Source organism: Natrix helvetica (genome assembly GCF_964273705.1).
Source record: "Natrix helvetica genome assembly, chromosome: 5".
Lineage (NCBI taxonomy): Eukaryota > Metazoa > Chordata > Lepidosauria > Squamata > Natricidae > Natrix > Natrix helvetica.
Genome location: NC_138551.1, coordinates 90,939,568 through 91,056,424, shown reverse-complemented (window position 1 = coordinate 91,056,424; position 116,857 = coordinate 90,939,568). Strand labels below are relative to the sequence as shown.

General features: G+C 39.9%; 4 protein-coding genes across 8 annotated transcripts in view; all 4 read left to right on the top strand.

Annotated features, from left to right (window-relative positions):
* The first annotated feature begins 4,029 nt into the window (after window positions 1-4,029).
* Window positions 4,030-35,354, top strand: CCAR1 (cell division cycle and apoptosis regulator 1). Of its 3 annotated transcripts, none has more exons than XM_081954401.1 (25): window positions 4,030-4,176; window positions 6,718-6,824; window positions 12,611-12,777; window positions 14,511-14,555; window positions 15,715-15,741; window positions 16,813-17,006; window positions 17,524-17,638; window positions 17,791-17,977; window positions 18,946-19,075; window positions 19,278-19,439; window positions 19,827-20,052; window positions 20,726-20,839; window positions 21,526-21,692; window positions 22,382-22,592; window positions 23,383-23,466; window positions 23,995-24,180; window positions 25,415-25,606; window positions 26,555-26,788; window positions 27,522-27,633; window positions 29,799-29,881; window positions 31,280-31,426; window positions 32,213-32,333; window positions 32,879-33,064; window positions 33,800-34,005; window positions 34,105-35,354. In XM_081954401.1, exons 2-25 carry the CDS (start codon window positions 6,752-6,754, stop codon window positions 34,162-34,164), a joined length of 3,429 nt encoding a protein of 1,142 aa, XP_081810527.1. In that variant the 5' UTR covers window positions 4,030-4,176; window positions 6,718-6,751; the 3' UTR covers window positions 34,165-35,354. The 3 variants fall into 3 exon arrangements, with proteins under 3 accessions (XP_081810527.1, XP_081810526.1, XP_081810528.1); XM_081954400.1 differs by having other exon boundaries at window positions 15,709-15,741; XM_081954402.1 differs by lacking the exon at window positions 34,105-35,354 and having other exon boundaries at window positions 15,709-15,741; window positions 33,757-33,886.
* Window positions 35,355-41,506: 6,152 nt separating this feature from the next.
* On the top strand, window positions 41,507-85,243 carry STOX1 (storkhead box 1; the record flags this gene model as incomplete). Of its 3 annotated transcripts, none has more annotated exons than XM_081955226.1 (4): window positions 41,507-41,876; window positions 75,605-75,757; window positions 79,937-82,172; window positions 84,783-85,243. In XM_081955226.1, 4 exons carry the CDS (start codon window positions 41,507-41,509, stop codon window positions 84,940-84,942), a joined length of 2,919 nt encoding a protein of 972 aa, XP_081811352.1. In that variant the 3' UTR covers window positions 84,943-85,243. The 3 variants fall into 3 exon arrangements, with proteins under 3 accessions (XP_081811352.1, XP_081811354.1, XP_081811353.1); XM_081955228.1 differs by lacking the exon at window positions 41,507-41,876 and adding an exon at window positions 49,799-49,902; XM_081955227.1 differs by lacking the exon at window positions 41,507-41,876 and adding an exon at window positions 51,378-51,504.
* Window positions 85,244-93,732: 8,489 nt separating this feature from the next.
* On the top strand, window positions 93,733-113,869 carry DDX21 (DExD-box helicase 21; the record flags this gene model as incomplete). Its single annotated transcript, XM_081954105.1, is given in 17 exon segments — window positions 93,733-93,889; window positions 93,892-93,923; window positions 93,926-94,213; window positions 96,566-96,820; window positions 99,656-99,731; window positions 100,663-100,841; window positions 101,437-101,554; window positions 102,080-102,265; window positions 104,091-104,236; window positions 104,428-104,577; window positions 107,114-107,275; window positions 108,316-108,435; window positions 108,604-108,677; window positions 108,883-109,042; window positions 109,834-109,968; window positions 110,351-110,395; window positions 113,607-113,869. Coding segments are annotated over 17 exon segments (2,475 nt in total), but the record flags the coding sequence as incomplete, so codon positions are not given.
* A 2,931-nt stretch (window positions 113,870-116,800) lies between these two features.
* The window catches only part of KIFBP (kinesin family binding protein), a 12,665-nt gene continuing 12,608 nt past the window's right edge, over window positions 116,801-116,857 (top strand). The window contains exon 1 of the mRNA XM_081953960.1: window positions 116,801-116,857. This exon is cut by the window's right edge and continues 419 nt beyond it. The gene's annotated coding sequence lies outside the window, so the exon portion shown is untranslated.

The window sequence follows — 116,857 nt, the reverse complement described above, 5'->3', positions numbered from 1 at the left end:
GGAAAGAAAGAAAGAGAAATATAGTAGGTAGGTAGGTAGGTAGGTAGGTAGGTAAAGGGATAGACAGAGAAATACAGTAGGTAGGGAGCGAAAGTGTGTAGATAGGTAAGGAGAGGGATAGATAGAAATAGAGATAGAGAAATACAGTAGATAGGTAGGCAGAGAGGAGGGAGGGAGAGCGATAGAAATACAGTAGGGAGGGAGAGGGGGGGAGAGGGAGGGTAGGTAGGTAGAGAGAGATACAGTAGGTAGGTAGGTAGAGAGACAGGTAGGTAGGTAGATGTTTCCAGGTGTATTTATCCATGTGATGGAGAAGGAAATCAGTGACAAACCTTAAGACTTTGTTTCTGCTGGCACAGCACTTGATCAATGTAATTCTCATCAGTTAAAGAGCTGTCCAAAAGAAAAAAAAAGTTTTGCACTCTGCAAACCTCCGAAAACAGCCTGTTTTTCGTGAAAACGGGCCTTGGGGGGGCTTGCAGAGTGAACCTTTGGGGGGGGGGAAAAGCAAAGAATGGCCCGTTTTTCGCGAAAACGGGCCTGGTTTTTTGTCAAAAAAATTGCATGCATAGCCTTATGGAGGCTTATGGAGTGCTGCTGCCCCCCCCAATGGCCCATTTTCCCCCTCATTTCTGCCCTCCCCAGCCCCCAGGAGCTCTCTCGAAAGCCTCCATAAGGCTAAGCATGGCCATTTTGGTGAAGGGGCGGGGCTTCAGGAGGCAAAAAAATGCTGTATTCAGTGTATAAGACGCACCCAGATTTTCAGCCTCTTTTTAGAGGAAAAAAGATGAGTCTTATACTCTGAAAAATACAGGTAGTTTTGTTGGCAACAATAGCAACTCACAACTTTGAAGAAGGAAGTTGCTGCCTTCTTAAAGGAGATGTTTATATATGAACAAATGCAGAGGAACTTTCACATGTACATACACATGTGTGAGCATAAACATACCTATTTTCCTGGTGGGTCCCATCTAGATACAACCTTCCTTAGCTTTTTGGGATCAGCACATGCAACTTAAAATCACAATTGTGCCCAAAATTGCTAAGAAATTAGCAAATTGCTAATTGCTGTTGCTAAGTAAGACAGTTAAGTGAGTTTCCCCCCATTTTAATTACCTTGCTCGTCATAGTTATTAAGTGAATCACTAGTTGTTAAGTTGTTGGGTGAATTTGACTTCCCCATTGACTTAGCTTGTCAGAAGTTTGCAAAAAGTGATCACATGACTCCAGGACACTGCAACCGTTATAAATATGACACTTGTGAGTGTCTGAATTTTTAATCATGTGACTAGGGAGATGCTGCAACAATCATAAGTGTGAAAAGCTCACAAGTTGCTTTTTTCAACGGCCTAACCTTGAACAGTCACTTAAACTGTTATAAGTCGAGAACTACCTATTCTGGGGTTTTGTACTGAGACTATTTTACAGGACAATTAAAGCAGTCTACTATCATTTTTATGCCTCTAAGGATGGAAAATGAGGAGCAAAGTAAGTGTTAAAACCTGTAAAAGATGCAACCCACTGAAAAATGCAACATCCCTACATTTTCAGAAAACCGAAGCGCACCAGTAAACAGCAGATATGAGTGAAAATGTCAGCACTACTTCCTCAACCAACTTTATAACAAAAAGCCATTTGTTGCAACCCTCAGAAACGGATTTTTAATCAGGTGTGAACCTTGGATTAGCCCAATGGAAAAGAACCTCGCTTCAGCTCATTGACATGTCTACCCCAGTGACAGGGTCTCTGAATGTTTTGAGGTTCATGGGTGTTTTGAAATTAACATCACAGTGAACATCACGAAATGGCTGCACAGATAATGAAAAGTCGGCATCCTAAAATTGCTGCTGAAAAGTCAAAAGGTAATAGTTGGACATAAGTAAAAACATTAATGCACACAGACTCGATCCAATGCAATACCATCTAGTTAAAGTTACATTGATGGTACTTCATGTAATGCACAATATGAATAATGCACAACAACATTAATGGGTGGAAAGCAATCCAGGAGAAAAGCAACCTAGAACTAAGAAATTTCCTGACAGAACAATTAACCCGCTTGCCTTCAGAAGTTGGGGTTCTCCCATCACTGGAGGTTTTTAAGAAAAGACTAGATATCCACTTGTCTGGAATGATATAGGTACGTGATGGGAACCTATGGCACGCGTGGCCAAAGTGGCACACAAAGTCATGCTGCTGGGCACGCGTGGCCTTGCCTGTTTGCCTTCTGGGTTTCTAGTGCACATGCGCATGCGACCATCAACTGTCCTTTGTGTGTGCAGCAGTGCCGAAAACTGGTGTGCCAGCTGATTGTCGAGTGCACATGGGCACCAAAATCCATAAGTTCAGCTTTTTTGGAGTGCGGCCCTCCTGATCGCACGTGCAATGTTTCCATGAAACCTTTTCGGCACTCGATGCTGAAAAGGTATCCCATCACTGGTATAGGTTCTCCTGCTTGTGCAGGGAGTTGGAGTAGAAGACCGTCAAGATCCCTTCAAACTCTGTTATTCTGTTAATAATAATAGATTTTAGAGTATTTTGTATGAAGGGCCAGTAAAGATACAATATTAAAATAACACATTTTTATTATTCCAGAATTAATAGGAAAATTTCAAGGCAGGAAACTGGAAATTTTTGCACCTAAAAGATATGCTGCATTAATGAATGTGGCCCTTTTCTTAAAACTAGTACATTCACTATACTGTACACTATATGGTACTGGTATGTTCACTATACTGTATGGCTGCCAAGAAAAGAAGTTCAAGGATCATCTCTATATACTGCATTTTTAAGGTACTGTCCCTGCAGTTTTTCTGAAATATAAGCATGATGAATGTGAATTTATGTATTTTATGCCCTTTCTGGCTTTGATCTTGATCTTGTATTCTGATTGGTTGTCAGACTCCCATGGGGCCACACAGGAGCAACTGTCTAGGTTGTGTTTTGAGTCCACGTTTGGTTGAGCATTGCTTCTTCCCAGGTGCCCTGTGGTGAGATGCGTAAAGGGCTAATACTATCATGGCCTAACCCCATCTCACCCTGGAGCTGAAGGGGGAGTTCTTTGTTATGTAGAATAGACTGGCTCAGGCCTTTTAATGGCCCAGTGACAAAGGTGGGGGCTATTAAGAGTGAATGCTTAAAAACATGTTTCTCTATGTTATAGTATTCTACCTTTCAAAATTTCCTAGGATATTTTATTCTTCTAAGAGGGCGGTGGGTACTAACTTCCTACACTACTATTCCATGTATCTACTTTATTCAGCACTTAAGGTATTTCAAGTAACAGCAGCAGAGAGTATACTGCCCATAAATCATCAATTGTACCTATTTTTTATTTCAGATTTTGTAGTTTTCTTTTGTTTTTTCCTCCCAAAATGGTCTAACATGGTTGTGGGGAGATCAATTGAAAGAGAGAAAGACATAATGGAAAGGCAAGGGGGGGGGGGGTTAATATCAAGCGCTCCTAAGACCACATCCAAATTTCTGATTCACTTGGATTAGTGTTTTTCACCCCCAACAGCTTGTGGACGTGTGGACTTCCAATTTCCAGCTGGCTGGAGAATTCTGGGATTTGAACACCTCCTAGAGCTGCCGTGCTTGAAAAACATTGACTTGGTCCTAACTATTGATGAAGGGCACTGGTAGATCATCTCATGTGACCGTTGCCCTTTTCTTCTTGAAAGACCTTTCCAATAGAATCCATTGTCCAAGAGACAATGACTGGCACACATTTCTGAAAACAACTGCTTTACACGAGCTAAAACAAAACTAAGTTCTTGGAAGATGAGCAGTTGCGCAAAAGCAACACCTTTTCCTCTGCCCGGAAGCAAAGCAACACCTTTATCACCTGCCTCGGTGACAAGATGGTGGCAAAACAGACGCCACGCAACCTCATTGACGGCTTTTCCCTTCGCGTTCGGCTTCCTTCGGCGCATGCGCCACGCGATCCAATTCTTTGTTTTGGAGACCGTCATCCCAGCCTCCCGGAGCACGTGCACGAGGGCCGAAAGCGGGCCTGACTTTGGCAACGTCACTCTTGTGCGCAACGGTGGAGCTGACCCGACTCCCCTCGAAACCTCGCGCGTTCTTTCTGCGCCTGCGCCGTTTGCTCTTCGCCTTGGGGGTGCTGGAGGAGTTTGAAATGGCTTCTCCGATTCCGTCTTCGGCCCTTTTCAGGTAAAAGGGCCGGGAAGAGAGTGGCGTTATTTGCGCGGGAGCGGTGGTTTCGGGAAGAGGGGGAGCCTTCATATTTCCTCAGAGCGGGTTTGGGCGATGAGGGCGGGAGAAGGTCTCCTGTGGCGGCAAGGCCTCAGTCCCGCGTTGTGGACGGGCCGTGGGGAAGCGACGGGCGGGGGTTCTTTCCCCTCGCTGCTAAGGACGCTTCCCTACGCAAGGAGAAGGCATTCTGCCCGCCTTTACCCTTCGCAGTCCTTTCACGGAACCTTTGATGGCCGTGAAAATATTTACATACCCCTCGCATCCTTGACATAAATGATTTAAACTCCTACCCTCAAAACGACGCTGTAGAACACGGCACACCAGAACAATTAGACAAAAAAACTTTTTTTTCAAACGCCATCACTTTGCTAAACAAATAATTCCCTCACCACTGTCAAACCATTCACTAAGGCCGCATTACTATTACTATTAGTCTTCTCATCGTTCCTATCACCCATCTCCTCGCACTTATGACTGCATGACTGTAACTTTGTTGCTTGTATCCTTACAATGTATATTGATTGTTTCCTAGTATGATTTGATTGCTTATTTGTACCCTAGGACTATCATTAAATATTGTACTTTATGATTCTTGATGAATGTATCTTGTCTTTATGTACACTGAGAGTATATGCACCAAAGACAAATTCCTTGTGTGTCCAATCACACTTGGCCAATAAAGAACTCTGTCCTATACTATTTTATCCAATTCCTATTCTATTCTATTGTGGGCAGGGGCGACTAAACCAACAGGGGAGTTTCTTTTTTGTTACTGTCTCACACAGTCGTTTGCATCCCACAAATTCACTATTGAGCACCTTTTCTTTATGTGGGTTGATTCCACTCATTCAAAGAGAAATTGGGACCGAGTGAACCAGGCTTGCTATTCTGTGTAGACCAAGACACAGCCCTGCTTAGTTTTCCATGAGTCTGAGAACAACTTCCAGTTCTGATTCTGAATTTTTGAACACCTGTTTTTATTCCTCTTCTATTTTGTAGAGCGGTCTGGCAGTGGAATATATTGCATTTTCATGTATAACCTGGGGTGTGATGATGTGCTTTCCTTAAAGTCAACTGCTTTCTTGGTTTATTTTTCTTTTAAACTTTTGTTTAGAAACTTCCTTAAGTCATTTGTCTGTGCTAGCAATATTTTGCTAAGTGCATCTGGATGACATGTTTCTTAATTGCCACACCATGATTATCCATGATGATACTAGCAGGATTAATATGGGATGCTCAATGACTGAGTTAATTTCCTATATTTGCATGACATATCAAACCACCAAGTGATCGCTTGAGCTTCATATACTTGGTTACATGTATTTGGCTGCCTTGTTGTTTAGTGCCTAATATAAGCACAGTTGCTGGATCATAGTGGAGATGCATTTTCTTACTAGAAGAACAACTTAAAAGTGTTTTTGATGAGTCACTGTGTTTGATGGTTGAAGATTGACTATATAAACTCTACCTGTTATGGATCAGATTTTGTGCATTTATAGATAATGAGTAGAGCTAATAGGTGAAATTTTATGAGAACCAAAGTTTATTTGTATTTTTCACTGGAAATATTTACTATCGGCTTACTTTCTCAAGACATCTGGTTTGTCATGGTTTCTCTTATTAGAACAAACAGTTTTCTCAAAGGTGTTTTTTTTCTTCAAAAGGGAACTAGACTGTTTTTCCCTTGAAGAAGGGAAAATTCTCACCCAAGAAACTTCATCAGTTTTTATGCGATGGGGGGAATGGAAAAATAGGTACGGAATAATGTCGTACCTATCCTATTTCCCCACCACCATCTGAACTGATGAAGCTTATAGATGAGAAGTGAAATGTTTTCTTCTTCCTCAAGGGAAAAAACCCAATCTAGTTGCTTTTGACGAAAAAAGCACCTTAGAGACAACTATGTATTGGATGACTTAGAATCTCCACAGACATAAAACAAGCATAGTTTTCATCTGTTAAGGCTTTTCATATACTGGGCAGATTATTTGTAAAACCACCTGTCTCCAATTGTCTCAGCTTGTTCCAAGAGAATCTAGCAGCAGGGCATACTTTAAGTCCTTTCTTCTCCCCTGGCAAAACCCAGGGGACAAACCTTCTCTATTACAGCAGCTGCCCATGGAACAACATCCCTCCCCTCAAGGGTTCAGATGGCTCCTATCCTGCGGACACTCTGTACAGTAAAATCCTGAATACTTGGTGCTTCCCCTATCATTAGCCAACCTGAAAGATGAAACTGTCTAGAATGTAATATTTTTTAATATACTCTACAGTGTCTGACCTTGACTATTCTTTTTTCCTTTTTATTCCATTGTTCTGTTTCTCTTTTGCTTTTCTGCTTCTGTACAATTGGAAGATGTCCAGAGTCACTTTACAACTTGGGCAACCATATAAATCAAATAAATGTAAATGCATATATATGTCACATATAGTTAGTTTTGCCCATGATTCAGGAATTAGCTGCATGTTGAAGTGTTAATGGTCAGCTTTTTTTTTTAGAAACTAAACTGGCAAAAGAATTTTACCTCTCATAATGGCACAATTTGGAGGACAGAAGAATCCCCCATGGGCAACTCAGTTTACAGCTACAGCAGTTTCTCAGCCAGGTCAGTTTGCACTTTCTTAAACAATAACTACTACTTCTGATTCCTTTCTGATTGTCTGAGTAAATGGAAATAAAACAAATGTGAAAAGATTAGCTTTGAAAAACATTTTAAGTGGATTGAAAACAATGCAGATATTAATTTTGAATAGAAAAAAAAAGTTGCACTGATGAATGACTAACATTTGTTGAGAAGCAGTTTTAGTTTTTATATCAATATTTATGTATGATTGCTTTTCTTGATTTTCCCTGATCAGGAAATCTCTGAAACATACATTATATTTTAGTTATATTGTTCCCCATTTTATTTTCACAATCCCCTGTTCTGTTCAATTTATTATGTAACAAAAATATGCTTAAATATCTTTTAAAACATCTCTATTTTCTGCTTCATATCTATTTTAGATAGATAGGGGTATTCAGTTATACAATTGAATTTTGTCAAATATAACAGCACAAACATAACATTCAATATTATACCACTTAAAGTCTGAAGGCTGTGTTTGCAAGTTGAACTTGCTGAATTATGGTTTGTTTTAACAATGATTTACTTAAGTAAGCCATAGTGGCTTAGTTCCAGCCAATAGTCTTTAGAAAGAAGAGAGTAAACAGAAACAAGATTTTTATCTGGTGGTGCTGAATTTGTGAAGCTGTGCAAATCATTTAAGGAGAGCTGTTTGACTTACTGGGTTAGACTATTTTTTCTGCCTGAGTTATATATCTTAACTTGTAATATATCTTCACTTGTAAGTGTATGTTCTGCATGGTGGTGGTTTACAACAGCTGTTGACCAGCTGATCAAATAACTAGCTAGTGACTGACCCACTTTCCTCAGTCAAAGCAGTCTTGAGAATGAGAAAAAACAGTGGTTTACATTCCCAAAGCAGGTAGTCTCATCTGAAGAGAGAGCCATTTAACGTTTTTGTATGGAGTGTCAAATTTATGACTATTTGCTAATTAGATTCAAATTATGGGTTTATCTTCAGTGCAAAAGCTCTTGACCCTCAGATAGCATATATATTTCTTTGAAAATGAGGTGGCGATGTTTAGAAAGCTGGGGAATTCTATAGATAAGACAAGTCAGACTGAGTTGGATTTCCGGAATGATATCACCTTTGTCCTTAGGGAGAGTGAAGAATTCAGCGAAGAACATAATTTTGAAGGCAGCCGATGTTTCTGTAGGACACAGCTCTTTATCATGAACCTATATTCTCTCATGCTTGCAGAGGTTGTGGGTAATTTGATAATTAATTGCATTTGTTTTAGGTGTGTAGATTGCATAGTGAGGCCTGCTTGGTGCAAACCTTTTTGCCATCATGACAAATATGGTGGGGTGGGGTGGGGGCAATGAATTTGGTATTGGGGGTCTTTGTATGCTGCCTAGACTCACTGTGAGCTAGACAGCCATATAAAACTCCTTAATAAATCAAAAAATAAATAAATTGCCAGGATAATTCTCAGGAGAGGGTAACAATTGCACTTCACATTGGCAGCAATGACATTGAAAAATGTGGTTGACAGTCCTAGAAAGTAAATTTTGGGCGCTAAGTAGCAGATTGAAATCCTAAGTTAAGGTGGTTCCTGAAATGTAACCTATTCCACGTGCAAGGGTAGCTAGACAAGTGGAGCTTGCGTTTCTGAAGATACAAATGTAATAATTTATATTTATTTTTCACTGGAGAACTTGGGGAGGCAAGCCAAATTTGTACACAAGAGACTAATCAATTTGAACTGAAATGAAACCAGGTTGTTGGCACACAGCAAGACAAAAGTTGGTAGACCAGCTTCTAAATGGATTTTTAAGTCAACCAACTGATGCTGCATAGTACTTCATTGCAAGGTTGCACAAGATTCAAAATACAGAAATAGGGCCATTGTTTGAAATGGGTTAATGCAGGGATATGTTGGAAATGTGGGGGCTGTTTTACATTCTTGTGGCACAGTAATCACTGGTTGTAAATGCCAGTAAAAATACTTTGTTATATCTATCACCAAACTCTTTGGTTCCTTATTTAAACAGACATTTTATTTAAACAGACATTTCCCCCACAACCTTTATAAAGTCATAGCAACTTTTTTTTCTGCAAATGATATAGAACATTAACTTTCTTAGAGTATTGGAGTAGTTAAATAGAACTGAAATTAAAAAAAAGAGGATGCTCCAGGATATTTCGAAAGATTATACAGTAATTAATCAAGAAGCCCTGGTGGTACTAACCCATTATTATTTAAAAACTTAAATTTGACACTGATAGTCCAGCAAAATATGTAACTTGCCTGTCAGATCAGTGTCAGTGACAAAGGATTTGTCCTGAGTAAACCTAGCAATTATCAGATAACTGCTTCTTTATGAATTGCTGATCAATTAAAAACCGAAAGCAAATATAGGTTCAAATGTGTAGTTGTCTCAGCAGAGGGGATAAGAAATGGATCTTGAAACAACTCTGTTGGCTCTTTAATGTTTTCATAAAGGGTCTTAATTTATATTAAGCATTAGGTGACTGAGTTTGTAGGATTAATTAAATCATTTGGGCTAATGAAGTACAAGGGAATGTGCAGAGCTCTAAAAGCGTTAGGTAGGTGAATAGTTAACCAGATGGTAGATTGTTCAATTTAAGCAAATGTTAATTAAGTTACCTTGAATTTTTTCCCCCCTCACTTCTGATAGGGTCTGAGTTATCTAAAACTAAGCTGGAAAAATATGTAGCTGATATAGATACCTCAAATAAAATGCTGTTTTTGTCTGACACCTGTGAAAAAAAGGTAATTTTTAGGGTTTAATTGGAAAGGGATTTAGAATAATAAATTACCAATGTTGAAATATTTTTATGAATTCCAAATCCGGAGTGCTGTATGCAATTCAGATTGTCATGTTTTAAAATGAATATAATGGAGCTGGAAGAAGTGCAGAAGGCAAACAAAATCATCACCATCAGTGACACAAACGCCTTTCCTAAGAGAAAGAGGCCTGAGCCTTCCACTCAGAAAAATGATGATTGGGGTAGAACATGATCAGAGGTGTAAAATCAGTCATGGCATAAATAAAACGAACAGTCCCTCCCCCCCTCTGGAAAAACTAAAACTGGAGTCATCCAGTGAAAAAGGGAGTTAGATTAAATAAGCTTTATGTAGTGTTTTAAATAATTGGGAATGTATTAACATAACATGTGGTGATTTGCACAAGCATGAATACCATTAAATGTGGGTTTAATAAAAGCAGGGAGACCTAATCTATCGAGAGTTATTCATTTATTTCATTATCTTTATTTTTGTTTGTGTGTGCGCGTGCATGCGTACCATTTCATACACAAAAATGGTTTACATTTCCAAGTTTTATTTAACTAATTCAAAAAATACCAATAAATTTTAGATTACATATTTTTCAACAAGAAATAAAGAGGACAGTGGGGGAGAGGAGTGTAGTGGGTCATGAGGTTAGGAGATTGCGCTGAATATCAGCAGGTTTGTCTTCGAGACCCAGTTGCTGCTGCAGGACTGGTTAGCTCCCATTACATGCTTCTAGCTCCTGTCAACCCAACATTTCAAAGTGAGTGACCATGAGTAGATGGATGGATATCACATTGGTGGGCAACTTAATGGGGACATGAAAGGAGCTTCTTACTGGATATCCCCCTCCCTCCCCCCCGGGCAACTGTGACATCACTGTTCAATCCTTTTAAACTGGAAGGACTTTGGTCTCCTGACACTAACGTAGTAGTGTTAACAAAAATAATATTTCAGGACTTTATTGAATTTCTATAGAAAGAAATCTGAATAAATTGTTATTAGAGGTGCGGTGAAATGAAAGATTCAATTTAACTATGTTTCAACAGTGTCACATTTGGGAAGGAAGTTATTACATGTATTATTTTCAATAACAAATGTTCAATATTTTCAGCTATTTATATTCTTTTGAAGCTTATCTTACAGCTAAAATACTTATTGCTCATTATTGGAAAGATACACTTATGGCTCCAAATAATCAACAGTTTTCTGAATTCATCAACATAAGATTAGTTATGGACAACTGTGATAAATTATGGCTTCCATCCATTGAAATGTTTACTGTACAACTATGTACTATGTACTGTACAACTATGTACTAATATATATATATATTCAAAGACATACATACACATAGTTGTACAGTAAACATTTACAGTAAACATGTACAGTAAACAGCTTCCATCCATTGAAATGTTTACTGTACAACTATGTGTATGTATGTCTTTGAATATATATATATATATATATATATATATATATATATATATATATATATATATATATATATATATATATATATATATATATATATATATATATATATATATATATATATATATATATATATATATATACACACACACATACACACATACATACATACATAGATACATACAAACTTTTTTAGCTTTTGTTTTATTTCTTCTTTTATAATTTTGTATGTTTTTGTTTTGGAGATTTTTGATTTAGTTAACTTTTTTGCATTTTATAAATTATTAGTTTAGAAGACTGTTATTTCTGTAATTCAATCAGCGTGCCTCCAAATACTGCAAGCAGCCTCATTTAGCAACTGCCTTATTTAGTGACCTTTCACCATTGCAACAGTGATGAAAAAGTAACTGTGATCATTTACAAGCTTAGTAGGTTGGTAAAGCAAGGGAAAGCTGAACTCAGGGTGCAAGCACAGTTGTAGTTTTTCTTGGCAACTGTTTCGCTTAACAACCAAATTGTGGTTGCTAAATGAGAACTACTTATAGTTGTAGGAAAATATCAGCAAGAGAAGCGTATGTCATTTCCTGCTTACAAACGCCTGTTGTATAGTTTTGGCCCCTGTTAGAAACAGAATTTGGGGATGATGTAAGCCTTGGTCTGATCCAGCAGGTTTAATTATGTTCTTATGGTTCAGATCATGGTGAATATAAACCATTGTTTACAGACCATAATACTTGTGCGCCAATGACGTTGATTGGCTTTTCTTATGATGTATTTTATTCCTTAAGGCATACAGTTATTTCATCTTAATTGATTAATGTTTCAGCAAAGAGATAAATAGTGTGAAGGAGAAATATATACAATGTATGAATGTCTCTGGAATCATTTCATACGTGAACACAAGTACAGTATTACGGCGTTTTCTTAAAGAATACTTTGGAATATTGTTAATTATTGTGAAGATCTGTCATTTTATGCAGATGAGCAAAAACAGATTAACACATTAACATGAAGTTGTAGATAAATAAAAAAGATGATCAAAGATGGAACTAATTTCAGAAATCCTATTTAATTACTTTGGAGCAATTTTCTCTGCTCTGACGCTCACTTAAAATGTCAAACCCTTTCCTAAACTAAGATGGCAAGGCTATTTGGCCTTCTGTAATAGCATTAACATCAGAAAGCAAATGATGTGTTGAAATACGACCTTTCTTCTAATCTAAATCAAGGTACTGTACTTTACTGGGCACATTGTAAGAAGAATTGAATTCTATGCAATCACCTGAATTTATATAGAGCGCTCATTAATTCTAATGTAAAAAGAGGCCTAATAAATTACATTTGCATTCTATGTTTAAGTAAATACATACTATATTTTGCCAGCATTGTAAATTCAGCACTATTAGACAAGAAAATATTTTTGTTTCAATTTAAAACTAAAGTTGCACCTTTCAAAATGAAATCAGTGTTTCTACAAAATCTTGATGCTATTAAAATCTATAGTGCTGGATTGGACTTGAAATCCCATTAGTTAAAATTAAGATTTCCTAATGCTCAGTTCTCTCCTTTCAGCTGCTTTGGGTGTACAACAGCCTTCATTACTTGGAGCATCTCCTATATATACCCAGCAAACTGCATTGGCGGCAGGACTCAGTACTCAGACTCCAACAAACTATCAGCTCAGTCAGACAGCTGCTTTGCAACAGCAAGCTGCGGCCGCAGCTGCCGCATTACAGCAGGTAAAAGAAACAGCCTTTTACCCAATGTAGCCAGTGATAACGTCAAAGAATAAGCTGCAAAATCGGATAGTTTTTATTTTGGGGAAGTACTGCATTTTAAGTCTGTACATGTACGATAGAGATCTTCTGTACTTTGGGGGGAATATATTACACATTGCTACTGTACTTAATAGGGCTCTGCAAGTTTTATCTAATTTGCTTTGATACCCTATTTTGAGCCAGAAGTAGTTTGAGCCTAAAACTTGATTTCATGTGATTTTGGAAACCAAGAGCCATACACAAGCTTTAAACAAAAACATTCAAGGATATGATTTCCTTCTTCCAAAATAACTGATGTAAATGAAAACAGAATAAGAGGGACTGTTAAATTAACATTCATGCTTTTAGGCAACTGCTATTCATTTTATTAAATTGAATTCCACACATGACACATCCATTCAAGTTGTAGAATCTAGAATGATTTTTGAGAAAAAAAATACTTTCTGTATGTCAGTTCAGTTCTATGTACCTTAGGAAAATATTACCAAACTTTTGTTAACCTAGTGCAGTGGTGGGCAACCTTTTTTTTCAACTGAGCCAAATCTCGCCAAAACCACGATTGAAATTTACTTTGAGAGCCACATTTTTAAAACCGAAAATACATAGGATGGTACACTGTTTTTAGTTTCAATAAGTTTTTATTGAGAATATTCTGCATGCAAGTATCCACATAGGTCGGGAAGATACAAATAACACAACTAATAAAACAAAAACTTTAGAACGATATTATTTATCGATAATGTTAAATTCCGTAAAATTTGCCTTACAATGTAGAGAAAATTACATCCTGACATTGACTGACAAAGTCACAACCACTAATGTGAACATTGGCCTTGCATTTCCTTGGATAGTTTGAGTAAGTCAGGTTTGTATGTTGTTTTTAATTTCATCTCTCTCTCCCACTTTCTTTCTTTTTTTCTTTTTCTTTCTCTCTCTCTCTCTGGCTCTTTGTCTCTCTCTCCCTCCCTCCCCCATCTCTGTCACTCTGTGTGTGTGTGTGTCTGTCTGTCTCTCACTCACTCTGTGTGTGTGTGTGTCTGTCTCTGTCTCTCCCTCTGTCTCTCTCCCCTCCCTTCCTCTCTCTCTGTCACTCTGTGTATGTGTGTGTGTCTGTCTCTCACTCATTCACTTAATCACTCACTCTGTGTGTGTCTCTCTGTCTGTCTATCTTTCTCTCCCTCCCTCCCCCTCTCTGTCTCTCTCTGTCTCTGTGTGTGTGTGTGTCTGTCTGTCAGTCTCTCTCTGATTCCCTCCCTCACTCCCTCTCTCTGTTCCTCTCTCTGTCTGTCTTTCTCACACACACACACACACACACACACACACACACACTGTGGTCACCTTGTTGAGTGTTCCAATCACATTTGAAACACTCAACAACTGGCCTGCATTTATGGTATTTTGCAGCATTCTGCAGTCATAGGACCAAAATTGGTTGTCACTCGCCCGGGCTTTTGCAGAAGCTTCCCTCCGAAGCCCGAGAGGAGGGAGGGGAGCGGGCACCCGGCACACAGAAGAGCCGCATTAAAGGGTGTAAAGAGCCGCATGTGGCTCCCGAGCCGCGGGTTGCCCACCACTGACCTAGTGCAATAGCTTAATTTTATTTTACATGTAATTATTTACATGAGATATGGCAATATATTTGTGTGTATGTGTGTGTGTATATATTAGTTATTCCCAGTTTGTATGTTTTTCAGCAATATTCACAACCTCAGCAAACCATCTATAGTGTACAACAGCAGGTTGGTGTAACTCTTTATGGTTGTTTTGTTGTATCTGAATTTGACTTTTGTTTTAAAGCACTGGGCAAAAGGCCACAAAGTATATTTTAAATAAAGCACTTTTGCATTGGTGCCAAAAAACTACACTGACAAGTTACAGGAGTTCAGTGTGACCCAAAGGAGACTTTTTAAGTTAAATATAGGTAGTCCTCAACTTACAACAGTTCATTTAATGACCATTCAAAGTTACAATGACACTGGAAAAAGAGGCTTATGACCCTTTTTCACACTTACGGCTGTTGCAGCATCCCTATGGTCACATGATCAAATTTCAGATGCTTGGCAACTGACTCACATTTATGACATTGTAGTGTCCTGGGTCATTACATTTTGCGACCTGACAAGCAAAGTCAATGGGCAAACCAGATTCACTTAACAGCCGTCTTACTAATTTAACAACTGTAGTGATTCACTTAACTGTGGCAAGAAAAGTCAAAATGGAGCAAAATTTATTTAACAAATGTTTCACTTTGCAACAAAATTTTTGGGCTCAATTGTCATAAGTTGTGGACTTTAAACCCACAAAAGGCTTGTTAATATATTGCTTGCTGTATCAATAAGCATTATTTGTCATGGATTTAGTCACTTATATATTATATATTATTTAATAATGAATGCACGAACTAGATATATTTAGCTTACATTGAATGTAGAAAAATATTATAGTGAGGATTTGGAAAATATTTCTGTTTGGATAGTTGGAATATCTTTATTTATAAAAAATTTAAAAAATGGTTAGCTTTATTTATGTTAATATTACAGTCTGGGTGCATATACAGTTAGTTTTGTAGGCAAACAAGCATGTTTTAAATAATACAACAAAGGAAACATTTTCCCATCCTTTAATGAAGGATGTTCATTCCTTTGTATCTAGTTTTCTCTTTGATGAGGTAAAACAATTCAGCATGAAATGAGAAATGTTGAAAGTTACATAATAGTTTAGTATTTAAAATATGTTGTACATGTTTTCGTGGAAATTGTAACCTGTTTGCTGTGCAGTGGTAGAAAATAGGCATAAGCAATGCAATATTTTGCAATATTTTATGTATGTAAAATACAGGTGAAATCAGAAAGTGTGCAGTATAAAAACTAATTATCTTGTTTATTTTTTAAGTTGCAGCAGCCTCAGCAAACACTTTTAACTCAGGTTAGTTAGCTTTTTGAATTTTTTCTTGTCATAAAAACTAATATGAATATATGTGTAAGTATGACAGATTTTGCAGTGCAGTTTATATATTTAATATTTTGATCAAACCCTTGGATATATTTTCTAGGGTAATATTTATTTATCAGATTTATAGCCCATATTTATTTTGTATATAATGCTTTCTTCTATTTTTTCCCATTACACTGTTACTTGGAAGAATTAGTACTTTTATGTTGGGTAGTTCATATTTTAAAATAAAGTATCAGATATATTTGATGGTTTTACATTTGTAATCCAATGGAATTAATTTCCAAATATGCATGCTTTGAATTTCAAACAAGAATATCATCATTTGAAAATATTTTAAAGTTATTTAAAAATGAAATTAGTATTTTATTCAGAGAAAATTGCTTTCACTTTGTAAACACCAGAATGCTTAATGGTAAAAATAATTATTTTGATACATATCATGCCCCTTTAAAAAAAATGCAGGTGCATCTTTACAAAGCTGGGTGAAAAGGCATTTAGGTGACTAGAATAAGTGTAAACATTACAATATACTATAAGGCTGAATTGGCAATAACAAAATAAAATAGTAAGTAGGGCAAAATGCTTTTCTATGGAAGATGTTTAGATGACAAAGATTATTAGCTTCCAGTTTATTATTGATACTGATTGTCTTTTGTCCACAGTGAATATCTCATATATGATATTTATTTGCTCACAAAATTAAATGGATGCATCAATGTATGTGTCACACACCCAATCTGCTTACTTACTTAGCTTTTTCTTCAAAATCATCCCTCTACCTCTGGTGTTAATTTGGCGGAAAAGACTGCCTTATGTGCAGGCTGGATTTCTGGTGCAGTGGTTGACCTACCTGAGATTCTTGGCATTTACAGTTAGGAACAAGGGGGGGGAACACCCTTTTTCATCTTGCCCCCTTTGTGCTTCTGACAGATGCCATCCCATCACTTGGTACCACTCGTTACCAGAGTATTGGTTAGTGCCTAACATTTAGGAAGCTCTGAATGTTTATATGGCTTCCCGCTTCATTTTTTTCTTATTCAGCCAGCTGTGGCATTGCCAACAAGCCTTAGCCTCTCTACACCTCAACCAGCAGCACAGATAACTGTTTCGTATCCAGCACCACGGTCAAGTCAGCAGCAGACCCAGCCCCAGAAACAGCGAGTCTTCACTGGGGTGGTTACCAAGCTCCATGACACTTTTGGTTTTGTCGATGAAGATGTGTTCTTCCAACTCAGGTGGGTTAATCTCTGGTTTGCACATAATTGATGGCCACATGAATGATGAATTGTGTTTTAGTAGTGAACTGCGCCCCAGATGCTTCCAAGAAGATGCATACAGAAAGGTTGCAGACAGAAGTGTTTTTTTTTAAATTTATTTGTTTGGTTTTTAAAATCCTCAACTAGTCCCATGTCTGCTTTTCTGAAACCTGTTCCACCCAGCAAATATACCTGGGAGAGTGCTGGCATTAACCTATGACTGTCAATAGGTTTTGTATCTTATGACTCTTGATGAATCTATTTTTTTTTCTTTTATATACACTGAGAGCATATGCACCAAAGGCAAAAGTCCTTGTCTGTCGGATCACACTTGGCCAATAAAGAATTCTATTGTATTCCACTCCATTCCAATACATTCTAGTTCTATATTCTATTCTATTCTATTTTATTCCATTCCATTCATTCTAGTTCTCTAGTCTATGTCTATTCTATGTCTATTCTATTGCTAATATCGTGGCCTTCTTTACTTCTGCAGCGCTGTTAAAGGGAAGACTCCTCAAGTCGGAGACCGTGTTTTGGTAGAAGCCACGTATAATCCTAATATGCCTTTCAAATGGAACGCACAGCGAATTCAAACACTACCAAACCAGGTATGCTAAGCTCTTGCTCATTCATTCATTTTTTCCAAATTCACACAGCCACCCATTTGACAAAACCGACTTTCCAGTCTACTGGATCTACTGTTATTGACACCTCTGAGGTGAAGCTGAGCCACATGACATTCTTTTTTTCCCCTTACTAGAACCAAACTCAGACCCAGCCTTTACTCAAGACTCCTCCACAGGGGCTCCAGCCCATCGCACAGCAGCCTGCGTTCAGTGTCCAGGCACAGCCCCAGCCTCTCTTGCAGGCACAAATATCAGCCGCTTCTATAACACCTTTGCTTCAGGCACAACCCCAGCCATTATTACAGCAGCCACAACAGAAAGGTATTCCCTAGAGCATGACTTGGGACTTTTGGTTAATATGATGAGGTACAGTATGTTTTCATGTGCTGCTCAGGAACATAGATGGGCCAGTCATTATCATCTGCAGTTTATTTTGTCATCAGTGGCTTGGACAGATAAAGTTCTCTACTGCTACCTGACTGGGAAGGGATCAGAAGTTTATTCTAAAGTTCCCAATGTAGTTAGCTAGAAAGGAAAAACAAATTGATCCCCTTCATATGCATTTTTCAATGTAACACTCATGGGTGATGTACAAAATTCCAAACAATCCCCATATGAGAGGGCCCAGATTATTGGGGTCAGTATGCTGACTCTGTAAACTGTTTAGAGAGGGCTGTAAAAGCACTATGAAGCAGTATATAAGTCTAAGTCGGGGGTGTCAAACTCTTATTTCATGAGGGCCCCATCAGTGTTGGGCTTGACCTTGGGGGTGGCCATCTTGACATCACTTCTGTGGGGGTGCCTGTGGATGACCATCTGCTCGGCCGGCGAAAACAGGCTCCCGAGCACTGTTTTCACTGGCAGAGGGTTGCAGGAGGCCATGGCAGCCGGAAACGGAGCTTGGGAGCCCGTTTCCACTGGCAGAAGCACCGTGGGGTGGTCCTTCACTGTTTCTAGGGCAGCTCCACGGGCCAGATCTAAGTACCTTCAGTTTGACACCCCTTGTGTAAGTGCTATGATTATATTAGCTATGCTGGATCCTACTGTTTGCATCTGCAGCAAATTACAAGCCACAAGACAGGTATGTTAGTGTATCCATAATAAACCAGCTTCATCCCTGGTTTGCTAAATCTGGCTTAATGAAGGCTTTGATTTGTGAGAAGGTATTTCGGTACCTTCCCACCTTGAAAATACAGAAAGTAATCCAACAGCTTTATTTTATTAATACACTATTATGAAAAAGTTTTTTTTAACTTGTGGTTTCCTCCCCCCTCCCCCCCCCCCAAAAGCTGGTTTGCTACAGCCTCCTGTTCGAATAGTTTCACAGCCTCAGCCAGCCCGAAGATTAGATCCACCACCTAGATTTTCAGGCCGGAATGACAGAGGAGACCCCATGGCTAACAGAAAAGATGACAGAAGGTGGGTTATAAAATTCCTGTTAATTTTCTTTCATGGATAACTATTTAAAGATGAGATAAAAGCAAAATTTTGATAAAAGGAAATTTATAGGAATATTATTTAAATTTCACTCTTGCTGGAATGATAGACTGTGTTTGGGGCATTCTTAATGCCACAGAGACTTATTTTTTTTAAAAAAAATGTATTTCATGTTTGTTTTAAGTCGTGAGAGAGAGCGTGAGAGGCGCAGGTCGCGAGAAAGATCACCCCAGAGAAAACGTTCCCGAGAGAGATCCCCTCGAAGAGAGAGAGAAAGATCCCCTCGAAGACCCCGGCGTGTTGTGCCTCGCTATACAGTGCAGTTTTCCAAGTTCTCATTAGATTGGTACGTTGCTTAATGCATCTCATTTTTACTTTTAGTTACGGAAAGAGACTGAAGTATGGAATGGCTGGGCTAAGAATCTTCATATTTATTCATTGTAATCTAAAAAAAAGCATCCTTTCCAAACTTGCAGTTCTATTGACAGCTCCTAGAATTCTAGCCAACTGTCCAAACTAATGAAGACGACACAAATAATAATAAAAGGCTGCTATTCTGAGTATGGTCTGTCAAAATGCCTGAAAGACTACAATTTTCTCTAAATCCAAAACGAAAAAGTCAAAAACCAAACTGACTTGTTTATGCTCAGCTCTATTTTTGGTGAGACTGAACTTTTTTATTTGCTTGGATATGTCTTTACATTTGTAAAATAAATGTCCTTATCATTTAAAGCCTTAGTTGTGATATGATGGAATTGAGGCGACGATACCAGAACTTATATATTCCAAGTGACTTCTTTGATGCCCAGTTTACTTGGGTAGATGCCTTTCCTATGCCAAGACCATTTCAGCTGGGAAACTACTGCAATTTCTATGTAATGCAAAGGGAAGTCGACCCCCTGGATAAGAACACCGCTGTTCTGGACCCAGCCGATGCCGATCATCTTTACAGTGCAAAGGTGTGTGTGGCATCCCAGGTGTCACATCTTCTTTACAAATCCAGGGAGATTTTAGTTCTGTCGTACTCTCTGTTCTTTATTTTTAATAGAGGGTTCAGGGACTAGAGCGGGTCTGGATTCGGTCTTTTTACCTGTCTGTCCTTGAAATAAAGAGTAACTGTTATCAGAATGATTCTAAAAAGGATTGTTTGAACATCACATAATTCGTTAGAAAACAGGAATGCCGTAATCAAATCATTTTGTCCCGAGCGCGTAATGTTTGATTTTCAAATTGATAGGAATACGCAGTTGCATTTTTATTTGTTTATGGACTCTTAGTGGGCCTTTGAAACTTATATGTAGAGGATAAATGCTTTTAAGGTTGTAATTTGAATATCTAAAGAGCATTGCATCCAAAATGAAGCATTAAGTAATGTTGAGTTTCTTAAATTGACCCCTTTAAAATATATACAGTATGTAAATTTTTACTTGTTCATATAGGTCACTCAGCATTGTGTCAGATTTTGTCCATTTGTTGATGATGGGTTGGCATTAAAGAAAAAAAAAGCAAATCAGACCCTCTCCCCCTTTCACATCCCAAACGTCTCTTTAATTATCTTTGGAGGGTCAGCTTTTGTACTACATTTTGTACTGTGGCTTATTTCACATGACACTCCTCTTGCTGTTCTAACAGGTGATGCTCATGGCTAGTCCAAGCATGGAAGATCTTTATCACAAATCATGTGCCCTTGCTGAAGATTCACAAGAAGTCCGGGATGGTTTTCAACACCCTGCTAGACTTATAAAGGTTAAAAGAAATCCTAGTAAAAACATTTTTTGTTACAAAGTCTTTAACCAAGTTGGGGGTGTGGCTTTAGTTTCCATCCTTCCTTACTGGCGATCAGGTTGAATATATGATGGATGAGATGTTTTAATTCCACTCGCGGACATAGAATTTCTGTGTTGACTTATCTGGGTGCATTTGAAAATGATTGCATTTTTTATGTCTGAAGTCCAGCTTGCTGGTCAAGTTAGCATCTGCTTATTTTTAACTGTATAAAACCATATTTCCAAGCTTGTATTCTGCACTAGCTTTCACAAAGTTATTTTATTAGACTCTTTCCCATCTGTTTTGTATGAAGCTTCTGTTCAGTGGCAGAACCTACACAGGGAACTTGCAAAATTAATGGGTAATGATGTTTAAACCTATTCCATTTCTGAAATGTATTGTGGAAAACAAAAGCTGAACTCATGTTTTTTGCAAGACTGCTGCTTCTTTATTATAGGTCACAGACGCATCAACTTTAAAATAAAGCCAAATTATATTCACATGGAATTTGTCATATAGGGCTATGCTATAAGACTCACAAATCCAGTCAGACTTGCTTATGCTGAGAAGCCAACCAACCCTCATTTAGGAGTTGAGTGCCGTTGTTTCGCAGTTTAGATATTTTTTTTGTAGCTAAGTATTAATTAAGTTACTTTCTTGTCTAGTTTTTAGTGGGTATGAAGGGGAAAGATGAAGCCATGGCTATTGGTGGACATTGGTCACCTTCATTGGATGGACCTGACCCAGAGAAAGACCCATCTGTGCTGATTAAAACTGCTATCCGGTGTTGCAGGGCCCTAACAGGAATTGATTTAAGTGTTTGCACACAATGGTAAGTACTGTATTCTTGAAATATTCTGGAGAGCTTGAAGCATGCATAAATTGAAATGATTTTATCAAAGCCAGCCTCTTCCTTTCTTTATCAGGATCCAGTAGTTATCCAGGTAAAACTACTCAAGTTGCTGTCCTAGTTAACAATGCAAATGTGATTTGGTGCCAAAAGGTTTGAAAAAAATGAGCTTTTAAAAATTATGTACTTGTGTGAATTTTGCAATGCCTGTATGTTAAAATATTTTTCATTTCACGCATAGCTGGAGGAGATCGCCAAGGAAACTTCATTTCATTATTCTTGTGTTACAAATAGATGTTTGGGGTAGCCATATCTTCTCCTGTTGGATTTTCTACTTCGATGTTAAATCAGCTTTCTATGCTTTGCAAGCAGTTGTACACCAAATTTAAAAGATAATTCTACTAAACCCAAATTCAGTCCAGTGCTGCGCATTTTGATACGGAGTAGCCAACGCGTTGCCTTTGGCAATTAATATACATTCTTGAGCAGGTGTCTTAAAATAAATTCCTCACGTTTTTCCAAAGAGAATATATGGCTTTTGTTTTTTTTTCTTTAGAAAAATATTCAGGTTGTCGCAGCAAAGTTTCTTTACTTGATGTGCTGCAGTGAACTAGGCTCTATAAAATGTGTTCTAGAATTTTTTTTCCAACATGCTTCTTCCCTTGCAACAGGTACCGTTTTGCAGAGATTCGCTACCATCGCCCTGAGGAGACCCACAAGGGGCGTACGGTTCCAGCTCATGTGGAGACAGTGGTTTTATTTTTCCCGGATGTTTGGCATTGCCTTCCCACCCGCTCAGAGTGGGAAACCCTCTCCCGAGGATACAAGCAGCAGCTGGTCGAGAAGCTTCAGGGTGAACGCAAGGAGGCTGATGGAGAACAGGCACTGAACGCTAATCCCTTTTTCTATTTCTGCTTCTCACAGGCGCAGGAACACAGGCACAAAACGCACATCACATGCTACACCACAAACATACCTAGAAGGAACATAACTGGTAACAATGACTGGTAAACCAGCTTTCAGCAGGATAGAATCCTTTTTTTTTTGTTTAATTTCAGCTAGTGTACTAACTTAGAGTGTGCGGATACAACAGGTGGAATTAAAACTGCATTGAATTCACAAATCTGTGTCATCTTAGAATTAGTTGCTGGAATCTGGGACCAGTTGTTGAGTGAGATTCAGTGTTAAGAATTATGTAAAGAAAAAAAAGCCATGAGTTTTCTCTCATATGTTAGGCTTTATATATATATATAAATAGGCAAAATGTTGAAATTACATAGCCTTTTATGGCTGTTGGCATCTTGGTTTCTGTAAAAGGTCTAAACGAAATGAGAATATTTTGGGTGGTTTGAAATTTGGGGAAAATCACAGGCTATGTGGTTAGTGGTGACCAGAAATGTCTGTGTATCCCTGATGTTTGTTGTTTGTTGGTTTTTTTTATCACCCTTTTGTGTTTCACAGAGGAGACTATTGGCTGATGAGAGAGGCACTATGATCATTATTAAAATAGCAGAATGTGGTATGTGGCTTTGTTGAAATGGTCACTTTAGGAGAAGACTATCTGATGAAACAGTTGTGACCTTGCCCAAATCAGCTACAGAATTTTAAAAAGACGGAACTTTGTTTTAATACTTTCCTGAAGAAAAATGTTTTTCTTTGGGTTTTTTTTTAGGATGAAGAGGAAAAAGATGATGGGGAAGCTAAAGAAATATCTACTCCTACTCATTGGTCCAAACTTGATCCTAAAGCAATGAAGGTAAATGCAGTGAAGCCTAGATCCAGTATTAAGACTGCCATGAGATGCCCCTCCCTTTTACCCCTCTTGAACTCAGAAGATCCTTAGAAGTGAAAGAGCTGAAGGGGGACGATTATTCAGTTTTGCTGATACAGTCCCTTCTGACCATGGCAGGGTCATCATTGGATGCATCCCCAAATACATATATAACTTAAAGAAAGGTTTCCCAACTTGCCAACTTTTAAGACATGTGGACTTTAGCTCCTAGAATTCTCAGCCAACAATGGTGGCTGGGGAATTCTGGGAGTTGGAGTTCATGCATCTTGAGTTTGGGAAGACCTGACTTAAAGCATAATTCTTTAAAACATTGAAGGATGTTTTTTATTTACTTTTCTGAAATGTTGGAAAATACACTTTTTTTTAGGGGCTATCTTAAAAATTTTCTGTTTTTGCTAAAGTTTCATGTTTTAGAATGGATGAGGATATGTTCCTCAAGGTGATTGATTGTATAAACAGTACATATCTGATTTATGTATTTAAATTAATTAGGTGAATGACCTACGCAAGGAATTAGAAAGTCGGACTCTTAGCTCAAAGGGTCTGAAATCCCAGCTAATAGCTCGGCTAACAAAACAACTAAAAGTGGAGGAGCAAAAAGAGGAACAGAAAGAATTGGAGAAATCTGAAAAGGAGGACGAGGAAGAAGAAGAAAGGAAGTCTGAAGATGACAAAGAGGTGGGCAGCTAGCAAATCAATGTTTATGTGCTGATACATTATGAGTTAATTCAAAATTAAGTTTTCAATGCTTAAGTATGTGAGAGAAGGACAAGGTTGTCAGAATCAGTCTTTAAAAATCACAAGAACCTAGGCTTAATTGTAGTGTGGATGCTCCTCCCTCATAATTGGTTCCTGTTGATAAAACTACAGGGAAGAAATCCATTTGTTTCCATGTAAATATTTGTATATCTTCAACAAGGATGACAAAACCATAAAAAGGAATTAAGTCAATTATATTTACATTTATAATGTAAATTATAATGTAAATATAAATCCCTGCGTGGTGGTGCAGTGGTTAGAATGCACTACTACTGTCTGACTCTGCCCACTGTCCAGAGTTTAATTCTGACCACTCAAGACTCAGCCTTTCATCCTTCTGAGATTGGTAAAATGAGGACCCAGATTGTAGGGAATAATATGCAGACTCTAAACCACTTAGAGACTGCTTTAAAGCATTATGAAGTGGTATATAAGTCTAAGTGTTAATGCTACATCTGTACTAATCATAATGCTACATCTGTACTAATCATACTTTTTAACATAATATACCACATGTTAAAATGTTAATCCAAATAGTTTATGCTGTCTAGGAATAATCTCGGTAAATTCTAATAAGCAAACATGCAACAATCTAAACAATATGCCAGAAATACAGCAGTGTAAAAATGTCAGAATGATCACCCAAATTTGCCATAAAATTAAAACAAAAGTTAAAAACCTGCAAATCAACTATCAAACCTTTCCTAAAAGCTCACTCATTCCAAACCATCCTGACAGCCTCCGAAAAAGCCATTAAGCAAGGCACCAAATGCATTTCCAGAGGGACAGAATCTCACAGCCTCAGGTTCATCCCAGAGAAGGCCTGACTCTGGGTCCACTTTCCCTCCATTTGCTCTCAAAGACAGGAGCCTAAACCTCTTTTCCAGAGGCATGTCCTCTGGAGGAGCCAGGTATGATGTCTCCTGCCATGTTTCCCCCCAAATAAGACCTTCCAGAATAATAATCCAAATCGGGCTTTTGAACGCATGCACTAAAATAAGCCCTCCCCCCAAAATAAGCCCTCTCTGAAAATATTTAAACACATGCGCAGTCGGTCCCCGCCATTTCCTCTGGTTGGTAGCTGCACAAACAACATAAGAGGAGAGGTGGGAAATGAAACATTTCCATTCAAATTGTTTTCCCAATTCTTTAGGAAGAAGAGAGGAAACGGTTAGAAGAAGTGGAACGTCAGCGTCGAGAGAGAAGATACGTTTTGCCTGATGAACCTGCAATCATCGTGCATCCTAATTGGGCAGCCAAAAGTGGGAAGTTTGACTGCAGTATTATGTCCCTTAGTGTTCTTCTGGATTACAGACTGGAAGATAACAAAGAACATTCTTTTGAGGTAACTCTTTCCTCATTTTGGTATTTCAGGAATTCAGATGTTTGAGTTCCATCTGCTCCCATTACATTAGATCAGGGATCAGCAACCTTAAACACTCAAAGAGCCACAAAGGTTCTAAACGGACGCCCCCCATTCATTTCTGGAGCCGACCAGAAGTCCAGTTCCCCCACCATAGAGTCTCCTAGCATGGCATCCTTTTTTCTCTACCTGTCCTAACTGAAAGCCCTATCAATTGTGGCGCTGACTGGCAGCAGGGAGCCACAACAGAGGGATGAAAGAACCACATGCGGCTCCAGAGCCGCAGGTTGCTGACCCCTGCATTAGATGAATGTTTCTTTTGTAATCTAAAGGTGGACTCTCTTATTTTGAGTTTAAATTTTATTCTACAGCTTTGTTTTTTAATGAGTGCCTGATGCCAGATTTAGAGGGGTTTGGGGAGAAAAGGATTCTACTAGGAAGTTCAGATTTCGTTACAACTGTGGTTCAATATTTATAATTTTGATTGTTCTATTTTTTGTTTTTTACAAGTATGGTAATAGGTGGTACAGGTCAATCAAGCAATCAATCATTAAGCAAGTCATGTGACTACACCTGATTTTACGAAGATTTTTACTGCAATCATTAGGCGCATAACAATTGTGTAGTTGTTAAGTGAATCAAGCTGTCATTGAGCGAACTCATCTTCCCAAATTGACTTTACTTGTCAGAAGTCAGTTGGAAAAGTCACAAATCACAATGACGTGACTACAAAATGTTGCAAAGTTTTAAAGCAAGCCAATTGCCAAGCATCTGAATTGATGACCACGGAGGTGATGTGACTGGTCATAAATCACTTTTTCTGAAGCCATTGTAACTTGTTAAAAGAACAGCCGTTAAGAGTATAATATACCTATATTTTATATAGTTATATAAAAGTAATGACTGGTTCTTTCAATATTCTTCCTTCAGGTTTCATTATTTGCAGAACTTTTCAATGAAATGCTTCAGAGGGATTTTGGTGTACGAATCTACAAAGCATTGTTGTCTCTTCCGGATAAGGAAGATAAAAAAGACAAAAAGAACAAGAAAGATGAGAAAAAAGAGAAAAGGGAAGAAAGAGATGATGAAAATGATGACCCTAAGCCCAAAAGAAGAAAATCTGGAGATGATAAAGATAAAAAAGATGATAGAGATGACAGAAAGGTTGGTGTCATTTTTCTGGGAAACAATTTGCCTCTTTTGTATGTTTACTTTTTTTTTCATATAATTTAAAGGTAAAGGTTCCCCTCGCACATATGTGCTAGTTGTTTCATATACATGTTAACAAAACCAACTTAAGCTGATATTCACAGTAAGTATTTTTAGATTTTGTTTGGTAGGAATTCCCAAGTGAATTCTTTTTCTTCTCAGTGTTAAGTTTAAAAATTGGTATATAAAGGTAGAGGTTCTCCTCGCACATATGTGCTAGTCGTTCCCGACTCTAGGGAGAGGTGCTCATCTCCGTTTCAAAGCTGAAGAACCAGCGCTGTCCAAAGACGTCTCCGTGGTCATGTGGTCAGCATGACTAAATGCTGAAGGCGCATGGAACACTGTTACCTTCCCACCAAAGGTGTTTCCTATTTTTCTACTTGCATTTTTACATACTTTCGAACTGCTAGGTTCGCAGAAGCTGGGACAGATAACAGGAGCTCACTCTGTTACGTGGCACTAGGGATTCCAACCGCCGAACTGGCGACCTTGCTGATCAGCAAGTTCAGCATCTTAGCCACTGAGCCATGGCGTCCCTGGTGGTATATAAGGAAATGCAATTGTTACTTGTTTGCCAAGATCTTGACAGTTTTAGAACCTTATTTGCATGCTATTAACTGGTTCCATGGTGGTTTAAAATAGTTTTGTCCAATCATGTATCGTATTAATGTTTTGTGGTTATTTACAGAGGGAAGATAAAAGGAAGGATGATTCTAAGGATGATGATGAAATAGAAGATGACAATAACCAGGAAGAATATGATCCAATGGAAGCTGAAGATGCAGAAGATGAAGATGATGGTATGTTGAAGATATTTTCTTTAAGATAAAAGGAAGTAGAACTTTCAATTTTGTGATATAGTTGCATGTAGTATGTGGAAAAAAGTTAGCATTCTATTTATATATTTAAGAAAATTTATGTGGCTGCCCAACCCTCACTCTCAGTGCCTCTGGGCAACTTACAAACATAAAAATCTCATATAAAAAGTAATAACCCCCACCTTGCTTAATATTATTGAGCTAAAACAATAAAAAAGAACTACCGGTAGTTTATTTTTGTTTTTGCAAATGGTGTTAGCAGAACTTCTTTTTTTCCTTTTGCAAGGCAAAAGTCCTTATCCAGTTGAGAAATATGTATCTTTGGAAATACTTAACAATGTACAAAGAAGTAAAACAAAAATAAAGAGCGAAAAGGAAGTATATCATTATGTACAGTCATGTGAAAAAGAAAATACACCCTCTTTGAATTTTATAGTTTTATGCATCAGGACATAGTAAAAAATCATCTGGTCCTTAGCAGTTCTTAAAAGTAAATAAATACAACTTTAGAAGAACAGCACCACATAACATATTACACCATGTCATCATTTATTTTACCCCAAAAAAGCCAAAATTGTGAAGCCATGTGTGATAAACTAAGTACATCTTATGATTCAATAGTTTGTAGAACACCTTTAGCAGCAATAACATGAAGTAATTGTTTTGTATCAGTCTCTCACATCATTGTGGAGGAATTTTGGCCCACTCTTCTTTACAACATTGCTTCAGTTCATTGAGGTTTGTGGGAATGAATTTATGCATAGCTCCCCTGAGGCCCCACCATTGCATTTCAGTTGGGTTGAAATCTGGACTTTGACTGGACCATTACAACATCTTAATTCTTTTGTCTATTGAGATTCTCAATCATCCAGGTCATGGTTGTCCCAAAGGTGCTTTTTCAAGAGGCTTTCTGGTTTTTCTTTGAAGACATTTCACTTCTCATCCAAGAAGCTTCTTCAGCTCTTCCACAGCCTGTGTCTATAAAGCAGGAGTGTCAAACGTCAAACTTGATTTCATTGAGGGCCACATCAGGGTTGTGTTTGACCTCGGGGTGGCAGCAGCCTCCCCCCCCCCCCCCCCAGTTCCATGTCATTCATCAAGGCTCCATTTTTGGCCACAATGGCTTCTGGAGCCCTCTGCCAGCACAAGCGGCCTTCCTGAGTTCCGTTTTCGCTGGCACAGGAACTGTAAGCCGGTCCTTCACTGTTTCCAGGGCGGCCTCATGGCTGCAAAACAAGTCCAAATCATCATCCCTTCACCACCATGCTTGACAGTTGGTATGAGATGTTTCAGTCCTTTTCTAATTGCACTTCATAAACTTTTAACGTTTAACATACTGAGGCCCATAGAGCCTGAAATTTTTCTTGGATTTTTTGCAATTTTTGAACCTTGCACCATCTGACCTTGGAGTTAATTTCCTGGGACATCCACTCCTGGGAAGATTGGCAACTGTCTTGAATGTTTTCCACTTGTGAATAATCTTCCTCAGTGTAAAATGATGGATTTTAAATTGTTTGGAAATGGTCTTATAACCCTTCCCAAACTGATGGGCAGCAACAATTACTTCTCTAAGGTCATTGTTGGCTTCTCCATTTTGGGTTTCTTTTTATAATATAAATCATGGCATGGTGTAATATGTCACATATTGTTGTTCATTTGAAGTTGTATATTTACCTACTTTTAAGAACTACTAAAAGACCAGATGATTTTTACTATCTCCTGATACATAAAACCATAGAACTCAAGGCTGTACTTTCTTTTTCACATGACTGTATATCAATTTATATTCTTAAAGAAGGATAGAAACATTATAAACTTCCTTATTCATTATTTCTACCCCAAACAACAGTTATGTAGTCAACTGTAATAACAAAAAGTATTTAATTGATATAGGCAAGAAATTATGACAATCAATTTTGAAATCAAACCTTAATCGTGCTAAGCCCTTTGTTACTGTATTATTTTTTTAAACAAAATAAATCCTCACATATTTAAACATCACCAATCCAAGGGTTTTTCATGTTTTCCTTTTGTATCTTTTAGTTCTGATGCTATTTGTTCAATAAACAAATATTAAGATATAACAGTATATATTTTGATAGCATAAGATGTTTTGAGAATGCAAAAACTAGTATCTGTTTTTATAGATAGGGATGATGAGGAAATAAACAGACGAGATGACAGAAGGGAGGGAAATCGACATTGTAAAGAGAGGGCTTCTAAAGATAAGGTATGTATTTTATTTATGAATTTGATTTTTATACCATCCTTATTATTGTTTACAAATAACTCAAGATGATGACTGTACCTAATATTCTTTGCTTCTCCTATTTTCTTCACAACAACAATCTTGTGAGGTGGGTTGGGCTGAAAGTGACTGGCCCAAGGTCACCCAGACAGTTTTCCATGCCTAAAGCAGGACTAGAACTCACAGCTTCCTAGTTCAAGGCTAGCACCTTACTCCTAGAAAGTATTTGGCTCTATCAGGCTTAATACTGTTTCATTGCCTTCCTGTCACCAAAATCCTGCAGCTGGATATAACCCCATTATTAGTTTGCATTATTTTTTATTATTCTATTTCCAATCCACTTTATCCACAATTTTGATTCCAGTATGGGAAGGCCATATTGATGTAACTTTGGTGACCATTCTGTCCTGTTTGGATTCCTTTCAATTTGCAGATCTCAAGGATATGGAGGAGGTTTCTGGAAAAGGATGCCTTACTCCATTTGGCTGATTAACTCTCAAATCTAGAAGTGTCTGGAAACCATTGATTATCTGGACTCAGTAATGACAGATTTCCACCATGGATAAGAGAGTGCTTGATTGTCTTATGTGATATTTCATGTTGGCACATGGATGGAAAAACCCCATGTTGTTATTTCAATAAGGAATGTGCTTTAATTCTGTTTAATTTAAAATTTGTGTTTAAAGTAAAAGCTCTTTTCCATTCACACTGGAATGGCATGAAAATAGTTCAGTCCCATAATTTGTGTTATAATTTGTTTTCAGAAAGTAGTTAGGTTAATTGCTAACGCTATTTTCTTTTAGCTGGCAGGCAACAATTCTGAACATTTTGCAAAAACATTTTGGACTGTCGCTTTTTTCTGGTTTTTTATTTTTTACTTGGTAAAACAATAAAACAAAATGGAAAGGAATACATATACATATGTAGAATAAACTCTAGAGTGAAGATCAAAATTGAAAGTATGAAGATTATGAAAAGATATTTAAGAAAAGCCATCCCCTCCAAAAAAATTTTTTTAAAAAAGAATTGTAGTAACTCCTCCTCTTCTTTTTTCCCCAGCTGCTAGTTTTCTAGTTAAATAATTTTATAATATATTCCAAACTCATTTCTATTTGGATGGTTTTGATTATTTTCTCAATAATGGTGTTTTTCCCCAAAAACTACACTCTAAATAGCTTGCCTTGCTATGTAATATGTTACATATAAGAGAACAATTCCTGCTTGAATTTGATTAATTGTTTTGCTATAATAAGTGGAGGCTTTTTATTGTTTAGCTCTGTAATAGTAGTTAGTATTATAATATTGTAGTAAGATTTCCTATTATAAACTAATTCAGTAAAGAAATGTATTCACAAAAATGATTATAACCTGTATTTTTAGGAAAGAAACAAGACCCAGATGATAACTATTAATCGAGATCTTCTGATGGCATTTGTTTATTTTGATCAATGCCATTGTGCATATCTTCTTGAAAAAGATTTGGAAGAGATATTGTACACACTTGGACTACACCTCTCAAGAGCTCAGGTGCGTTGCTGTAATCTTTGCTTCCTGACCACCAGCAACTATTATGACTTTTGAAAAACAATAACTTTGCAGCCCATTTACAACCATTTATGACTTACACTCAATATGTCATTATCCTGTGTCTGACCATTGGTTGCCCCCCCCCATCCCCGTCCCCCCCGAACAGATTGATTGGAGAGAAAAGGATTGTAGGAGAGTAGGCTGTTTGCTCTTCTGTGCATTGAAAGCAATGTGATCCCTCCAGCAACAGGAAAGGATCGTGCAAAGGAGAAATTTCCTAGAGAAATGACTTTCTTTTTTCCCTGCCTACCCGCATCACATAGCAGAGAGGAAGAAAAAGAGAGAGTTCTGTAAGGTGTTTGATTAGCGCGCATATGGATCCCAGGCTACAGCATGATCACATTGTTTTCAAGGTGTACAAGACAGTAAGGAGACACTTAAGCATTCATAAAGAATGGGGAGTGGTTAGGAGACAAAAGCCAAAGGCTGTGAAACTGGTCTTATCTCTTTCCTGCCTGAAAGCAGAATGGTGGTCCTGTGGTTTCCCATTTAATGACTGTTTCACTCAGTGGTAGAATTGCCAGTCTCAATTAAGGTCATTAAGTGAACACTACCTGTGGTCTTGTTGAAGACCAATCTTATGAGAAAAAAATTTCATGTAAAAAATAAATCCATTTCAAGTTCAAAATTGTGTGAATTGTTTTTTGTACTTCTATAATATGTTTATTGAGTAAGACATAATTTAGTTATTTAAAATAATAATCTGTCTTTTTGTGTTAACCTTAGGTTAAGAAACTACTTAGTAAAGTAGTACTTCGTGAATCCTGCTTTTATAGAAAACTGACAGATACTTCTAAAGATGAAGAAAATCCAGAAGAAATGGAAAGTCCACTGGAAGAACTGTTTGGTAGCATATTTTTTATTAATTAAGATATTTCAAATCTGGAACACTTTATGCTAATTTTGATTTTTTTCTAATGGTTATCACTGTCTTGATTGCTGTTAAGTTATGCTTCTACTTTCGTGTTTCCGAAGTTCATGAAATTGGAAGGACATTACATGTAAAATGTTTTATTCATTTTTAATGTTTAAAATTGTTGAAAAAGTATAATGTTAAAAAATTAAAAAACCGAAAAATTAGGAAGTAAATATAAATTCCCGGGACTATTGATAGGAATAAAGATTTTCTGTTTATTTTGGGTGGACAACAGGTATTAAGCTTCCAGACATTTGAATATACAAATCAAGAACAGATATGTATCAATAAAAGAACAATAAAATAAAATATCAGTAATATTTTTTTATTTTTAGTAATAAAAATATATTTTTAGTAAGCAGAAAAACAAATACATAAAACCAAATTAATTGGAGGCTAAAATATTTTATTGCACTTATTGAAAATAAAACTTGGTTTTATTAAATTGTAATAATGATAATTCTTAATTCATATAGGAAATAGGCTGCTTCTACCGTCTCCTGCGATAAAACAAGAATCCAAAACATCTGAAGAAAATGTTGGTCTCATTGTCTATAATGGAGCCATGGTGGATGTGGGGAGTCTCTTGCAGAAATTAGAGAAGAGTGAAAAAGCACGAGCTGAAATGGAACAGAAACTTCAGTCACTGGAAGAAAAAACAGGTGAGAGTGAATATTTTTTTAAATTAATTCAAAAAGGCTTAAGTCATTATATCTCCGAAAGAATTGGCACCGGACTGGAAGAAGAATGTATGAATTTTTTTTCAATATTTGAAAGTTGGGTTGGCTTGGAGAAAAGAGAGAACTGCTTCTGTAGATGCAACCCAGGAATAACTGTTACAATAACTGGTGGGGATTTTTTTGTTATAAGCAAAGAAAGCATAATACAATGTATAATATTTTTCAAATGCATACTGCACTTCTGATATGTGTGCCAATTAACAAATGGACTTTCACTTTCTGAGTGAGGTTACTTGCTTCTAATAGTCTTGCCCTCATCATATTAACCAAGAAGGACATAATGATAGTAAAGTCATTAGAGCCAGTTTGGTTTAGACTTTAGAGGTTAAGATATTAGCTTAGAAACCAGGAGACTCTGTCTTCTGATCCTATTTTAGGCACAGAGTGACTTTGGACCAATCCCTCCCTCTCAACCCTAGGAAGGAGGCAAGGGCAAACAACTTCTTGTCAAGTAAAATGCAGAGACTAACCCAGGCAGTTTCAGGAGTCAACACTGACTCAAAGGCACTGCACGTCCTAAAAAAACAAAAATCTTACTGGTTCTGAATTACAGACTTAAGATACAGCCTAGTATTTTACGCCTTTGTCTTCTGTAATCATTTTAATGTTTTTAGAAAGATGCAGTTTGAAAGATTACAAATCATTCCATTTTTCCAGATGAAGATGAAAAGACTATATTGAGTTTGGAGAATTTAAACAAAAGCCTCTCTGCAGAAATTAAAGAGGTTAAAAAAGAGCTCAGCCAGCTGCAAGACAATCTGAAGCTCTCAGAAGATACAAATCTACAATTTGAAGGGCAGCTGACTAAGACCATCAAAGGTTTGGCAACCGTTATGGATGAAATACACATGGTTCTTAAGAAGGTAAAACTTTTTCAAAATTTCCTGGGAATAGGAAAAGCAGAATGTCTTAATTTCGGTTATTGTAGCTTTTCACTGATTCACTGTCTTCTCTTTCTATAGGATAGTGTGAAGAATGAAGGTAAAGATCAAACATCCAAAGAAAATGGAGCAAATGTATGACAAACATACTGCTTGCTGGGGGGAAAAAGAATGTTACATAATGTAATATAAATCATGAAACTGGAGTGTATGAAAGTGATGCATGTTTAATTTAGTAGTATAAATACCTTAGTCCAAGCAAGGTTGTATAAAGTTTTATAAATGTGTGAGCCTGCTTCAAAAGATTGCTTGTAATTCACAGCCCTTGATTTGTTAGACACTCCTTGAGTGGAAATAATTTTGCATTGCAAAATGTTTTAGGGTAAACTTGGTTATAGTTTGAATGCTAATAAAAGTTCATCAACTTCATGGAAAATAGCAAGTATTTAATTACCAAAAGTTTCCTTTTAAGATTTAGTGCAAACATTTTTCATTATTTATAGAGATGCCATTCTTCGGTTTTATTTCAGACTATTTAGGGTTTTTTTAATTAAAAAAAATCGGGTATATAAATCATAGCATGCTGCTTAATTTTGCCAGTAAAGATTTTTAAATACACTCTTGAATTTTTGTCACAGTTTTTCCCTTTGAATTGTGAGTTTTCTTGGAAGTTCTTATTACTGTTTTGATGCACAGTAATTGAGGAAAAGAATAAGGAAATTATAGAACATTGATAAATTGGGATTTATATGAAAACCTATTTGTTTTATTATGCATATTTTGTAATCCTTGAAATGTTCTATCCCTACATTAATATATTAGCAACTTTTAAAAATTTTATGAGAATGTACAATTGACTAAGACACACCAGGCCAGTAGATGTCAGTATAATGCTTTATTTGGAAAAATTGCTACTAGTTTTATATTGGCTTTCATTAAATTGGCTATTTACCTTCCCAGTGTTAATTTTTTAAGACTGTCTTCCAATGAAGGTATTATATGCATTTCACACAGTCATAAAATATCTAAATTCAAGCTGTGACACAGCATTTTTGTTATGTTAACGACATAATGTGGTATGGAAGAGTATACTTGGGGACAAGTATTTTGAGTTTCTCAGTATGAAAGGAGTAACTTAATATGAAACTTGGAATTAGATATAAATTAGGTGCTATAATTAAGTAGCTGCCAGATTGACACCATGTTGTTGTTGGTAGCTTAAAAGGCAGAAGCCTTAATGTCTCAAATGGTTCTGTTGGGCTCCTTGACATCAAATACTGACAATTGATTGTGAAAGCATTTTGAATAAATACTTCCCATTCCCAATCAAATGGATAATGTTTACATTATTACCTATTTAATCCAGAAAGCAAATTTTAAATAGCAACGCAGCGCACTGTAAAGATCGAAAGAGACATTGCAGGTCACATGAAAGAAATGTTCTCCCTTTCCCACAAAAGGAAGGTTTCTCTGAGTGTCATCTTGCAGCAAATTGTTGCAAAGTTTGTGCCAAGCACCTTTTACAGGGTGTCTGTATTGAAAGATGACCTTGGGATGTCAGGTAGTCTGTAATGCTCCCCCAGGCACTTTCATCTGGGAGAAAACTTCCTTTCTCACTGAAGAGTAGGCTAGCAAGTTTCACTAAGGGCTACTTCAGTGCATGTAGAATTTCTACCCGTGCTGACTAAACATGCTGAGGAAAAGAGGGTTTACCTGTTGTGCAAACCTCCTTGGCCAGCCCAAAAAATGATCTCCAGGGAACATCTCCAAGTCTTTTAACCCATTGTGAATCAGACAGGCAGGAGGAAACGGTTATCTCAAAAGGGGAAAGAGCCGTTGATAATGTTACAACATCTCAAAGAAATGGAAAGAGAGAAGCATGGGAGGAAATGTGAGGATAAATGCGGGAACGTGTGATTGCAACAGGTTCAGAGTAATTCAACTGAAAGAAGACAAATATAATGGAGCTGAGGTTCTAAAGAATGCAAATGCAGTAAAGAAATGGGGGAGCTGCAGAGGAAATGGTTGGGCTGAGACCCCAGCAAGAAAAACGTAAAATAGCAGCAGCCTTTGTGCGTTACTGAATAGAACAAGCCACAGAATCGCTCCCTGCAGGGCTGCTACATTTCAAAGAAGTGTTGATTTTTCACATCTGGCTCACAATTTTTCTATATCTGCAAATCCTGAGTGGATTATTCCTCAGCAACAAAAAGATCCTAAATATATTTTCACTTTCTGCCTTCAACTATCAACCATCATTTCACCTTTTGTGTTCGCTTTGTTTAATGAAGTCTATTGAAGTTCTTCAGGCATTCTAGTTAACTGGAATCGGTTCCTTCTAGTCTTTTCCTTCATATAATGATAATGGAATATTTATGGATTATTTAATTTTATAAACAGCTCAAAGCAGTGAACATATCTAATACTTCATCCTCCTATTCCCCTCCCCCCCAACGACAACCTCTGTGAGGGAAGTTGGACTGAGAGGGAGTGATTGGGCCAATGTTCCCAGCTGTTTTTCATAGCTTAAGGCAGAACTAGAAGTCACAGTCTCCAGTTTCTAGCCTGATGCCTTAGCTACTAGACCAAACAGGCTCTTTTGTTGTTGTAGCAGCTTGTTAGTCCGATCATTTTATTTCTATCCGTTTAAACTGCAATTTTTTGGGAGAGGAGTTATGAACTGAATTTAGTCAGGAACCAGCTCCTGGTTTTGCTGATTGAAATTTGCTTTTTCATAGTGCTTACTGGTTATAATCCATTTTGCTGATATTTATCGGGTCATGGCAGAACAGTCCCTTGAATTCGTGGAAGAAAGTAGTTGCTATATTATTTGGGCAGAATTTTGTGACTAAATTAGTGGACTAGTGAAATGCTGTGGACATGGTACACTTGGAATTCAGTAAGACATTTGATAAAGCAGACCACAACCTACTTCTTAGTAAGAAAAATGTGGGATTGGCAGCATCACCATCAGATGGATTTGTAACTGGCTACCAAACTGCATTCAATGTATAGTCATTAATAGAATTACATATATGTGGAAGGAAATAAGCAGTGGGGTATTCCCAAGTTCCGTTTTAGACCCTGTACTCCAACATCTTCAGAAATGATTTAGATGAGAGAACAGAAGGGAAACTCATCAAATTAGCAGACAACACTAAGCTGGCAGGATTAGCCAGCACCCCAAATGGATCTTGACAGATTTGAACACTGGGCCCCATCCAACAAAATGAAATTAAATGTACAGAAAAGTAAGGTTTTACACAGATAAGAAAAAGCAAATGTACTACAGATTAGGTGAAACCTTGCTCAAAGGTAGCAACTGTGAGAGGGATCTTAGAGTCTTAGTGGACTTAAATATGAGCCAGCAGCCAAAAAAAAACCCAATGCAATCCTTGGTTGCATAAACAGGTATAGACTCAAGATCACGTGAAGTATTAGTACTGGTTTATAAAACTTAGTAAGACCACACGAAATTGGTCATCACTATAAAAAAGACTGAGACTCTGGAAATAGAAGAGCAACTAAGATTATTAAAGGCTTGGAGACTAAAACACATGAAATATGGTTACAGGAATGGGTGTGGATAATCCAGTGAAAAGAAGGACCAGGAGTGACATGATAGCAGTCTTCCAATATCTAAGGGGGTCAACTTACTTACAAAGAGGGGGTCGACTTATTTTCCAAAACATCAGAAGGCAAGACAAGAAACAATGGATGGAAACTAACCTAGAAAAGGAGAAGGGGAAACTTCCTAACAGTGAGAATAACTAACCACTGGAACGGCTTGTCTTTAGAAGTTGTGGGTGCTCCATCACTGGAGGCTTTTAAGAAAGCCACTTGTCTGAACTGGTAGGGTCTTCTGCTTGAGCAGAGGGTTAGACTAGAAGATCTTCAAGGTCCCTTCCAGCTGTTAGTTTATCTCCTTTATTTCATAAGACAAGGTCAAATTTTGCTGTTATTTCAGGTGCTAGGTTGGCATGGTAGGTTGGCAGAAATTGCATCAAATGCAAGACCCGCCCCTGTGGTGTCAATATCACAGGCATCTATCAAAAGGATGAAGTTTGCATTGCCAGCCTGCTTATGTCAGCTTGCCTTTTTTTTTTTTGAGACATGTCCACATCCCATAGACCAGTGTTTCTCAACCTTGGCCACATGAAGAAGTGTGGACTTCAACTCCCAGAATTCCACAACCAGCTTTCACAGGTTGAGAAACATTGTAGACCCACTGCTTTCAGAGCAAGCAAGACAGAGAGCCAGAGACCTCTCCCAGATCTTGCAGTTTTGCATCCTGAATAAAATTAATGTTACTGGCAAAACTGCAGCAGTGACATTAATCTTGGTTTTGATGCTCTGTTGCTCTCTGTTTCTACTTTCCTGCATCATAATAAAGTAGGCATCCGAATCCAACTATACTTGCCTGTCTTTGTCAGTTGCTTCCTAGCTGTAAAATATTTTCTTAAGAAGAAGGATGCTACAACTGATAGGAATCCTGCATTTCCTCCCTAATGCCAGGCTGCTTTGCCATGGATCCCGTTGCTTACCTGCATAGAGGTAAGTGTAGATACCATAGTCGTGAAAAAGGGATAACACAAGCTTGGGAAAGAAAAAAAACGAGAGTACCCCTCTTAAGTCTGGCTGGGGGAATTCTGAGAGTTAAAGCAGCTGAGGTTAAGAAACACTGGTAGAAAGTAGCATTTCTGTGATCCTTGTGTTTTCTCTTTCCTGAGCTGGCCTACCTCAAAGGGCTGACACTGTGTGCCCTCCAGAAGTGTTGGGACAATAAAGGCCCCCAGTCAAGGAGGGCTGATTTAAAAAGGCTCCTAATTGCTCAGAGACATAAGCACGGCCCATACATATTCTATTTTTTAAGAAACATTCAATGGTGCTTCAAAGTATGGTTAAAGCGGCTATTGTCTCTACTCAGTCCTGCTATTTGAGATCCTAGGGAGCATGGAAACCCATTTCTTCATAAGCAATGCTCTGGTCATCAGTATTTTCTGCTTTCATCACTTCTTGAAGGCACAGGGAAGTGGTGGGGTCCAATTTTTTTTAATACTGGTTCTGAAGGTGTGGCTTGGTGGGCATTGCAGGGGAAGGATACTGTAAAATCCTCATTGTCTCCCAATCACCTGAGACTCGGGAGGCAGGGGATAGATGGGAGTGGGGCCAGTCTCCGAACTCAAAATTTCCGCTACCGGTTCTCCAGAACTGGTCATAACCTGCTGAATACCACCTCTGAATAGAGGCCGGCACAAAGAAGAGCAGAGAAAGAAGAAAAGTGGCTTCTTCCCTCACACTCGTTACTCCCTGCCCCCCCCCCCTATCAAAGTGGATCTCAAAGTGCTGAGCTCAATAGTGGAATGGGAAAGGCAGCTGCTGGCATGGGGGAAATAGGAGCAGGGGAAAAGGAAAAAGCCTTCCATTTCCCTATTGAGCTCAGCGCCCGGGGGGGGGGGGGGGGGGAATGGAGCAGCCCTGGAAGGAGGCTTTTCCTTTTTCTCTGCACTATTCCTGTTGGTGGGGAAGCAGTAAAGAGTAGGGTAGGGTAGGGTAGTAGAGCAGAGCAGAGCAGAAATTGAAATAGAGTTCCTTCTTTATAAATAAATACTTTATTTAGTGACCTTACTCCCCCACCTTTTCCCCCTCCCCTTTCTATTCAGGGATGTGTCATTCTTTTGATCAATTCTGCAGGTCATCTTGAGTTTTCTATCATAGCTTTTTATTCTGCCAGCAATTTTTCCCGTCTCTTTTAGACAGTCTGATGGTTAACCAACGTGCAGATGCCCCTCTTCTACCTCTGAAAATGCATGGTCACCCGCACATTCACTAGAAGGGTTATTATTCCCCTTTCCTTAGTTGTAACTTAATGCATCATTATTCTGATGTGAGAAACAGACTCAACCAGTCAAAAAATTTACAGTCATGAAGGGAAGCAGCAAGCAGTTAATTGGATGTAAAAGGTGTTCTTGCAAGAACGGGTGGCTAGCAGGTAGGCACACAAAGGAATACATTTCAATTTTTTATTCCTTTCACCCAAGCCACAAATCCCTCCTTGCAGCCCCCTTTGACAAAGACCTCAGGATTGCAATCTTCTCGGAACACCTGACTCTCCTGATTCTCCATGAATTTCCCCATGTTTATTCTGTTTCCCCATCTTTGCACAGTTTCCCATTTTCCAGACTACCTTTTGTCTCTTTTTTAAAAAATTCTTAATCGATATTTCTTGTTTCCTTACCTTGAAGCATAACAAATTGAAGCAAGCAATTGATTAATTTCTCCACTATATTACTAGACTGCGTGGTCAAAAACTGTTAACTAAGTTTTGCTTGGCCAAGCTGACTCCCTTATTGGAATAGCAGTCTCTTCCTGTTTTCCAGTCTTCAACTTTTTACCTTTAATGTCCCAGTGTCCTACTGAGCCTTTATACCCACATCTCTTAACAATGGCTTTCTTTGCAAAAACATCATTATCTCCATCAGTTTCTTACACTGATTCCTGGCATGACACGGAGCTTTCCAAGAGACACTGTGCTCCTTTTGACTTAAAAAGGCTGTTAGATTTCAGGCGAGGCAAAGAAAATGTATATTTAATTATTCATGTAATAACTGCAGCTAGAATTTTATTTGCACAAATTAGAAAATGGGAAAAAAAATCCCTCAGAGGGAGAGGTAATTACAAATATATTAGATTGTGCAGAAATGAACAGATTAACGTTGGCAATTAAAGAGCAGGAAGAATCAGGGTATTATAAGATATGGGGATGTTTTTATCACTGGATAGAAAACGAATATAGACAAAAATAAACAGAAAATTGAATAATTTGGAGAAAATGTAGAATTATAGGGAAGGAGTTGAATGAAAAGGCAATTGAAATGTAAAGATAAAGGTAAGATAAAAATAGATTTAAAATGATGTGACTGTTAAATATGATGACACAAAGACTGTACTCAGATGACACACAGTAAGATTAATGATGGAAGAGTGGTGATGGAAAAATAATAATAAAAATATAAAGAAAAAAAAAAGATTTCAGGCGAGGCAAAACTTTTTTGTTCACTTGGACTCTCCCTCCCCGACCGCAGCCTATTTGTCTTCCGATCGGCGGGGAACGGCGTTGCCCCACCAGCCTCGGAGTCGCTTCAGGTGAGGATCCCACGCAGAAACGAGAAAAGGCCGCCCGAGGGCTGCGTGCGCCCCACAGGGACCAATGGCGCGCCCTGCAGCCGGGAGCGCAGCGCACTGCAGCGCGGGCCAGCCTGCCCTCCCCTCTCCCCCTCCTTCCTCCAGGTGCTTCGGAGGGCAGCCGAACAATTCTGGCTCCGGGGCCGCCGCCGAAGAGCAGCCCGCCCCGCTTTCCCCTCGCTTGTAGCCGGGCCAGCTTTTCCCCGCCCCTTGCCCGGAACAAGTCGGTTCCCTTGGTAGCAGCGGCGGCGGCGCTGACGGGCACCGCGGGCAGAGCGCGCCCCGCAGCAGCCCCAGCATGTCGCCCTCGTCGCTTCCCCGCCGCACCGCCGTGCAGCTGGCGCCCAGCTCGCTCGCTCTAGTCCTGCGTCGCCGGGAAGCAGCCGGGGCTGAGGCTGAGGGGGCTGAGGCTGAGGGGGCTGAGGCGGACGGCTGCTGCGAGGACGAAGCGCGTGGCGCGGCCGTCTTCCAGGCGTTCCGGCGCGCCAACGCTGCCTGCTACTGGAACGCCGGGCTAGCGCGCGCCGTGGGGCGGGTGCGGCTGCAGGGCTGGCTGCGGGGCGGCGTGCTGCTCCTGCAAGGCCCCCCGGCGCCCCTGCAGCTCCTCCGCGACGCCTGGCTCCGCAGGGCGCTGCGGGCCCCCAAGGGCTTCGTCATCCGAGCCGTAGGTGAGTGAGTGCCGAGGTGGCCGCTCCGGCGGCGCCCCTTCAGAGACCTCCCCGCGGGGCTTTGGGGCCCCCGAATTCCGCCGCGCTTCCCCTGCCCTGCCTTCATCCGGACCCCCGCCAGGGGGCTCCCTTCAAGGGAGCTTTCAAAGCCCCAACCGCCCGTCGCCCATCCTGAGGAGGCGCGTTGGGTTTGGAAGCGGCGCAGGCGAGGAGCGGTGCGTTCAGACGGCAATTGGGATTGCTAAAGAGTTACCCGGTGCCAGGCGCTGCCCCTCGGGGGCTCGGGGTTTTTCCGTTGAGTTTTAAAAAGTCAAGGAACGTTTTCAGGCACAGCTGTGTGTGGCTTCTTTTCCTATGCAGGTTAAGATGAGCGGAAAGGGAGAGGAGGCTTTTCGGTTGGAATTAAGGACTTAAGGACCGCTAACTCTTTGGTGCAGGAATTTGTGGTTCACATAATATAGAATGAATAAGAATGCTTTGCATTTCTGAGGGTGAGCAAGGAAGGATGCTCAAAGGTAAGCTATATGGGTAAAGGTAAAGGTTCCCCTCGCACATACATGGTAGTCGTTGGGGAGGATACTCATCTCCCGTTTCAAAGCCGAAGAGCCAGCGCTGTCCATAGACGTCTCCGTGATCGTGGCCGGCATGACCAAAAGCCAAAGGCCAATTTTTCCTACTTGCATTTTTACGTGCTTTCGAACTGCTAGGTTGGCAGAAGCTGGGACAAGTAACAGGAGCTCACTCCAATACGTGGCACTGGGGATTTGAACTGCCAAACCTTTCTGATCGACAAGTTTAGTGTCTTAGTCACTGAGCCACCGTGTCCCTATGTAAGCTATATAATGGACAGCAATTGTATATAAAGGCAGATAGATAGAAATATATATAGTAATTGATAACAGAGGGCGAGACACATTGGTGTGTGGAATAAATCACAATAGTCAGGTTCATTCATTGTACTATGTGGTGCATTGCTTATGGCACCAGGCACAATTGCCTGATTTATCACAAAGATGGGTTCCCGTAACACGAATTCAGAACCAATAGAACATGTTACACTTCACAACCATTGGGGATTATGTTAGTCACTGCCAATGCAAAGTTGATTAGACAGTTAATTCCATATGCATTTAGCAAGAAACAAGAGTCTACATGTCATTGTCATAGTGCATACATAGCATTAAAAACAAAATACTCTAATTTTGTTTTCTGGGATATTACTGGGGAAATGCTATCGGGTCAAGTATTTCTAGAACTAGAGAACTGGTAACTGATACTTTTTCAGAAGGTCAGACCAGGCTCAAGAATTAACTTTGTGTATTCCATGTATGTGTGATCTGGAAAAATAGGTTTGATTAAAGTAATGGTACCCAGCACTCTGAAATACTTTTTTTTTTGCCTTTGTCTGTGCAACATTGGACATCCCTGCCGGTTGTGTACCAGCTAAATTGGCAAGATGCAGGAGCAGAAGGAGTGGACTGGTCTTGACTAATGACCTTTTGCTGGCCTCAGCATTGAAACAAGTGAATAATTAGTTGAATTTCCATAGAGCACACTTGTTTACAATGTCAGCAGCAATATATGAACTATGCAGAATAAGGCTGGACTCATAACATTTTGCAGTCATGAGATCATTGATTAGAATTAGCAGATGGCTTGTAGCCATTATGTAGAAACCATGAAACATTAGTCCAAGATAGTCTTCCCAGCCTTCCCCCAGAATTCCTCAGCTAGCCTGTGCAAAATGCTTGGGAGACTTTTAGCGTGGTGGTTGCGTAGTCAGGAATGTTGATGACACACATACGCTTACCAGGAAAGCTGCTAATTTATGTTTAATAGCATTAAAGCTGGATACAAGTTCATAAGTTGACACCTATTGCAGATAAGATTAGATTCTCCTAATCAGAGAAAAAGTGGGCTCTGGAATAGAAAGTCAGTTCTTATAGGTGCGAGACAACTTTTTATAAAGATATGGGTTTGTACTCTGGATTCACATTTTGCATCTAGAGACTTGGGTAGGATCTCTTGTCAGAAATGTAGGTATTTGTTGGCTTCAACTGGTGTCATCAACAATATCAGCTCCTCATGAAATCAGACCTATTCATAGTAACACATTCCTTAACATTGCTTGAGATGGTTCTTCAAGATACAACCTTCAGAAGTTGTACTTGATCCAGAAGGCATCATTGAGGATGTTGATGGATACTCATATCTAAAAGAAGTAAATTGTTTATATGTTTGTTCTAAATACACTAGGTACTGTCTCGTCATACCAGTTTGCCTCCCGACTACCATATGGTCCATAAAGATAGTCATCAATTTAAGACCATCATAGGGACCAGAAAATTAGTCGCTAGGGAGTACAGTCATTATGTGAGGCATCATGTGTCCATACCAAATTTTACAAACTTTTTTTGCTGTGATCGTTAAGCAAATCAACACAATTAAGCAAGACATCTTATGACTGTGACTTGCAACTTTTCCTGCCAGCTTCCCTATTGATTTTGCTTGTGGAAACTGTGTGGGGAGGTACAAATGACAGAATAATTAATCTGTGGAAAGACTTGCCTTCAGAAGCTGTGGGTGCTTCATCACTGGAGGCTCTTAAGAAGACGCTGGACAGCCACTTGTCTGGAATGGCATAGGGTCTTCTGCTTGATCAGGTAGTTGGACTAGAAGATATACATGATCCCTTCCAACTCTTGTTATTCTGTTAAATTGTGGAACTCCTTGCTTCTGATGATAATCTCAGGTGATATACTGCTTATGTACCGTGTTTCCCCGAAAATACAACCTGTCCTGAAACTAAGGCTTTGCCACATTTTTCTGGTGGGCAAAAATATAAGCCCTCCCCCGCAATTAGCCCCCTGGACAACTCCCCACCTCCAGCCAGGCAGAGTGTCGCTCACCAAACTAGCGGTATCCCGAAGGGCCAAGCCGTGGGAACTGGGGGGGGAAGTGATAGCATTGCTTGGCGCCTTCGGGATACCCTAGGTTGGTGAGCGGCTCTGCCCAGCTGAAGAGGGGGGTTGTGGGGCGGCAGCTCTCTTGCGAACGGGCTCACAAAGAGCCGGGCACAGCCTCAGGGGCGAACAGCTGTGTTGCGCTGTCGCAGCAGTGCAGCACAGAAGCCATGAAGCGACCACGCTCATGAGCAGCCACCCGGCAAACCCCCTTTCCAGCCGGGCACAGTGCCATTCACTGACCTAGGGGTATCGCCAAACCGCATGAGCACCTGGTCACCGCCGCCTGGCTCTCGCAGCTTGGCACCTTCGAAATGCCAGTGAATGGCGCTCTGCACTGCTGGAGAGGGCGGTTGCACGAGCGGCTGTTCCGATCCTGTTCACGCACCTCCCAGCCTCACGATGCCCTGGCTCAGCTCTCCCTGCAGAGCCAGAGCGCCTCCACTGTTGCCGCCATCCCAGCATGGCTTTTTCGGCTGCTCCCAAACTGAGTCTTCCGTTCTGTGCGTACGCTCTATGGTTGTACACTCTGGGAGTACACTCTGCCGGAAGCTGGCCCACAACCATAGAGCGTACGCCCAGAGAGGCCACTGCCAGAAGATTTGGTTTGGAAGCCGCTGAAAAAGCCATGCTGGGATGGCAGTGGTGGAGGTGCTCTGGCTCTGCGGAGAGAGCTGGGCCAGGGCATAATGAGGCTGGGAAGTGCGCAAACGGGAGCGGAACAGCCGCTCGTGCAACCGCCCTCTCCAGTGGTGCAGAGCACCTTTCACTGGCATTTCGAAGGCGCCAAGCTGCGAGCGCCAGGCGGCGTTGAACATGCGCTCATGTGGCTTGGCGATACCCCTAGGTCAGTGAATGGCACTGTGCCCGGCTGGAAAGGGGGTTTGCCGGGTGGCTGCTCATGAGCATGGTCACGTCATGCTGCTATGTTGCGCTGCTGTGACAGCGCTACACAGCCGTTCGCTCCTGAGGTTTTGTCTGCCTTTTTGGGAGCCCGCTCGCAAGAGAGCAGCCGCCCGGCAACCCCAAAACAATAACCCTTCCCCTGATAATAAGGCCCAAGCCATATTTTGTGCGTAAAAGGAAAATAAGACCCTGTCTTATTTTCGGGGAAACACGGTAATCTTTCTCTTTTATAATGTTTTGTTCCTTTTTCTTTTGAAGGATTCTAAAGTTGTGCAGTATTGTTTTTAATTGATTGTTAGCTTCTAGGTCTAGTACACATGCAGTACAGGTAGTCATCAACTTACAACCATTCATTTAGGGATCGTTCCAAGTTACAATGGCACTGAAAGAAATAACATGACCATTTTTCACACTTACAACCATTGCAGCACCCCTATGATCACGTAATCAAAAATCAGACACTTGGCAACTGGTTCATATTTATGACAATTGCAGTGTCCCAGGGTCGTGTGATCACCTTTTGCAACTTTTTGACAAGCCAAGTCAGTGGGGAAACCAGAGTCACTTAACAATCATGTTACTAGCTTAACAATTGCAGTGCTTCACTTTACAACTGTACAAGGAAGGTCGTAAAATGGGGCAAAACTCACTTAACAAATGTTTCTCTTAGCATAAATTTTGGGCTCAATTGTGGTCATAAATTGAGGACTACCTGTAGTGAGGCATAGCATAAAGTTTAAAGAAATGGTCCAGCCATTCTGGTGGCACAGACTGATTAACATCTATGATCATGCAGTTGTGTGTGTGAGGAGATGGGGAGGTGCCGAATGGACAACGGGATTTTCTTCTTGTTTGGGGTGGGAGCTAAGTGGGATCTGACTTTGGAGCTTTTGAGAATCTCCTGCTGCTGTTAATTAAAAAAGACTAAAAGTCTTTTTATTTGAACTAAGTTATCTCCTCCGGAGACGCCTAATGACCTTAGATAAACAAGCCATCTGTTTTTCTTTCAAAAAAACAAAAAAACAAACAAGAGAAAATATACCCGGAAATAAAATTAGAATCTCAATTACATTAACTATGTCAGCAGTCTGTGTTGCTTTAATAAATTATAAGTTCTGTATAATTCTCAATCTTAAACCCAGGCTCTTAACCATTTAAAATTGTATATTATTATTTCAGCTGGGTAAAGATTGATCAACTTAAGATTACAAAATGGGAGGTTTATGCATTTTTGTGACATCTAACTATAAGTAAAAGTGTAAGAAACTTGATTCCGCAGAAGTGAAAGCCAAATGCCAAATTCTTTTGATAATTACAAGCAACAACTCTTTCCTTGATCCTGCAACTGGACCCACAACGAAGGCCACAGCACATGTACGGCTGCCAAGAAATACAATTCATCCAGCATATTGGTCAGGAAGGATTTCTTGCAAGAAGAAATTTCCAATTAAGTTCTGGGCAGCTGATTTTTTTTAAAAAAAGGATTGCAAGATATTTTTAATGGAACTGAAGCTGAAAATTCACACAAGATCTGTTTATTTATGTGATAATTTAAAATGGCCCCATTTCTTAGGCTGGGCTCAGATGTTGATAGTCTTCAGATAATCTTCAGATGTGTTTGGGTTAGAAGAGCTGAAATTCTCACTCAGTTGAGAAGCATCAGGTTAGGAAGTTTGTTTTATGTCACTGCATCTGAATAGACTGTGGTACTAGGCAGACCTGTCAAACCCGCAGCCCACGGGCGGGATACATCACATGCTGGCCACGCCCATGCCTGGTTTAGCGTAGGGGGGGAGTTGTGATACGTCAGGTGACACCGCCATGACGCGGCAAGTTTGACACCCCTGTACTAGGGCTTACATGATTCATTCATGTGAAACAGTAAGTGGAAAAGCCCCTTAATTGTTTGAGGATGATTTCCCTTGCTCTTGTTTCTTGCTTAACTTGAGATGAGAATTTTGAAGAATTGTCACATGAAATTTGGGGGATATCCCAGGTTGATAAACCTACTAAACAAATCTTAGGAAAAGTGCCATCTTGAAAAAATAAACTAAGCCAGGATGCCCTTGCTAAATAAATATTTAGTACTAAATCTATTTGTGACTGTCCAGATGAACTCAAGTAGCTATCAACCACAGCCAACATGGCAGCAATAAATGATGATGGGATACATGATCAAGGATTGGTATCCTATCAGGAGAGCAAGAAATGGATCTTTGCCTACACTTTTCCACCTAAAATGCTTATGTGAAGCTGTTTTTCCACTTAGGGAAATTATGTCTGGTCTCAGAAACTCCCACTTAGGATGATGAAAATGATTTTTTTTTGTGGGGGAGGGAAGCATCTGCCCCAACTGGGCATCCATTTCAAAACATTTGATGGTAGATCTAGTTCTGCATTTTAGTTCTCTTTGAAATGGAGTGAAGTGTATCAGTTAAAAACTGATTGAGAACAGAGGCAGGAGAAGAGTTTGTGGAGACCCAGAGGTGTTCCCCCCCCCCAAAAAAAGGCAACTGGACATTTTTTGGTTTTTTCTTTGAAAATGTTTTGCTTTTCATCCAAGAAGCTTCTTCAGTTCTAACTGACTGATGGGAAATGAAAGAAAGCTTCTTGTATACGAAACAAAATGTTTTCAAAGAAAAAAAAAACTACGAAGTCCAGTTGCCTTTTAGAAAAAAAGCATCTTTGGGGTAATCATGACCTGGATGACTGGGAATCTTAATAAATGTATGTGGAGATGCAACACTGGAAATCGGTTCACTTTGTGTACAGATTTAAACAGCCTCCAGAGGTTGCAATTTATTTGCATTGTAACAAGAAGCACAACATTCTAACTCTACCTTAGTATTTGTAACTAGCTAAACGTCCCAGTAAAAGCCATCCATATCAATTTGCATTTACCATTGTCAAAGGTCATCTGAGCATCCACTAAGATCAATATACTCTTTTTTGCCAATGTAGCTCAACTATTTCCATTTTAAAATCTACTTTTATTTAAATGTATGATCTCAAAAAAATTATATGGTGACCAGTGCTGAGGACTGGTGAGCTTGCTGCAGCTCGTGAAAGCTTATGTAACAGAATAACAAAGTTGGAAGGGACCGTGGAGGTCTTCTAGTCCAACCCCCTGCTCAAGCATGAAATCCTATACCATTTCAGACAAATGTTTGTCTAATCTCTTCTTAAAATCCTTTAGAGCACCCACAATGTCTTAAGGCAAGCTGTTCCATTTGTTAATTTTCTGACTGTCAGAAAATTTCTCCTTAGTTGTATTGTTTTATTTTTATATTTTATTTATTTATTTCATCAAGTATTAATTAGATAACAGATATAAGTATAGACATGATTATGAATACATGAAATGAATACAAATACAAGGGAATATTAGGACAGGACGGTAGGCATGCTGGTGTGCTTATGCACGCCCCTTAAAGATCTCTTAGGAAAGGGATTTAGAATAGGAATGTACATTGGATTTCCCTTTGATAAGTTTCCATTCATTGCTTCTTGTCCTGCCTTCTGGTACTTTGGAGTATAGCTTGACCCCCTGTTCTTTGTGGTAGCCCCTTAGATATTAAAGCATTACTATCATGTCACTCCCAATCCTTCGTTTCATTAAACTAGACATACCCAGTTCCTCCAACCGTTCTTCATATGTTTTAGTCTCCAGTCCCTTAATCAGCTTTGTTGCTCTTCTCTGCACTCTTTCTAGAGTGTCTTTTAATAAAAATCATATTCAGAAAAGCTGTAACCAGATTCCTTTTGCCTAATCATTTGTTGGTGCCTTATGAATGCAACCATTTTTCTTTGAGACTTCTAGATTGACAATTAGTTTGGCTAGAACAGTATTTTAGCAATCATAGAGAAATTTATACTTAAACAGAGTTTTCACCAATGCTTAACAAGATTGGAAGCTAAGAAGAATAAATGACACTTTTATCTTGGTCAATCTTGCTTAACTTGCTTCTTGAGACAAAAAAGGGATTCAGGTGCTTGAAGCATGGCTAAAAAAACAAAGCAGTCACCTGAGTAGCTTAGTAACACACTTGAATTATTTATGTGCCCTTCTAAGGTTACTGCAGGAGAGGCATACACAGTGAAAAAAGCTGTTTCCTCTTCAGCGCAATTGGCAAATGTTCTGTGTGCCACCTGAGTGAGTAAGTGCAAGGCAGTTTATCATTCATGAAAGAGTTTCTGATCATGGTTTTGTTTGCATCAGATAAATACTGTATGAAGAACAGTTGCAAAAACTGGGCATGGTTTATCTAGTGAAGAGAAGGACCAGGGGAGACACGATAGCAGGGTTCCAATATTTGAGGGGCTACCACAGAGAGGTGGGGGTCAAGCTATTTTCCAAGGCACCCGAAGGCCAGACAAGGAATAATGGCTGGAAACTGAACAAGGAGAGATTCATCCTAGAAATACGGAGGAACTTTCTGACAGTGAGAACAATCAACCAATGGAACAGAAGTTGCCTTCAGAAGTTGTGGGAGCTTCATCACTGGAGGCTTTCAAGAAGAGGTTGGACTACCATTTGTCAGAAATGATGTAGGGTCTGCTGTTTGTGTGGGGGTGGGTGGGGTTGGACTAGATAACCTACAAGGTCCCTTCCAACTCTGTTAATCTAATCCCACTGTGGAATATTTCTTACAGGCAGGTCCATAGTCAGTTACAATTAGCTTATAGAACTCCCGATGGCTTTTCCAAAATAACTTAGTAAAGAGGGATCTGCTTTGTGTTACAATGATTGATGATCTCAGATCTCTTCAGACCTGGCAAGAAACCTTGGGATGGCCAAGCTCCAACATTTGAGGCCACACTTTGGGTGGAACGCAGCTTTGTATAGAGAAGTTTGGCTGGTCTTGCAAGAACTTTTGAACTGTGATCACGTCTGTATTAAATCCTACATGATCACTTCTATTTCCTGCCCCCAAATAGTGAGCAGATTAACCCTTCTGAATTCAGTAACCACGATAAGAAGAGCCTTCCGTCCTGAAAGAGATTTTGTAGAGGGATTGAAATATTTACAAAATACATACAAGAGAGGGAACTATCTGTTTTCTGGAAAGAAAAGCAGGGTGCAAATTAAATAAGCATTCCCATAATTAAGTTACATGTTGGTCCTTTCAATATTCATTATCCTGTTTGAATCTATAGAACTGAGGGGTATACCTATTGCCACAAAATGTCTGAATTTACAAGGTGATAATTTTAGCGCAAATTAGGGACACAGTGGCTAAGACGCTGAGCTTGTCGATCAGAAAAGTTGGCAGTTCGAATCCCTAGCACTGCGTAACAGAGTGAGCTCCTGTTACTTGTCCCAGCTTCTGCCAACCTAGCAGTTCGAAAGCATGTAAAAAATGCAAGTAGAAAAATAGGGACCACTTTTGGTGGGAAGGTAACTGCATTCCGTGCGCCTTCGGCGTTGAATCATGCTGACCACATGACCACGGAGACGTCTTTGGACAGCGCTGGCTCTTTGGCTTTGAAACGGAGATGAGCACCGCCCTCTAGAGTTGGGAATGACTAGCATATATGTGAGAAGAGAACCTTTACCTTTACCTTAATTATTAGCAGTTGTAGAGGAAATGTTTTAATAATAACAGAATTATAACGGAAAAGAAAGCCCACTGTTGTTCTTTAGTGAGAGTTCAGAGTGTTTCCAGATGTTAGCCTGTACCCTCCCTGCCCTGTCTGTTTCTTGGTATCCTTCTCGTGAGCTGATATTAGATACACAATGTAATGTTCTCAGGAGGAAGGTATGTGACTGTTACAGCAGCATAAGTTTCTATTACTTCTCCTGTTTAAGCAGGACTACAGAGAAACTGCACACTTTAGAGTGGATTGTTTCCAAAAATGAAAAGAAACAATACAGTATGGTTCATCAAAATAAAGATTATTCTGGCGGGAGTTTTAATTTTATGGGCTTGGCTCCTAAAATTAGTCCTGTTTGCTTCTGGTTGGCCTTTGCACCTAACTAGCATTCCTTGTGAAAGCATCTATGCTACCCCTTATTTAAACAATGGTTAATGCTTAAGGATACAGGAGAACTTATATCAGAACTGCACAGGGTAACTTACATCCGAATGTATGACCAGTCACTTACTGCACCTACTATGCATGCCCAAGATGGTGTCCTGTCGCGTTTGAGGAGAGCTTCGGGGAGATGATTGTCCGTCTTGGGACTTGCAGGGGTACCCTATTCCATCGTTGGTTCCAGGTCCAGCTATGAGAACTTCCTGGGACCTTGGGGGATACCCTTGAGCTGCGATGTCCTGCCTTATAGCTGGAACATCGTGTGTGAAATGGGGCGGTTAGCGGTGAAAGGAGAATGGAGAGTGTCAGCGGCTGCCGGCGTGGGTGTGGTCAGCAGCTGCAGCGGGACGCCCGGCCTGGGATCTCTGCAGCTGGCATGGGTGTGGTCAGCGGTGGCGGTGGGACGCCCAGTCTGGGGTCTCTACAGCTGCCGCCCCACCACGCCGTGGTGTTATCCCGGTTGCTCCCCCCTAGGTACCTAGGTGCTCCCATGTTACACCCCTTTTAGGCGGCCTGCACTGGTTGCCGGTTGTTTTCCGGGTGCGATTCAAGGTATTAATTATGACCTTTAAAGCACTCCATGGCTTAGGCCCAGGGTAACTGCGAGACCACCTATCAGCAGTAGCCTCCCACCGTCCAGTACGATCCCACAGAGTTGGCCTCCTCAGGGTGCCGTCAGCCAGACAGTGTCGGCTGGTGACCCCCAGGGGGAGAACCTTCTCTGTGGGAGCGCCTTCCCTCTGGAATGAGCTCCCCCCGGAGCTTCGCATAATCCCTGACCTCCGGTCCTTCTGACGCGCCCTAAAAAGTTGGCTTTTCCAGCAAGCCGGCCTGGCCTGTTAATTTTAACTTATTTTAAATGTATTGTTTTTAAATTCGGTTTGTTTTTTTGGATATGGATTTAAATTTTTTTTTTAACTTTTGGGATGTGTGTTTTTTAATGTTGTATGCCGCCCTAAGTCCTTTTGGAGAAGGGCGACATATAAATCCAAACAAACAAACAAACTGACTGCTTAAAGTTATGATGGGTCTACCTGGAGGATACCCATGACCTGGATCTAAAGTTTCAACAGTTGTACCCCTGGTCACATGACCGCAGTTTGAGCACTCGGTAGTTTTTTTGCAGCAAAACTGCATCCATAGCGAACCATTGGTTTCGCTCAATAATCTCAGCATTTGCTTAATAATCATCATCGTTTAATGTAGAGGTGGGTTGCTCCCGGTTCAGCCCAGATCGGGTGAACCTGTAGTAGCGATGGTGGGAAGCTGTACCCATCTGCCCGGACGCTTCTGTGCTTGCGCAGAAGCATCACGCGCACAAGCGAACTGGTAGAGGGGGGGGGGGAAGGAAACCCACCACTGGTTTAACAACCCCATAATCCCTTGTGGGGTGGAGCCTGGGCAACTAAATAGAGCTAGCAGAGTGTTTACCGGCCAGATGCCCTTCCTGACACCAATGTGGAGATTTGTTCAGGAGTTATATTCTCACTGTGCCTAGAGAGAGAAATGTCGTCTTCTACCTAGGATCAAACTCACATCCTCCTGACTGTGAGAGCTCCACTGCTAGGCCACCGCACCATTCCCTCAGCATTTGCTTAATGACCATGGCAAAAAGGTCATAAAATTGGATTGATCATGTGACCATCTTGCTTTATGACCATGAGCATGAAGGGCAGGCTCCATTATGGTAATAACTCAAGGATTAATTGTTTAAAATGGTACATATCCTCTTACTCACCTGTTTTTTAAGATTCCCCTGCACCGTATGAATTCCTATTATGGACTAAAGCAGGTCCATTTTGGGAATCATATAACCTTTTTGTGACTTTGCCCTGCAAATTATTTCCATATATTTGCTGAGCTCAGAGTAAAATGGTTTCAGTTTGAAATGGTGGCTCTCCTTCCCCCACCTTGAAACTCTCTTAAAGGGAAGAGCAAAGCCTGTGTTACCTTTATCTGAGCTTCAGGACCTCAAGTATGAATTGTTGAAGCCACACAATTCTTTCTTCCTCTTTATCTTAATTATTCCATCACATCCTTTTCTAGGTATTTCAAATTGGTTTTTAAATGTTCATCCCTATATTACTGCATAAAGCATTTTGGCTTATGTTTCTTCAGAGTTCATGATCTCTTTCAACTAGGAGTAATTTGGAAGACATCCAAGTTCTCCTGAAATCTCTTGCATACTTTCCAGATTTCATATTAATGGAATATGAATATATTCCTCATTTTGCCTGTGTCCAAATTATGATTTACTTTATCTAAACTAAGAGTCTCATCACATGTGCCAGAGTACCCAAAACCAGTCTGAGTTAGTGATGAAACCGTTCACAACTCTTGTTGGGTCTCTCTATTTGCATCTAAACCATGACATAAACGTTACCTTGGCAACTTATTTCTGTTCAGTAGAGGTCAAAGTAGCTGTCCAAAGTGCATAAAATCTGCTAAGCTTTGTCACTCATATCCTCAGATCTGAGTGACCAGCTGGGAGCAGAGGCAATAGGTGTAGGATAATGTTTGGCAATGGAGCCAGCAAAGGGTAGGGTGTTGTTGTCTTCTATTGACACAAAGATGGTTGGAGAGCACTACATCTTCAACAGTGAGAAAAGAACCTAAGATACAGAGCACTGAGAGTTGGTTTTAGAGCTAATTATGGCACTGATACATTTTCCCCTACTATTGCCCACAATGTTGTCTTTGCAGGCCATGAGTGAGACAGGCTTCAGTTGTGCTTAGTTGTACTGGTGTTAATCTTTTCTTCCATTCCAAAATTCACCAAAGGCAACTTCAGGATATACGGTATAAAATCAGTTAGGTCTTCTTGTCCATTTACTTGGAGGGAAGCTGTGTGACTGCAATCACTTGAAACAGGCAATAGTGTCAGGATAGGGAATGGCAATGGGTGGAAAAAATTTCTTGCTGCAATATTTCTGAGATGACTCAATGACGCAGGGATCGCTGTGGGGAAGCCCCAGTGGGGCTAGAATGGGCCTGATTCAAGTTCAGATCTTGATGTGGTCATGAAGATTATTGCTCATCCCACTAGAATCTTCTTTAAGCTATGGAAGATTGTTGTGGAAATACAGTGTAAATAGGGAGAATACAACAGTGTGAGTCATCTTGAGCTCCTTGAAGTAGAACTAAATATATTTAAACTAGCTAGATACCCGTGCTTCGCAACAAAACTATGTGATTGGGCTATGCAGGAGAAGTTTGGTTCACAATCCATTGGCTCAGTGGTGGTTGGTGATTGAAACACATAAGGGAATATTGCTCCTGCCGCCTTGAGTCCAGAAGCAGTTCCATAGGTGGAAGGCATAGACATTTTGGTGAGGTACCGATGTTTAGTATTGTAAGGAGCCCCAGACTGCTCCTAAGTGAAGGAGTGGAACATCTGCCAGTTTGAACTGAGATAACGGAATGTGAGGCAATTGGCAGTTGGAACAGAGTTCTTTTCAGGTGGGGAGGGGGAGTAGAATGTCTAACTCCTTAGCATCAGAGTGTGTTAATTACTGTATAAGAATTACTAATGATCTGATGGTCATTTTGAAAAATCCTTTCTTAGTGAGCACCTAGAAGCCAAGAGGAACATAAGTGCCAAATTGTATAGGCTTTACGGTTCTGGAGATTTCGTGATGATGCGTGAGTGGTATTTTGCTTTTATATATGTAGATTGGCAGTAAATATAATGTACTGTGTGTACACTATACACGGATGGTTCTTCTAGGAATATAGTTACTTCTGCACACTTTATGCTATTTCATGTAACAACAACAGTGTCTGATCTATAGTTTATAAATCTTTTTTTTATTCTGGTTAATTATAAAGATATTAAGTCTAAAATACTTTAATGTAGGGATGTGGAAACATTCTGAATTTCATTGCAGACTGGAGGTATAATTTTACTGAAGTTAGGTTGTATGATAGAGATCTGGACATCAAAATGAGTCAAAGCGGGCTCCCAAAAAGGCAGACAAACCAAATTCTTCTGAGACCCCATAAAATATATAGCTAAATTTATTGGAACCATATAAACCCTGAGATCCTGTTACTAATGGGGAGAACCATGAAACGTGAGCTTTGATATGGGAAGTTGAGAGAAGTACAGGATTATAGTTTCCTTTCAGCCTGTAAGAGTCTTTGGGCTGAAGGCATGGAAAATAAGCTTTCAGTCTGCGTAATATGGAAAATTGAACATGGTGGTTAGGGTGCAAAAGAGCAGCAAATCTTGCAGTCTTCAGGTGAAAGTCAGCCAGGAGCAGCCTGGGAGTAATTTTAGCAAAAGGACTTCAATGGCTAAAGATGAATGGAATTTTTCAAGTCAAAGAAAGTGAACATTGTTATTAAATAAACTATTAGAAAATAACTATATTTAATTTCAGTGAAATGCAAATGAATATCAATATTAAGTTTTTATTCTTCCTTATCCAGTGCGCTGTTCTATTCTAAGGTGAAACGTGAGCCTCAAATATCCTGACAAAGAAATTAAGGCAGGTTTCTTTTAATATTCTTGGGGGTTATTGGTGACTCTTTGTATTAAACCTTCTCTTAAATAATATATTCATTAGTTTAGATCTTTGAATTGTCACTTTGCTCATTAATTCTACATGTCAAGATACCTGAAAATGTATTTTAACTTCAAAGAATCCAGGGGTGGGTTCCTACCGGCTGTACAACCAGTTCGCTTCAAATATTGCGCTGCGTACATGTGCACAGTTTTGCAAAAGTTTAGCAAAAATTGAACTTCCGAGAGAAAGGAGCCGACGTTGCGACAACACGACGTGAGATCTTGGAGCTCTGAGATAGCAATCAACACTTTTGCCGCTGGACGGTCCATCTGGCCCCAAACTGTCCCAAAGAGACGGTGACAGGGAAGAATATGTCTTGCTGATCTCAGGGACATCACAAAGTCTCTGATTCATCCAAGGGAATCTCTTCTTGGCGGCGACAAAAAGCACAGCTTCAAGCTGCTGAAATCGGGACAGCCCCACAACGGGAAGAAAAGCGGAACGAGAAAGTGTGTCCATCTGGTGAGAAAATCTTAATTTTATAAAATACTGCCCAAAAAAGATTGATGTTAAATTAAACTGGTAAAAAAAAGGAAATAAGCAGCGAAACTAAACATTATTGGATAGTGTGTTATCTTTTTTATTTATTTATTTTTATCGATGGAAGTTTTGTGAACATTTTTTACTTTTTAAAGTGAAATTTTCGGATTTTCTTTTTTTATCTATGGATTAAATCTTTTCCTTTACTTCTACAATACTGGCTGGGATGGATTTTTTCTTTTTATTTGGTTTCATTTAAGAACTTTGTTTCTTCTAAGCCTGAAACATAAAGAAGATTTAAAAGGTATATAAAGAGGGTAGTAATCTTAGAGGGCAAAGAAGTTACACTGCTACTTGGAGGTTGGAGGTTGAAACCTGGAAACATTGTTTTTTATTTTTTCCCTTTGATCATTTTGACCTTGCACTTCAAAGGCTTCAGCTTGTTTATAGAGAAGAGCATGGGTTGTTTACGCGGGTGCTCTCTGGATGCTTGTTGCTCGCCGGAAAGAAGTGAAAACAAAGATTTGTTTTTAAACTAGAGTAGCAGTGTTTATTAATTGGAAGGATGACACGACTTCAAAAAGAAATAACATTACAACAGATTATGTCTGGAATTCAAAAATTATTAGAAACAACAGAGAGAATTGAGAAGAGATTGGAAAATATTGAAAATATAAACTTTAATGTGGTAAAACCTGATGGAAAAATGGAAGATACTCAGCAAATAGAAGATATTCAGCAGATGGAAAAAGTGGAGGCTGGAGTCCTAAAAACCCAGGGGAAAAATGAACAAAGAGGCAAGATAACCGTGGATATTGACAGTGAACTGAGTGTGGTTGGAGATGGAAAGGGTGGAACAAGGAAAGAGAAGATAGATGGAAAGGTGTTTTACTACAGATTTCAAGGTATAGAAGAAGAAGAAAAAGAAGAATGGATGGACTTAAGGAGAGAAATTTTGATAAAAACACTACTGATAACCAAAGATAAACTGATTAAGGAAGCTGATGGAGGGTTTCGAGATTTTACAAGATATGTAATAAGCAAGAAGTTGCGAAGAGAAGTCCAAACAAATTTGATTAAGGAAATAACCAGAAGACTAATTCCACAAATGGCAAAAGAAATAGGACTACACTATTACTGGAAAGACACAGGTTGAGATATGAAAATTAATAATAAAACACTAGTTACATTTAGTTAAAATTAGAGCATTATGTTAAAAATGTAGTGATAATGATAAAGTTAGGTAAATAATTGATAATGATAATGTATACATATGTATTGGTTTGATAAGAGGAAATTTGGTATAAATTTTAAATGGTGAAGAAAGGGGAAAAAGTAAGTTAAACTTAGTCAAACTATCGTTAAATAAATGATTGAGAATGATAATAATGTAATAATTTGTATTGACAGGATAAAAGGGAAATTGAATATACATTGTAAACGATTAAGAAAAGAGGACTAAAATTTTTGTTATTAAACATAATTAATTTTTATTTTGAATGTGTTATAAAGGTATAATGTGGTTGGATGATATTGAAAATAGATAAGGGAATGCCACTATGTGGTTTTATTTTAAATTTTGAAATGTTTGTTATAAAGGGATGTTAAAACAACTATAGTCATATGAAGGATGAGGTATGATGATAGCAATATATATATATATAAATATATGTGATGTAAAATATAATTTGATATGAATCAGAGGTGATAACTGCGGAAGGGATGCACAAAAGTTCTTTGTAACCAATTGACACACTTTCTACAATTTGTAATGGAAGATGATTTGTCTTTATTCAAAAAATAAAAAAAAATATTTATATATATGTGTGCGTGTGTTTGTTTGTGTGTGCTGTATTTGTGCTGATAAATAAATAAAGGGAGACTAGTATAGATCTATTTCAAGCTATTTAGCTCTCATCAGCTAGCCATACCCTTACTGGGATTCGAACCTGGGCTGTATTACATATTAGGCAGATGTATTAGCCACTAAGCCACAGGCTCTCCTCCTTATCAGCTGACCCAGGGAAATAGGTATGTATTTGTGTTACAGCCCCTGGTATGCCCAAATATGGGAGGCAACTCACTACTCCCCCTTTCTGTCTATCGGCTCACTACAGGAGACCATCCAGGCAGAAAACCATATTTTTAATGTTGCCTTTTTATATTTGTGTTGTATTTGTGCTGATAAATAAATAAAGAGAGACTAGTATAGATCTATTTCAAGCTATTTAGCTCTCATCAGCTCTCATCAGCTAGCCATACCCTTACTGGGCATACCAGGGGTTGTAACACAAATACATACCTATTTCCCTGGCTCAGCTGATAAGGAGGAGAGCCTGTGGCTTAGTGGCTAATACATCTGCCTAATATGTAATACAGCCCAGGTTCGAATCCCAGTAAGGGTATGGCTAGCTGATGAGAGCTAAATAGCTTGAAATAGATCTATATTAGTCTCCCTTTATTTATCAGCACAAATACAACACAAATATATAAAGTTGAACTTCCGCATTGCAAACAAGGAAAGGAGCAAGGATACCAGCTGAGGAGAGGCAATTCAATCAGCTGCCACTGATAAGCTGGGCTTTGGAAGCAGAAATAAAACTCAGTATAACCCAGGGGCGGGCGGGGGGCCCATTTTCACGGATACAGAGAACTGGTTCACTCTCAGCTTGCAGTCAGCACTAACCGTTTGGCAAACCGGTAGGAACCCACCACTGAAAGAATCCCTTCTCTGTCCAAGGTTCATTGTATTTGGACAAGGCCTTCTCTCTTGTGGCCCCCATATGACAGATCCTTGACTTACAAACAGTTCATTTAGTGACTGTTCAAAATAACAATAGCACTGAAAAAAGTGACATGACCATTTTTCACACTTATCATTGTTGCAGCATCCCTGTGGCCAGGTGATCAAGATTGATACATACATACATACATACATACATACATACATACATACATACATACATACATACACACACATACACACACAAGGTGTTAAAGAGCAAAGGAAGAGAGTCAAGAAATACCACAGTAATTCAAAAATAAAATACTATTTAAGACACAAGAGTTAGAAGCTTGTTGGAAAAGGAAAATTTTCATAGATTTCCCCTACTATAAGAACAAGCTACCTTTAGGGCATAGATAGATAGATAGATAGATAGATAGATGATAGATAGATAGATAGATAGATAGATAGATAGATAGATAGATAGATAATAGATAGATAGATAGATGATAGATAGATAGATAGATAGATAGATGATAGATAGATAGATAGATAGATGATAGATGATAGATGATAGATGATAGATTGATAGATAGATAGAGAGATAGATGATAGATAGAGAGAGAGATAGAGAGAGAGATAGAGAGAAACGGGCCTGTTTTTCACAAAAAACAGGGCGTACAGAGGGTTGGGAGGTATGTAGAGTGCTCCTGGGGGCAGGGGAGGGCAAAAGCGAGCAAAAAATGGGGCCTGCAGAGAATTTGGAAGGCCTGCACTGCTCCTAGGGCTTGGGAGGGCAAAAACACCCCTGTTTTTGTGAAAGATGTGCCCTTTTCACTTGTTTTTGCCCTTCCCAGCCCCCAGGAGCCCTTTGCAGGTCACGCAAACCCTCTGCACATCCATTTTTGCAAAAAATGGGATGGGGCGGGTTTTCAGGAGGGCAGAAATGCTGTATCCAGTATACCCAGATTTTCACCCTCTTTTTTTTTGGGGGGGGGGGAAGGTGTGTCTTATATGCCGAAAAATACAGTGTGTGAGGGACGCCCTTTTCCAACAAGCTTCCAACTCTAGCTAATATATAGATATCTCTCTCTACGTGTACATTTGTCTTGTGTCTTAAATATTATTTTATTTTTAAACTACTGTGGTATTTTTTGATTCTCTCCCTTTGCTCTTTAACACTTTATGACACCATGAGCCACAGTGGCGCAGTAGTTAGAATGCAGTATTGCAGGCTAACTCTGTTCACGCTGCCAGGAGTTCAAACCTGACTGGCTCAAAGTTGACTCAGCTTTTCATCCTTCCAAGCAGAGGTGGTATTCAGCAGGTTCTGACCAGTTCTGGAGAACTGGTAGTGGAAATTTTGAGCAGTTTGGAGATTTGTTAAATACCACTTCTGACTGGCCCCGCCGCCATCTATTTTCTGCCTCCTAAGTCCCAGCTGATCGGGAAGAAATGGGAATTTTGCAGTATCCTTCCCCTGGAGTGGAGAGGGAATGAAGATTTTACAGTATCCTTCCCCTGCCACACCCACCAAACCATGCCCACCAAGCCAGGCCACGCCCACCAAGCCATGCCCACAGAACCGGTAGTAAAAAAAATTGAATCTCATCACTGCTTCCAAGGTCAATAAAATGCAGCCCCAGATTATTGGGGGCTGTCAACTAGGATGACAAAGAGGCTACTGGAATTGAGGAACAAGGAGGTGCCTAGCTCTACTTTGTCCAGCTTATGATAACAGAAAGGAACATGGATGAAGGTGTCATTGCCAGAGAGTATGATAAGGGTAGGTTAAAGGAGAAGGGTCTACCTAAAAGATCTCTTTACAAATGTCTCATCTGCTTCTACATGTACACAGACCTTCTGTAATTAACTCCCTTTCTGGTACAGCCCATTGTTCTTTATGGAAGACCCACCTTTCCGGAGGAGAAGGCCAGGGGCATGGGAACAGAAAAGCTTCACTGCACTCTCATCAGACCGTCCTTTGGTTCAGAGCTTTATCAGGCAGGAATTGAATGACTTTTGTTAATGTCTGGTTAAGAATTAACCACTTTCTAATTCTTGAGGGGCTCAGTGGCATAGTGCTAAGATGCTGAACTTGTTGATCAGAAAGATCGGCAGTTCGGTGGTTTGAATCCCTAGCGCCGCATAACGGAGTGAGCTCCTGTTACTTGTCCCAGCTTCTGCCAACCTAGCAGTTCAAAAGCATGTACAAATGCAAGTAGAAAAATAGGGGCCACCTTTGGTGGGAAGGTAACAATGTTCCGTGCGCCTTTGTCATTTAGTCATGCCAGCCACATGACCATGGAGACGTCTTTGGACAGTGCTGGCTCTTCGGCTTTGAAATGGAGATGAGCACTGCCCCCTAAAGTCGGGAACAATTAGCACATATGTGCGAGGGGAACCTTTAGCTTTAATTCTTGAGCGTCTTGAAATTAAACTTTGATCAAACAAGAATCCAAAGGAAGAAGCTTAAGGGATGCAAGCTTGAACTTGTAATAGATGCTTGTTCTGAATTGTTTAGTAAACTAAAAATTATGATAATATTTATATTTATAATATAGTACACATTATATTATATTTGTAGCCCTTTTCTGCCAATAAATAATGGAACTGGTGATGTTCTGGAGTGAATTTGAATATCGGATGAAATTTGCCTGCAGTCACTTCTAAATACCTTGACAATTTTTGCAGTTAAAAAAAAATAAAAACCTTTGATGAGATGAGGCAAGTAAATGAAGGAAAATGTATATATCCTAGATTTTGATGTCTTATTCTTTTTCCTGTTTATTTGTGTCTGATTCTTGGAGACTTCCTGAGCAAATGCCTGCTTTGCTATTTTTGCAAGAGTTTTCATTATTGTTTTTAGATTATTGCTTTCTTTCTAGGACTGAGAGAAAGTATCATATTTTTCAGAGTATAAGACACACCTTCCCCCCTAAAAGCATGTGAAAATTTAGGTGTGTCTTATAGACTGAATACAAGCCCATTTTGGGGCTCCCAAGCCCTCCGTGTGTTGTGTTTTCGCTGTCCCCGGCCCCCAAAAGCACTCTCCAGGCCAAAAACAGGCTTGTTTTTGGTGAAAATGGGTTGTGCTGAGCACTGCAGAGTGTTTCTGGGGCCTGGGGAGGGTGGAAACGTGACATGTGAAAGGCAAAAACTTTTTTTTTCTCGTGTAAATCTAGGTGTGTCTTATTGGTGCGTCTTATAGTCCGAAAAGTACAGTAACTGGCCCAAGATCACACAGCTGATGTTGTGCCCAAGGTGGGACTAGAACTCACAGTCTCCTGGTTTTTAGCCTGATGCCTTCACCAGTATACCAAACTGGCTCTTTCATATGTAATTAGAAGAATCAGGGACTCAAGTTCACATTTTTGTAATCATTTTTTCATACTGGTACTTTCTACATTCCTTGATAGTTTCAATTCAGAGACCAGAGACCAGAACAAATAAAAACACTCAGTAAATATACAATTTTAAAATTCCATGTATAAAATAATAAATAACAGCTAAAATCTATGTAGAGCAACTTCAATCAAACTTGGTACATAGATGACTTACTCTCTGGAAACATATTGTGGGGGTAAGACACCCCTAACACCCCTCGGGGTGTGTGTTCTGTTAAAATACAGCCTGTTGTGCCTTAAAATGGCTTCTACTGTTCTGCCTTAAAATGGCTTCTACTGTACAGCGCTGTGGAGTTGCCATAGTAACAGCTTTACAGTACTCCACAAGGGGGAGTCCCCCGGTAAGGGGAAAAACCCAACATTAGAAATTGTGGCGACATTAAAGGAAGGAGGGTTGGGATAAATAAATACCTGGGCAGCACCCGGTTATCAACTAGTCTATGATAAAATCCAGTTTATCAATTATACATGGTCTAACTATATTAAAATTACAATCCATAAATTCTGTGGCCTGTAGTCAGTTTAATATTAAAAGGGAAAGGAATAAGCTGTACAACGGGTCCCTTGATGGTTTTTAATAATAATACTTTATTTACAGTCACAGACCAAAACACGAACAGTACAAAAGAGACACAGCGGGTCCCTTGATGGTTTTAAATCTACATATTTATTTGTCTATCAATTCTCCCTCCTTTATTAAGACAGGTCTGCTGATGCTTTTTCTATCATTTCTTCTTTCAGTTCTCTCTTACCAGAGGTTGAATGATAACTATCAATGCTGGGGTTTTTTCTTTTAATATTAGGGTTAGATTTTTATTTTCGTCAAAATATAGGGACCTTTTTTAGCCAGAATATGCATTTTCTGTTAACACTTTCTGTTAGCTCTTTCATTAGATTCAGATCTAATAACCATGGAATAATAGCGCTTTAGGCTGGGCTGTGTGGTGGAAAAACATTGAGGAGGAAGAAAACTTCAAACCATTTCTATACTTTTGCCAAAACAACTTCATGGGAATGTCTGCAAAGTCACCAGGAGTGGAGGAGTTTGACTTGATAGTTTTCCTTTCCTTTCCTAACAGTGGCCAGCCAGATACCTCAGGAAAATTCAAAAGCAAAAGAAAGTAGATATAATTTAACTAACCTTCTTTCCTTTCCACTGTAGGAAGTTAGCACCCACCCTCTCCTAGAAGAATGAAATATTCTGGGAAATATTAAAAGGCAGAATATTATATTTCTCTGGATGAGAAAAGGAGAAACATGTTTTTAAAGACAAAGCAGCTCCCTGCAGCTCCCTGCCTCCCCGCCCCCTTCAGCTCCAAGGTTGATGGGATTAAGACATGGCCCTCAGGACATGCTAGGATTAGCCCTCTACCCATCTCACCACATGGCACCTGGGAAGATTACATCACTCAGCAAGGCTCAACCAAGCCTGGGACTCAAGACAGAGTTGCTCCTGCATGGCCCCATGGGAGTCAGACAACCAATCAGAATACAAGCTCATATTCAAAAGAGAGGGTATAAAACTCAGGCACTCTCAGCATCCCCCCCTTTTTTTTTCTTCACCCAACATCTTCAAGACATGTGATCCTGTCCACCATTAAAAACCACCTTTTCAAACAGCCACCATGTTTCCAGTATCTCTCTCCCCACTTGGAAGTGAACCCAGATGGATATTTCTTCCAACACCACCATGTACCTTCATCCATCAGTATTCCCTTGGCACTTACATAGCAAGTTTTTTTCATTAATATTACTGTAGCCTGAATCCTGTGAACCAAATCAAACAGACCAAAACCAAACAAAAATCTAGTTAGTGACAAGGATTTGTTTTCAAGAAGATGCAGCCATAAATACAGTGATCTTATTTATTTTTTAATTAAAAAAAAGAAAAACAAGTTTTGTTGGATCTATTTATTTATTTATTTATTTATTTCTTAGATTTTTAAACCGCCCCCTCTCCCAAAAAGGGATCTAATTTGATTCCTATCGTATATTCATAAACTCAATTCAAAACTCCAAATTCAAACTCTGCTCAGATTCAATTCCAGTTTATCTGCTGTCACTCAAGATAAAGAATATTATGATGTCAATGTATTGTGATGTATGATGCATGCTTTAAACTTTTTAAAACTTTAGTTTTACATTTTACTCCATTGCATTGAGGATAATTCTTTGGTGAACGGTTGAGGTATAGATTCATTAAATAGATCATCAGTAAACGAGAAATATGGTGAGAGATGTTCTTCCAGAATTTAAGTTCATCGATTGCTATAATAAGCCCAATACTGTCAAGTGTAACAAAGATCAGGAAATTAAGAAAATGATTATAAAGAAAATGATTTTTAGCTGAAGTTACAACAAAGGGCCAACTATGTTTGATACTTTGATTTTGGTTCTAAATACGATGAAGTAATTAATTAACTGTAATTATTTTTTAAGGTTGTTGAAATCTGAGAAATACATTCTGCAACTCTCCACTTCTGCCTATTTATTTTCTCAGCTTATGATTTTCCTGCACACAAAGATATCTGGTTTCACAATAGGATCTAAATTGTAATGCAACAATGCAGGCTGTTGATTTTTTGTGGTTGTCAATAAACAGAAATTTCAGAGGAAGGTGGGAAGGGGGAAGGTACAGGGACAAAAATCACTTTGGACCAAATTAAAGCACATCTACAAAACAAAAAAATGTGTGTTTGTGGAAGTAAGAGTAAGCCTTGGTTAGAAATTAACTTTGAAATGGAATGAGTATTCCTCATTACTCCCCTTCTTAAACCCTGAGTTAATCCTATACTGATGTTAATGAAGATTTGCTTCATTTGACAAAGGAGTAAGCAGGGCCTAAGGAATCCTGCTGACTAGATAGTTTTCACTGCATTTGTTTATTCTTCCTCTGACATTTCATATGTTAATAAAGGAAAGAGCTGATCTTATATGTCCTGGCATAAATTCATTACAAGTCAACAATTAACACTGTTTTCCATGGAGGGGGAGAGAAAAACGTTAATAAAATTACATATAGCATGGTGTGGCTTCAGAAAATGGAATTAATAATTAAAAAACAAGGGTTGCCTAAGGCTGTCTTTTTCCAGGTGCACCCAACCACACATTTTTCCTTTTTTGGACAAGTCACCCTGGGTGTTACCTTCATCTCATCCCTATTCCAAGAGTGAGATCAGTTTAAAGTTGCCCTTTTAATAAGTTAGTGTAGAAAACATCCTTAGCTATTGCTTGCTTAAATGCCCTGAAATTAAGTCAGCAGTTTTTTCCCTATTTTTTTATTCTCTTACATACCATTGTGAGTATACATTCTCATAATAATTCTTCTTCTTTACATTTGTCATTATTATACATGTGTTATTTCATTTAATAGGTTATAATATACAGTTTGGGTTGCTTTATTTACCATCCCTTCCAACTGTTGTAACACCACCTTATTTTTCCTTTCTTTTCTCCCTTCCTCCCTTCTCTACTTCCTTCCTTCCTCCTCTCCTTCCCCTTCCTTCTTCTCTTACCTCTCCCCTACTCCTACTCTTCCTCTTCCCCTTCCTACCCTCTCTCCTCTTTCTCTCCCTTCCAACCTCCTCTCCTTCCCTCTTTTTTCCTTCCCTCCTTTTCCTCTCGTTCTCGCCTCTCTCCCCTTTTTTTCTGTTGTTATAGATGTCTCTTTCAAATCTCAATTTATGATTTTTTGGGATGGTATTTCCACAAACCCAAATATAATTTAGTATTGTTTCTTATTCCCTTACCTTCACTAATCTATCCTAACTATATTTTTTTCACGTTTATATCTCGCTCTTGAATATATACTTGTATATTTAGTATTTTCTTTTCTGTTTTTCCCCTCTTCCCCCATTTCTCATTTAATAGTGTATCGTCTGAGTTCTGTATGTTCTCCTTACTTTCTTTTCTAGCTTCCTTTCTCTAGCCAATCATAAAATCTTCCCCATGTCTTGAAGTACACCGATTCCTCTCTATCTTTTATTTTCAGTGTCAACCTGTTCATCTCTGCACAATCTAGGTTTTTTAAAATTATCTCTTCATCTGTTGGTAACTTATTTAATTTCCAATTTTGGGCAAATACAATTCTCCCTGCTGTAGTTACATGTATACTCAAATAAGTATCCTCTTTCTTATGTTTCGCTCGGAGAATACCTAATAAAAATGTCTCTGGTCTAAATTCTGTTTCTTGTTGTAACATTTTCACTAGCCATGCTCTTATTTTAGTCCAATATTTTCTTGCTTATGCACATGTCCACAACATATGATAATATGAACCTGTTGGAATTAAGCCAGCATTTTGGAGTGGTCAAGGTAATGCACTAGGGAGACCCAGGGTCAAATTGATCTTGTGGTAGGGAAAAAGGGGAGAAGGGAGTGTTAGAGTATGTAATATTGATCTCTATATCTAATAAATCTCTCTATATATGTAAATGGCTGTGTGTGTGTTCCAGCATAACTCTGGAACACCTCAAGCAATTTCAACCAAACTTCATACACAAATGACTTATGACCAGTTTCCTTGTACCGTCACAGTGTCCCTACAGTAAAATCATGATTCAGGCACTTGGCAACTGGCATGCATTTACAATGGATCACCATTTGCAATCTTCCCGGCCAGCTTCTGATAAACCAAGACAAAGGGAGAACCCGGATTGGTTTAATGACCGCCTCATATGATTAACGACCATGGCAAATATGTCATAAAACCGATCATAGTTTTGGGATAGCTTATGTAATAATCACAATCCTTAGCAATTGAATTTCCTTAGCAATTGAATTATGAATGTACCATATTTTTCAGAGTATAAGATGCATCTTTTTCCCTCAAAAAAGAGGGTGAAAATCTGGTGTATCTTATACATTGAATACCACATTTTTGGCCTCCTGAAACCCTGCCCCCCTTGCGAAAATGGCCATGCATAGCCTTTAGAATGCTTCCAGAGTGCTCCTGGGGGCTGGGGAGGGCAGAAATGAGCAAGAAACTGGCCGTTTTTGGCTCATTTTTTGAAGGGCCCAGCCTCTAGGAGCACTCTACAAGCCTCCTAAAGGCCATGCATGCCCTTTTTTTGACAAAAAATGGGCCTGTTTTTGCAAAAAACGGGCTGTTTTTGGGAGGTCTATAGAGTGCATTTTTTAAAAAAAATTGCCCCTTCATAATCTTGGTGCATCTTATACGCTGGTGCGTCTTATACTCTGAAAAATACGGTAAGTCACCGACTACCTGCATTGACTAGTGAATGATTATAATAAAGATTTTTATGCCAATCTTTAGTTTTCATCTGTGATCCAAGACCAAGCCAGACTTGGAAGGAAACCTTATAACTTCATATAAAATTATCAAACAGCTAGAGGATTGGGAGATAATTTAATAGGCTTTCTGATTTAAGAAACTGTTCAAAATTGCAAATCCGGTGAGCACAATGGACTTAGTAAAAGTTATTAAAATCTTAATTACATATGGTCCTAAACTATGGTAAATTATTAAAATCCACTGAGATATTTATTATAAATTAATTGTAGCAACCTAGGACAAGCTCCTTGTAAATAATTTAAATCCCATCAATTTCAGTGGGATTTTGAATGTTTAATTTTCTTTGTAAGTAAAGATTTATAGAAAAGCTTTGCCTTTATGCTGTATATAAAATGTGACTTATAATAGATTCTTTTATGTGTATGTGTGCCTTCAAGGCAGTTTTGAGTCTTAGCACCTGCCTGGACAAGTCCCTGAAGTTTTCTTGGCTGCATGTTCAGAAATGGTTTGCCTTGGTTTCCTTCTTCTTCCTACAGGTGAGGAAGGGATTGGCCCAAGGTATCTCCTGTTGTTTATGTCAAGCCCCAACCGGCTTGCCAAACCTGGGGAAAATGGGGGAAGGCTGAAACAGCTGCGGGAAGTCAGAAGTGGCTATGGGAATGGTGTGGCCCGGTGGATAGCGTCCCGGTTGCTCCCGGGAAGAGGTCGATGGCTGCCTGCTCCTCCTTACCAGCAGGTCTTCATTTGATTGGCACTACCTGCGAAACAGCTGACTAGCACCAATGGCAAAGTAACTAGTAAACGGGAGGAACCCGGAAGGAGGACTAAGAGGTGCCGGAAGCTGGCTACGTGGGTGAGGCTGGGGCGTGGGCATGACTATGGCTATTTAGAGTACTGGTAGGTGGTAGCTCCCAGTGTTGACCTTACAACTACTCAGGAGTCATTTGTGCTGGACTTTGGACTTTCTTCATTAAACCTGTATCAAGCAAGCTTGTTTGTTTCCACGTTTTACGGAGTGGCTACGGATGAGTGAGAGTTTATTTCCCTTTTCTCCCGTACTTCTCCCCTCCCATTTTTGGGGGGAGGGACATCCCATTAAGATGGAAGTTCATATAACCATACTTTGATGGTTATATAATTGATGTCTATATGGAAGATAGTATACTTTTTAATAACAATCGATATTATTTAATATATGTTTGTATGTTGATATGATTATAATGATGTTTACATTTGAACACTTTGGATACCTAGAAAACACAATGTTCAATATAGAAATGGAACTTGCAATATACAAACAATAACAATATTATTAAAAAATAGATGGAAGTTCAGAACTGGAAATATATATCTTTAAAGGCGTGGATATGTTTGATGCCCTTAACTCTTACTGTGAGGTTGACTCTGATATCTCCAGTAACCTTCAGAGATCTCTTAGATCTGGATTAATTATACATATTTTTAACTTTTATTTCACTAGACTGCTTTTGAAAAATCTTCAGGTGTAGAGTTTGAGGGTTCAATGACAGTAAGAAACATATTTTGAAATGTGTATAAGAGGCAGCATACTCTTGTACAGCTGAAGTTTTGATATTTCTGTCTGAATTGATTAAACATGATTGGGGTGGGGGAGGTTTTACAAATAGGCCAAAGAGCAAAGGATGCTACTTTCTCATTGGTCCTCTGTGACAAAATTGTAATCAGGTACCTATCACATTACAGGTACGGATTATATTATTTGGAAGAGTCAGAATTCGGTCTTAAATGTAACCAGTATTTACCTTCAATTTAAAAAAAAGTGAAATTGAATTCCCACGTAAGACAGATCTGTTGATCAGAACACTGAAGACCTGAGTTATGCCACATTTTAAGTTGAATAAAAAATAGAAATGTAATATCTGCTCATTCAAGGCACTGCTAAATCCAGCAAAGCTCAAATTTCAGGGAAAACAAAACATCTCTTTACGTGGGTAAAGTCTGTCTAGAGACTTTCTGCCCACTGAGTATTTTTTTTATCTGACCCCTGTAATGACAATGACTTTCCCACATTCGGGTTTCACTCTATACCCCAAAAAGACGTTAGCTGGTTTTGTGTCTGCAAACAATTAGCTGGGTTGTATAAACAGGTAAAATCATTTGTGCATCAATTATACATTAATTTTTGGCAAGTTGCCTAGGATTGCTTCAGTAAACAAATCCCTCTTCTCCTCCCACCTCCAATCCCCCACCCCCTGTATTTTAAGTATTAGCAGGGGCTGGGATTTGGTTTCCGTCATGAATGACAGGTTCCCTCTTTCTCGAGGCCCAAAAAAATATTCTTGGTAAGCTTTAAAGATAAGTTATGAGAAGTTGTATTTCACTTCTTCTTAAAATGATGATAAGCAGTATATATTTAGCGCCACTTCTTCCTATATAATTTTTGGATGCTAGATTATTCAAGCATATAGGGCTGTTGAAGTGGGGAAGAGATGCTAATTGAAATTTGTACAGATGGAAAACTGGCTGATTTCTTTTTTTACACTATCGGAAAATTTTTGAAGGAGCACCTTTTTATTCCTCTAAAAAGAAATTCTGCTTATGTGGTATCAGTAAGAATTGGAGAGTTAGTAGGAAAACTTCAGATTTGCAAAGTGAACATGAATCCATGAAATAACTGATATTGTTCACTAACCTCTCTGTTTCCATGATGCATCCTGAAATGTTCCGGCTAATCCATTTCCTTCCCCATGATCCATTCTATTATTTGTCTGCTGGGAAAAAAAATGGATTTAGTAATAGTTTGGAATTTTGGTTTGTAAATAATGATTGAAGGACCTGATATGACTTCTCTCTGTGTATAGGCTGGGCAAAGAAGAAGAGCTTTGAGGTAGATGAGATTATTCTGCCTCTGTTAAGGTTTAGGCTTTTGGATCAGCTTATACTATACCCCATAATTACATCAGATAAATAGTAATGATGAAATGATTCAGCCCCATCTTCTGCAGTGAAGCTACTGTGTTTTCCTGAAAATAAGACTGGGTCTTATATTAATTTTTGCTCCAAAATACACATTAGGGCTTATTTTCTGGTTAGGTCTTATTTTGGGGAAAATATGGTACTAAATGCATCCATCTGGCTGGCAATCTTAACTGGGGTTTATTTGGGGGGAAGGGCTTATAGTACAAGCATCCTGAAAAATAATGCTAGGACATATTTTCCAGTTAGGTCTTATTTTGGGGGAAACAGGGTAGGGTTGTCTTTTTAATTGCTCTTTCTATAAATATTGGACTGGAATCATAATATTAAGACTTGGTTTCTCTGACTACTAAAATTGCTGATTTCACAACAGCAGAGAGAGCTAGCTTCTAGTGCAAAATGGAGACCGTGAAGAAAATTGGAGAATATCTACCATTCATGTTCATTCAGATATATTGATTCCTAATTGAAAATAAGTTTCTTTGCTGGGATTTCACTACTGTACTCTTTCATAAGCAGAAACCTGTAAATTTGAGTCCAAAGAACACGAGTACCTCTCAATATGTTAGTTTCTCCATCTTCACAGTGTTGCTGCTGCTGTTATTTTACATGTTTTCTTTCCTTACTAAGGGTTTGTTTTTTTCCTTCTAATCTTTATAATTCAAATCTTGTGCTAGAACAATGTACCAACCGATTGAATCCTTTGTATATAACAAACAGTTAAACTTTATGAATGTATTAAAGTATAGGGATGGTAAGATGTATTAATAAAGTATGTTTTGAAATTATACATTTACCATATTTTTCGGAGTATAAGACGCACCTTTTCCCTCAAAAAAGAAGCTGAAAATCTGGGTGCGTCTTATACACTGAATACAGCATTTTTGGCCACCCGAAATCCTGCCCCCTTCACCAAAATGGCCGTGCATATCTTGTAGGAGGCTTTTAGAGAACTCCTGAGAGCTGGGGAGGGCAGAAATGCCCCCCACCCCAGGAACACTCTACAAGCTTCCTAAGGGCTATTCATTTTCGCAAAAACCGGACTGTTTTTGGGAGGTTTGCAGAGTGCAAAAACTTTTTTTTTAAATTTGCCTCTTCAAAACCTTGGTGCGTCTTATACTCCGGTGCATCTTATACTATGAAAAATACGGCATATATGAGACAGTGTTGATTTATGTTTTATTTGGCAACCATTTTATTTAAATATGAGAGCCAGCAGTGTGTGGCAGCAGCCATAAAAGCCAACCGAAACCTAGATTGCATTAACAAGAATCAAGATCATGTGAAGTATTAGTACACTTTATACAGTCTTACTAAGATCATACTTAGAATATTGCATTGTTTTGGTCATCATACTATAAAAAACACGTAGACTCTGTAAAGAGTGCAGAGAAGAGCAACAAAGATGATTAGGGGACTAGGCTAAAACATATGAAAATGGTTGCAGGAATTGGGTTTGTCTAGGCCAGTGAAAAGAAGGACTAGGGGTGAGATGATATCAATGTTACCGTATTTGACAGGCTTCCACAAAGGAGAGGGGGTCAACCTATTTTCCAGAGTATCGGAAGGCAAGACAAGAAACAATAGATAGAAACTAATCAAGAGAAGCAGTCTAGAACTAAGGAGAAATTTCTTGACAATGAAAACAGTTACTCAAAGGAACAGCTTGCTTTCAGAAGTTGTAGATGTCCATCACTGGAGGTTTTTAAGAGGAGACTGGGCAGCCACTTGTTTGAAATGGTTTAGCGTCTTCTGCTTGAGCAGGGGTTTGGATTAGAAGACCTCCAATTCTGTTATTCTGATATTTTATTTCCTGTGTAAGAATTTTTTACAATACAGTGCTGAGAAAATAAATTATTTAAGGTGTCCTTTCCAGGTAAGTGTGAAACCAGTTCTGTTTACAGTAATCCGTTCCGTGTGTGTGTGAGTGTGTGCGTTTCATACAAAGAAAGCTGACCCTGATTTATATCCCTGGTGGGAGTAACCTAGCAACGTCACTGAGGAAGTTATTCTCTGGAACCTCTCTGAAGGCATTCTGTTAAACATAAAAACAGCAATTGGTAAAACAGAGGTCAAGAACTGTTTAACAGCTTCTTCAAAAGGGACTATTGTTTTTTGTTGACTTAAGAAAAACGATCTCAGAGATTTGTTTTTTAAGCCTTTAGCTGTAAATTGTCAGAGCTGTTCTAGAAAATTAGCTTTGCTGTAATTTCTAACTCTAAATTGTATCATGTTGCTCACATATCTTAGAAAGGGTCTTACAACAATCTCTAAGCCAGGGTGTCAAACTCGATTTAATTGAGGGCCACATCAGGGTTGTGTTTCACTTCAGGGGGCCAGGGGCATGGCCAGGGTAGGCGTGGCCAGCTAGATGTCACTCATTGAGCCTCCGTTTTCAGCTGCCACGGCCTCTTACAGCCCTTTGCCAGTGAAAACGGAACCTGGGCGGGCCGCACACAGCTTCACTGAGCTCCTTTTTTGCTGGCAGAGGGCTGCAGGAGGCCGTCGCGACCGAAAATGGAGTCACGGCGGGCTGTACACAGCCTCCCCAAGTTCCATTTTTGCTGGCAGAGACACTGCGGGCCAGTCCTTTGCTGATGGGTCCGTGAGCCAGATCTAAGCACCTTGCGAGTTGGGTCCAACCCACGGGCCTTGAGTTTGACACCCCTGCTCTAAGCTAACATGTAGGTTGGGCGCTTCATATAATTTCAAGAAAGACTTTAATGGTCCCTCTGTCAGGTGGATGTTTTTAAAATACGAACAGAATAAATAGAGACCAGAAATAACATGCAGCGCTTCTGTGCTAAGGATTTGAATAAATGTATTTGCCTACATTATTTAATGAAAGGTAAAAGATGTAGAGTTGAACAGTTACCCATAATTGCAGATGTCTAATTCAACCTTCCACATACAGCTGCTTTTAAAACTTCTTTTGACCAGCAGGAGTCAGAACATAACTAGGTTCATCTTATACTAGGACTGATCAGTCATACATACCCAGCCGTATCTTTCCAAGGATTTCAAATTCCCTACTAGAAATTGAACACACAGACATTAGATAGTCTGTGGAGATTCTCAGTCATCCGGGTCATGGTTGTCCCAAAGGTGCCTTTTCAGGAGGCAACTGGACTTCCTTATTTTTTCTTTGGAAGACGTTTTGCTTCTCATCCAAGAAAGCTTCTTCGGCTCTGATGGGATAATGTGGAATTTGTAGCTCAGGATTGAAATGAGGGGTCCTTGGTGCTCTCTGAGCTTGTTTGTTTTCTTGTAGTCATTTCATTACACAAATTCAGTGGTGGGATTCCAAATCTTTTCTACCGGTTCTATGAGAGAGCGCTTTGTGCATGCGCTCAGGGACCACCCTCAGTTTCAGTGCTGGTGAACTGAGCTGTGTTTTAGCTCAGCTGTGGTGCGGCAATCCGCTCTGTCGCGCAGATCAGCTGAGCTAAAAAACAAGGGAATTTAGGACAGGGAACAATGAGGGTGGGAGGGCGGGGCCTACCATAGGCGGTATCTGCCGGTTCTCCGAACTACTCAAAATTTCTGCTACCGGTTCATCTGAACCAGTCCAAACTGGCTGAAAACCACCTCTGCCCAAACGGCCCAATCAGCTGAGCTAAAAAACAAGGGAATACAGGACAGGGAACGATGAGGGTGGGAGGGTGGTGCCAAACATAGGCGGTATTTGCTGGTTCTCTGAACTACTTAAAATTTCTGCTACGGGTTCGCCTGAACCAGTCCGAACTGCCCAAACTAGATAACATCATCAGTGGTAGTAAGGAGTGGGGTTTGTAATCCATTTATATTCTACTTGCCTTGTCAGTTGGTGGGTGTGGTCTTGGTACGGTAGTTATTTGGTTGGGTTTACCTTGTTTGGCAGTTCTTTGATTAGCTATATTACTTTTTGATTGTTGGTCTGATGTTAAGGTTAGAACATAAATGACAGCAAACAATATTCCCTATCGGCATGGATGATGTTACCTAGTTTGGGTACTGAAACGTCTGCAAGAAAATAACCAAGCTCAGAGAGCTTTAAGGACACCTCAGGAGGCTTTCTACTCCAATTCGTACCTTTAAACAATTCAGCGAAATGTAAACAATGATCCCTCCCCAAATGTTTAATTTTGACATGATCACAATAATCATAATCTCATTCCAAAATGTTGCTTCCTGTTGTGCTCAGCTGCAGTCTTTTCCTGCAGAATTGGCAGCGGGTTTTATTGATATTTGATTTATTATTAGATTTATTGTTCAACACAATCCGATATCTGTAGGTATTTTCTGATAATTTTTCTTAGACAAACTTTAAAGCTTAGTTTTTTGAAGGAAACCGGGGGGGGGGGGGGGAGAGAGACAGGACAAAATACTCAAAAGTACAAAAATTAATTTTTTTTCTTGTGTCTCCTCCATCCCCCCCAACCCCCCCTATTGTAGGTGATGTCTCTCCAGTGCATATGAATCCAATTTCCCAGTCTCAGTTTGTTCCTTTGGCAGAGGTCTTGTGTTGTGCTATATCTGATATGAATGCAGCTCGTATTACAGTTACACAGGAAACTTTACTGCATCAGTTGGGAAAATACTACCCAGGTAATCGGCTAAATCAAGGGTTGCGGATATTGAATATAAACTTTCAGTTCAGGCTGCAGTGAGAAGAGTGAAATGCTAGATACTGCCTGGGAATGGGGGAGCCATCTTAATTCCCTTTGCAGATCAAAATGTAAAACAATGTCTTCTAACTTGATTTGGGTCATCCTAAGAGTGATAATATAAACCTGGAAATGCAATTTGAAGCTACCTTGTTATCCCTGGTAATTTTGGAGCTTGGACCTCAAAGTGACACCAGCTCTTCCCAAGATACACATAATGCCTCTGTATCCAGTGAGCATGCAGATATGTGCAACCTCTTCCCATACACTGTGATGGGCAGAACTGCTCATTTCCAGCAAAAGACGTGTCAACATCCTTCTCTTCTCCCTGTTATTTGGCCCTCTCTCAGCTAGCTACCCAGCAGTGACTCCAGAAAATTGGTCCACTGACTGCAGAGTGTTTCCAGATGCTGTTCAATGTGCTACTAATCTCTGTGTGTGTGTTCCAGCATAACTCTGGAACACTTCGAGCAATTTCAGCCAAACCTGGTTCTCTCTGGAAACAAATACTGTGGGGATAAGACACCCCTAACACCCCTCGGGGGGGGGGGGGTTGGGGGGGTTTCTATTAAGATACAGCCTGTTGTGTATGGCTTCTACCGTATTGCCATAAAATGGTTTCTACTGTACAGTGCAGTGGAGTTGCCATGGTAACGGTTTCACAGTACTCCCCAAGTGGGCTCCCTCTGGTAAGGGGGAAAATCCAACATTAGAAATTACGTTTCGTCCCGTCATTTTCAACAAGGCTTTGATTGTTTTTGAGGACAAATGAATGGCCATGATCAATAAAACATTACTGCAACTCGGCCTGCCTGCACCACTACAGGACGGACAGGAGATACTTCACGCAGATTACATACGAGAAAAGATGTAGTACAAGGGTGCTCCCTTGGAACTTCTGGGGGCACAGGGAAAACATTTGTAGCTAATTTAATTATCACCGAAATCAGGGCTTTTCCTGTCTAATACAGGATTAGGATAAATAAATACTTGGGCAATGCCAGGTTATCAGCTAGTGATGTATAAAGTCATATGTGGCATGAGATTGAGATTTGAGGGAGTATCCTTCCCTGGTTACATCTGCCTGTCCCATGAGATTCAGCAGGAGAGGCATGTTATAGGTTCCATCTATTAAGGGGGATGACCTCTTTTCTGCCCTGGTGCTTTTCCTTTGGACACCATTCCCTTGAAATTCCAATTGGCCACTACCTTTTTAGACTTTAGGAAAAACTGTTAGTAATGACGAGCTTCCAAGTCATTGTACAGGTAGTCCTTGACACCAATCATAATTGAGCCGAAAATTTCTGTTGCTTGCTAAGCAAGACAGTTGTTTTGCCTCATTTACAACCTTTCTTACCACAACAGCTACCGTATTTTTCAGAATATAAGACAGACCTTTTTCCCTACAAAAAAAGGGTGAAAATCTGGGTGTGTTTTATACACTGAATGCAGCATTTTTGGCCTCCTAAAACCCCTCACCCTTTGCAAAAATGGACGTGCAGAGGGTTTGGGAGCTTCTGGGGAGAGCAAAAATGAGTGAGAAACGGGGCATTTTTTGCTCATTTTTGCCCCCCACCCCACCCCCAGGAGCACTCTACAAGCCTCCCAAAGCCTATGCATGCCCTGTTTTTGGCAAAAAATGGGCCGTTCTTTGCTCATTTTTGTCCCCCCAAAGCCCCCAGGAGCACTTTGCAGGCCTCTCAAATTCTCTGCATGTCCTGTTTTTGACAAAAAATGAGGCATGCAGAGGGTTTGGGAGGCCTGCAGAGTGCAAAAACTTTTTTTTTTAATGTACCTCTTCAAAATCTTGTGCTTCTTATACTCCGGTGCTTCTTATGCTCTGAAAAATACAGTAAGTGAATCACTGCAGTTGTTAAGTTAGTAACAGCGTTATTAAGTAAATCTGGTTTCCCCATTGACTTTGCTTATCAGGTCTCAAAAGGTGATCAGGTGACCCCAGGACTCTGCAACCATCATAAATACATGCCAGTTGCCAATTTTGGTCATGTGACCAGGGGGATACTGCAATGGTCATATGAAAAACGGTCATATATCACTTTTTTCAGTGCTGTTGTAACTTTGAACGGTCATTGAAGGAATGGTTGTATGTCGAGGACTATCTGTACTGAATGGGATGTATGATTGGTGTTCACCTGCCATCATTTTGCGTTTGAGTTTTTAATAGTGTTTCTAATACAGTTGTGCATTCGTTGCATTTATTTCTACGTTTTGTTCGTTTTAACTGTTGTGAGTCATCTAGAATCATATATGTTAGATGGATTGCCATTCGTCAAGAAAATATGTTGCCTGACACAGTGGTCACTGAATTATCAAGTCCGTGGCTAGCAGATAGTTCAGGGAGCACATCCAATATATTTTGAAATGAGAACCTCGTAGTTCTGACAAGAAGGAGCAAAGCACCTTCATTTGCTTCCATCTCCACTCAGGTTTTTGCACTCCAATAATCCTAGGATTGACAAAAGAGTTTGTTTCCTAACCCCCCAAAGCAGTTCCAGTAACTTGTGTGGTGAAGTACTGTGGCTCTTCTGCTTGATACTTTTAAAAGAAGTTCAGAGTTAATGAACATGCAGTGAACCTGTCAACTAATCACAAGCTTCCATTAGAAGAAGCTACAGTTCACTTAATAGGTCATTTGCAATGTTTATTATGTATTTGCTGCCCACTATTGTCTAACTGTGAGAAAGCATCCTACTAGAGGCATTTGAAGATAAAATCTATGCCACATTGGACTCCTGAGTCTACAGTTGTTCCATATAAAAGTTTGAAGGCGTACACCCCAAAAGGGATCTGCAACGTTTTAATATGAACTGCTCTTTGTCTAAAATTCTGGTTAAGATACTCCATTTTATATCTCTTTTCTTTTCATCACTGTGGTCAAACTCAGTATCTTCAACAAGCAATCTTTTATTCCTTGTTGGATTGTCCAGATAGTTTTCTTTTGAAACTGTATATCTACCTGTATTTAGGCATTTTCCAGCAAACATTTTACTGATAAAAAAAAAGAAACCCTTATAATTTTTTTCCCAGTGAGATACCAAATGTAATGTAAGTATATAAACCGCAGATCAGTTCTATTAGTGCAGTTGCATTGCAATAACTGAAATTACATTCCAGCCTGCTCAAGACATTTTTATGCTGCAGTTGAAGGATCTGCCTGCTTTCCTCCAGAAAATATAATTTGTTATTTAATAGATCCCAAATCAGTTTTCAGAGGTTACATCCTTCAGCCTAAAGGTAGACTAAGTGCCCAGATTTCATCATTGATAGCAATTTATGAATGTCCTGTGTTCAGAGGAATCTTCAAGCTTTGTGTTTAGCTTGCATTTTGAAGCACCTTTTAAAATTCAGATCTAAAGTACAGCTTAGAGTGTATGCTTTACCGCATTTTGGCAATAGCAAACTTTTTCTGAACTTTCTGTTCTTTTCAAAGCCTTCTGTTACTTAATTTTCATTATGATACAATTCTTATCCTCTAGTAGACAGCATGGCCAGTGGTAATTACATCCAATCGCACAGTGGGGGAGTAATAACACCTTAAAACTCTTATTTGATCTTTTTGATTAGGAAACTTATTTGTGCACAGTGAGGGTTTCATATTTGTTTTTCATTTTCTAAAGACACTGTGTATACAGTATTTAGCAATAAAGAAGACCTAACTGAAACCAATGACATTTAATTCTGGGGGAAAAGACATAGGTTTATATCATCATAGGCGCTTTTTCATAATTTACTGTGAAGGCAAATATGGCTAGAATCTAAAATATTTTAAATGGTTTTTTTTCTTTATGGTTTTCTCCAAAAATATATTTCAATGTCCATTACATTTCTTCATACAATGTGTTTGTTGACTTCTGTTAAGTCACCAATATTTTAATATTTTATTACTCAAATGCTACCATATTTCTAATACCTATAAACACTAATGAAACCATTTATTAATAAAATTTAATAACCAGGATTATATCTCTTTCCCCAGTTTATTCTAGGCTGAGAGATGACAGATAGAGACATAATACCTTGTAATACTGTGATTATATGAAAAACTAATAGAAATAAAATATTTTAATCCTAACAAAAGTTATTATCCTTATTATTCTAGGTATTGCAACTCCCACCCATGATATTCTCTACAGTACTCTCGGGATGCTAATTAAAGAGCGAAAGATATACCATACTGGGGAAGGATACTTCATAGTAACCCCAAATACCTATTTTATCTCTAATAACACTGTGAAGAGCAACAAGAGGACCTTGCTGGAAGACAAATGCCTCCCCAAGCCTTCTTTCACATACTTGGTAAGCATGGAAGATGCTACAGAGCTGGCACCAGATCCTTTGCCTGTTGACTCACATTGTAGATCCTGTTACTGTTTCCTTGGGCACAATGAAGTGAAACCAACAAAATATCAGGAATTAATTAGCCAGGAGCCAAATGGGAAAAGTCAAAAAGATTCTTGTGAATCTAGAGCTTCACTTCCAAAACCAAGTACAGAGTCACTTGCTGATGGAATTGCCCACTCGGTACTTTCCGCCAAGGAAAAAGATAAGGCTAAAAGGTTTAGCCTTAGCCTCTTTTGGCGCAACACTTCCAAGAAAGAAAAGGCTAAGAAATCCCACTCTACATTTTCTGCTCAGTTTCCTCCTGAGAAATGGCCGGTCCGAGATGAAGATAATTTGGAGAACATTCCACGAGATGTTGAACATGAAATCATCAAGCGTATCAATCCTATATTGACTGTCGACAACTTGACTAAACATACAGCACTCATGCGGAAAATGGAGGAACAGAAGAAGTATATCAGCAAAGGGACTTCTACAGAACTACTAACAATGAAGCACAAACACTTTTCAAAAGCACACAGTTGGAAAAAACAGAACAAAGCCATGAAGTATCACAGGAATGGACAGCATATTAAAGAAAAACGAGGAAAATATAAAACCAGTGAAGTGGTACTGGCCGATGACCATTTGGCAAGCTCCGTTGAACATCCATTATGTCATCTTTCAAGCGAATTGATGGTTTGCAATAGAGAGCTGTTTGATGATGCATTAGATGTGGAGCCTCCACTTTTATATAAAAGGGAAATTAATAACCCATTTCAAGATATTCCAAATAGGAGGAACAAGTCAGCCAAAGGTCATAAAAATCAGAAAAATTATGATATAAACTCCAAGGTTGTTAGATCAGAGAAGCATCATTCATGGTCCCAGTCTTTAGATTCCTTACGAACCATGGACTGTAAAGCTAAAGTCTCTCTCTCTGGGATGTGTGATGCTGAAGATGACAAGAAGAAACACTCAGATCACCAGCAATGCCAAGCTTTACGAACAGATGGCACACCGACATCCTTGGCAGAGAGAGCCACTTGTAAACGTAATCTGCAAAGAGGGACAAACTCCCAAAATGCAGTGGAGATGCAAGAGGCTTCTAACCTTTATGCTACATTCAAAAATGAAGAAGAGAAAAAGCATCCCGAAAAATGCATTCAAACGCACTGCGATAAAGCAAACACGGGCAGTTTACCAAGTCAGCCTTCTGATTGCTATCTTCCCACTGATGCAGGTATTATCTGCCAATTTAAACAGTCTGAAGTTGTTGCCGTGCAAAGACAAAAGGACTTTAAGAGTGAGATACAGTCCAAGAACACAAGCAAATGGCTTGAGTCTGTGAATCCGCACTACGAGGGATTCATTTATGATGATCCGGTTCAATATCAAAAAGTGGATAATGATGGTGCTTGTAGTCCTATGTACAATGACGTCGTCCAGGAGGAAGAAATTGAATCATCCAAATTGAAATCTTATCAACTCCGATATAGAACGGAGTTGGAAAAATGGAATGACGTAAGAGAAGAAACAAGTCCAAAAGTATTGGAAAAGGAAAAGGCTGGCCCATTCTTTCGAAGCTACCCAAACGATACAGATACTGTTGATACATACCAACATGAAGAAAGTGGTTTTCTTAGTCAGAGTAAATCGAAGGGTGCCTTAAAGGAATATGACAAAATGAACTTGGAAGGAGAAACTTGCATGTGCCACCAAGTGTCTTCTAAAAACAATGAAGAGAACGAGGGTATTTATGATCAAGGCTGGAGAACTGATAGTAATGAAAGGCATGTCCTTGAATTCAGTGAGGTGCAGGAAGCAGAGAACAGAATTCGGAACAAGTCGGCCAACAAAGTGGCTATGGAAACAGCTTCCTTGATGTTGTCATCCAAAGACTGGGAAATTAAGGCAGATGCTCCTCTAGATCGGGGAATCCAACATGACCAAAACCATTTACAAGACACAGGAAACCAGAGTATAACAGGAGATAGTGGGATAGATTCTCCCAGGTAAGCACAAATATGGGAGTGCTGTTTCTATTGCCCATCTCCATCTATTACGCTTAGTATGGTCTTCAAGGTTAGGTATACTGGGAAAATGTTAATTGAATTGTTGAATTTAATTTTTTTTCATCTCTGCCTGCCCTTGAACTTCGTCCATAAACTATAGCAGGGCCTAGTGGTCTGCTCAGGTAACATCACTACTGTGAGAGCTGCTTTGATTGCGTTGGCTTCAGTTGCAAATCAAGGTGTTGGTTGTCACCTTTAAAGCCATATTGCCTTGAAACCTGACTAGTAGAGGTGGTCTGCTGCCAGTTCGGACCGGTATGGGCAAACCAGTAGTTTTGACCAGCGGGTTCTACCCACCCACCCTGGCTCTCTCCTGTCCTATATGATCACTGTTTTTTAAGCTGCGCGCATACACAAAAGGCACACATGTACATTTTCGGTGCTGGGCGAACTGGTTGTTACAAAGTGGTGGATTCCTAACCGGTTTACTACCGGTTCACTGAAAGGGCGTTTTGTGCGGGCGCCGTACATTGCTGTGCATGCGCAGTTGACTGAAAACTGTTCTGCACGTGTGCAGAAACATGCTGGCGACAGCAGACCAGGGAACCGGTTCGAGAGCAGGGCAGGCCTGGGTCGTGGCTGGGTCCAGTGACCCTGGCCGCCATACCATTACCGGTTCATCCAAACCAGTCCAAATCGGTAGGAACCACCACTGTTGTTACATTATATGATGCCCACCTCTGGTAACTAGGCTTGTGTTTCTACTTGTTCAATAAGACCTGGTGGGAAGGATATGTTTCAAATTCCAAATTGGGGAATTGTCTTTGTCAGGGATCACAAGGCATTCATGCCTTTTCTCTTATTGTCTCTCCATTGAAACAGCACTATACTCAAAGTTAAGTCACCACTAGGGCTGGGTTCCTGCCAGTTCTACAGTGCCATTTAGAACCAGTTCCAGCTCCCTTCCCTCGCCCGTCTGCACATCATCAAGATGAAGAGTGAGAGGAGGAAGTCCATAAGTCTTAAAGTTGTCAAGTTTGAACACCTCTTGGGGTTTTCTTTCTAAAGTGTTAGGGGTAGAAGGGTCTTGTAACTTGACAGCTTTTAAGACTTGCGTGCTTCAAATGCCAAAGTTTCTGAGCCAACATTTTGGTTGCTAAGCAAGAGCATTGTTAAGTGAGTTTCACCACGTTTTACAAGTTGGCGACGCCCACCCAGTCACATGGCCAGCAAGACACTCCCACAAAGCAGGCCACACCTACAGAAGAGGTTCTACAAAATTTTGAAACCCACCACTGGTCACCACCATCTCTTTTGCCATTCAGGAAAGCCCCCCAATACCTGACTATTCTGGAAACTCTAGGATCTGAAAACTCTATGGAGATTCTCAATCATGCAGGCTATGGTTGTCCCAAATGTATTTTTTTCCCAAAAAGCAACTGGACTTTCTTGGTGTTTTCTTTGAAAATGTTTCGCTTCTCATCCTAGGAGCGTCTCTTGTTCAGAACTGAAGACACTTCTTGGATGAGAAGTGACATGCTTCCAAAGAAAACACTAAGAAAGTCCAGTTGCTTTTTGGGAAAAGCACATTTAGGATGTAGGATTGATAGTATGTAGATCCTCCTCTGGAAAAATATGATTCTTGTTTTCATGATTGTTTCTTCATTGTGTTAACCAACAGGAAGGTTTAGTGTTGTTACTGAGTTTGGTATGTTTGGTTATCTTAACTGAGCAGCATATAAATGAAAGTAATTATATACTGTAGCTCTCATCACAAGCCTGGATTAGGCTAGTTGTAGGTGATGAGGTGGCTCAGTGGCTATCAGTGGCAATTAGCAGCTTGGCGGTTCGAATCCCTAACGCCACGTTAATGGAGTAAGCTCCCATTACTTGTCCCAGCTTCTGCCAACCTAGCAGTTCACAAGCACATAAAAATGCAAGTAGAAAAATAGGAACCACCTTTGGTGGGAAGGTAACAGCGTTTCGTGTGCCTTCGGCGTTTAGTCATGCCGGCCACATGACCATGGAGATGTGTTCGGACAGTGCTGGCTCTTCGGCTTTGAAACGGAGATGAGCACCGCCCCCTAGAGTCAGGAATGACTAGCACATATGTGCAAGGGGGAACCTTAAGTGATGGGAGTGTGTTTCTACAATGCCTTACAAGCATCAAGAGCAGCAATTTACAAGTATTTTGGCTGCAATTGGCAAAAAAAAGCTAAGGACTATTTCAGAACCCAGAAAACTAACCAGATCAGGCAGGATGGATATAAACTGGTTACAGTGCAACAGCTTAGTGTTATGTTCCCCCATATTTGGAAAAATATGTACAGTATGGTTTCCAAGGATTTGGGTAACTTTATAGAACAGCATGTAAACATGGAAAACATAACCTTTATACATTTGAACATTTCTGGAAGCTAAATGACTATAAGACTATAAAGAAACCTTAAAATGAAAGCCTTTTAAACAGATTTTTGGATGAACAACCTTCATATAGCCAATATTTTTTCTAAAAGTTTTGGAGTTGTCTGATATTTTTTTGTTATGTACAATGAACTATGGATACACCTTTTTGTGAATCTTTTGTTTCAAAAATGCCATTCTTTCCAGAGCACAAAGTATGGTATCTGCTAATTCTGCCATCTTGTATGGACTGAAGAAAAGCAGCAGCTTCCTCAAAAACTTAAAAGGTATAGAGAAGACTTTACACAGCAGAAAATCTCTTACCCCAAACTCCTTGCTTCAGTTGACACCAGTGACGAATGTTTGATTTTTCCTCCTTTTTTAACCAAGTTGATGAGCCTGTCTGTAAATCTATTAATGTATTTGCTATAAATGTCGTGAACTAACACATGTGCTAATGTAGGTAAGATGTTGGCTATTTCTCCCATAAGATGTATGAATACTTTATAATAAACATTTTTACTGTTTTTTACTGCTGTATTTGATAATAATAAGCTCAAATCCTAGTAATTTCAGGGATTATTTCTTGGAAAAATAAATGTATGGTTATTCATTAGTTTATGTCAAATATATTTCTTTTAAAATAAAGCTATACTTATTATACTTATTATTATTGTTGTTGTTGTTGTTGCTGTTGCTGCTGCTGCTGCTACTACTACTACTACTACTACTACTACTACTACTACTACTACTACTACACCCAATTATGAAGTCACAGCTACCAGTTCGTTCATTTGGTGTGATGTACTATAATGTATTAGCAAAGTATACATGCAAATTCAAGCAGAGAAGCCTTTTGTAATTGACAAATGGAATTGTCAATGTACAGATTTTCCAAGATTCTTTGGTGTGGCACCCATTGTGTCAATAACCACTGTGACCTCCTAACTGGTTTATGCTGCAATTTTTCAACTCTGATTTTGAGATCTTGATACTTTGTGATTTTTCTCCAATTCTTTTGTCTACTATTCTACTATCCCCTGGTATTGCTACATCAATTATCCAGTCTTCTTTTCAGCCAGTTAAATCTGATGTGTTATGAGCTATTAGTTTTGACTATTAGTTTTCATTTAGAAATCCCACAATATTTTAATCTGCTCATTCTTAATTTTAAACCCACTAATTTTTCATTAAGGTAGTCTTTAACATACAACCACAAATGAGCCCAAAATTTATGTTGTTAAAAGAGACAGTAAGTGAATTTTGTCCCATTTGTGCCACAGTTAAGCGAATCACTAAAATTGTTGTTAGTAACAAGTTTGTTAATTAAATCTGGCTTCCCCACTGACTTTTGTCAGGTCACAAAAGATCACATGACCCAGAACACTACACCATAAATACCTACCATTGCCAAGTTTTGGAATTTTGATCACATGACCAGGGGGGGGGATGCTGCAATGATCATGTGACTTTTTTCAGTGACATAACTTTGAACAATCACTAGATAAACTGTTGTAAGTCAAGGACTTCCTGTACCGGTAAATAATTTTTCCCTACTCCTACTGTTCCAGTGAATCATTTTGGCAACTGTTAGGTTGTTTACAATCAATTTGTGCTATCTTCTTGCATAATTTTTCAATTCTGGCTTAAATAGCATTAGTTCAAATAGTTTACTCTTGGGCAGTCAAAATCAAGCTTTCATTTTCTTTAATGTTCCAATTGTAAGCCATTGACAGATTTTATCTTTATCCACCTTCCCATCAATCTAACGCTTTTCCTTGCCAGCATTCTATTTGTTGTTATTACATTATTTTGATATTCATGTTTTGTTTCCTGCACATTTATTAAGTTACAATTTTTAACTTCAATCAATGCTTGTTCTTGGCTGTCTTTCATATAATCAACCAAGGCATGGTTATTAAGTTACTATCAAGATATAAATGCCTTCATTCGGATCACATTCCAGATATTTCAGCAAAATGATGGTGGATGAATCACATTTTTCAGTGGTAAAGTATTGCAAGTTCATGACTAAGAATATTCCTGAAATAAAAAAAAATATTTTATGTGAAAATATGTCGAGTAATGCAAAAAATATACTTTTACAAGTATTTCACATTTAATTGGAACTGGAAACCCAGTTAAGCAAAACATTCAGTATGTTAAATGTGACTGCTTGCGATCTTCCTTTGCTTTATAAACCTGCCAAGTCTTAAATGCAAGAATGGTGATAAAGTCACCCTTGTAACTCCGAATGGTCACTGTCTGAGGCAGTCACTAAACGAGGACTCCCTGTAGCTTGTGGTTCCACCCGTGGTGTGAAAACAACCACAGTGCCTTCATTCATCCTCGTGTTCCATTTGCTGCAGTACAGATATGCCCCACTAACCATTTCTCATGATTGTCTTCTCACAACTTGGTCTTTGTGTGGTCTTGCCAGCAGCACATGAAGTGGCAGAAGTCAGTCTAATGTATTCTACTATGAAACCAGCATTTAACTTGCTATCTCAGGGGTCAGCAAACTGTGGTTCTGGAGCCGCATGTGGCTCTTTCCTCCCTCTGCTGTGGCTCCATCACAGGTTGGCGTCACAATTTTGAGAGGAGCTTCCGGGGGGGGGGGGGAGAAGCACAGTGCACCAGGAGAAGACTCTATGGCAAGGGGAGGGTTTTCCAGTTGTCTCCACAATTGATAGGGCATTTGGTTATGACAGGTAGAGGAAAAAGTACGCCGCTGTAGGAGGAGACTCTATGGTGGGGGAACTGAACTTCTGGTCAGCTCCAGAATTGAACAGGGGGCTTCCGGTTAGGACCTTTGTGGCTCCCAGTGTTTTCTTTTCTGTGGGGAAACTGGTCCAAATGGCTCTTTTGAGTGTTTCAGTTTGCCAACCCCTGTGCTATCTCAACAGGAGACCTCCCAGGGGACCTAAAGGAGACATCTTCAGAGAACTGGCCTCCAGTTGGTTTGGTCAATCTGTTTTGGGACTGCCACTGCCTCCCCCAACAGTGTGGCTGCCATTGTGTCTACCTCCCTGATACAGCCTATGTTTTACTCTCTGTAGTTTAGATTTGGAAATACCATGTGAAATATGGGCTCTGCAGACTCACATGATGGCCCCACCCTCATACATTAATATTGGCTTACACTAAGGCACCTGTTTTCTTCCGGATAATGGTTTATAAAGTTTTAACCCCCATCTAGGGGTGTGCTGTATGAAACATGAGGCTCTAAACTGCTCCTCCACTGGAAGAGTGAAATACAGAAGTTGAGCTGTGAACAAAATAGGATAAGGTGTCGGGGTTCCAAGTAACACTCCCAAAGAAAGAAGACTCCAAGGCTTGAGTTTCCTCAAAGTTTCATTTTATTAGAGATTTCATATTGGCACAACTGGGAAAACCCGAATCTGAAACCTTCCAGCTTTTCTCCACCCAACTGAAAGTTCAAGTCCCTGCCCAGCACCCACATGTCCATCACATGATCCAATCAGGCACCGTCCAAAACTGAAGATGCCTCCCAGTCACACCATTGCAGCTGCAGAGCAAGATGTCCTTGACTCTCTGAGAAAGGAATGTTATTTAGATTATATATCTCCCATAGTCCATATAATCCCCCCTCCCATTTCCCCACAGCATTGAATGTGGCAGACCTGAAAGCCCAATGCAAAAGATGGCTTCCAGGCCTGACAGGGTTAGTAGGGGAAGGAGCATAGAACATCTGGCTCACTCCAACCTTCCAGAATAATAAACAGATGAGCAAGAGTTCATCAACCTTATCAGTATTTATTCAATTTTTATCCTCCTTTATTCATTTTTTATAAATACCGAATTTTTCAGAGTCAATTCAATTCAATTTCAATTTATTCGATTTGTTAGCCGCTCCCTCTCCACAAGGGACTCGGGGCGGCGTACAATAAAAGCACATATATAAATACATATACACATACACATACACGTACACGGAGGAGGTAACAGTCATAAAATACATACAATAATAATAATAAAATTAGCAATTAAAAATACCACAGTTTAAAATTACGAGTTTAAAAAGACTGTCAGGAGGATTAGGATGGAACTATGGTTGAGCCAGGCCAGATAATTGAAAAAGGTGGGTCTTGAGCTTTACATGGAAGGAGCGGAGATCGGAGGTAATCCTAATGTCGAGGGGGAGGTCATTCCAAAGGGCTGGGCCCATCACAGAGAAGGCCCTACTCCTGGGTGTCGCCCTCTGACACTGTTTAGTGGACGGCACCCGGAGAAGTCCCTCTCTGTGCAAGCGAATTGGTCGTAGGGATGTATGGGGCAGGATGCGATCCCGCAGGTAGCTAGGTCCTGTGCCATGGAGCGCTTTGAAGATCATAATCAAAACCTTGAAACGCACCCGATAGACCACAGGAAGCCAGTGCAGCTCGCGCAGGAGAGGTGTTACATGGGAGTATCTAGTACTCCCCATAATCACCCGTGCGGCCGCATTCTGGACCAACTGTAGTCTTCGAGTGCATCTCAAGGGAAGCCCCATGTAGAGAGCATTGCAGTAGTCTAGGCGAGACGTCACCAGGGCATGGATGACTGTGCGTAAGGCATCCCGGTCCAATAGGGGGCGCAATTGGCGCACCAGGCGGACCTGGTGGAACGCCCACCTTGCCACGGCTGTTACATGGTCATCCATGGACAGCCGGGCATCCAGGAGGACGCCCAAATTGCGCGCCCGCTCCATGGGGGCCAGTTGCTCTCCCCCGATGGCCAGAGATGGAAGCAACTGGTTGAACCGGGGGGCCGGAAGCCACAGCCACTCCGTCTTGCCCAGAGTATACAGAGAATACCGTATTTTTCAAAAAAAGAGGCTGAAAATCTGGGTGCGTCTTATACATTGAATACAGCATTTTTTGCCTCCCGAAACTCCGCCCCGTCACCAAAATTGCCGTGCATAACTTGTAGGAGGCTTTCAGAGAGCTCCTGGGGGCTGGGGAGAACAGAAATGAACAAAAAATGGGCCATTTTTTGTTCAATTTTGCGCCCCCCCCACAACCCAAACTTATAGAGGAGCACTCTATAAGCTTCCTAAAGGCTATCCATGCCATTTTCTGATCGTTTCTGGCCCTGCACATCCCCAGGAGCACTCTACAAGCCTCCTAAGGGCTATTCATCCCCTTAAAAAAAAAGGTCCGTTTTAGCAGAAAACAGGCCATTTTGGGGAGGTTTACAGAGTGCAAAAACTTTTTTTTTAATTTGCCTCTTCAAAACCTTGGTGCGTCTTATACTCCAAAAGATACGGTAACTCGATGGCAAACTTATCCAATACTCCTTCATTCTCCCACTTTCCCCACAACAACAATCAAGTGGGAATGGGGTGGGATGAAAAATAATAACTGGTTCAAAGTCACACAACCTGCTTTCATGCCAAAGGCAGGACTAGAACTCACTGCCTCCTGGTTTCTAACCTAATGGCTTAATCATTAGATAAACTGATTTCCACCCTCCTTACTACAAAAATCGTGGTTTGAAAGGGAAAAGGTTTTGAGGGAGAAATGTGGGAGAGTAGAAGGGAAACATGGTCTGTCTGTGTAACAGAAGTCCAAGAGCATGTAGACCACCATGCTGAAACTGACCACCTTCAGGCAGGTGTCCCATTTTTAATGCATATAAACATTGGGCAGAGCTTCAACTGCATGATTATAGCTGCCATATAAACTTTTTTGACCACATCCTGCAAATACCCGTCTGCAGGGAAGGTCAGTGTAGGAAGGAAAACAAACTATGTTGCTATAAGAGCTCTTCCCTGGCCCCATGGCTGAATTCACACACCAAGTGACAGCTTAGCATTAGATGGTCCAGCCCACTGAAAATCTTAAATAATTTGGTTTGATAGCACTAAACAATTTTTTTCTAGCTTTGGCTACTTTAAAATGAGTGGATATCAGCTCCCTGAATTCCCCAATCAGTATTGCTTAAAGTTGTCAATTGGAAAAACACTGCAAGGTGTCCAATTCAAATACTTCGAAAAGATTACAGGAACCATATGTGAGTGAGTACAAAAATCTGTATTTAATGCTTCCCCCATAAAAGTGCATTCCAACCACAATATAAAAAAACAACAAAAATAAAACAATTAATTTTACACACCAGAAAAGAATAACATCTTTACTAGCAGGATCAAAACCATACCATTACAGGTAATCCTCAACTTACAACCACAATTTGGTCCAAAATTTCCATTGCTAAGCAACAATTGTTAAGTAAGTTTTGCTCCATTTTGCAACCTTTCTTGCCACACTTGTTAAGTAAATCACTGTAGTTAAGTTAGTAACATAGTTGAAATCTGACTTTGATTGTCAGAAGGTTGCAAAAAGTGATGACTGCTCTCTGGATGTTGCAACAATCATGCCAGGTGCCAATCATCTGAATTTTGATCAGATGACCATAGGGATGCTACAACAGTCAGCACCATTATCACCTTGAATGTTCATTAAACAAATAGTTGTTGAGGATTACCCTTGTAAGGATTTGGAGGCTAAAATGGACAAAAGTTAAAGAAAAGTTCAGTGATAATATTTGACAAAAAGACAAGTGGGAAGCATAGTTCTGCATGTTTTATTGTTTCCCTATTTCTTATTTAGAGAGAGAAACAGACATGATACTGTTGTCCCAGGAACTCTGGAGATTTTTAGACTGTTGTGCTCCACCAAGATGTAGAGATCTTTGCAAAACTTTAGCCTATATAGAATACCTGCTGTTTCAGAATAGATTCCAAATCAAGCACATTCGAAGCAAGTTCCTTTTTATACAGTTCTTAAAACTGTCCCTTTAAAAGAATAATCATATATTCAGTCTCAGACCTTTCAAAAATACGAACTGAAAAACAAAGGAAAAACATGGTAAACAACACAGCTGAATTCCAACAAAATGTCACACTAAATAATTAAGTCAAAATGAAAATTAATGGAAATGTATAAAAAAACCAATATAACAATGCAATAGGAAAGATTGAAATGGAATCATGAAATATTTAGTATAGCGTGTGTTGCTTTTACGTCCAGCAGATGGCGCTAGTTTTCAAAACTTGTTTTTGCAAAAAAACATGTTTTTACCTGTCACAGGTGTGACATCTATATAATATACATATATAAAAACATGTGCGTATTCGAATGCAACGTTGTGTCAACATTTCAAAGCAATCGGTGAAGAACTTTCGGAGTTTTGAGATTTTGAACAAACAAACATTACATTTTTATTTATATAGAAAGAAAATATGTACACTGAAGATGGCATTTAACATAACAAGGTGCAATGACAATAAAGTAAACTTAAACAGAGCTAATCAACATCATTGTGAAATCCTAAATCTATCTACCTTCCCACGTAACTTAGGACTCCCAAGTACTAAAAAATCCAGTTCGCAAGTGTTAGGCTGCCAGGCCGCCCCCTCCCAAAACGCCTCCAGCCCTGGGAAAGCCAGTTACCAGCGTCTCTCCCACCTCAGACTGTCTCTCCCACCTCAGACCGTGCAAACCTTGGCAGCGAGTCTGCAAACCCTCCACTTTCTAGCTTGCAGGTGAAGAAAGTTTGCACCCACCCCTCTTAGAAGAACGAAATATATTACAAAGGCAGAATATTATTATTTTCCCTTGTTGGGAGAAATGTCCTTCTGGGTTCGGCTCCAAGTGGGGAAAAAGACACTGGAGACATGGAGGCTGCTTGGAAAGATGGTTTAATGGTGGACAGGACCACATGGCTTGAGCCCTGAACAGAAAAGGTGATCACATGCTTCAATGTTGATGGAGAAGAAGAGAAGGGAAGAGAAGGGAAGATGGAGGGGCTTGTTAGGCTTTTTATAATCTGTTCTGCCCCACCTTTCTGTTTCTTGTTCCTGTGTAAGAAATGTATTCTGATTGGCTGTCAGACTCACATGGGCCCATGCAAGGGCAACCCTCTAGGCTGCTGAGTTTTGAATTCAGGTTTGATTGAGTTTAGATGCCATGTGGTCAGTTGAGTAAAAGGCAATATTATCATGCCTTCATTGTCACTGCCAGAACTCTACACCCATCCCCCTGGAGCTGAACTCTTTATTATGTAAAGTGGACTAGCTTGGCCTTCTTAATGGCCCATTGACAAAGGGCAGGAAGCTGCAGGAATTTACTCTGTGTTTAAAATGTGTTTCTCCCTTTTTCACATCCAGGAAAATATAATATTCTGCCTTATCAATATTTCCTAGGATATTTCATTTTTCTGGGAGAGGGCTGGGTGATAACTTCCTACACCCTAAAGGAGAAACGTGTTTCTAAATAGAGAAACTCAGAGCCTCAGCTCTCTGCCCTAAGTAAGAAACTAAGGGGCCAATTTTTAGAAATGCAGATTTGGTAATCCATTCAAGATATGATTAAAACCCCAAGGAAGTCAGCATCTAGCATTACATTTGTTAAACAAGATTTAAAAACCCCAACTCATTGCCGGCCTTTGCCAGACAAACTACTTCAAATCAAACAACAAAATACACAAAGCAAGAAGCCTCTAAATTACAAAATGCTGTAGAGCAAACTATAAAATTTCAGGTGCTCATCAAACCAGATGTTCAGCTCCCCAGGACCTCAAACCCATGTGGTCCTGTCCATCAATAAACCATATTTCCAAACAGCCTCCATGTTTCCAGCGTTTTTCTCCCCACTTGGAACAGAACCGAAATGGACATGTCTTCCAACACAGGAAAGACTTGCTTTTTCTTTCTTTCCTCTCTCCCACCTTTCTTTTTTTCTTTCTTTCCTCCTTTTTCTTCCTTCCTTTCCTCCCTCCCTCCCTCCCCTTTTCTTTCTTTCATCCCTTTCTATCTTCCCTCCTCCCTCCCTCCTTTCTTCTTTCTTTTTCTTTCATTCTTCCTTTCCTCCCTCCCTCTTTCTTTTTCTTTATTTCCTCCCTTTCTTCCTTTCCTTCCTTCTTTTTCTTTTTCTTCCTTTCGTCCCTCCCTTTCTTTCTTTCCTTTTACATCTTTCCTTCCATCTTCCTTCCTTTCTTCTTTTTCTTTCTTCCTTTCCCCCCTTTCTTTCTTTCCTTCCTCCCTTTCTTTGTATCTTTCCTCCCTCCCTCCCTCCTTTCTTTCTTCTTTTTCTTTCTTTCTTTCCCCTCACCGTTTCCAATTCGTACCCCCCCTACACCTCGTCCCCGTCCCCTTCCAGACGCGCCGAAAGCAGCCCGGCAGTCCTCCCAGAGCACCAGCGCCGCTCAGTCTCTCCAGCCGCAGCAACCAGGGGAGCCCCGGCGGCCTGCCTTCCACGTGGGCAACCTGGCTGCTCCGCGGGGTGACGCCGCACCTGCAGCCCGGCGAGCCACTAGGCGGGTACCGAAGCAGCTTCGTCCCCGTCTGCTGCCTTCTCCCCCTGCACGGGCGCAGCGCTTTCCTCGCTGCTCCGCGGTCGCCGCTCCTCCTCCCGCGCCGCCCCTCTTTCCTCCGCAGGGCCGGCGGGGCGGGGCTCTTTCCTTTCACGCCGGCCTCGGTTTCGAGTAGCCGCTTCTGCCATCACCTCCGCGGCCAAGAGTCCCAGGAAATGCCCGCCGCCCCCCGCTTCGAGTCCCAGAGCGAGGACGATCTGGAGCCCGAGACCCCCATGGAGCCCGACGCCGCTCCGCACCACGCCGGCCCCAAAAAGAGCAAGGTAAGGCGGCTAGGCCGGCGGACCGGCCTCGTGGCGGCAGCAAGCGGCCAGGGAAGGAGGGGCCGAAGGCGGGGCAGCGGGCCAGGAAACGACGCGGCTGCGCGAGGAAGCGAGCGGCCTGCTTGCTGTGGTGTCGGCCTGGCCTGGCTCCGGAAGCGGAGGGCTCGGGGGCGACGGAGGCTTCTCCGTTGTAGGGCTTCCCCGTCGTTTATCCCCCTGCCCTGGGCTTCCTTCCCGTACAAAAAAATGGATTCCCCCCCCCCCTGCTCTCCCAATTATAGCGGCTATACTAAGGCGAGGGGCTGACGTCTTGCTCCTATTTCTTTCCCACAAAAAATGTTTTATAATCCAGTTTTTACCGTATGTTTACCGTATAAACATATTTACAAGCTTGTTTATTTCCTTCCTCCTAGTTCTAAAAGTAGGACCACGTGGAGGAGCGGAAGGCCTTAATGCGTCCCTCCTCCGCTTTCTTAAAATTTAACCTTTTCACTCGTTTTTATTTTTGCCAGCTTGTCAGAGATCTTAGAATTTCAAGGTTTAGATGTAAATATAAATAATATATATAATTAATATATTATATGCATTTAAAAAAATAAAGCAGGCATGGCAAGAAATGCACCAAATGTCGTTTTATGTGTAAACTAAGGTATTCGTAATGAAAGTTTTTGTGATAGAAAACGAAGAGTTAGTAAAAGATCCCTGTACAATGGATATTCAGTTACACTTCCATTTCTATATATTTCTACTTGTTTCTGAATATTTTCAGCATTTCTAAACGTTTTACATCTGGCTAATATTTTTTTCCTCTGGATATTTTTCCCCCTACTGCCCCCACTTATTCATATCCATTTCCTGTATTTATAATCATGTTTGTACTTATATCTGTTATCTTATACATGCTTGACAAAATAAATAAAATAAAATAAATTAAGTTTCCTGTACACCTATTTTGGGTGTCTGTTAGGTGATTGATTTCAAGAGTTGGAATCAAAATACATCTGGAAGGCCCTAGGTTTGGGTAAAAGGAAGATCAGTTGAGATGAAGGAAATATAATGATCTCATTTAAATACATAACATTGTGATGATTTCTTGTTATTGAGCCTTAATTTAATATCCATCTTTGGGGATATATTTTAATGCTTTTAATTTTCAGACTTGGGTTGCTTAACAATAGTAACCTATTATTGAAACATTGATTATTGTTGCTTTTGGCAATGAAAAAAGAATTAGAAGAAATCACTCTCTTTGTTTCCTATATTTTTAATAATTGTACTACAATTTTTAACAAGAAATAGAGAAAACAATGTACATATGCCAATTTAACATTTTAAAATTTAAAACATTTTTTCTTTGAATTTCTTATTTTTTAAAAAATTGTGTTTTTTATGTTTCCACTGCAAGGTGCACAGATTGGTGTTGAGTTGGGCAGCCTTGCATATTGTAAAATTACATAAGTAATAAAATTAGTTACTAAGTTATAGTAACAAATGAAATAAAAGGAAAAAAAGAAATCCCCAAAATGAACATAATAAATTGATATACATCACTTAAATGTATTGCATGTTTAATAATTATATTAAATTATGCATTAAAACTGTTCTTGTAAAATACTGTATTATGAAATCTGTGCCAAAGGGGGAAAACGTGCCATTTGTTTAATTAGTACAAAGATAGCTGTTTTAAAACTTGATGGTTATGTATTCTTTAAATGTCATCTTTCATGTCTAGGGCAATAGTACATTTTGTGGATGGAGCATTAATTACCATTTAATGCACAAAGTCTGTAGAGATTCTCTGTCATCCAGGTTGTCCCAAAGGTGCTTTTTCAGGAGGTTTCTGGTTTTTTCTTTGAAGATGTTTCGTTTCTCATCCAAGAGGCTTCTTCAACTCTTGACAGGATAGTGGGGAATGGAAGGATTTATATTCCTTGCAGATAGCTGGTCATTTGCACCTTTTAGAGGCTCCTTGAAGCACTTGGATGTTTATCTGTGTCCTTAGGGTCACTGAGTGGTGTGGGAGCAGGAATGGATTTCTAGAGGAAAAAATTATAGACTACAGGAACCATTTGCACCACTCAGGTAGCCCAGAATCTTTGACTTTTGCTAGTGTGTAATTCAAATGGCAGTATGTTTGTCTCAGATCCAAAACAAATTTTCCATTTTCTGCATCGTGTTCACCCCAAAAAGGTAGCAACATGTCTGTAGCAACGATTCTGTTCTTCTTGGTTTCTTCTGTATAAAATTATATTCCTAACATTGGAATAAATGTTATGAAAATGATTTGTGGGGGTTTGAAGAAAGTATGTCTAATAATTTGAATATGTTTGTTCAAATATGCTTGCTTTACAGAAGAATAAAAAAGATAAAGCAGAAAAGCAGAAACGGAAAAAGCATAAAATAGCCGAGACTGAATTACTGGATTTGGAGTTGGAGCCACCAAAAGCAAAGAAAATTAAAAAAAAGAAAGAAATGGCTGTTAAAAATGAAGTTGAAATTTCAGAATGCAATTCAATGTCTCACATGAGTAATGGGGTAAAGCACTCAAAAAAGGAGAATAATTCTTGCGAAGATTCACATGCAGAATGTGAAAGTGATCAAGATCAGGTGAGATTATTTATTCTCTGTACTAAATATATTTTATTTAGAATGTCAATACTATAAAGTAGAAAGATCAGGCATTTTACAGCTTTGTCAGGGTAAAGCGTAATCCTGATGACTCAGTATAATCTTTATGTGCATTTCTATTTGAATATTAAGTATTTTTGAGATTACCGTATTTTGGGAGTATAAGACTCACCTTTCCCCCCTTAAAAATGTGGAAATGTTGGTGCATCTTATACACCAAATACAGCCATTTTTGGCCTCCCGAAGTCCCGCCCCCGCAACCCATTTGGATGCCTTCCCCCAGCCCCCAGAATCACTCTGCAGGCTTCAGCGGGGCTGGGGGAAAGCCAAAATGCTCCTGTTTTTGCGGAAAACGGCCCATTTTTCACAAAAACGGGGGCATTTTGGCCTTCCCCCAACCCTGCTGAAGCTTGCAAAGTGTTTCTGGGGAAAAGCAAAAACGCCACCTTTTTTTGCAAAAAACGGCCCGTTTTCTGCCCATTTTTCGCAAAAATTGGGGCGTTTTTGCCTTCTCCTTTATCTTTTATTTTTAACGTTAGTCTGTCCACTTGCGCACAGACTAGTATTTTATTGTCTCCTCTTCGGAAGGGGCGTTTTCGCTCTTCCACTGCTGCACATACACAATTCTTGCTGCTGTCAAGATGTGTAGTATTAGATATATTGTCCCTTTATCATATTAACATATCATATTGAGATATAGAGCAACTTTCTTAGGATGTTTAATAGGTAGTCCTTGTTTGAGGGACTGTGATTATAACAATGGTGAAAAAGTAACTTTGTGACCAATACTTGCATTTATAACCTTTACAGGTCTGTAAAGCAAAGGAAAGCTGAAGATCATAAATGCAATTATAGTTTCATGTAGTGACCACTTCACTTAATAATCAAGTAGCCAGTTCCCAGTTGTCTCTAAATGTAGACTGTACTGCAACAAGACATTTACTTATGAAAATGTAATAAAAAAATATTAGAATGTGCTGAGATGGGTAGACTGACACTTAAGATAAAATAAAGAAACAGCATACTTTTTAAAATGGGATATATTTTACCAATTGTTAACTAACAGAAACAGAGGTTAGAATTTAAAAATAATTTAAAGAGATAACAAAAATGTGTATTGAAAATATTGCAAGATGGACAAACTAATTATATTATTATTTTGTGATTAATATTGATATATTTACTAAGATTACTAGTATGATTATGGTTATTGTTGTACCTTTACACAAAATGAATTATGCCCAGACTGTTCATACACATGGAATTTTTTATGTTTTTAAAGAAAAAATGTACCCATAAAACATTTTTTTAAAAAGACATCTACTTATCAGACATATTTATTGCCATGCATCTCACTGAAATGGGACTCTTTTTATGTAGTGTACATAAAACCGTAAAAAAATAATTACAAAAATACTCTAAAATTAAAATAATATTAAATAAAAAACAGGGTAGGAAGAGCATAAATCCGTGATGGCGATCCTATGGCACGCTTGCCACAGGTGGCACACGGAGTCATTTGTCAGGGCATGCGAGGTGTTGCCCTGTCAGCTGGCCAGTGAGCATACGTGTGCTGGCCAGCTGACTTCGTTTTTCGCCCTCCGGAGGCTTCCCTGAAGGCTCCAAAACATGAAAAACTGGCCCTATGGGGAAACCAGAAGTTCAGGAACGGGCTTCCGGTTTTCTCGTAGGGCCGTTTTTTGCCGTCCGGAGCCTTCAGGGAAGCCGCCTGAAGGCCCCTGAAAGCTCCGGAGGTCAAAAATCGGCCCTACAGGGAACCCAGAAATCACCATTCCCAAACTTCCGTAGGTCCATTTTTTGCCCTCCAGAGGCTTCAGGGAAGCTCCTGAGGCCTTCGGAGGGCGTCCAGGGGGGGCCTGGTGGGGGAGGCTGTTTTCGCCCTCCACAGGCTCCTAGAAATCCTCTGGAGCCTGGGGAAGGTGAAAAAACCGCAGCAAAAGCGGGGTGGTGGTCGCTGATCGCGTGCATGTGCATGTGCTCGGGGTGGTCACGCACATAGCATGGGTGTGGCATGCCAGCGCACGCCCTCCCTGTGCTCCCCCCGCTTTTGCCACGGCAGCCAAAAAAAGGTTTGCCATCACTGGCATAGATGTTATATACAATCTAGCCACCTCATTAAATCTCCATTTCTATGAGACCCCTGAGCCTGTTGACACAATAATTTTTAAGGGATTTCTGTAGAGGAACACCAAGGAGGGTTCCAATCTCACCTCGGCAAGGGTGGGTTCTGGCTTTTTTTTACTGCTGGTTTGCTCAGGGACGCGCTTCAGGTGTGTGTTTTGACCCCCGAAATAAGTGCTTGGCCTTATTTTCGGGGAGGCCTTATTATTGTTGAGGTGTAGGAGGTGGTGAGCATTGTCACCTCATAGCTGCTGCTTTGTTGCAATATTTTTGGGAGGAGCTTATTCTTGGCGGAGGGCTTATTTTAGTGCCTGTGCTCAAAGCCCGATTGGGCTTATTATCTGGGGAGGTCTTATTTTCAGAGAAAATAAGGGTAGTAGTTATCCTCCATTATTTTAGATTTTCTTACTCTTTGTATTTCTGATGTTTATCTTTGGTGCATTTTGTATTTAACATTCTTAGCACATCTTATGTTATTAATTACACACATACATGCTGCATACATTATCGCTTTGTAAATAAATTATAACAATAGTTGCATTTAATTTTTTCCCCTTGGGAATATTTGAAAGTGGGTATTGAGTACCGTAGATGCTTTTTTCTTTCAGTTTTTAAAATATTTTTTGGAATTAAAATCTTACACTAACTGCTTTTTATTTTTGTTTAAAATAGGAACTAACAGCAGAACAAAAGGAAGGTGCTTTTGCCAATTTTGATATCTCTAAAGCAACCCTTGATCTTCTGAAAGGTACACCCATTGAAAGTTATCAGCCCGAAGCAAATTTTATCTGGTAGTCTGATGATCTCTGCACGAAAGGATTTGATGTTAGCAGATGAGAATCGGTATAATTGAAATATTCCTAAATTCATTGATGAGTTACTGCCTGCAAAAGATTTGCATAGAAGTTAACTTGGTTTTCAAACGAATATGCTGCTCTTTTCTTTTGGAAGTAAGGGGTCAATTTTGACTTACTCTGATGTTACTGTGATTCTTACTAGATCCTGTAAACTCATGAATAAATTTCATGTTCTTATGAGATAAAAGTTGAGGAATAATAATGTTTGGTGCCACATACAACATTTCATGTAGATATGCACACTGTAGATAGCTTGGTTAAAAATGATAAAAGAGCTGCAATTTCTTGGCGCAAACACCTGAGTAGTATCAAATCCTTTTACAATTGATATTTTGCATATTTCTATAGGAAGGTTGTCTCCAGGCATTTTTTTTAACATTCTAGAATTCAGCAATTAGTTGTAGCCTCATGACAAAAGAAAAAAAATATGCCATGATCTATGGGATTAACTATCAGGGTAAATGTCTAGGACGGCATTTCTCAATCTCAGCCACTTTAAGATTTGTGGACTTTATGTTGGCTGGAAGTCTGGGACTTGAAGTCCACACATGTTAAAGTTTTTGAGCTTGAGAAACACTGTTCTAGGAAGAAGGAAGGAAGATTTGATTCATAGATCTGCCGGATGTTGTTGCTTTTAGGTAGAATGCTGGACTTACTCCATGTCACTTGAGTGTAGTAATTTGTAAAGTATTTAATAAAAATGTCTCTAGCATAGTCTCTCTTGTGTATTTTCTTTTTTTAAGTTTTGTTACAGAAAAATTTAGGACTAATCATGATAAGCATATATTTTTCTAGAGAAAATCTAATCGTATTCTTCCACAGCTCGTGGTGTCACCTACCTGTTTCCAGTACAAGTGAAGACTTTCAAGTCAGTATTTGAGGGCAAAGATGTAATTGCCCAAGCTCGGACAGGAACAGGGAAAACATTCTCCTTTGCCATTCCATTAATTGAAAAACTTGATAGAGATCCACAGGAAAGAAAAAGAGGCCGTTCACCAAAGGTAATGAAGTCACAATGAAATTACAAACTGGGGGGGAGGGGGGGACAAAAATACATTAGTCACATATACAGGGTGGATTTGATTTAAATCAACTCGATTTAAATCATAATTTTTAAAGAGCAACTGTCATATCTGTCCCACAGCAACTCTTCCTTTGACCCACCGTTGACTCACCAACAGTCCCAATATTGCAGAATATATACAGCCTCATGCTACGTAACTAAGCTCCATGCCATGCTGAATAAATTGAATTATTAATGTATCTTTAATAGAAAACTATCTTTAGATAGATTTTTACTCCAAAAGCATTTTATTAAAATAGACTTGATAAAAAAAAACAATCTGATTTAAAATTTAAAAATCCAATTTAAAATTTTAAAACTCTGATTTTTCAATTTATTTTTTAAAAATAATCGATTTTTATCCACCCTGCTCATACATGAGAAGTACATAGTGATGCTGCTCTCATCATGTGGGCTGCAGATCTGTTTGCCTTAACATCTTTATTATGTTTTGGGGAATAGGGAGGATGATTCACCTTGCTCTTTATGCTAATTGTAGAAGAATCCACAAATAATTCTTTGTTTGTAATTAGGTACTAGTTCTGACTCCAACCAGAGAATTGGCAATGCAGGTTGCCAGAGACTTCAAAGATATTACAAAGAAACTTACTGTGGCTTGTTTTTATGGAGGAACAGCGTATAATGGACAGTGTAAGAAAGTAGAATTTACTTTTTGATGATATAACATTTCAACTTAAAAATACCTTTTTAAAAACTTTTTTTAAAAAATGTGCATTATATTGCTCCATAATACTTTAAAAAAAACTATTGTAATGCATTATGTTCATTTGTTGGACTCAGAAATGTAAAGAAATTGTAACATGTTATTTTAATGCGTTATTTGAAATAACTGAAAACATACATATCAAAGTGAAACAAAATCAATTTAATTTATGCATACTTGAAGGGACGTTTTAGTGTGATGCTTTAGATACTTTAGAATGGTGCCTAGTTTAAAGTAAAAGTTCATTGTGGCTTTAGATTCTTATATTTGTAAAATTATTTAGAATATGTATTAAATTAAGTGCACGACGATGAAAATTGTTGGAACTTGTTTGGTGACTAATATAGTTCAAACACATAAATAATGCTGACAGATTTCAGAACATTGGCCTTACAATAATTCTTAGAGTTAAGCAGCAAGTTTGATACATAACATGTTAAAATTCCTTCTAGTGGATCTAATTAGAAATGGCATTGACATTCTCGTTGGGACTCCTGGTCGAATAAAAGATCACCTCCAAAATAATAAATTGGACATTTCTAAATTGAAACATGTCGTCTTGGATGAAGTTGATCAGATGTTGGATATGGGATTTGCTGAACAAGTAGAAGAAATCTTAGTGAATTCTTATAAGAAGGGTAAGCATGTTGTCTATGTATCTGTTCTATTTTGGAATCTTCTGTTCCTTGCTTTTAATGCTCAGAGAATATGTAAGGAATTAAGTGCAGGACTAGGAAAACCAGTTGGTTCATTCGATTCAGGGGTGAAATGCTACCGGTTCGGACCAATTCACCCGAACCGATAGTAAAAAAATGCTACCTGTTTGGGCGAACTGGTAGTTGCGATAATTAGAAATTGTGCAACACAGCTGATTGTCCGAAGTACCGGTTTACCCGAAATGATAGCATTTTTTTACTATTGGTTCTGGCAAACGCTGTGCATGTGCGCGCGAAGCAAACCGGTAGCAGACTTCAGAGGATTTCTCCCCTGATTCGATCACTGATTCTATATCAAATTTAACTTCATACAGTAAATTTAATTTGGAGCCAATTGTAATGTGTCATAGGGCCTGAATATAAAGAAATGGAATGTAGTTAAAAACCTGTATCAAAATAACCTGGGATACAGGTTGCCAGGGGCAATTGGGAGTAGAATTATAATCACTGAGCGATGTGGTTGTAAAATGGGATACAGATGATTGCATTGCTTAACAACAGCTGTTCTAGTGCTTCCTAATTGCAGTCTTTAAGAGAATCCCATTATTAAGCAAGGACATCATGTCATCATTTGCGACCTATTGGTTCTGTACTGACTTTGCTTGTAGGAAGTTGGCGAAAAATGTCACAAATAGTGACCAGTGATAGGGATGCTGCAACAGCCGGAACTTTTGAAGACTGTTCATAAGTACCACTTATTCAGAGACATTGCAAGTTTGAATGAGTGATTGTTAAACGAGGACCACCTGTATACTGAAAGCATAATAATTTATTGCTTATTTCTTTTCTTGCTGGGCCATCCAAAAATACTTTGGAAGTATTTGGCAATAATGATAGCACACAAATAATCAATTTGCTTTTTATTCTGAGATGTGTTCTCATATTGATTACTGTATTTTTCGGAATATAAAATGAACCTTTGTTTTTGGGGCGGGAAATAAGAAAAAAAAATTTTTTTTGCTTCTGCCTACCAGCATCCAGTATTCATCTGGCTAGCGTCCTTAGCAAACAGCCTGATCAGCTTCAGCACATTAGTCTGACATGAGCAGCTGATTGGTGGGTCAATCGGTCTTTCAGAATACCCTCAATCAGCTGTTCCCAGAGGTGAACTTTAGCAACAGGTTCACTGGTTGTGAGCGTGTACGCTCGCTTCGCTCGCGCACACCTTGTTGTGGCTGATACGCAGCTTCAAAAACTCAGCTGATTGTTGCAGGGAGCTCCCGTGAGTACAGTAGGCGAAGCATGGCACTGGTCAGAAAAGGCAGCTGTTCTGGGTTGCCATTTTGACCTCTGCGCCTTGCGAAGGTGCAGAAGCCAAAGACGCAAGCGGGGAGGGGAGGGTCTGTGGCAATCCCTGCAGCCTGGAACAGGTCTAAAACGAAACGGGCGGAGGCTGAAAGGTGGGGGCTGTTGGATGGGCGGGGCTACATTTGGTGTATAAGATGCACCCAAATTTTCAGCCTCTTTTAGGGGGAGGGGAAAGTGTATCTTATATTTCGAAAAATACGGTATATGTTACATAGCAATGATTAGAGATGTACAAAATATTGTGGCTCATTTGGGGAATGTTTGAAACCTGCAATCTGTTGAGTTTTTCAAATGGCATGATGCAAGCTGAAAGCAGAGCATTCAGATTCAGAAAACATATTTCTAAATACTACCATAAAAATGGCTTTCTTGCTTTGCTCTTTTTTGAGCATGTCTATGGATTTTCTGAACATTTATATGTGTTATTTATTTGTTTAAGATTCTGAAGATAATCCGCAGACACTCTTGTTTTCTGCAACTTGCCCTCAGTGGGTTTACAATGTAGCAAAGAAATATATGAAATCCAAATATGAGCAAGTTGATCTTATTGGAAAGAAGACTAAAAAAACTGCTATGACTGTAGAGGTAAATTAACTTTTTATAATAGCATAAGATTAACACTGTAAATGCATCTGGATGTATTCATACAGACCCCTTTCTAAGGATGTCTTTAGGATCTAGTAGAGAGTGTTGACGGGTATGGATGGGCAACCAGAATTTCACATTTTTTATGTCTGTCACCCACATTGCTAATGAATACGGCTTTGCTTTGGCAGCACTTAGCCATCGAATGTCATTGGTCTCAAAGAGCTGCAGTGATTGGCGATGTCGTTCAAGTCTACAGCGGGAGTCATGGACGAACCATCATATTTTGTGAGACAAAAAAAGAAGCAACTGAACTGGCTCTTAATGCCTCAATCAAACAGGTAGAGTGACCCAAAAGTATGAAAAGGAATAAGTTTAATAGAACACGAGAGAGATGAACAACTTATTCAGATATGGTATATTCATTGGAGGAATTTGTTTCAAAATACTTTCACATTCACAGCCTGATTGATCCTCTCTTTTTCTTTTTTAAGCTTTTATTATAAGATTACTTACGATCCATAACTGCAAGACCTCTTGATCCCTCAAATGTTTCTGAACACAATTTTCCGTGCTTATCTGACCTTCTTTACTATTCTGCTGTTCAGTGAGTCTTCACCTCTTCTGTGCTTGATTTCTCCCCCTTGAGGCTTTTTTCTTTTTTCCAAAGTTTTAATTCTTGTGCCATATCCATCATTGGATGTTGGTGATCCTGTTAGCGATCCTATTTTTATCAACAGCCTCACGGAGAAGTGCTGTTGAGTTTTGTCCAAACCAGTCCCTTAGATTTTGAACCCATGATGTTCTTCTTGTGCTTGGACCTCCTTTGCCTTCAATCGTTAAATGAAGGATGCCATATTTTTCTGGGTATCGCATCACATGTCCAAAATATTCTAACTTTTGCTTTTTAATGGTTTTGTTGATTTTCCTTGGCTTTCCTAGGAGGCTTATCACCACCTCACTTCTGATTTTGTCAACCCAGCTTATACGTAACAGCTGCCTGTAAATCCACATTTCAAATGATTCTACTCTCTTCAGGTGGCTTTCTGTCAGGAAGTTTTAAAGCAATCCCAATTTTCATTTATATATAGTTTTTGTTCAGTTTGTGACCTAATATAATTGAATACAAAACCTGATGTATAGAGTTCAAGTAAGGTGAGGTTTGTTACAGATTTCCAGATTGCATTTATTTGCCCTTTATTTTAATATACCTCAACTGTTCATTAATAATGTTTCTAACCATTACTTTCTGATTTTTCAAATGTTCTAAATGTTTTTGGGGGGATTTCGTCAAAGTGGATATCCAGCTGTTTTTAATGGTATTCTGAGATGGCAGCCATAGACATTGGAATAATTTTTTTCCCATATATTTGAGAGGTATCATATTTTTCGGAGTATAAGATGCACCTTTTTCCCTCAAAAAAGAGACTGAAAATCTGGGTGCATCAATATAGCATTTTTTTGCCTCCCAAAACCCTGCCCCCTTCACTAAAATGGCCGTGGATAGCCTTTAGGAGGCTTTCAGACTGCTCCTGGGGGCTGGGGAGGGCAGAAATGAACAAAAAACGGGCCGTTTCTTGCTCAATTTTGCCCCTACCCCCCCCCCCCAGGAGCACTCTACAAGCCTCCTAAAGGCTATGCATGCCCTTTTCTTGACAAAAAAACGGGCTGTTTTTTGCTCATTTGGGGGGGGGGGGCAGGAGCACTCTACAAGCCTCCTAAAGGCTATGCATGCCCTTTTTTAAAAAAAGAACAGGTCCGTTTTCATGAAAAACGGGCCGTTTTTGGGAGGTCTGCAAAGTGCAAAAAGTTTTTTTTTAATTTGCCGCTTCAAAATCTTGGTGTGTCATGCTCCAAAAATACGGTAGGTGTCAGGATCAAGGGAAGAGGCGGAATTGACATCCAGGAATTAGGTGCAGATTGGCTGCAGTCTGTCATTGTGAGCAGCAGCAGTAGAGGAGAGATCGAGTAGATGAGACATAAGTAGTTATCATTCAAAAGGAGACCAAGACAAGGGACAAAGTTTAGCTCTGCAATGAATAACATCCTGGAGTTTAGCTGAAGGAAAATATGACCCTTTTCTAATTCTAAGGTGTGGTATTATTATGATGCTGTTGTGGCCCAGCAGGCGCCGTTGCCGCTGCCACCAGACTCCGAGAGTGAGGGTCCCTATGAGTCGGCTCCAGAGGAGGTGGGGGACCCTGGACAGGGTTCGGACGCTGAGCAGGGATCGGAGAGTCTGGTCGGCCACCAGGAGGCGCCTGAGGCATGGAGCAGCAGTGAGAGCCAGAGGAGGGGGGCTCCTGATGCCATGCCTTGGAGCAGCGGGGAGGAGTCACGAGACAGTGAGTCAGAACTGAGCAGGGAGTTCCTGGACGCTCGTTACCGCCGCGCCCATAGACGCAAGGAGCGTGGGCATAATTATCAGCGATAAGAGCTCTCAGCTGCTGATCAGGAGGCTCCTCTCCAGGTTATAAAAAGGGTTGACTGCATACGCCCTTTGCAGCAGTCAACAGAGGACTTATGCCAGAAGTTCTAGTCTGGAATTCTAGCAAGCTGGATAGCTGCTTTCGTGTTTTGTTTTTGTGAGTTTTGTCTTGGTGGTTTACTGCCACGGAACCTTCTGTTTGTTTGTGCAATAAACCTTGTTCCCTTGTACTGTTCCGGAGTGTGTTCTGTGTGGGCAAAGGAGGAAGGGGGGTCAGAACATGATGCTATCTGCAGTGCTTTTGTCTTGAGGCAGTTTAGCCTCCCAAATATTTGGAGTAACTCTAATATAGTCTTGTCAAGCAGAGATTTTGATATCTCAGTTGAATTGAGGGAAATCAATCCTGTTATTTGGACAATTCTCTTAATTTATTTCTTTTATGTTTGCAGGATGCACAATCTTTACATGGAGATATTCCACAAAAGCAGAGAGAGGTCACTTTGAAAGGCTTCCGTAATGGAGCATTTGGAGTACTGGTTGCAACTAACGTGGCTGCCCGTGGCTTAGATATTCCAGAAGTTGATCTGGTGATACAGAGTTCCCCACCAAAGGTAAAATAACTGTTTGGGCAGAGGGAAAAGTTATTTGTACCAAAAGGTGTTGTTACTTAGTTAAAGTGACACCAAAAAAAATTGTTAAAGCTTGCTGCAAAGAGGACTTGGGATCCTCATTTAAGTTGCTTTGCCTTTTCTGCTGGAAAACAGTTGAAGTGAGAAAGTCGGGAAATTATTTTTATTTCTTCAAAAATAGAACTTTATTCTCTCTCTTAGACTGCTAGCTAAAATTTGCGATGCCATCTTATCAGGACATTGGGGTGTGAAGGTGGGCCAGATTCCAACTGTTTTTACAAGGATTCCAAAGCAACTATTTATTCCAGGCACATCCATGAATACTTTGTAATTCTTCATGAATTCTACCTATAATGTAAATGTATTCAAATATCATCTTGCTGTTCACGTATATATATTTTTAATCTATTAATTTTAACATTCTTAAAATGAATTCTCACTTAAATGTCACACAATGGTGACATACTGTATTTTTCAGAGTATAAGACGTACTGGAGTATAAGACGCACCAAGATTTTGAAGAGGCAAATTTTAAAAAGATTTGCACTCTGCAGTTTTTTGCAAAAAGTGACCATTTTTTGTCAAAAAAAGGGCATGAATAGTCTTTAGGAGGCTTATAGAGTAATCCTGGGGGTTGGGGTGGGGCAAAAATGAGCAAAAACAGCCAATTTCTAGCTCATTTTTGCCCCCCTCCCCTCCAGCAGCACTCTGGAAGCCTCCTAAAGGCTATACACCGCCATTTTTGAAAAGGGGGCGGGGTTTTGGGAGGCCAAAAATGCTGGATTCAATGTATAAGACACACCCAGATTTTCACCCTCTTTGGAGGGAAAAAGGTGATACTCTGAAAAATATGGTAAATAATTTCCTGTTGTGGTAATTCCTAGTTTGCACAAATATAGCTTCGTTTCAGCTTTCTGCTCTCATTAATAGTGTATTTCAAAGAGTATACCACTCTGTATATTTGTAAGTAAAATGTTGGCTTTTCTGCAACATGCATATCGTTTGAATGTTTCTTCATAAAGGATGTAGAGTCTTACATTCATCGCTCTGGACGCACAGGCCGAGCTGGACGGACTGGGATGTGTATCTGTTTCTATCAGCGCAGGGAAGATTATCAGCTGAAACTTGTAGAACAAAAAGCGGTAATTATATCTAAATTTCTTAGTGGAAGTTGTGACATCTCTCTTATGTTGTAATTTTTTAAAAGCCGTATACATTTTTAAAGTGCTTTTTACCATTTCAACTAAAGTGTTTAGGACTAGTTTTCTGACCAACTTTTGTCAGTGAAACAGTGTGCCTTCTATTTTCAGGGCATTACATTTAAACGTGTAGGTGTTCCTACAGCAACAGACATAATTAAAGCTTCCAGCAAAGATGCAATCAGGTATGTCAATCCTAAATATTAAGTAAAAGTTAGTACCTGAAATAAGATAAACAGCTTTATGACAGAAGCCTCGCTCCTTTTTTTTTCATGTGTGATATGTATGCTGCTACCGCTGTACATTAGTTTCTGTTTGAACATTTCATAAATGGTTCATTGATCATTTTAGTGGTTTTGTAAATACTGTTTCTTAAATTTTTTCATTCAGATCTTTGGATTCTGTTCCTCCATCTGCCATTGACTACTTCAGACAATCTGCTGAACAGCTAATAGAAGAAAAGGGGGCTGTGGAAGCTCTGGCTGCAGCCCTGGCTCATATCTCAGGAGCTACATCTCTTGAACAGCGCTCTTTGCTCAACTCTGATGTGGTAATAAATACACTGAGTTTAATAGAAAACAGCCTCCCCCGCCCCCCGGGAAGCCCTCCGGAGGCTTCAGGGACCTTCAGGAGGATTCCTTGAAGCCTCCGAAGCAGTCAAAACGACCCTCCGAGCAAACTGGAAGTCACTTCCGGTTTGCTTGGAGGGTCGTTTTAAGCGCTCCGAAGGCTTCAGGGACCTTCAAGAGGCTTCCCTAAAGCCTCCGGGGCAGTCAAAACGACCCTCCAAGCAAACAGAAAGTCCGTTCCAGAAATTCCGGTTTGCCCCTTTTTTTGCACTCCGGAGGCTTCAGGGAAGCTCATGAAGCCTCCGGAGGGCCTTCAGGGGGGGGGGGGGCTCTTTTTGTCCTCCCCAGGCTCCTATAAAGCCTCTGGAGCCTGGGGAGGGCGAAAAATGGCTTTAAAAAAGGGTGAACTCAGCTGGCCTGTGCGCTGTCCAGCTGACAGGGCAGCGCCTCGCGTGCCCTGACAAATGGCTCCGTTTGCCACCTGTCTTGAGCAAAGGGGGGGTGGACTCCGAGTCCCTTCCAGCCCTATGTTTCTACTGTATACTATATTCTATGTATTTCCCTTTTTGATTGGTTGTTACGTTGCCCACTGGGGTGCCGTTATTCTATTTTTCAGTTATTCACCCTCTGCTCACTGAAAAAAATGTTCAACAGATATCTCAGCATTCTTTAATCAGTACTGGTAATTGTTTTAGCAATTTGTGTGTTCGTGTATGCACTAATAATTGCACTCTGTATTATAAATTTATATTATTATTATTTTTAAACAAAGGGTTATGTGACCATGATACTTCAGTGCTCGGTAGAAATGCATTCCGCTGGTTATGCTTGGCGGGGTCTGAAAGAACAATTGGGTGAGGACATTGACAACAAAATATCCAGACTGTGTTTTCTCAAAGGAAAAATGGTAAGAAACTTTTTTCCCCTGCCTATATGGTTTATAGGTGTTACTTGAAATTTTTCTTCTAGTAATTGCTTTCTTTACTGCCTACTCTGGTAATGAGTGAAGCTTAAGTCAGGCATGCGGTGTTGATAAGATATTGGGGAAGATTTTATCCAGAAGAGAGTTTTGGACTTAGAAGTAACCCAGACTGGAATGGTTGTTTATATTTTATGAATAAATTACAATTCAGAATTCCTGTGTGGGTCAACTACTATAACTAGGACAGTAGATTAAAGACAGGTGTTCTTGACAAATCTGTTGCTTGTATATTAATGCAAGTATCCTGCTCCTTAAAGAGTTTTAAATTTCTTCAATGACTGACATTCTGTTTCTTTCTTGTGTTAAGGGCGTATGTTTTGATATTCCAAAAGCTGAATTAAATAAAATAAAGGTAAGATTTTACTTTCCAGTGTGAATCAACCTTAAGTAGCTTATGCCATTGGATGCCCTTCAGCTGTCATTTATACTCAGATGATCTTAAATATATTTACTTGTATGCTTGTTTCACAGTCCACTGTTGCCAGAGACTTCATAAAGTGTCAGAGTGAACTTAAAGTATGTACAGGTAGTCCAGTGGTGGGTTGCAGGCGGTACACCCCAGTACGGGTGTACCGGAGCCTTCCCGGAGCACCGGATGCCATTCCAGTACAGTGCCCTGGAGGGCCTGCCCGCCCACACCTCTTTTTACGTGCATGGCGTATACAGTGCCTGCGTGACATCAGCTGAGCAGCTGGAGCGTCGTAGAGGCAGTAAGACGCATGCGTGCACTGCACGCATCCACGTGGGCGCTGCCGGGCCTGTTCCAACCGTACCGAAATCCGGTACGGATCCGGAACCCACCACTGAGGTAGTCCCTGCTTAACAACCCTAATTAGACCCAGAATTTTCACTGCTAAGCCATGCTGTCGTTAGGCGAAACACCATGTGACCACACCATTTTGCAATGGCAGTTTTTGTGGTCCTGGTTGCGTTCATTAAGCCTCATGCTTCTCCTGACCTGCTGCACTTGCCTCTGATTCATGTCAAATCAAATCTTAATTACAGTCAAAGATTTAAAATGTAGAGATTTAGCCTTAAGGCTGTTTGAGCCAGGCAGTCCTGCAAAGTTTGCTTTCTAACATTTGAGCAATGGATGGGAAAGAATCCATTGGCTCCAGAGTTGGGAGAGGAAATTTGTGTTGTGCATAGAGGATGTATTTTTTGAGACCCAAATCCAGCATTGAAGTCCTCTCCCAGGTCTGCAAATTTGGATTCAGCAATGCTGTATAAAATCAGCAGCATAAGTTTACAGTTCAGCCTATGAGAATCTGATCTGGGTTTTTTGCCTAATTGGGGGCATATAAGTATTTATTATCAATAGGACTATTGTGATTGAATTGAATTAACACTGCTGTGGCATATAATATTAAGGGGAATAAGTGGTTTGATATGGCATGTAGAGTAGTGGAGACTGCCCCATTTGGGGCAGACTAGTCCTGCCCAATTGAAAATGAATGAAATCCATTAAGTAGCAGTTTGCCAGCTGTGTCATGTTTCCTAAATTACAGTGATGTTATGGCATAAGTACCTCCACTTCAATTCCCCCCACCCATATATCTCCCCTCCCCCTGCTCATTTAACCACTCACTCTATACCAGCGATGGCGAACCTTTTTTGGCTCACGTGCCACAAGTGGGGGGAGCGCAGGGGGGTCGTGTGCCGCACCCATAATGCAATGCACGACCCTCCAGTGCGCATGCACGCACAATAGACGCAACACCCCCCCCCCCCCATTTTACATGCTTTTTTCACCCTCAGGCTCCAGAGGCTTTATAGGAGCCTGGGGAGGGCGAAAAGAGCCCCCCCGCGCCTCCCCCGGAGGCCCTCACTTCCGGTTTGCTTGGAGGGTCGTTTTAAGCACTCCGAAGGCTTCAGGGACGGTCCGGAGGCTTCCCTGACGCCTTCGGAGCGTTTAAAATGACCCTCCAAGGAGGGTCGTTTTGAGCGCTCCGAAGGCTTCAGGGACTGTCCGGACCGTCCCTGAAGCCTCGGGGGGGGGGCTATTTTCACCCTCACCAGGCTCCTATAAAGCCTCTGGAGCCTGGGGAGGGCGAAAAAATGGCTTTTAAAAACTGTGAACTCAGTTGGCCAGTGCGCACATGCTCCTCACGTGCCCTGACAAATGCCTCCGCGTACCACCTGTGGCACGCGTACCATAAGTTCGCCATCACTGCTCTATACTGTGTCCTGTACCCCCAGTGCCCTGCACTTCAGTGCCGCTCTTGTCTTCCACCTGCCTCCAGCGGACCTTTGCCATCTTCTTCCTCCCACAGCTGATGAGTCACCCATGGCCTGGCCCTTCACAAGGCAGTTGCTGGCCATGCGATGCCTTCCCAAACCTGTACAAAATTCCTCTTATCACTTTAGGGATGAAGTTTTATCCACATAGTTTAAACCTTTGTTGTATTTTTTCTAGACAGCTGAATAGGAGATAGAGTAAACTGAAATGTTGGTTGCTCTACACCAGGGTTGTCAAACTGGATTTCTTCAGATCAGCATTGTAGTTCTTGCGCGCGGGGTGGGGTGGGGGCTCCAGGAGCACCTTGCTGGCCAAAACAGGGTATAGGGGGTACTTGTGCCCCCACCCATGCCTTGTTTTGGCTACCAGAGGCACCACGGGCCAGTCCTTCGCTATTTCCAAGCCAGCCCCGCAGGACAGTTTTAACCCACCCTGTGGGCCGGATCCAGCCTGTGGGCCTTGAGTCTGACACCCCTGATCTACACTATAGGCATAGGCATGCATTGGAGGAGCAAGGAGCAAATGATGAAAACTTCATGATGACATCATAATGCACAATTTGTCACTCTGATGACTCCTCTGAAACTATTTTGAAGAATCTCATGATTTCAAACTTAGGCTGAGGATATGCTGTCGTTGGTTGTACATCCTTTTTTAAAAAATGGATTGTTTCTTATTCAAGGGTTAAATAAGTTGCCTTTTCCTATTCTTATTTTATAAGAGTGCTTCAAACTTATGAAAGCACCCTTCATTTATACTGTTTTCTCAGTATTATGTTAAATACCAAGTTTTGAAATGCCCTGAAAACATTGTTCTGAAAGAAAGCAAAAGACCTCTTGAATTCAGGTACAAAAAGTACCGTATTTTTCGGAGTATAAGATGAACACACACCCCCCCCCCCCCCGAAAAGAGGGAGAAAATCTGGGTACACTGAATACAGCATTTTTGGCCTCCTAAAACCCCGCCCTCTTCACAAAAATGAACATGCAGAGGGTTTCAGAGGCCTGCAAAGTGCTCCTGGGGGTTGGGGAGGGCAAAAAACACCGGTTTTTGCTCATTGCATGCCTGTTTTTCACAAAAAATGAGGCGTGCAGAGGGTTTGGGAGTCCTGCAGAGTGCAAAAACTTTTTTTTATTTATCTCTTCAAAATCTTGGTGTGTCTTATACTCCGAAAAATACAGTAGTTCGTGATAATTCATGTGTTTCTTTGGTGAAGCTTAAACATTTGTTATTACTTTCTGTTCAGTAGTAAGCATGTTGGTCAGCATGCAAGTTTATCAATTCTGCTCTTCTTATAAAATAATGTTTGTTTTTTTTAAATTAGGAAACCTGGCAAGATACAAGACGCTGGCAACTTTCTGTAGCAACAGAATTGCCTGAGCTTGAAAATTCACCACGGGAGGGAGGGCGAAATGCAGGCTCGGATTTCAGGAATGGAAGACGAAACGGTGGTTTCAACAGGCCTGATCGATTCAGAAATAGGGGCCAAAAACGGAGCTACAACCAAGCTTTTTGATAATTTGTTAATATGTCAAAATGGGACTCGAACCTCTTGTTTTACTATAAGTAAAATTAATTTACACTTTATTTATTAGCCTGGTAATTCGTGTTTTAATTATTAGCCTGGATGTGTCTCGTTCATTCAATTTGGGCTGCAAAAGTTCAGGTTGAAAAGATTATTTAAGCACAAGGACTGCTACCCTGCCACAATTAGTTGCAGTGCCCCAATATCTTGGGCTCAAGTAAATTTCTAGCCTTTGGAGGTTGGTAGCACATTAGAAATTTTGAGAATATGTTGTGGATGCTCCCTATGGCTTCCCCCCTCCCCCATTATCTATATTATTTACTTTTTCCAGACCAATAAGGATTTCTAAACCTTATTGAAACCGTGATCTACACAGTCATCCATTCTTCTTGCTTTTTAAGAAAGCTTTTGCGGATCATTTCATATCAAATTTCCAATTCTTGGAAATTGAGATTTGTTCATTCAGTTGACTTCCCTTTTTTAAAATACTGCTACTCAGTTAAATCAAAGCCACAAGTCTGGAAGGTGGTTAGAAGTTAAATGAATTAACCTAAAGGGCATATGTGACAGAAGTAAGACAAAAGCAGCTGAATATCATTCTAAAAACATTTTCCTATGTATCTGGAAAAGTGCATTCGATGATTTTTTATTTTTATTTTTTTGCATATGCCCTAACATGGAGGAAGGAGACACTCCGCATTCAACTTAAATTGAAATTGCAGAAATTGAAATTGTATTATTCTTGTTTTATTTTTTCTAGAATACATTCCTTTACTGGCATAAGTAAATATTGACTATTTTATTTAAAAGATGTTACTTGACTTTTTTCAGGTGATATTTAAAGAATTAAATAGAATTTGTCTTTTATTTGGGAATCCTGCAGATCTCTTTGATACATTGTGTATAGCATGCTGCTCTGAGATCCCTGGCTCACGCGATACCTCTCAAATGTTTTTGATAATAGAACACAGTTCATTATTTTAAAAAACTCAGGAAGCACTGGTCTAATTAAAATTCCCTTCATGTAAATGGTTGGATGAAAGCAGTGGTGGAATTCAGCCAGTGCGCTCCTATTCGGAAGAACCGGTTGTTAACTTTCTAAGCAGTTCAGAGAACCAGTCGGTGGAAGAAATCTCATTTTCTTTTTTTCCACTTTACAGAGCTAATCCGGTAAGGAAGGCAGGAAGGAAATATTCAGGTGTTGTTTCTAGCGTAATCTTTATTGCCCTGCTTACAGAAACTGCCTCTGACAGTTAACCCTTATTACATTGTAACAGCTAAGGCGAAGCACCCATTGACCTGAGTGACATTGAGTTGGTCACGGTCACATGACCACCAAGCCACACACTACCCAGCTGGTCATGAGGGCAGAGAACCGGTTGTTAAATTATTTGAATCCCACCACTGGATGAAAGTAGATTTGATTAATTCCCAGGGTGATTTGCTTAAAAAAGTTAGAATTTTTTAAATACTGTGCATAGTGTAGGAACTATGCACAGGGGTTGGAACTCCCCATGTAATAGATTTGAAGATAAAGTGCTTGCAAGCTCTATTTATGTCTACTACGGTATTCAAACTTGTGGGCAAAATTTTTTCTAGTTACTGAGCTGTTGAGGTTTAGTATAAGAACAAACTAGATCTTGTGAGCCTGGAGTTGACTATTGTTTTATAGAAGAAAGATTTTAATGTTAATCCCTTGAAATCATACATTGTTGTCTTGATCTTTTTCTGCCCCTTCAGATTGTTTTACAAAGCTTTAGAAAAAATAGAAGAAAAAAAACCGCAGCGCAGAGAAAATGTAGATGCACTTCTGGGGCTTCTGTGTTTTACATCTCCCATGCGGGACAAGTAGGAACGGAGCTCCTAGCACTTTTTTAAAGTCAGGGTTGAGTACCTTTACGACCTGTGGATTCCAACTCAGAATTCTCAGGGCTATGAAAAGAATTGGGGCTGAAGCCAAAGGGGGGGTGAGGGGGGCGGACAAGAAACATTCTATCAGAATGTTCAAATGCACAACATTCCACTTGTAACAGCTGAATTTCTTCGCTCTTTTTTTGCTGTTCCACTCCCCCTCCCTCAAATCTCATTATGTCTATAGGAACCATCGGGGTCGCAATGGGTTAGACACGATTTTGCGACTAACGAAAACAGCAGCAGAGATGGAACTAAAATGATAATAAACTAGTGTATTATTAGAAAACCAGAAACATGCTAAGTTTCATATAGTTCCTAGGAATCCACTTATCAATCCTTTTAAAGAAAAATGTTAAATGATCTAAATGGCCGAGGAGTGTATGTAATATTTAAAAAGCACCGTACTATTGGGAAACTTAACATGGCTTTGAGTGGGAGAAAAGTTGGATAATTTCAAAAATGAATTTAATTTTAAAATAATGACAAGTGAAAATGGGGGGAATCTGTGCTGCTTATTTTCTTTGTAGAATTATAGTTCCCAAGGTTCTTCAGGTAGAGGTCGAAGTGATTTGTAAACTACAGGTATGTGGAACTAGGCTGCATTAAGAAAAAAGATAGAATCAAGATAGTGTGAAGTGTTAATGCCGCTTTATAATGCTTTGGCAAGACCATACTTGCAATACTGCATCTAATTTTGGTCACAATATAAAAAAAGATGCTGAGACGCTGGAAATAGTGTAGAGAAGAGCAAGAAAGATGATTAGGGGGTTGGAGGCTAAAATAAAAAGAACGGTTGCAGGAATTGGGCATATCTAGTCTAGTGAAATGGGCAACGGGTGGCTATAGCAATCGTCCAAAGCTGGCTGAGGAATTCTGGGAATTGAAGTCCACAAGTTGCCAAGGTTGGAGACCCGTTCTAGAGGAACCCTTGAACGAAGGGGTTTCTCTCAGAGTCCGAGGTTGCCTAGCGACCGTTGCCACGAGAAACTTCCCCTGGCGGCGGCTGCTGCTCCATTTTGACTGAGGGAAATCAAGGCGCGTGAGCGAACTCTGCGCATGCGGACTATCGGAGACAGCGTCGGGAGGGGGGAGGGTCCGGCGACGCCAGCCGAGAGCAGCTGCAAGCGGCGTCCTCC

Coding starts and splice junctions, on each gene's coding strand:
- CCAR1 (XM_081954400.1), top strand. CDS start 6,752: ATGGCACAATTTGGAGGACAGAAGAATCCCCCATGGGCAACTCAGTTT. Junction 20,053..20,725: donor ATCATCTTTACAGTGCAAAG/GTGTGTGTGGCA, acceptor CTGTTCTAACAG/GTGATGCTCATGGCTAGTCC. Junction 27,634..29,798: donor TGCAGAAGATGAAGATGATG/GTATGTTGAAGA, acceptor CTGTTTTTATAG/ATAGGGATGATGAGGAAATA.